This window comes from Mesocricetus auratus, unplaced genomic scaffold, assembly GCF_017639785.1.
Source record: "Mesocricetus auratus isolate SY011 unplaced genomic scaffold, BCM_Maur_2.0 Super-Scaffold_100015, whole genome shotgun sequence".
In the NCBI taxonomy this organism is placed as follows: Eukaryota; Metazoa; Chordata; class Mammalia; order Rodentia; family Cricetidae; genus Mesocricetus; species Mesocricetus auratus.
The window spans coordinates 61,588,287-61,702,435 of NW_024429198.1; the positions used below are offsets into that span (position 1 = coordinate 61,588,287).

At 45.0% G+C, this 114,149-nt stretch overlaps 2 protein-coding genes and 2 long non-coding RNA genes across 5 annotated transcripts; 2 read left to right on the top strand and 2 right to left on the bottom strand.

Annotated features, from left to right (window-relative positions):
- Positions 1 to 1,236: 1,236 nt before the first annotated feature.
- Proc (protein C, inactivator of coagulation factors Va and VIIIa) lies at positions 1,237 to 14,447 on the bottom strand. Its single transcript, XM_040758017.1, is given in 8 exon segments — positions 1,237 to 1,936; positions 3,227 to 3,344; positions 4,575 to 4,720; positions 11,824 to 11,971; positions 11,973 to 12,187; positions 12,319 to 12,343; positions 13,311 to 13,474; positions 14,363 to 14,447. Coding segments are annotated over 8 exon segments (1,476 nt in total). The 5' UTR covers positions 14,433 to 14,447; the 3' UTR covers positions 1,237 to 1,346.
- Positions 14,448 to 19,899: 5,452 nt separating this feature from the next.
- LOC121144376 lies at positions 19,900 to 31,841 on the top strand. The gene is made up of 3 exons (XR_005881731.1): positions 19,900 to 20,101; positions 27,274 to 27,457; positions 31,528 to 31,841. It is a non-coding gene; the product is annotated as an uncharacterized LOC121144376 (long non-coding RNA).
- LOC121144377 lies at positions 26,045 to 29,582 on the bottom strand. Its single transcript, XR_005881732.1, has 3 exons — positions 29,382 to 29,582; positions 27,188 to 27,415; positions 26,045 to 26,182 (listed from the first exon to the last, which is right to left on the bottom strand). It is a non-coding gene; the product is annotated as an uncharacterized LOC121144377 (long non-coding RNA).
- Positions 31,842 to 41,700: 9,859 nt separating the features above from the next.
- Positions 41,701 to 112,464, top strand: Map3k2 (mitogen-activated protein kinase kinase kinase 2). 2 transcript variants are annotated; one of them, XM_005065301.4, is made up of 17 exons: positions 41,701 to 41,787; positions 72,714 to 72,782; positions 76,914 to 77,032; positions 78,308 to 78,348; positions 80,087 to 80,186; positions 83,349 to 83,462; positions 84,086 to 84,173; positions 86,564 to 86,694; positions 87,774 to 87,853; positions 88,796 to 88,863; positions 89,013 to 89,105; positions 91,140 to 91,346; positions 96,171 to 96,319; positions 97,257 to 97,388; positions 98,554 to 98,683; positions 102,139 to 102,316; positions 103,694 to 112,464. In XM_005065301.4, the coding sequence occupies exons 2-17, from the start codon at positions 72,779 to 72,781 to the stop codon at positions 103,917 to 103,919; spliced, it is 1,860 nt and encodes a 619-aa protein (XP_005065358.1). In that variant the 5' UTR covers positions 41,701 to 41,787; positions 72,714 to 72,778; the 3' UTR covers positions 103,920 to 112,464. The 2 variants fall into 2 exon arrangements, with proteins under 2 accessions (XP_005065358.1, XP_040613952.1); XM_040758018.1 differs by lacking the exons at positions 41,701 to 41,787; positions 72,714 to 72,782 and having other exon boundaries at positions 78,308 to 78,347; positions 80,085 to 80,186.
- The last annotated feature ends 1,685 nt before the right edge of the window (positions 112,465 to 114,149 follow it).

Genomic DNA, 114,149 nt, shown 5'->3' on the forward strand with positions numbered 1-114,149 from the left:
CCACCACCCAGCTAATATTTTTTTTAAGCCCCACTAGATCTGCAAAAGATCAAGCCAGTCTGCATTCTAGCTTGGGATGGGAAGATGCTCTCAAGGCCCCACCTGTCCTGAGGAGCTCTTTGAAACTGCTGGCCGCTGGGGAAGGGAGAGAGTTCTTCTCAGGGATGTGGACTCCGGGGGTTGCCCATGCTGCAGTGGCTATCTTACACCAGTGCGATGGGCAGCACTAACCAGCCTCGCCACTTCCCTCCCCTCCCCTCCCCTCTCCCCTCCCTTCCTCCTCACACGCCTCCTCTCCCTGCCTCCTTCCCTTCTGCACTTCTTAAGGTAAAGTGTCTCGCTGTGCTGTCCAGGCTGGCCTCCTGCCTCAGCCTCCCTCCTGAGTAGCTGGACCGTAGGTGCTGCCACCGCCCCCAGCTTATAGCTTCCTCAACAAGACTGTCCAGTCATTCTGAGCAGCACCTTCCGGGCACCCGGCTCCTTCAGCAGAGTGCTACTGTCCCTCTGTCTCCACTTGTCAACTTGGGGGTGGGGGCGGGGCTCGCTGTTCAGCCAGCCTTGCCTATTATGCAGATTTCAGGCCATGGAGAGACGCTGGGTCAAAAGGAAAAAAAAATAATAACAAACAGCGCTTGAGAAGCTACACACGAAGTTGTCCTCTGGCCTCCAAAAACACACATGTGCATGCGCACCCACAATCACACATGCACCCCCACCCCACACCTCCAGCTGCTCCCGGGAGCAATGGAGAAGTTGCTGAGCTCTGGAGAGCGTCCTCGGTTTGAATCCCAGGCCCCACCATGCGGCCCTTGTGAGCCTCGCTGGCCTCTGCATAGCATGGGTCACCGGTAAAGCTTTCCCACCTGCAGCTAGCACAGGCCCTTTCTGAGCCTATCTCTGAAATGAGCACGGGAACATTTCCCAGCTGCCTGGGGTCCCAGTGTGAGCCCGTGCCAGCTGCCTGGGGTCCCAGTGTGAGCCCGTGCTAGCACAGATGCCTCTGCCCTCAGACAGGCTCTAATCTCTTGAAATCACGTTTTAGAAAAACTCCTGTTAAACCACCCCACCCCCAAGTTACACCAGCCTCGAGTCCCACCGGATCCTCCCTCCCCCCACCCCACAGAACTCCTTTAGGAGTTGAGTCCCTTCTCATGAAGCACCTGGCGGACAGTAGGCGCTCACCTAACGTGGCTTTTCCCCAGAACAGCCCATAAAAAGGATGCAAAGACACACAGGAACTCGGGCAGCTGTGTTGGCTGCGCGTCCCTTTAATGTCCTCCGCCTTGGTATGCACTAGCCCAGCCTCCCTTCAAGAGAGAGGTCCAGGGATGGGCATGGAGCGGGCGCTACAGCCCCTGGCTCTTCAGGGAGACTTCCTTGTCCCCAATGTAGCCGTGGATCCACTCGAGGTAGCGGCTTACTTTGGTGTAGACGCCATAGTTGTTGAGTTGCCCACAGCCCTCGCCCCAGCTCACCAGGCCCACCAGGAACCAGGTGCCCCGAAAGAAGACCACCATCGGCCCCCCACTGTCCCCCTCGCAGGCGTCTCTGCTGTCACCAAGGATGCCGGCGCACAGCATGTTCTCCGAGACCACGTTGTTCATGACCTGCATGCACTCGTTCCGCGGGGCCACGGGGATGCGGATGAAGGTGAGGACAGACGTGCGGTTCCTCCTGCCCTCCTTGTCCTTGTCACTCTGATAGCCCCAGCCTGTCACCACCGTCTCCCGGCCAGCCCGCGTGAGCTCACGCTCTGCCAGGCCGTTGTCTGGCAGGCAGATGGGCACGATGGTCTTAGAGAGAGTGGCTGGCTGGGCCAGGCGGAGCAGTGCGATGTCATTGTCACTGGTGCTCCGACTGTAGTTAGGGTGGATTAGGATCTCCTTAATGTCCAGGTCCAATTCCCAGTGGTCCCTGCGCCGCAGATCATACTCGCCTGCAAGGCAAGGGTGCTATCAGAGTAGGCTGGGGGAGCCCGCCTGACCACGGTGCTTCTGCTGTGCGGCTCTGTGAAGCCCGGGACTGGGTCCCTGTGCCTCAGGTCTTTAGCAAAGGCGAGTGCTCTTGCCAGGAGCAGGAATAGTGGGCCCTAGGGCATAAGTTCCTAGGGGACAAGGAAGGGGCTGGTGTGAACTCAGAATCCCCAGACAGAACAGAACAAGGAAGATCTGAAGAGCAGAGAAGCCAGGGACTCGTGCAGACAGGAAGGGAACAGAGAGCAGCGCTGCTGGAGAGACTAGCTGCAGGCCAGCGGGATCCCAAAGGGGATCACCAGCAAGATCCCAGGGAGCACCAGAGAGCCCCGCCCCAGGCACTGCTAGGAAGAATGGTCTGGACCACAGAGAGGAGACAGATTCTCCCTACCAGCTGACAGCTCTGGGGAACAGAGCCACAGGCCATTGCTCACATTGAAGGTGTTGCACAGCGTATCAAGTTTGCCATTCTCAACACACCCCTTCTTTCATTGTGTGTGTGTGTGTGTGTACTTGTGTGTGTGCATGTGTGTGTGCCTGCATGTATGCGCGTATGCATGTGTGTGCTTGTGTTCATGGAGGAGCCGTGTTTATGAGTGCATACAGAGGCCAAAGGTCAATGTTTGGTGTCTTCTATTGGAGTCAGAGCTTCTCACTGAAACTGAAGCTCACAGATTAAGGGACCCCTCTCTGCCTCTCCAGCACCGGGATTAGCTGTGTGCCACCGTGTCTGGATTCTGCGTGGGTTCTGGGAACTGAGCCCAAGTTCTCGTTTTAACAGCTAGGTATTCCTTGGTCCACTCTTCTTCTCTTTGGCATAGGATCTGCTAAAAGACCCTCCAGAAATTGCCACAGAGTGGGGCCTAGACTTGGGGAGGCTCCTGGGGAAGCGACTAGCAAGCAGACTAACGTTGCACAGCTCCACCTCGTCAGCTATGCGAAGCTCACACAGTGGCATGGGTCTGACCATGGCCAGGAGCCGAGGCCCACACAGAGCTGGCCCCACAGGAGTGGGAGCGAGGAGACCTCGGTGTGTGACGGACGCCCCTCACAAACGTGGGCCTGGATCTGAAATGAGCACCGGAACATTTCCCAGCTGCCTGGAGTCCCAGTGTGAGCCCGTGCTAGCACAGAGGCCTCTGTCCCCCAAGCATCCTCCGTGGAGCCTCAGGATATAACAGCCTGAGACAGGAAGTCTGCTCCCCTGCTCCATCCCAGGCTTCCGGCCGCTCCTGCCTGGCCGCAGTCCTCACCCAGCCTCACGGTGAGCTTCTTGGTGTTCTCCACGCAGTGGGCCGCCGTCAGCACCCAGGAGGTGTGAATGAGCGCCCCTCCGCAGGCCAGCTTCTTCTTGGAGTCCAGAAGGATGGCCTGCAAGTAACATCACAGGCTGCCTCTGACAGCCCCCAGCACGGGGCTCATGGCGCTGGCGGTTCTCAAGCACTGCCCTGGGTTCCTGGTCCCACGGGCACACACAGCCTGTGTCGTTCCTACAGTCACCTTGCCCTGCCACCGACACACAGAGAGCTCTCAAGCTGGGGCTACGGCCAGGCCTTGCTCGCTCTGGGAAGCCTTTGTGGTACTCAGGCTGCTTGGGGTATCGCTCTGCCCTGATGGCCATCCTGGTTCTCATCCTACTAAGCTATTTCCAGAGGCGCTAAGCTCCCCAAATCTGTGAACTCCTGGTGTACCCCTGAGTCCAGAGCCTGGGGAAGGCGAGAAACAAGTCAATGCTTGCTCGGTGTTGAAGCTGGGGTTCTCAGGGTGACCACTCCCTTCTAGCTCCCTCCCACACAGGACTCTCCAGAAACAGCCTCAGCTCCCCCCCCCACACACACAAGCTCTGTCTCCCCATCTCTTCCTCAACACTGGCGCTTTCCCTCCTGCTTGCTCCCGTCTATGCTGTGCTGGCTGGTTTTTTGTCAGCTCGACAGAAGCTAGAGTTCTCTGAAAGCAGGGGACCTCAGCTGAGAAAAGGCCTCCCAAACATCCCACTGGAGGGCGCCTTCTTAATTCGTGATTGGTGGAGGACCGCACAGCCCATTGTGGGTGGGGTCACGTGTGGGCTGGTGTCCTGGGTTCTATAAAAGCGCAGCCTGAAGCCAGGCAGTGGTGGCGCACGCCTTTAATCCCAGCACTGGGGAGACAGTGGCAGGTGGATCTTGGTGAGTTCGAGGCCAGCCTGGTCTACAGAGCGAGTTCCATGACAGCCAGGGCTGTTATATAGAGAACTCCGCTCTCAAAAACAAAACAAACAAACAAAAAGCAGATTGAGCAAGCATGGGGAACCAGCCAGCGAGCAGCTCCCTTCCACGGTGTCTGCATCAGATTCTGGCCCCAGGTCCCTGTCCTGCATGAGTTCCTGTCCTGACTTCCTTTGATGCTAAATTGTGATGTAGAAATGTAAGCCAAACAAACTCTTTCCTTCCCACGTTTCTTTGGTCGTGGTGTTTCATCACGGCCACAGTGACTCTATCCGAGACACGCGCCTTTCCCTGCACATGCGCATCCCTGTCCTTACCAGCCACTACCCGTTCCCCTCAAGCGCCCGCACTTCTCTCATGCCCGCAGAGGTCCAGGAAGACTGTCTGCCCCCCTCACCTGCCAAGGACTGTCTCCCTGCTTCGTGAGAGTTCCGTTGATGATCCTCGGACCCGGGTCTAGCTCGTACTCTTCGTCTGCGTCCCTTTTGACGTTCTTGCGTTTCTTCTCTATCCGCCTCCACAGCTTCCCGCATGGGTAGCTCACTGCAAGGGACAGATCGGCGGTCAAGGGCCTCCAGCCTCGACTGCTCCCCCAGGACCCTCTCGTCCGTCTGCAGGAGGAGGCACGGAGTGCAGCTTGGGACTCAAAGGCAAACAGCGCCACCTGCTGGCAGGAACCGGGCAAGCACCATTCAAACACCAAAGCGTCTCCGGAATGACGATGAAAGATATCCCAAGATTCATATACTCCAGGGTTATGGGTGGTCATCCCCGAGATATATAAGGAGAGGCTCCTGTAGGGATGATACCAAGCTCCTAGGGGGAATATAAATTACATGGGCTGGTCTGCGAACATAGCTCAGTTGGTTGAACGCCTGCCTAGCGCACATAAAGCCCTGGGTTAGATGCCCAGTGTTGCACAAACCAGGCACAGTAACGCACACCTGTAATCACAGCGCTGGGAAAGTAGTGCGGGAGGAGCTGAAACCCAAGGTCATCCCAGGCTACGTAGTGAGTTAGGTCAGCCTGTCTCAAAGCGGGGGGCAGGTGATGGAGAAGCAGCTAAGTATTCTTTCTCTTTCTTTCTTCTAAAGTGCATGAGTGCTTGGCCCGCATGTATTTAAGTACACTGTGTGGGAAGCATCATTACCAAGCCTCTCTTCCCATAGCAGTGGCCACACCCTGGAAATCCAGGGCTGACGATCTGCAAGGCCCCCCGTAAGCGCTGACCGCGGGTTGGGGGGTGGGGATCTCAGCGGCTGAAGCAGAGGCGCACCGTCAGCAGGGCAGGCAGGGCGGAAAGCAGACAGCCGCACAGCAGGAGATTCCAGAAGCTGCCCGGCAGGTAAACATAGCGACTGACTTGGCAAACTGAGGAACGACAGTCTCTGCTGGTAGCAGGGTTCCTAGAAGCGCCCCGCAGGAGTCCTCTAAGGTGCAGTGCAGGCAGGACAGACAGCACTTGGGGTACGGTGTGAAGTGACGAGGGAGATTTGGGGAGCCCTCCTCGTGGCTTGATTCCCCCTTCCTTGCCTGCAGAGGCTCATCCCTGCGGAAGGTGGACCAGAGGCCGTGAGAGAGGGGCTACAGACAGCTGCGCAGCAAAGAGTGGTGAGGCTAAGCGGACCATGGGCTGCAAAGACGGCCGCGCCTCTGCCCGTCCTGCTCCTGGGTGCTGCAAAGCCACTGAGAACGCCCACCGGCCTTGTGGGTGTGCTTCCAAGCCCCACCACAGTGTGAAGACCTAAGGGTCTGAACTAAGTGTCCGCCAATGACTCCAGCCTTCAGGAAAGCCTGCAGGAAGGCAGGCCCGTGGGGTCTTCTCAAAACTTCCTGTAGATATTCAGTTAGTTCAGAATACAAAGTTTAGGGTCTAGAGAAATGTCTCAGCGTGTGGGAGGGAGCACTGGATGCTCCTCTTGAAGACCCAGGTTCAATTCCCAGCCACCACACCAGCGGCTCACAACTGTCTGTAACTCCAGTTCCGGAAGAACCATGGCAACAGACATGCCAGTGATGCACATGGTATGCGTGCAAACAGAATACCTATACTCGTAAAATCAACATCTCTGAAAGCATTAGACTTTAAAAGTGTGTTTGTGTGGCTGGAGAGGTGGCTAGAGGCTAAGAGCACTGGCTGTTCTTCTATAGATCCTGAGTTCGATTCCCAGCAACCACATGGTGGCTCACAACCATCTACAATTCAATCTGGTGCCCTTTTCTGGCAGAACACTGTATATGTAATAAATAAATAAATCTAAAAAAATAAAGATGAAAGTGTGTTTCTGTATAGGGACCAGAAGGTAAAGCTGTAAAAGTCCCCTGGAAAGAAGGCAAAATGAGGGCTGGAAAGCTCCGTCGGTAGAGCGTTTGCATGCCCATGTCCCAGCACTCTGGAGGCAGAGGCAGGGGATAAGAAAATCAGTCATTCCCCAGTGACACAATGCATTCAAGGCCAGCTTGGGATACACGAGACTGTTTCAGTGGGCAGGTCAGTCATGGTGGGCAGGTCGGACATGGAAAACAGAGGAGGCGATAAGTATGATTGTTGTAAGAGACCCAGAGGGAGCACAGGGGAGAGTGCCAAACAAAATGATCTCTGAGTGAAGGGAGGCGGGTAGGCAGTCTGCAGGCTGCCAATGTCCTCCTTCCCCAAATCCAACCCCCCAGGCTCACCCACGTCTCTGGAGCAGACCACCTATTGTGGTCTCCCCTTCCTCCAAGCCCCACCTCCAGGAGACGATGAAGGTCTTCTCCAGGCTCCCACCCATCCTGCTGTCCCAGCCTCCGTCTAGCACAGACACTCCCTGAATACCCAGCCGCCGGCCGTGCCTGGCAGGGTCCCAGAGCATTTCCTACCAGGCAACCCACAGCCATAGCACAACCTAAAGAGCCAGAAAGAGCAACAGGAACCAAGGAAGAGAACACTATAAGCACCTAAGATTGCAGTCACCCCAAACCCAGATGCTTAGAAACCGATGTAGAGACACAGCCAACAACAGACAGGACGAGCTTCCACCAAAGCCCAGCAATGCTCGCAGGCCACCAGCGACGCAATGGAGTTGAAGCACCAGACAAAGACCTCAAAGATGGTCTCTACGAATACACTAAAGGTCCTTTAAGAGGAAATGAACAAATCCATTAAAGAAATCTTTGAGAGCAAACAGAGAAACCCTGTCTCATAAAACCAAAAAAAAAAAAAAAAAAAGAAATCTTTGAGAGCAAAAAACAGTAATGAGAGGAAGAAAACTCTTCAAGACTCGCAAGTACAAACAGAATCAATACAGAAAAATTCAAACTGAGGGGAAACTGAAACAGAAAAATTTAGCAACTTGAGCAGGAAACTCAGAGGCAAGCCTCACCAACAATATACAAGAGATAAAAGAGAAAATTTCAGCCATTGAAGATAATATAGAAGAAATGGACACTTTGGTCAAAGAAAATATTAAATATTAAAAAAAAGTCCAGGCATAAAGCATTCAGGAAATCTGGGACACTATGAAAAGACCAAATCTAAGAATAATAGGAATAGAGGAAGGAGGAGGAACACAGGCCAAAGACACAAAAAATAATTTCTTTTTCTTTCTTTTGCTTTTGTTTTTTTGAGACGGGGTTTCTCAGTAGCTTTGGAGGCTGTCCTGGAACTCACTCAGTATAGCAGACTGGCCTTGAACTCACAGAGATACACCTGCCTCTGCCTCCCGAGTACTAGCATTAAAGGCGCTCGCCACCACTACCCAGCAACAAAAACATATTTTCTTTTTTCTTTTTTTTGGGGTTTTACGAGACAGGGTTTCTCTGTATTGTTTTGGAGGCTATCGGTCCAGCCCGGCCTCGAACTTACAGAGGTCCGCCCGCCTCTGCCTCCCCAATGCTAGGATTAAAGGCGTGTGCCACCACCGCCCAGCCAAAAAAATATTTTCAACAAAATCATAGAAGAAAATCTCCCCAGTCTAAGAAAGGAGATAACTATTAAGGTACAAGAAGCACACAGAACACCAGACAGAATGAACCAAAAAAAATGAATTCCCCTCCTCACATAATAATCAAAACAATAAACATACAGATCAAAAATATTAAAAGCTGGGAAGGAAAAAGACCGTGACACACAGAGACAAACCTATAAGAATAACACCTGGTTTTTCCATGGACTCTAAAAGCCAGAAGGCCTCGGAGAGATGCTCTACAAACTCTAAGAGACAACAGATGCCAGCCAGACAACTACACCCAGAAAAACCTTCAATCACAATAGATGGAGAAAGAAAGATAAATGGTGTTGGTCAAATTGAATGGCTGCATGTAGAGGAAGGCAAATTGGATCTATATTTAGCATTCTTCACAAAACTCAACTACAAGTGGATCAAATACCTTAACACAAGCACGGAGACACTGAACCTGATAGGTAATAGCCCTGAGCTCATTTATACAGGCAAGGACTCTCTGAACAGAACGCCAGGTACAGGCACTAAAATCAACATCAGTAAGTGGGTCTTCATGAAACCGACAAACTTCTGCAAGGCAAAGGGGAGTGTGAAAAGACCTTTACCAACTGCACATACAACAGACGGCTGAGGTTTAAAGTGTGCAAAGAACTCAAAAAACTGGACACCAAGAAAACAAATAACCCAATTTAAAAATTGTGTATGGAGCTAAGCAGAAGCCTCAAAAAAAAAAAAAAAAGGAAACACAAATTTCTGTGAAGCACTTGAGGGATTTTTTGACACCCTCAGCCAGGAGGGAAACGCAAATCAAAAGTACTTTGAAATTAATCAGAACGGCCAAGGTCAGTGACACAAACGACAGCTCACGCTGTAATGGATGTGAAGCATAGGGGACGTGCGTCCACGGCTGGTGGGCGTGCACACTTGTCCAGACACTGCGGAAATCGGTGGGCAGTTCCTCAGGAAGACGGGAATCGATCTACCTCAAGATCCAGCTATACCACTCTTGGGCGTGTGTGTACCCAAAGGATACTTCATTCTACCCCAGAGATACCTACTCAGCCGCATTAATAAAAGCCAAAAGTTGGAAACAACCTAGACGTTTGTCCCTGGATGAATGGATAAAGATAATGTGGTGTGTTTACAGACTGAAATACTGCTCAGCTCTAAAGTAAATAAATGAATAGAACCATGAACGTCGCAAGTAAGTGAATGGAGACAGAAAAACAAAAACCGTCCTGAGTAGGGTATCTCAGACCCAGAAAGACAAGTATGGTCTGTCTTCTCTCACATGTGGATGCTAGTTGTTAAGTCATTGGCAAGCAAGCGACAGTCTACATGACCACAGAGGTTAGGTGGAGAGTAAGGGACTATAGAGGACGATGGCTCTCCTTAGGAAACGGAAATAGCACAGATAGTTACAGATGGACGAGGGGGAGGACTGGGGTGGGAGGACCAAACACAGACGCCAGGGAAGATGGGGTGAGGTGGGGAATGTGAGGAGGGTGGCTGAAACTAAGTGCCATTGGAGGCACTGTGTGGAGACCTAGCGCAGTAGAGCATATGTATGTGCATGTATTGTATGTACGTGTATATATGTCTATGTCTATGTATGTGCAATCTAAATGAAATTGCCAAATAACAAGGGAGACAGAGGTACAACAGAACATTTCTTGTCACCGAAGGAAGCTTCCAGTACCAGGAATGCATTACGTCTAATTGAGTTCTTTGCCAAAGTTGTCCAAGGGAACCTCCAAACAACCCAACCTATTGCAAGGGCACTGGTGGTTCTTTACAAACCAATGGTAAAGCAAGGCCCTATTGCTGAGGAGAACACCGACAAAACTCCTTGAACATGGAGAATTCCAGCTGGTGTCTACCTAGGGCCTACACCGCTAGGGACTAGTATTCATGGTACCGGAAGGTTCTCTGCATGCTGACAAAGGAGAAAGGCAAAAACCAACCCAGCTACTGACCATCCCATCGACAAGAGTGCCCTGCAGCACACACACGCTGGTGCAGTCTTCACCACACGCTGGAGTCACCAACCAGCATCTGATCTGAGTTAAGGCCCGTCCCTCGAGGCGGCACCCACACCTAACAACGCTGCTTAGGTGGCCAGAAGCCTGAGACCAGGTAGGCAGGGACTAGGGGAAAACCAAATGTTCTGCTAAAGGAACACAGCAACCAAGGACCCCGGTGACACTCGGCTACACCCAGAAGTAAATGGTCAACACAAAGCAAAGTCATTGGCGGTTCTGTCAGAAAACTGAGTCAGGGCTTTTTTTTTTTAACCTCAGCATATATATTATGGCTTCCAGTTTGGGTTTTTTATGGGATTCCTGTGTGCGTGTGTGTGTGTGTGTGTGTGTGTGTGTGTGTGTCTGTATCTATATGCATTTCTTGGGCTTTTTCTTTGGATCTTTTTCTTGTTTTGGCATATTTCAATTTTTAAATTTTATCTTATTTTATTTAAAGATTATTCTCCTGTTTTCTAAGGAGAGACAGAAAGGTTGGGCCCCCGAAGGGAGGGGATGAGAGGATGAACTGGGAAGAGTGGGGGGTAATCATAATATATTGAAATAAACCCTTTTTTTCTAACAAATCACATGTTCACATATTTATTTTATACATACAGATTATGCGGGAAACATTTTTAATTAAAAAATTTAAAACTCGGGGCTGGAGAGATGGCTCAGAGGTTAAGAGCACTGGCTGCTCTTCCAGAGGTCCCGAGTTCAATTCCCAGCAACCACATGGTGGCTCACAACCACCTGTAATGAGATGGGGTGCCCTCTTCTGGCCTGCAGGGATACATGCAGGCAGGACACTGTATACATGTTAAATAAATAAATCTTTAAAAAAATTAGAACTCAGCTGGGCGATGGTGGCACACGCCTTTAGTACCAGCACTCCGGGGGCAGAGGCAGGCAGATGTCTGTGAGTTCGAGCCCAGCCTGGTCTACAGAGCAAGTTCTAGGACAACTAGGGATACACAAAACAAAACAAACAAACAAACAAAAATAACCGTGTCTCAGAAACAATTTTTGACCCTTGATAGTTAAATGCTAGTCATTATAATAGTTTATTAAGGTTTTATAGGGGAAATCTATTCTTTTAACAATATTCTGTTTTCTTTTTATCTTACTTTTTGTCTGTTGGTTCGTTTTGTTGTGTTTTTTGGAGGCAGGATTTCTTGGTGTAGCCTCGACTGTCCTAGATCTCTCTGTCCTCGAACTCAAAGAGATCCACCTGCTTTTGCTTCCAGAGTGCTGAGACTAAAGGCGTGTGTGACCGCCGCCTGGCTACCCTGACTTCTCAAACTACACCACATAAGCAGATTCATTCAAAAGAAAAATTCAAGGAAAACCTAAAAGAAAGGCAGAGTCGGGGTTCTGCGAGGAAGTAACACATCCAGGAAGGCAGAAGGAGGAAGACACTGATGCCTTGTGTCCTAGGGCAGCTCAGAAACTGTGCGCCTAACAGGGGTGCTCCAGGGGCGCCCGAGATCTGGCCAACAGGCAAGGGACTGCACGCCGGGTCGGTGTGTGTGTGTGTGTGTGTGTGTGTGTGTGTGTGTGTGTGTGTGTGTGTGTGTGTGTGTGCGTGTGTCCCTCTGGCTTGGGTCCCCAGGATGCGCTCGCTCTCGGGGCGCTCCCTGCCTCCCGGCCTGTGCTCTCTGCGGGCAGGCCCGCCGTGGCTCACCGGTGGGCTTGCAGCGCATGTGGTCATCCGCCAGCTCGTAGCCCGGTGCGCAGGTGCAGCGCCTCCCGCCGCCCTCCTCCAGGCAGTAGTGCGCGCAGCCGCCGTTGTGCACCTGGCAGTCGTGGAAGCCGCGTTCTGTGCGACAGGGGAGTCCGGATAGCTCGCGGTGACCCTACCACCGGTTCCCCACCCCACCCCACCCCGCTGCCTCCCCGGGGCCCCTCACCCTGCTGGCAGAACTTGCCCTCCCAGCCCTTGTGGCAGAGGCAGATGAAGCTGCCCAGACTGTCGATGCACGTGCCGTGGCCACAGCACGGGCCGTCGCACTGGTGGTCCAAGGGTGGAGCCGCGCACTGGTCACCATCTGTGAGAGACAGCGGGGTGGGGCAGCGCAGGATGTGGGTACCTCCGGTCTCCTCTCCGACCTCCACCGGCCCTGGAGCACGCATCGACTATCCGTCTATCTGTCCATCCAGGTATCCAAGACTCACTCACCAAAGTACTTGATCCAGAAGGCCAGCTGTGGCAGCAGAGAGGTGGAGAGTCAGGGCCCCGATGCCTAGCTTAAGGGAAGCCCACAAGGTGTTGCCTCCTCCTGGATGCGAGCTGTCCAGGGATGGGCACGGTGCTCTTGGCTGCCCGGCCCACAACACCCTCTCCATACAGCGGGACTCTGCCCACGGGGTCATCTCCCTCCACAGTAGCATCCTCGGTGGAAAGAATCTAAGTCCCTTCCCTTCTGTATTTCTAAATAAGTCTCAAGTGGCTGAGGCTCAGTGTGCCCTGTGGGGACAGACATTAGAAAGTCTTGGTCACCCACCTAATCTTAAGGTGCAGGACAGCGTGGAGGAGAGGAAGATGGCCTGACCACAGAGAGGGAGAGATGGGTAGATAGGCAACCACTGGAGGGCTGCCCGGACCTTCTCCCTGAGCTTAATTTCAGGGTCCAGGTTCCTAGAGTCCCCCGTGCCCCCACCAAGCCTTTAAATAAAATCAGCATTGATGGGGAAGTCCTGTTTATATGTCAATAAAGCACTGTTGGCCAATAGGGAAGCAAGATAGGTGGGACTAGGAGTCCAGGAGGACTCTGGGTAGGAGAAACACAGGGAGACATCATGTAGCCCGCCAGAGAAGTAAGATGTCTGTCCGGTAAGAGAAATACTTAGATGGGTTAAATACTTAAGTCAGAGCTAGCCAGTAAGAAACAAGCAAGGCCAATAGCTTCATAATTAACACCGCGTCTTGTGTGTTATTTGGGGACTACAACGTGGTAGAGCCCAGGTGACTGGTGGGGAAAAACCAAAGCAGCTGGCAAGGAAAAGACTTCACCCTACACAGCATCTACATGACCAACCAACTCTTAAGACTCCAAAAAGGGCCCCGATGGTAGTCATCATGCCCATTGCTCCTCTAGGGTCTCATCCAGCCACCAGCCCATCCCGAGGCCCCCACCCACCCACCCTCTGGACCTAGCCTTGTGGTCTTACTGTGTCATCCACATTTTGGAAAATCTCCTTGGCTTCCTCAAAGTCACAGATCTCCTCCATACACTCCCGTTCCAGGTTGCCCGGCCTCATCTCCTCCAGGAAGCTGTTGGCACGTTTGGTCCGTAACACCTGGTGGGCACGCTCACTGCTGGAGAACACTGGGTCTGCTTTGGGATGGGAGTCAGTGTGGTGGAGAGGTCCCAAGACAGGCCAAGAGGGATGTGAAGGATCCCAGGTGCAGAAAGCCTGGCCAGACCTCACCCTGGTCCCGCCGACCTCACAAAACTCCAGGGCATCCCTGCTTTTCTGCCCTGTTCCCAGGATCCCCGGGAAAGCAGCAGCACGGTCTTTCAGAGCACGAGCTCTGGAGCAAACAAGCAGATCTTCCTCTGAGGGCATGCCTGGAATACTCGACAAGGTGTTCTTGTGCAGAACGAAGCGCTTAGTTAGGGACAGTGCCAGTATCCTGATGCTGATAAAACTGAAGGCATGTGTACACGGAAACAGCCTTACACAACGTCGTCTAATAGTAACATAAATAGTCATAAAAGGACGAGACTGCAAAGTGAAATCTGTCTCACGCTTCTCCCAGCACAGCTGAGTGAGCCCTTCTCGTCTCTCCCCCTGACTTCCAGCACCCTCCACCATACAGTCCCCGTTTCTTCCCTTGAGCAGGAACACCGTCCCCCGGTTCTGAGAGATGCCCGTCTCGGGAGCGGGAGAAAAGCTAAGAGGGAGGGACTGAATCAGAAGCGTGCAGGCGGGGCTGGAGCAGTGCATGCAGGCGGGGCTGGAGCAATGCGTGCAGGCGGGGCTGGAGCAATGCGTGCAGGGAGGTTGTGCCCGGGAGCTGGGGTGGCTGAGGGGCCAGAGAGCTGGTGTGGGCAGGGCGGGCTAGAAGAGGACTCGGTAGGTAGACAGGGCGCTCAGAGGAGGACGCAAGTCCTGGAGACAGCTGAGGCAACTCCAGAGAGGTCCACTTGCGCCAGTGCCATGCGAAGCCAGTGGAGGTTCTGAGGGCCTTGCGGGGAGAGGGGTGGAGACAGTCTTACCGAGAGGGGTCGGTGAGCTAGAAATCCCCCAGGTGGACAGGAACAGCAGGAACATTCTGACTCGCCACATCCTGGAGCTGCTGACACCTGTCTGAGGAGAACCTCTAAGCTCCAAGGACACCTGCAGCCGTTCCGGCCCCCCAGCCCCCTAAAGTGGAATGAAAGGGTCATCCCTGAGCAGGGGAGACCATACGTGGGTCACTGGAGCACTTGCAAACATGAAGACTTGAGTAAGCTAGAACAAAAATCTAGGTGTCAAACGTGGCATGTGTTTGTAATCCCAGTACCAAGGAGGCAGAGGCAAGCGGATGCCCGTGGATGGCTGGACAGACAGCCAGGGTTGCTAGCCTGCTGGACCAGCGCCAGCTGACAAGTGCCAGGCCGGTAGGAGACCCTGACTCAAAACACAAGGTGAATAGCTCTAAGAAAATACCTGAAGTCTGTCTCTTGCCTCCCCATGTGAGCATGCATGCTCACACGTGCTCGAGAGCACACAGACAGACAGACAGACACAGATAGACAGACACACAGACAGACAGACACACACACAAAAGAAAAAGCAAGAAGGAAAGGGAGGGAGGAAAGGACGTCTCTGTGTGCTCATCGTCTGTGTGGAAATGGGGGCTGAGAATGGGCTACACTGTTCACAGGCAATCGTTTGCCTTAGAAGCTAGGCACACTCCAGCTACCTACAAGGAGAAAAGTCACTGCTTGGGGGCAAATTCCAGTTTATTCAGGAGAGAGAGAGAGAGAGAGAGAGAGAGAGAGAGAGAGAGAGAGAGAGAGAGAGAGAGAGAGAGAGAGAGAGAATTTGACAAGACGTTTACCTGCCCCATGCCTCCGTTTCCTCATTTGTAAAACAGATAAACTCTCTTTCTCCCATAAAGAGTTGCTGGGGGAAAAAAACCCGTAGCCACACAGGGCCTGTCACGTGTGCATAGGCGTGTGTGCGTGTGGAGACCAGGGTGATCCTGGCTGTCCTTCCCCAGGCTCTCCAGGCTTCCCCCCACTCCCCCAGGTTTTTGTTTGTTTTTTGAGGCAACCATGGCTATTCTGGAACTACGTAGACCAGGCTGGCCTTCAACTCATAGCAATCCGCCTGCCTCTGCCTCCTGAGTGCTGGAACCAAAGGGGTGTGCCACCATGCCTGGCTTCCACTTTATTTTTGAGACAAAGTCTCACAGAATTCATCAAGTAGATGGTCGGGGTCTGCTTGTTTCTTCCCTCTAGCACTGGGACTGTCAGTGTGCGCCACTGCGTCTGACACTTTTTAAAGACGTGTTCTGGGATTCAAACTCAGGCTCTCACACTTACAGGGCAAGCACTTTTCAGCTACGCCATCTTCCTAGACTCCTCACACCTCCTCCAAACTGCTGAACAGGTATTGGATACAGGGAGGGGGGCTTGCAGCTCAGCAGGAGAGAACATAGTTAGCATGTTTAAGACTCTGGGTTCAGCCGGGCAGTGGTGGCACATGCCTTTAATCCCAGCACTCGGGAGGCAGAGGCAGGCAGATCTCTGTGAGTTCGAGGCCAGGCTGGACCGACAGCCTCCAAAACAATACAGAGAAACCCTGTCTCGAAAAACCAAAAAAAAAAAAAAAAAAAAAAAAGACTCTGGGTTCAACCCCCAAGACTAGAACACGCGCGCGCGCACACACACACGTACACGCTGTCACCATTCACTGTTACTGGCTTAGTCTAGGTTTACAACCGCCCAAGAGGTAGGCATTAATGTTTTTATCCCCATTTCCTGGGAAGGAACCCAGAGGCTCGGGGAGAGAAGCAGCTTATTACAAACCTACACCTAAGAGGGGGGCAGGGTTTGGCCTCAAGCTCTGGAACCTTAACTCCTGCCCGGAACCAATGATCAACCTGCAAGACCTCTAGTGTCCCCAAGACTGGGTGGGCACACCTGCCTGTCCCGGCTGCACAGCCCCTCCCGGCCCTTCTTCTTCCTTTGCTAACTTCCCGCTTCATGGGTTCCATCTTGGAGGGTAGGGTGGAGTGGCGTAGCGAGGGTTCTGGGTGCTGAGACCCCTCTGGATCGTGGGGACCCCTCGGCTGAGCTCCACGTGACTCACACGATCTGATGTGTCGAGAGGGCCGCTTGGATTATAGGGAATGTCAGCACACGCTCGCCTCGCCTAGATAGGGTCTGGCCCTCTTTCCCTCCGCCTCAAGCTTCAGTCTGCCTGGAGATCCTTGGCTCAGGGCTCTCCTCTTCCTCAAGCCTGACTCTCCTCCCCACCCTTTCCTCCGCAGCCTTGAGGGGGACTTACAGGGGTGGGCCAACGAGAAACTGCAGTTTCGTCCTGGTGTCTCCATGTCAGTCTGGGAGTCAGGTTAATCCATAACCACAAATATTTGCTTTAGCCCGTGGTGTTGAACCTCTCTCTCTCCAGACAAACAAACAAGCGGTTTTCTGATCCCTGCTCCGCCAGGCTCCATGTGTCCAGTGCTCACCTCTGCCCACCAAAGACGTTGTCTAGAAGGGGGGGGGAGTCGAGCCTGTGTGAGCATGTGTCCAGTGCTCACCTCTGCCCATCAAAGACGTTGTCTAGAAGAGAGGGAGGGCGGGGGGGGGGGGAGGGAGAATCGAGCGTGTGTGAGCAGACTGGCAAATGCGGCCTCGTTTTAGCCCTGTAGTGACTGACGGGAAGACGAGCATCACATCTTGTTCATGGACCGTACACTCGGGAGAGTCCCTGTCTCGTCAAATCTAGGATGCCATAAGTGATAAGATGCTCTTACTGTCCCCTCTGTTTTACAAGAGGGGTCTCTCAGAAGTCCAAATAGACAGAGTTGATGGATGGGAGGCAGGCCTGTTTAGAAGGCTTCTGGCTCCCCTGGCCCTTTGGGAGCTGGTAAGAAAAGGGAGACTCGGGAGAGCTGCAGGGAGCTCCCAGCTAAGGTGTCTGGGAAAGAGCACCTTTCTTCCTTGAGCTGCCCATATCAGGGAGCCTGCACCAATGCTCTTGGTGACGCTGCCCTTGTCTTCAGTCTTCGCCCTGAACTGGGAGCTTGGCTCCAACTGGTCGGTCTGTCTTTGCCATGTGGGAAAGTTGTTTGACCCAGGCAGCCAACCAGATTTTCCATCTCAGTCCTGAGGAGTAAGGTCTTAGAGAACTTCTAACTGACCAGGTATGGGGCCAAATTCAAAAATCTGAAGAGCAAAGAGGGCTGGTGCCACGGTCACCCAAGGTGCGAGGGCTCCTCAGACAGGCAGTGGGAAAGTCCTGGAATGGCTGGGGCCAACATGGAGTGTGAGGTGTCTGGAAATGAAGTTACGGGGAGTGGGGAGCCGGCGGCTGTTTGTGAGCCGGCTGTGGCAGCCGCCTGGAGAAGGAGACCTCAGTTCCTGGCCTTTCAGGCCTTTAAGGCCAAAGGCAAGGGCGCACAAGGGTCTGCTTGTGCGCCCCGGAGAACTTTTTGTGTTGTCGCCATGAGACAGTTCTACCCGGCTTTCCGGGAGCTTGTGAAATAAACACGTGGCGGGTGCTCTCGGCCCAGGTGTGACCGCCCCACAAGTCTGCTGCCGCTGTCTCGTGGCCTACCAAGCCCATGTGCTGCAGATGCCCCGTGACGGCAGCTTCCCTCGGCTCCAGCGCTTCCCACCTCGCTCAAAAGCTCAATTCCATTGCCAAGTCTAGCAGGGTGCGCACACTGACCCCAACCTGCATGCCGGACGCCCAAGGTGGCAAAGTCCAAACCCAGGGGCTTGGGAGTCGCGATACTGATGTGTCCTGTCTGTTGCCTGGGAGCCAGGCAGACTGCCTGCAGGAGATCCTCGGGCTTCCACAGAGAAGCTCCTCACGGCGGCAGCCTCCCTGGGGACTCTGCACCGTGCTCCGAGTTACCAGCCACCAGCCACTCAAGAGCTTTGAGCCCCTTCGCAGGTTTCTGGCAGGGGACACTGTGCCACCCTCCCTATCCCCCACTACGCTGCACCAGGCCGAGGTCCGGGGTGGAATCAGCCACTGATCCACCTCGATGGGAGAGTCTCTCTCAAGTGCACCCCAATCCTGTCAGTCCTACTGCAAATCTCGCAGCGGGGCTTTGGGAGGCGGTGAGTGACAAGGTGGCCCGACACGTTTCAGCTTGGGATCCGGAAGCTCGGGGTGGCTCCTTGCTTATCGCTCAGCTTCTCCCGAGCCTCAGCTAGACATCTGTAACACACGGTTAGTGAGAGTATCCACCCCAGTGGGGCATTTACATTTTCAAAAAGGTGTATTTATTTATCATGTACACCGCGTTCTGCCTGCATGTATCCCTGCAGGCCAGAAGAGGGCGCCTGATCTCTTTCCGGATGGTTGTGAGCCACCCTGTGGTTGCTGGGAATTGAACTCAGGACCTCTGGAAGAGCAGCCAGTGCTCTTAATCTCTGAGCCATCTCTCCAGCCCCTGTTTACATTTTCTTTAAAGGTCTTAATAGTGTGTGTGTGTGTGTGTGTGTGTGCGTGTGTGTGTGTGCGCGCGCGCGCGCATGTGTGTGTGTGTGCATGTGTGTGTGTGTGCATGTGTGTGTGTGCGCGCGTATACGTGTGTGCATGTGTGCCAGTGTTCATGTATGCATATGTATGTGTGTGTGTGTGTGTGTGTGTGTGTACAAAATGTGAGCACTTGTGCGTGCGTGCAGGCCAGAAGACAACTTAAGAGAGTGGATTTCCTCATTCTGCCGTCACATGGGTTCCAAGGCCTGAACTCAGATCTTGGGCTTGCCAGCCGGTGTCTGTGAGTGCCGACTCGCTGACTCATCGGTCTCATCCGCACATAAGCGGTTTAACTAAAAGTTTTACGCAGAGCAAACAGGGCCTTGACTCCGGCAGTCAGGGGACAATTCTCATCTCAAGGACGTCTGTGGGTTTAAAGGTCAAGTGAGTCAGCATGGACACCTGCTCATTCAGGTTTCCTGAGCCCTGCTCACCACGGCCCAGATGTGAAGCCAGCCGCGCGTCCATCAACAGACGTGTGCATAAAAAAAATGTGACGCACGCGCACACCGTAGAGTTCTATTTAGCCACAGAGGAGTGAAATTATGTCATTCTCGTGAAAAGGAGTGTGCGACTGGAGAGCATCGTGTTGAGTGAAACAGGCCAGCTTGGAAGACAAATGATACTTTCTCCTATATGAAGAATCACACACACACATACATACATACATACATACACATATATGCATATATGTGTGACATACAAGTCACATATACAAACACGGCGTGACATGAAACTAGAAGGGAGACTCCGTGGGAAGGAGGAAGGGAGGGAAGGACGGGGCCTACAGGGAAGCGAGAGGAGGAGGAGCGAGCGATGGGTAACGCCCTCCATGCCCGGCGTATAAATATTAAAGTGTGGCAGGGGCTATGAGTGAGGGCGAGGGCAGCAGGGGGAGGCAGGAGGAGTAAAGGCAGGGCCGCAGGGCAGGTGTGATCAAAGCGTGACGTGCGCGTGTGAAAACACAGTGCTGCACGTGTGAAAACACAGTGCCCCGCGCTACCCGGGAGCGCTGAGAACCTTTTGCAGAAGGCAGCTGTCAACCGTCACCAGCGAGCACCTGTGGAGGTCGGGGATAGGGTAAGGGGCTGCTCTGTTGTTGCCCCACCTTTGCAGTCCTGGCGCCACAGGCCGCTAAGCGCTAGGATGACAGATGCGCAGCGTCAACACGGGCTGCAGAGGAGCGTTCTGCACACCTTGGAGCACTCTGGCTCGGCGGGCAGCCGTTAGACTCCCACTTCTGCAGGGTGAGCAGAGGGGGCTGCCTGCGGACAGTCCGCTGGCCCACTGAGCCTCTCTTAACCCCAAGCTCTTGACCGCCAATGTCTGCTCCCCTGGGTGCATCTTCCCTGGCTCTGCTGTGGGGGAAGGCAGGGCTGGAGAGAGGCGACACAGGGTCCAGCTAATAACTGGCGGCGGTGCTGGAGATGTGGCTAGCTGGTAGAGCGCTGTCCTCACATGCGAAGAGCCCTCGCTGGTTCCGATCCCCCAGGCCACATAAGCCAGGTGAGACGGAGCACAGCGCACCCGGAGTGCCAGCACTCAGGCTGTAGAGCGAGAGGGTCAGAAACGGAAGTTCATCCCTGGCTACTAGTAAGCTTGGGGACAGTGTGGGCTCTATGAGACCCGGACACACTGCCTGACAAACAGAAAAGAAGTGGTGATGAATGGAGCCCATCCCAGTGGCATAAAAACCTTTTTTAAAGAAAAAATCAGATTCATTGAGGCGTAGCTTATATGCAATAAAATCACCCCTTTTAAACATTTATTTTTGCCGGGCGGTGGGGGTGCACGCCTTTAATCCCAGCACTCGGGAGGCAGAGGCAGGCGGATCTCTGTGAGTTTGAGGCCAGCCTGGTCTACAGAGCGAGTTCCAGGACAACCTCCAAAGCCACAGAGAAACCCTGTCTCAAAAGAAACAAAAAAAAAAAAACATTTATTTTTATTCATTTTCTTTGTCTTATGTGTAGTTTTGAATTATGTGTGTAGGTATGTCTATGTAAGCTGATATGCCAGTGACTGTAGGTGCCCAGGGAGTCCAGAAGAGGGCTTCAGATCCCCTGGAGCTGGAGTTACAGGCAGTCTTAAGCTGCTGCACGTTGGAACTGAACTCAGGCCCTCTGCAAGAGCACTCTTAAATGACGACCCTGTCTCCAGCCCCAACGTCGGCCTTTTGAGTGTAATGTTCAACCCGCTCTGACAAAGGCCACAGGTGCACAAAGTCTGCAATCGGGAGATTGCGTATTTCTGTCATTCTCACTCCCTGGGGCCCTGCCCTGCCCCCCTGCCTGCCCCTGATCGGATGTCTGCCTCTGTGGGCTTCTCGGGAGACACCATCAGCAACGGCCTCTGTCGCCCACGCCGGCCCCCTCTCCTTTTTTCTCTGAGCATGGGTGCAGCGCAGCTCATTTTCCATTCTCTGGTTCTCGGCTCCTGTTAAATGCGGATTCCAGAACGCAAGGAAGTAGGTCTTTGTGTGGGCATGCGTTTTCATTCCTCTTAGGTAAATATCTAGGAAAGTGTTTGATGAATCATGCAGCAATTTCACGTTTACATTCACGCCACTATTTAAAGGTCAAATTGTTGGCCGGATGGCTACATACAAAGAAACGCTTGCCCGCAGTGATACGCGGCTACCGTGCTTGCCTTTTGACTGTCACCGTCATTAGATGCTGACATTTGTTCTCACTTTTTATTCCACTGTTACTATCGAGTGCAGGTACACGTGTGCACGCGTGCACGTGTGTGGAACACAGAAGGCAGCCTTGGCCAGCAGACAACAACAGCGGGCATGGCTCATCACCACTCTGGCTAGGCTGGCTGGCTAGTGAACCCCGGAATCTGCTTGTCTTCCACATCACCAGCTCTGGGATGACATGTGCACGCCACACCCACACACCCAGGGAACCCGATGACGTCTTCAGGCAGCAGGGACTCAAGGGGTTCACGGACATACATGCAAGCAAAAACACCCACGTACATTAAATAATCAAATGAAAACTTTGGGGAAGCCGGGCGTTGGTGGCGCACGCCTTTAATCCCAGAACTCGGGAGGCAGAGGCAGGCGGATCTCTGTGAGTTCGAGGCCAACCTGGTCTAGAGTGAGTTCCAGGACAGCCTCCAAAACAATACAGAGAAACCCTGTCTCGAAAAACCAAAAAAAAAAAAAAAAAAAAAAAAAAAGAAAGAAAACTTTGGGGAAAAAAATGAGCCAAATCGAGTCTTTCCATCTTCAAGCAGTTTTTGTCAGATCTCTTTGTCACAGCAGTAAAACAAGTAACCGGTACACCTAGGCTAGCTGCTGCTGCTTGTGAATTAACCAGTTTCGGGTATTTTATTCTAGCAACAGAAAACAGACTCAGGCACTGTCAAGGTCAAATGCATTAAGCTGACCCTCCAAAACCGCCAGGGGATCTTGGAAGAGCCCTAAAGGACAGAGTGACACTGCGGAGGACAACCAGGACTGTCTACCTGCCTGAGATGAGCACAAGGTTCAAAAGGCCAGAGGCCATGCTCACACCATCCTCTCCAGAACACTCCCCCAGGGGAAGTGCCAACAGCCTGGGCTCCTACCAGGGCTCATCGCCATGAGGGCTTGCTAGGGGCGGGCCACTTCGTATCAGAGAACATTTGTATCCACTGCCTTTAGTTTGATGGCTTCTGTATTAGTTTTGTTTCCCATGACTGGGATTAAAAAAAAACAAACAAACAAAAACCACCCTGACAAAAGCAGCTGGAGGAAGAAAGGGCTCATCTGGCTTTCAGTTCCAGGTCAGAGTCCACTGCTGTGGGGAAGTCAGGGCAACAGGGACTTGGGGAGCTTGGCATACCACATCCACAGCTAAGAGCACTGAGAAACGAGCCAACAAAAAGTGTGTTTATGCCGGGCGGTGGGGGCGCACGCCTTTAATCCCAGCACTCGGGAGGCAGAGGCAGGAGGATCTCTGTGTGTTGGAGGTCAGCCTGGTCTACAGAGTGAGTTCCAGGACAGCCTCCAAAACCGCAGAGAAACCCTGTCTCGAAAAACCAAAAAAAAGTGTGTTTACACTCTGCCTACTTTTTCCCCTGTTACACAGCCCAGGACCCAGATGCAGAGAACGCCGCTATCCACTTACAGACTGTGCCTTGCCACAGAAATCAATGCAATCAAGGAGGTCCCCTCCAGACTTGGCTAGAGGCCAACCTGGATCAAGTCTCACTGAGACTCGCCCCCCCAAACCACACTAGATGATCAGGTGGACAACAACACTCAGCATCGCAGGTATCCTGAAGAAGGATGAAAATGTCCTACTGGGTCTCGGGACGGAACGACACTTGTGAGCGTGGTGACACTAGTGTATTAGTTACTGTTCTCCTTCCTGCCACAAAGCACCCAACAAAAGCAGCTCTTAAAGGCTTGTTTCGGGGGCTGGAGAGATGGCTCAGCCGTTAAAGGCTGGGTTCACAACCAAAAATATAAGAAGGCTTGTTTTGGCTCGCACCTCCAGTTACGGTCACCATGGTGGGGAAGGCATGGGGGCCGGGGCTTGAGACAGGTGCTCACATTGCGTCTACAGTCAGGACGCAGAGAGAGATGAGCGCTGGTGTTTAGACGACTTTTTCATTTTCATTCAGTCCAGGACCCCGATGCAGGGAAGAGCGCCTCCCACATTTAAGGTGTGTCATCGCTCATCTTAGTGAACTCGATCTAGAACGTCCCTCAAACTCACTATCCTCCTGCCTCAGCCTGCCCAGTGCTCATATATAAAATTTTAAATATATTAATTATATATATTATATAGTACACATACATACTATAATATATAGCATTACATGTTATATAAAATCATATATTGTTATATCATATATCGTGCATAATGTAAGCAATATATTATATGTCGTTTAATACTAAGTATTATATAGAGGGGGGGAGGTTGGTCTGATTAGCTGGCTATGTATCCTGGGGGTGAATATTTAACGCTGGCCACCCAAACACATATCCTTTGGCCTTTGTCACAGCCCTGGCCAACCTGGGAGGTTACAGAGCAAGCGAAGACGCTGTTGTTTCTCTCACTCGGCATTGCCTGGTGAAGAGACCAGAGAGAGATAAATCAGGTTGAAGGTGCCCTGCGGTTCTCCAAGGGGTCCTGGAGGGGCTTCCTGGACTGCACAGCGGGGTGGCTGCGCTCTAGGGATCAGGCTACGGGAAGAGGGCGGAAACAGCGCTTTAGCCTCCACTGGCCAGCTACGGACCCACCAGGTGTGGCCAGGCCAGGCTTTGGTCCCAGGTGAGATCTGAGCGCCCCTTGCAGGACCAAGTCCCTTCCGGTCCTAGGCCCCTCCTAGAGCGGCGGGCAAAGCCGGCTCCGCCAGGCTCCCCCTGGCTGCGCGCCTTGCGCTGAGTCAGCTGTGAGTCAGTGTCCCCTGACCGCGCCACGTCCTGCTCCAGGGGGACACCGAGGGCTGGAAAGGAGCGGGTGGAGGAGCAGAGTTACCCATTAACCAGCTAGTCGCCCCAGCAACCTTCTCGGAAGTCAGACCTGCGTGCGCAATTATTGCAGGAATGAGCCGTGGGCCCTCATGCGCAGAGCGGGGCAGGCAGCCTTGGCGACCCATGTTGCGCTTGGGGTCCGGCAGTGTCCTTCAAACTCTGCTTTTAATCCTCAGCCTCTGGCAGTAAGAAACACGCTTTACAATGCAACGAAGTTTCACCAAACCCTCTTTTCTAGTTCTCCTTTTAAATTATGACTTGATGGCCTATTAATAGGTTGTAACCTGTAGAATTGAGTCTACCAGGCCACTCCCTGTTTCCTCCTGCTGCTCTCAGCCCAAGCTGGCCTAGCTTCCCAGGTTGCCAAGGGATGACCTTGAACTTCAGTGACTCCCGACTCCACCTTCCAAGCCTCGGCACTGCAGGAATTCACAAGCAGGCCTGGCTTTATGCCACGCTGGGGTGGAGCCCGGGGCTCCATGCATCTTGTGAACTCAGCTCCATCTCCAACCCTGTTACCTGCAGCAGTGGGAAAGACCTCACGGCTGAGCAGTGAGGTCTTTCCGAGGCTGCCTGGATTCGGCTGCCGGGATTTACTGTGTCTCCTTTGACGCCCCCGCCGATGTGGGCCCCAGACCTGCAGGAGCAGTACTTGTCTGTGTTGGTTTTCATGCGCAGTACATCCTGGGGATTGGGCCTAGGAAGAGGACCTAATTTCTTGCACGCTTTGTTGCGGCCGCCCGCTTGAGCGTTAGTTACGCATTCATTGCCCAAGCATTTATGTTACAAAGCAGTTCAGACCTGCAGAGAGAAGGCAGAAACAATGCGCCCCACAACATTAGCCGTCAATTCATCACTTGAGTTTTCCCGTCTCTACTCACCCCCGGGTAACCTCCCCTGGATGGGTGCTTCCCATGTGCAGTAAGAACCTGACACCCTCCTCTCAGAACGGAATCGGGTCATGCTCCCTGCTTCTAGTTAACTTGCGCCTCTGAAAGGACAGTCTGAGGTGCTGGCCCTTTTGTCCTGGAGACACCCGCCTGGTCTAGACGAAGTCGAAGTCCTAGGATCCCCTCGTTAGTTGAGTCCCGTCGCAGTGTCTCCAAAAGGAAAGGCTCAGCCTGTGGGACTTTTGGAGATGACGAACAGCTGTGGCACCGTCTAGGTTTGGACTCACTGCCGGCGTTAACCTTCCGCGTGTGGGTTAACCTTCCGTGTGTGCTACTGAATGGGATCCCTCAGTGCAGTAGTTTTCTCTCTGTGCGTAAGCTCTTCCTCATTTTTAACAGCTCTCCTCTTGGGGCAGACTTCCTTTGTTATGACTGCTGCGCACCTTCATGATCCATGGCGTCATAAACAACCACAGGTCTCCTTGACCTGCACCAGGCTCTTACTAGAAAGCAGAGATTTTTAGGTCAGATTTCTCTTTTAAAGATTTATTTATTATGTGTACAGTGTTCTGCCTGCATATCAGAAGAGGGCACCAGATCTCATCACAGATGGTTGTGAGCCACTATGTGGTTGCTGGGAATTGAACTCAGGATCCCTGGAAGAGCAGTCAGTGCTCTTAACCTCTGAGCCATTTCTCCAGCCCTAGGTCAGTTTTTTTTTTGGGGGGGGGGTGGTTTCAAGACAGGGTTTCTCTGTGGCTTTGGAGGCTGTCCTGGATCTAGCTCTTGTAGACCAGACTGGTTTCGATCTTCACAGAGATCCACCTGCCTCTGCCTCCCGAGTGAGTGCTGGGATTAAAGATGTGCGCCACCAACGCCTGGCCAAGTCTGAGATACTTAACTTCTTCAGATCCAAATTTTTGCAATAGTCACTGCAGTAGCTTCAGCAGCTGCTTCTGTTAATCCTACTGGCAGAGAATAAGACCGCTACCTTAATTTCTGAGCCAAATTTGAAACAAGCTTTATTAAATACAGGCCAGGGCAATGGACACTGGCCAGGTCCATACCAGAGATCACCAGGGTATGGCATTGAATTATGTTAGCTAAAGGCTTACAAAAGCAAACCCCACCAGGCTATGTACTTCTGACCTTCATCCAATCAGGGGCAAGCATACACCCTGCCCACATACCTCCAGCCTAGGTGTGATCAAACACATCCTGTGCAGTTGGGGCCACCAAGCTTGTTTACAGAAGTGAACACACATGGCTTGTTATCTTATATGAACAACAGCCCCAGCATTCCAGGAAGTTATCTATGCTTGGGCAAGTTGGGCATATAGGTTAGAGGTGTGTTTTGTTGTTGTTTTGTAGCTTTCTTAAGCACAGTAATTTAAACTTAAAACATAACGTGGTTTTTTTTTTTTTTGCCCTCACACTCCCACAGCGGCCCTTACCCGACAAGTGTAAACTACCCATTTGCTAGTCAGCTTCTTTGATAGCACAAAGAGGCTAAACTAAGTGCTTAGGAACTGTGGTGTTGCATTTAGGAGATACAGCAAAAACGATTAACTTTAAGGTGTCACACCGACTTCAGGTGTGTCTGTGTCACTCCATTAAGTTGTAACAAATCTAAATAAAAACGAGATAAAATTAAAAATCGTTTACAGAGCCAAGTGTGGTGGCTCATGCCTTTAATCTCAGCACCCAGGGGAGGCAGAGGCTACATAGTGATCTGTGCGACAGCCGGGACTAACCTGGCATTTCCCCCTCGAAGAGACTGGAGTTATCAGTCCCAAGGCCACTATGGGCTTGGTCTGTGGTGTGCTTGAGATACCCTGGGTTCCCTTTGTGCAACGTTACCTGATGAGCTAGCTTCCTGCCGACTCCATCCCATTTTATGATAGCTTCATTCGGACTCCGTCCCATCCCCCCGTAAACTGTATGTAAGATGCAGTACTTCTTAATAAACTTACTCAGCACGAGCCATCTGTGGATGCAACACCTCCTGATCCCAACTTTCATATCTTTTTATCTTCTCATCCCTCGTCCTCTCCTTCAGGACCGAAGCTTGGCTTGCTGGTCCAGGCCACACCACAGATACATACTCAACTACAACAAGGTCTCACAGCACATCGTTATCAACTGTGGCATTCTACTTTCAGCTCCACACAGCTTATTCCCTGATGGCTCCATTCCTCAACCTGCAGGGAAAGAATCAGTGTCTTCGGTTTGGGCAAGCGCAGGTGAGCTCATATGGTTTAAATGGGAAGCTGAGATGCCAACAAGGAGAGTGAGTGCCGGAGTTTTCAAGACACATTTTTTAAAGCTTTGAAAATAGTGTCATAGTAGCCGTGTTACTGAGGGTGGGTTAGGCTTACTTATTTGCGGTATTTATTTGTGGATGTGTATATGCTGTCAGAGCTAGAACCCAAGCACACTGAGTTATGTTCACAGTCTGTTGTTCTGAGACAGGGTCTTGCCATATAGATCTGGGCTAGCCTCAAACTTGCCATCCTTTTGTCTTATAGCAGTGCACCATCCATCATGGCTGAGCTGATTTTTTTTATTTTTCATTACAGCCGGGCGTTGGTGGTGCACACCTTTAATCCCAGCACTCGGGAGGCAGAGGTAGGCAGATCTCTGTGAGTTCGAGGCCAGCCTGGTCTACAGAGTGAGTTCCAGGACGGCCAGAGCTACACAGAGAAACCCTGTCTCAGAGAAAGTTTTATTACATTTATTATTACTGTATGTGTGTGTGTCTGTGTTTGTGTGCATGTGTGTGCATGTGTGTGTGTTCACGTGTGAGTGCCATAGTATGCAAATGGGAGTCAGAAGGAGTTGGTTCTCTTCTTCTACCATGTGGATTATGTCATCTAGCTTAGTGGCAAGTACCTTAACTGGCCGAACCATTTTTTTTAAAGAAACAATCATTTTGCATATCAATCCCCCTAGTTCCCTCTCCCTCCCATCCTCCCATGACCCCTACCAAACCCCCCGACCCACCCCAAACCCACTCCCCAAGGATAGTGAGGCCTTCCATGGGGGATCATTGAAGTCTGTCACATCCCCTATGTATTGGGGCTGAAATAGTATCCCTCCATAGGGAATGGGCTCCCAAAGTCCATTTGTGCACTAGGGATAAGTGCTGGTTCCACTGTCAGAGGCCCCATAGACTGCCCAGGCCTCTTAACTGGCACCCACATTCAGAGGGCTTGGTTCAGTCCAATGCTGCTTCCCCAGCTTTATGACTGGGGTCCCCGTGCTCTCCCTAGGTCAGGTCAGCTAGTTCTGTGGGTTTCCCCAGCATGGTCTTGACCCCTTTGCTCATCCCTCCTCCCTCTCTACAACTGGATTCCAGGAGTTTGGTTCAGTGCTTAGCTGTGGGTGTCTGCTTCTGCCTCCATCAGTGACTGGATGAAGGCTCTAGGATGGCATATAAGGTAGTCATCAATCGCTGAACCATTTGATGGCTCAAGGTTTATGGTTTTTGTCTGTTTGCTTGCTTTTTTTTTGGTTTTTCGAGACAGGGTTTCTCTGCGGCTTTGGAGCCTGTCCTGGAACTCGCTCTGTAGACCAGGCTGGTCTCGAACTCACAGAGATCGGCCTGCCTCTGCCTCCTGAGTGCTGGGATTAAAGGTGTGCACCACCACCGCCTGGCTTGTTTGCTTGCTTTTTGAGACAGAATCTCATGGACCCCAGGCTGGTCTTGAACTTCTGATCCTCCTGCTTCTGCTTCTACAGTGCTGGAATTAGAGGAATGTGCCACCACAGCAAGTCAACTTTGTGTTCTGTCTAGAGTCCAGGGCTTTATCCATGCTAGGCAAGCACTAGACCAACTGAGTCACATCTCCAGTCCCCAGGCTGATTTTAAAAAAATAATTTTATTCTTATTTTATGTGCATTGGCGTTTTGCCTGCGTGCCTGTCTGTGAGGGTTTTGGGTCTTGGAGTTAACGGACAGTTGTGAACTGCCGCATGAGTGCTGGGAATCGAACCCCGTCCTCTGGAAGAACAGTCTTAACCACTAAGCCACCTCTCCAGCAGCCCCCAGGTTGATTTTTTTTAAGTGTTAAGAGCAGAGTGAAATCAGAGCATGAGATCTTAAACCAGAACATTCCTGCCTTTCCTTATTCAGTAGTCCCAAATTTCTCTTTAAAATAGAACTAACCTGCTATCCCTCGTCTCTTTTTCCACGCACGTATTCAGCAAACACCCTCAGTCTATGGCAGAGGCAGGAAGGAGAAAGAAGACGCTGTCCAGGGAGGGTCGGTCTAGGAGGGGTGACGTTCAAGCATCAGCAGCCTGGTGTGGGGATGTGACAGTGTGGGCGTGTAAGGCTCTGAGGAAAGCTGACAGGTGACTGGATGGGTGTGACTGGAGTGTCCCTAAAGGGTCACAGGTCAGAGTGTAATCACCATGTGAAATATTGGAGGGGAAACAGTCTGGCGGACTTTTGGGAGGTGATTAGGGTGGGGTGGGGTGGTTAAGAGAGACATTCATGAATGGTTCTTGACGGCTTTGGAGGAAAACACTACACGCACAGAGCATGCCCCGTATTTCTTGCCATAAAATATTCTCTGTCAGTATCAAGGGCATCTTGGACTTTGACTCGGGACTATATGCCAAAATAACCCTGTGTTTATAACGTTACTCTGGCAGACCGAGGAGACACTTCAGTTGGTAAAGTGCTTGCCTTATGACCATGAGGACCTAAGTTTGATTCTCAGGACCCACATTAAAACAAACAAATACACAACCCCTCTGGAGGCAGAGGCAGGAGGAAGCCAACCTGGTTTATAGTGTGAGTTCCAGGATAGCCAGGGCTACACAGAGAAACCCTGTCTCAAAACAAGCAAACAAACAAATATCAAAACAAAACAAAACAAAAAACCCAAAGGCTTCAGGTGTAGGGGCTCACACCTTTAATTCAAGGTCGGCCTGGCCAACCTAGTGAGTACCCGGCCAGCCAAGTATACACAATTAGAACCTGTCTCAAACGAAACAAAACCGGTAAAATTCAAAATGGGCAGTGCCTGAGGAATAACAGCCTACAGTGTTCCCTGAGCTGCGCATGCACCTACACAAAATATGTGAGGCTGTACACACGCACACTTACACATGCACAGTCACATACATGTATTGTCATGGTAATGCAAAACAGACTGTCGGCCTCGGTAATGACGTCTTCCTGAGCTTGAAACAGAGATAGAGATCTACCTCCTTGAGTTGTAGTGTGCAGGAAGCCTCCATCCCAGAGCTCAGCCACTACGAGGAAAGCCTCAGGGCTTTGGAAAGCTTGTCCCAGAAGCTTGCAGGCTGTGCTGCATTTTTTTAAAGCAGTCTACATTGGGCCAGCAGGTCTGAGAACGCTGGAGTTCTGAAGGACTTGGGTCTGGAAAAACAGGTGTCAGTTGCTAAGAATGACAAGGGGCAGGGCTGGAGAGATGGCTCAGTGGTTGAGAACATTTGTTGCTCTTCCAGAGGACCAGGGTTCGATACCCAGTGCCCATATGACAGCTCACAACTGTCTAACTCCAGCCCCAGAAAAATCCAGCACACCCTTCTAGCCTGCCACAGGCACCAGGAACATATGCGGTGTACAGACATACATCCGGGCAAAACACCAATGCACATATAATAAAATAAAAGGTTAGAAATAAAAAGGATGAAAAAAGAATGAACCAGGGGGCCTGTCATTGCCCCCTACTCAAGTAGAGTTTAAATTCGGTGTCTAGGATGAGCACGTGGCTCAGTGGTCTTGGGTCCATCCCCCTTGAGAAATAGGGTGCCAGGGTAACTGTTTTCCAGGACGGAAGAGGAGTGACAGCTAGTCTTGGGGCCTCCACTGACCTAAACACAGTTTGTGTAGCCAGAAGTAGTCAAAATTGGACATTGGCAAGTTCTTGTGAGACATCTGTTGGGTGACTCAGGCATCCAGCACGGGGCTGGCATTTCTAGCCGGTGGCCCGCAGTGGGCAGGCTGGCTGACGCGGGAGGGCAGCGGCACCCGCCCCCACTGGGAGCCCCCCAATGCCAGGGGGAAGGCTACAGGTTTCTAAACCCCCTCTGAGAGAAAGCCACAGAGCTCAAGATCCCTGTGATGGCTAAGGTACACACACAGAGCTCTGACTCGTGGACACGCGGCTCCGGAGTTCTGCTTCTTTGGAAAATTTTTGCATAACTGAGAAAGTGAACTTTCTCTGGAACTATCATTTCCTGATTGTCGAGGGAGAGGAGGGCAGCTGTGCGAACCGACCAGGGTACTTAAAGTATATTGTGAGGCTTTGAAACGTCGACTCACATTCTCCTTTCAGAAGGCTAGAGGTGTTAAACGGCCTGCCCAAGTTCAACCCACAGCAGAGCGGGGCGCCTGGTGCTTGCTTCGGCTCTCGGCAAGCAGGTGAGAGACTGGGGAACTGGCTCCGTTCCATCTGGGGATTCCTCAGCCAGGTGGGTCTGGTCTCCGAGCCTGACTTGAACGTGTGCACCAGGCCCAGAGGAACTAACAACGCAGGGGTGAGTCACCCTGGCTCATTGCAGCAGGAGACCCCCTCCTCCCTGCCACTTGGGCCAAGGCCTGGTTGCCCAGCAACGAGACATAATATATATAAATAAAATGCAGCTTCTCGCTTCGGGAGGGAGGCCCGATGTCTCCTTGCTTCTCCTGTCCGTTTGCACCCTCCCACCCTCTCCCCCGCCCCACAAGCTTGCCCAGGTTCATTGAGCCGATGCTCAAAGCCCTCACTGCAACAACCAGTGGTGGACTCCTGATTGTGGGTGCTGGGTTCTGTGGGTGCCCAATTAGATAAAGTTGCCTCAGGGTGGTGCAGAAGGGGATGGGCTTGGCAGGCTCACTGGACTTTACTGCCTGGGTGACTGGGTGAGGGCGGTTTGGCTGGACACAAGTGCCTGACCCTGAATCAGAAGGGCAGGAGGTGCCCCGGGCTTCTGCAGGGAAGTGGTATCCGTTTCCCAGACATGGGTGGGACTTACGCTACCATGGAAGCACCTGACGGAAGGGACAGCCTGAACTGGTACCTGCCCTTGTCACTGGTGACTCATTTTATTTAGATGCAGAACACCTGATATGCGGTTCCCTGGGTGGGCAGTACCTGAAAGTCAGTACCCCAGTCAGTTATGCACATGAACACAGCCATTAGTTTAGGAGCCTCTCCGGGGTGCACCGAACTTGGGGAAACAGACACACCTCCAACCCCATCTCTCTCTTACACATACACACATCACTTCATTAATCTTTGCAATGGCCGTAACTTTTTTGGGGGGAGGTCAACTTTACTGTGGTTTCGTTCATACCTTGGAGATTGTTTTAGGAGCACAAATTTGACATCACAGCCTTCGAGACACAGAGCATTGCCCTTCCTAGACAGCCCACCAGTGGCCTCTGGATAAGTCTTCTTCTTAGAAGAATTTAATATAAATGAAATCATACGCAGTGTACTGTTTTATCTGCTTTCTTTCACTTAGCAAAATGCATTTGTTGGCTTAATTTTTAAAATTACATTTAGCTTATTGTGTGTGTGTGTGTGTGTGTGTGTGTCCATGCATGCTCCAGGTCAGAGGGTGTGTGTGTGTGTGTGTGTGTGTGTGTGTGTCCATGCATGCTCCAGGTCAGAGGGTGTGTGTTGTGTGTGTGTGTGTCCTTGTATGCTCCAGGTTAAAGGATGTATGTGTATGTGTGTGTGTGTTTGTGTTTGTATAAGTTTATGTGCACCAAGTGAGTGTAAGAGCCAGTACAGAAGAGGACGCCCTGGAGTTACAGTGGCTATGAACCACCATGCGGGTGCTGGAGACCAAACTCAGGGCCTCTGGAAGAGCAGCAAGTATGAGCCTTGCTTTTGTTTGTTTGTTTGCTTTGGTCAAGGTCTCATGTAGCCCAGGTTGGCCTAAAAGTTAATGTTTAGCCGAGACTAACCTTAAATGCCTCATTTTCCTGCCTTCACCTCTTAAGTTCTGGAATTACAGGCACAAGCCACCACACCTGGTTTATGTGCTGCTGGGAATCGAACCCAGGACTTTGCACATGCTAGCAAGCATACTGTCAACTGAGCTCCACCCCCTAGCCTACTCTCATTGTTTTAATGTTGCACATGTGCCAGACTTGAACAAAGACAGTTCCATTTCATATCATTTTAGCAAGCCCCTGACTTATGAGCATTCCCTTTTTCTGGGCTCTACAAGGTTCTGGGCTGTGTCCTTTCTCTAGGCTCTACAAGGTTCTAGGCTGTGCCCTTTCTCTGCGCTCTACAAGGTTCTGGGCTGTGTCCTTTCTCTGGGCTCTGCAAGGTTCTAGGCTGTGTCCTTTCTCTGGGCTCTGCAAGGTTCTGGGCTGTGTCCTTTCTCTGGGCTCTGCAAGGTTCTAGGCTGTGTCCTTTCTCTGCGCTCTACAAGGTTCTAGGGTGTCCTCTTTTGTGCTACTGTTGGCTCTTTTCTAGGGGAAATGGCATTCGGAAGGCAAGATGGGGGCTAGATGAACTTGATACTGAGATACCATGGCTTCTAGACTACCTCAGTTTACAGGTTTTTAAGAGCCAGCCATGAGCCTGGGCTTATGAGCTCATCAGCATTCCATCAAAAGGGAATCAGTAATGCACCAAGCTCATACATGTGTAGACATCTCTGGTGGTTTGGAAGAAAAAGCCCCCCAAAGGGAGTGGCACTATTAGGAGGTGTGGCCTTGTTGGAGGAAGTGAGTCACTGTGAGGACGGGCTTTGAGGTCTCTTCTGCTCAAGTTTCCCTCAGTGTGACTATCAGTTGACTTCCTGTTGTGTGCAAGATGTAGGACTATCAGCTCCTCTAACACTGTGTCTGCCTGCCTGCCACCATGCTTTCCACTATGATGATAATGGACTGAACCTCTGCAACTGTAAGGGAGCCTGATCAATTAAATGTTTTCCTTATGAGAGTTGCTGTGGTCATGGTGTTTCTTCACAGCAATAGTAATCCTAACTAAGCCAGCATCATTCAGCTTTTGCCTTCTCCCTCCCTGCTCACCCACTGCCACCTGTGGCAGGTGAGAGAGCTGGTCCCATGGTAACAAGAGTGGGAGAGCTAGCCCGGTCCCTCAAGGGCTGCAGCACACCAGAAGGCAGGCCCTGCCCCCCATCTGGGCAGCACAGTAGAGCTCACATAGTGTCGGGGATACAGGAGAGCCAGCCCAGAGGGCGAGAGAGCGGAAGAGCTGACCCTACCCCACAAGTGTGTATCCCCTATAGCAACTGAGAGAGAGGGCCCTGCACCTCGCCTGGGCAAAACAGTAGAGCTGGCCTTGGTGATATGAGTATGGCTGAGCCGGATCTGAGAACCCGAGAGCAGGAGAGCTGGCCCACTCCTTGCTGTAGGATGCTCTGGGTGAGCTAGATGAGGCAGTGTTGAAGAGAATTTTCCAGGCAGTGACAACGAGGGAAAACTGACCGACTAACCAACCCAGCTACCGCCCAGGCCCAGAACCAAGGCTATGAGTTGGCCCACCCCAACACGCACCACATCCATGAACTGTTGGAGCGTGTGAAGGGGATCAGATCCAAAACTGCAGGATCTCCAGGACACAGGACAGCAACAGGTTATCCAAGAGAGTCCCAGAGAGAGCCCATGATCGATAGTGTAGCAGAAACCAGAGGCCTTGAACCAATGACTCACAGCAGTGAACACTTAACAGGTGAAGATGAATGGACTAAAGGGTAAACTGTGTGACTCAACGGGCCAAACTACAGCTTCCATGACAAGACTCTTCTCCTATTTATTTATTTATGTCTGGGTTTTAGTTTTTCTTTTAAATTTTGTTTCGTTTTTGGGGAGAAATACCGGATCAAAGAAGAACCAAGACCTAGCAGGGCAAATTCCAAAGCTTGTATCTTCATGACTGATGTCAGAGGACTCAGGGGACTCTGCCTCTCTGTCTCTCCTCCCTGTAACATCCTCCTATCTCTCCGGCTGGTTCCGCTCTGTGGCTGCAGCTTTCATGGGCAGATATGCCATGCCTCGGACACCTTGAATATCTTGGGCTCTCCAGCACAATCCAGGCTTCACTTTTACAACTTTACAGAAGGGCCTCTCAGGGCCGCCATGCAGAGGCTAGCCTGCCATATGTGCAGAGACTCACACCTTGACCTCTGAGGAAGATTCCATGACTTGTTTCTCCTTACCCTTCATGGCACTAAAGCCAGAGCCATGTGAACAACACTGTTACATCTGGCTTCCTGGTGGCTTCCTTGAATCACATAGGAACTGAAAAATTCTTTAGGCTTTCTACTTCCACAAGTTGATAGCTTATCTAGGTAGAGTCTTTCCTGAGGACAACCACCCTTTTATACCCCCAAACCCAATTCCATTTCAGATGTGGTTTCTCCTTAATCTCCTTAGCTCTTCCAGCACAAGCCTTAGATCCAGCATTATTTTTTTTTCTGAGACAGGGTTTCTCTGTATTGTTTTAGAGGCTGTCCTGGAACTCACTCAGTAGACCAGGCTGGCCTCGAACTAACAGAAATCCGCCTGCCTCTGCCTCCTGAGTACTGGGATTAAAAATGTGTGCCACCACCGCCTGGCCAGCATTACATTTTTTAATTCTCTTTTTCTCTTCTAACTGTACCTGTTCTTTTTATTCTTCAGGTAGCAAAATATAACATTGACTACTAATAACTGTGAAATAGGGTATGTCAGGGTATCTTGAAATCTCTTCTGCCAAGGAAGTTAGTACATTTATTTTCCAATTTGGTTTCAGGTGAAATCTTAGGACAAATGCAGAAATCAGCCACAGTCTTTGCCAAAGTGTAATGAGAATGGTCTCCAGCCCAGCTGTAAATATTGTTCTCCACTGACCCCTTGGGACTGGGGCTTCCATAGCCCACATAGCTCAGTCCTGCTGTCTCCCCAGCCCTGCTTACAGAATCCAGTCACTTTTCTAGTCCAAAGTTCCCCAGAGTCTTCCATATTCGTCCCAAAGCCTGCACGGTCAGGCTTGTCACAGCCGTGCCCTGCTTCTGGTACCAACTTCACGTTTCTTTTCCGTCGCTGTGACAACTTGTGGATGGGGTGTTTAATAGGAATGACATTTTCAGAAGGTTGGAGTCCGTGGTGTCGGAGCGAGAGCATAGCAGTAGGAGAAGTTGGGGGCTCACTTCTCAAATATCAAGGGGGAGGCAGAGGGAACACTGGGAATAGCACAACTCTTTTGAAACCTCAAAGCCACCCTCAGTGACACATGTACTTCAGCAAGGACACGCCTTCCGGGCTTCTTCAAACAGACAGTTCCTCCAACCGGAGATCCAGTTTTCAAACACACGAGACCACTGGGGTCACCCTCATGCAAACCACCGCGGAACCCAAGCGCACCTAGCAAGCCCACCTGGTCCAGACGGGTTCAGTCTGTCGTCTCTGACTCATCCCATAGCTGGTGACTCATCCCAATGGTCGGAGCTTGACTTCACAATCTTACAAAATTGGTTAATTGGCACAAAGAGGAAAAGAAGTTCCAGGAAATATGAGTCATTGCCAGGCTAAGTACCTTTGACAGGAAAAAAAACCCCATAACTTTAATAGAAAATGACTTTCTCTAAAATTTTCCTCTTCTTTACAGTTTTTTTCAAACATAGACAGCATATGTTGATTCTAGTGAATGAGTAAATCATTATTTTAAAAATAGTAAATTATATGTCTATGGGTGCTTTGCCCGAATGTATGTCTGTACATTACTTGCATGCTTGGTGAAAGTGGAGGCCAGAAGAGGACAGCAGGCTCCCTGGACCCGGGATTACACACAGTTGTGAGCTGCCATGTGGACACTGGGAGCTGAACCCTGGGTCCTCTGGAAAAGTGGCCAGCCCTGTTAACCTCTAGGCCACCTCTCCAGCCCCAGAGTAAATTGCTGTTATGGTGAGTGATGGTCTAAGCATGGTTTAAGGTGAACTTGCCTTCACCTTAGATTCATTTAGGAACCAGATCAGAGACCAGGGCCCCCAAAACACTTTTGGCATACCTGCTCTTTGACAAGGATGAGACTTCCAAGAGACCTAAGGACAGTTTTGGCTTTTGGCTAACAAAGAAACTGGCTGCTTTTCCTGGACTGTCTAAGTTGTCTAGCCAATGTCTACTTCTTCTCTTTATGCCAGGTGAATTCGGGGTGTTTGGTGTGGCAAGTTTGGGGTATCCCTCCAGAGGGTGCATATAGACTGTCAGATGTAGAGAGAAAAAGAAATCCTTGCCTGGTGTCTGGAAACAGATGTGAGAAGGAAGTAAAGGCAAGAGTTCTTAGCCTCTGTGAGGATCCAGAGAAGACAGAGAAGGAGGCGTGTCCAGATCAAGAGTTCTTAGCCTCTGTGAGGATCCAGAGAACACAGAGGAGGAGGCGTGTCCAGATCAAGAGTTCTTAGTCTCTGTGAGGATCCAGAGAAGACAGAGGAGGAGACGTGTCCAGATCAAGAGTTCTTAGCCTCTGTGAGGATCCAGAGAAGACAGAGGAGGAGGCGTGTCCAGATCAAGGCACACTTGATGGACGGTCATCTGTCTGCTGGATCCTTCTCACTTTCCTGTTTTCCTGAGTGGCTGGGGGCAGCGGTAACCCAGGACTGGCACTTGGATAGTTAGTTAGTGGTTAGAATCACAGTGGACAGTCCCTCTCAGATGGCTTCCAGAGAGGCAGAGAGAAATAATGCAAATATCGACTTAAATTTAATTTACTTGATCGTTTAAGCTATTTGATTTTTTTTAGGTTAAAACAATTGTGGGGAAGTCTCCCTCTAGGGAGCATTGTAGCCTTTTTGTTTGAAACGAGGATTCACTCTGCTAATATTTTTGTGACAATAAAGCAGGTGCCACCTGCTCTGGGAATAATCATAATAGATTTGCTGTGGGTCATTTAACCATCACAGCCCGTGGGAGACCTAGTCAATCTCCCCAGATCCAGCCTCTGCCCTTCGTAGGACAGAATCTGAAGATCCTGTCTACCGTGTGCTTATCCCATACAACCCTTAGTAATGCAAACATAAGGCTCAGTAATCTCACGGAGTTCTGTAACTACGTTGTCTTTGACAGAATGTTATTTAGACAAGCATAGCCTAATTACAAAAACTGTTTTTAATTTTATTATTTAATAACACTGGGGGGTCAAGTCTAGCACCTTGCAAAGGGCTTTATCAACCAAGCACACCCCCAAAGCACGGTGGGGTGGTTTGAATGAGAACGTCCTCCTCAGGCTCTGGCACTTGGACATTTGCTTCCCAGTTATTGGTGGTGTTTGGGGGGGTGGGACTTAGGAGATGTGGCCTTGCTGGGGGATGTGTGTCACTGGGAGAGGTTTTGAGAATGTGAAGACTCTGGAGTATGTGAGTTTGTTGTGTCTGCCTCACGCTCCCAGATGAAGGTGTGAGCCCTCGGTTGCTGGCCCAGGCTGCCGTGCTTCCTGCGTGTGATGGTGATGGACTCGTCCCTTTGGAGCTGTAAGCCCAAATAAACCTTTCCTTTTGTAAGTAGCCTTGGTAATGGTGTTTTATCACAGTAATAGAAAAGTAACCAACCCAGGTGGTTTGCCTTTACTTTGTAGCAAAAGAGGAAGTCAGGAAGAGATTCGACACACAGCATTCTCTGTTGCTAGCTGTTGCTAGCGAGGGAAGAGAGAGGCAGGAATTCATGTGGCTTCGTGGGAACCAAAAGCAATCCCAGGAAATGGGGGTCTCAATCTAGAACCACAAGGAACTGAATCCTGCCAACAACAATTGATAAAGAACAAGGACTTTCTGCAGGGCTTTCAAATGAAAATTCAGTCCAGCTGGTCTCTCAGTTTGAGCCTGTGACACCTTGAGGTCCAATTGGGACATTCCTGGTGGAAGACTCTCACCTCAACACTGTCAACTAGTTTACAGGTGTTAAATGAAGTCATTAAGTCTGTTTTTCCTTTTTTTAGTCTCGTTTTTAAAGATGTGGTCTCTCTGTGTAGCTCTGGCTGGTTTCGAACTCTCCTTGAGTAGCGGGATACAGGTATACGACAGCGCCTCTGGCAGTCTGGGGTAACTTGTCATGCCGTTTGTCTGACACCTTCCCCTACTTCTTCAGGCACACCTGTGACATCTTCCTTCCTACTGCCGTGTCACAGGCTACCTCTGTCACTGTTCAAGTCACCCTGTGTCATAATTATCTCATCTTTTCTTTTCCTTACATTTATTTTTATGCCGGGCGTTGGTGGCGCACGACTTTAATCCCAGCACTCGGGAGGCAGAGGCAGGCGGATCTCTGTGAGTTCTAGACTAGCCTGGTCTACAGAGCGAGTTCCAGGACAGCCACCAAAACAATACAGAGAAAATCCTGTCTCGAAAAACAAAAACAAAAAATCTTTTTATGAATGTGGGTATTTGCCAGCATCATGTCCGTGCACCACGCGCATGCCGGGTACCACGGAGATCAGAAGGAAGTGTGGCGTTACCTACGGCTGTAGATACAGGCAGCTGCGTGCCACCATGTGGGTACTGGGAATTGATGCCGGGTCCTCCGCAAGAGCAGGCAGCTCTTTTAACCGCTGAGCCATCTCTCCAGCCCAACAAATTTTTTATGTGTGAGGCAGGATCTTACTATTCAACCCCAGAAAGCCTGGAACTTGTTAGATAGCATGGGTTGGCCTTCAGCTCGGAAGGATCCTGCCACTCCAGCTTCTATAATGCTGGAGCTACAAGCGTGTGCCACCACACCCGAACTCAGTTTACAGTCATACACACTAAAATAACCACAGAACTCAAGATTTAGTATCTAAGAGAAAACGTCACACACAGATGGACACACATATGTACACATATACATATGCATGCATGCATACATACATACATACATGTGGATTTGGGGGATCAAATTTAGGTTTGTCAGGATGACATGACCTTTAGCCGCTGGGCCATACATCTCTGGTCCAAAAAAAGACTTCCTTGGTTTTAGACATACATTAAATCGACAAGCCCCGCTTTATGGAGCAAATGGAATCAAACTGATTTTCTACTTAGCTCTACATATCGGGGGCAGACACCCCTGTGTGCCGCGGCTGATGTCCCTGGACGGAGACTCAGACGTCTGAACAGAAGTCAGCCTTGGCTCCCCGGAGCCTGCGGTCGGGCCAGCTCCCTTGACAGGTGTGTGTAGGGTCTCTTCTTGCACGGACCGTTGTGTGTCAGCCCTACTTCTCTCGGGTCGGACGCCGAGACGGGAAGGGGACCAGGCTGCTCCGGTCACCGAGGAGGAGTGGCACAGGGGATCGGGAGGGGTGCTGGGGGCGACGGGAGGCGGCGGGGCTCTGCGGGTGTGGGCGCCGAGAAAGCCCCGGGCGTGCGGGCTAACCTGTATTTTACCTCTGTGGCCGCGGGATTTGGTGACCAGGGACTTCACTACCTTCTGGTCCGGGTGTGTGTGTGTGTGTGTGTGTGTGTGTGTGTGTGTGTGTGCGTGTGTGTGCGTGCGTGCGTGTGTGCGTGCGTGTGTGATGCCGTCTCCGGTAAACTGGACAAGTAACAGCGCTCTAGGCCGCCCAGAGCCCGCTTAAAACTTCGCTCGCGGCCGCGATGGGTGGTTTGCGGTCAGGACAGAGATTTCTACAGTCGTCCGAAAACTTGTGAAACCTGCGGACGCAGACGGTCGCCGGGAGCGGGGGCGGGAGCGGGGGCGGGGGGACACGGTGACTGCGTCTCCGCGACGGGGCTCCGTGCGGTCCTCGGTGGGGGGGGAAGAAAAAAAAAAACCCAAGTCCCTGCGTGTGCGCGCGCCTCGGACGGCCCCGCCCCCGCGCCCCGCCCCCGCGCCCCGCGCGTGCGCAGAGCTCGGCGGCTCCGCGGCGCGCGCACCCGGTCCGAAGCCTGGGCGCGCCGCGCCGTCGGGGGGGAGGCGGGAGGAGAGCCCGGCCCGAGTGGGCGGGGCCGGCGGCGCGGCGGCGAGCCGCCACTGCGCAGGCGCCTGCTCTCTCCTCTCGCGCGCCTGGGCCGGGCGCGCGGATGCGGCGGGTTCCGCTCCCGGCGGGCCGAGGGGTTGCGCGCGCCCGAGCGAGCGTCCGTGACGTGCTGCCTCCGCGCCACCGCGCGCTGCGCCGGACATCACGGGTCTGTGTGGCGGAGCGGCGGCCCGGCTGCTTCCACCTCCCACCCTCCCACCGCCACCCCCCGGCCGCATCTCCCGGCGAGGGCGGCGCGGCGCGGTTTCGCGGCTCGCGCAGCCGGCGGCGACCCAAGGGCGACCCGCGGCGGGCGACCCGGTGGCAGAGTCGCCGCTTCCGCTTCGCCGCTTCCCCGGCCGCCGGCGCGCGGCTTCCTCCTCGTCGGCCCAGCCTACCCCGCGGGCCCCGGGGCTGCGGCGGCCCTGAAGCGGCCCAGAGGCCCCGGGCCGCGCGCGCCCGCCGCCCCATGTGAAGCAGGTCGGGCCTGGATCCCCCCGGCCACCCGCGCCCGCTGTCTGCTGCGGCCCGTCGGGCCTCGGGGGCCCCGGGAGGCGCCGCTCCCGGGGGTGGGCGGCGCGGTGACGGGCCGTGCGGGGGCGGAGGGCCCGGCTCGGTGGCCTCCTCTCGGCCCTCGGCCCCGCGATCCCCGCCCAGCGGCCGGTAAGTGCTCGTGGCTCGGCGTGCGCCTGGGCCCGGGGACGGGAGTTCCGCGGCGGGGGGGGGGGGGGTTCGGGGGTGGCGGACAGCCCTGCGCGGCCAGGGCTGACCCCGGAGCCTCCCGGTCCGTGCGGCGCGGGCCGGGAAACTGTCAGACGCCCGCTCCGGGGGATTTGGTTCCAACCACAAGGCTGTAACCGGCCGGTCGCAGGGAAGCTGGGACCGACCGACGTGCATTTTAGCCAATAAATAAATAAATAAATATATATGCTCGTCTTTGGGGGTGTCGGTGTGGTAGGCTAGGGATGAAGGTTGTTTCCTCTTAACTTGGGGCGGCCGGCCAGCTCACGGGGTGCACACACACTTTGCTCTCGGTAATTGCATGTCAACTCGTCTCCTCTTCCCAGACCCTCCCCCCCCCAAGACGAGTATGCAGTCTTTTTTTTTTTAAACGTGAAAAATTGAGCCTCAGCCAGGTAAAGGTGTAACTTCCCAAGGTCATGCAAGTGGTCATCGAGGAAGTTCTTAGTTGACGTCTGAAGACAGGTTTCTGTGAGGACTGCGGTTCTCCGTCTTGCAAAAATAAGTGCGTTAGAGAACGAGACTGGCTGGAGAGTTTGTCCCTGGCTGTAAGTTCTAAACACCTAGCTAGACAGCATTTACACTTTTTGACTTACCTTGTTGGATGTATTTTGTCATTTTAATTTTCAAAGACATTACTTGTGAAGGAGTGACCCTAAGTATCCTTTTTATGTGTTGGGACTGTACAGAAAACAGTTTACCGTCTTAATTGAACAGAAGGCGTATGCTTGATAGAACTTACTGAGGTTATGTTTTATTTTTGCATTTGGTGTTGAGATATATGGGGAACTCACAGGCTGTTTTCTTTGCAAACGTTGTTGCTGGATTATGTGGCAATACTTAGTGATTCTGCGTTGTCTTACGCAGTATTTCACACTTTAGTGTCAGAAGTCAATGTGTAGAATATTACAGAAAGGAGTCATTTGTTGCCGTGGTTTCCTTGTCTGAAAAATACTACTAACCAAGTTAATAAGCTGACAGAGAATTCTCATTTTAGCATCATACTGTAGTGTTTGACTATTGAGTAAGCAGAACTGGAACTCTGTACAGAAGAAAATGCTGATAAATTCCTTTCGAGTAATTGAAGCTTCATGTAGCTACAAATGCTCAATTATAGTACTCACATTTCACTAGTGTGTTACACCTTGAAGGAAACTTGTAGTTGACTAACCCGTAGGAAAGAAGTCACATTTACAGAGTTACAGATTGGTTTGTTGTTTGGTTAGAGTACAAACAGTTGTTGAAGTAGGTTGAATTTGGTGTTACTGTAGAGTGGTTGTCTAGTCTTGCTCCTGGTGTGTCTGTTTTGAGAGAACTGGCTGTCAAGGCTTATCTTAAATAATGACGTATTGAGGTTGAGTCATTTAAGCGATGTTTTAGGTTGAGGGTTGCTCCCTAGCTGGGCTGATGCTGCCAAGGGGCCACGTCTCTCTTAGGTACTGCACTGTGTGGGGTGCTGTGCTTTCTGCAGTTGGGACTTGAGGTTGTCTCTTTCCACTCTGGTAACTGGAGCTCTCCAGGTCCCTTTTCTCTAGCTTTCCATTATGAAAGCAGCTTAAGCATAAAGAGAATCTGTCAGCGGTAAACAGCCGAATGGTGAGCTCCTCCATTCACATTTGTTGATAGTTTTCTGTGTTTACCCTGTTTGTAGATGTCTACTATTTTTGGTTGAACCGTTTGAAGCTAAGGTGTTGACTTTTGACACTTTACCTTTCATATGTCAGCTTGCTTTGCCTAGAGAAAAGGGCACATTGCTTGGATAAAATAGTTAATGTCCATTTTCTTCAACATGATAATTCCTTAGTGTAATGTTAAAAACAAACAAGCTTATGTGCACGTGTGCTTGGCTGGGGCCCGTGGAGGTCGAAAGAGGGCATCTGATCTAGAACTGAGCCACCATATGGACGCTGGGAACCAAACGTGGTTCCCGGGCAGGGCAGCCAGCACTCTTAACTGATGAGCCGCCTCCCAGATCTCCCGGCGTAATCTAATGTCATACGTATTTATGTTTCTCCAGTTGTCCTGAAAGGTCTTCCAGAAGATTGTATAACCTTTCTTCCCTGGCCAAGATCTCATCAGAGTTTATTCTTTGCATTTGTTTAACTCCTTCTAATTTAGACTACCCAACCCCTTCTTGTAAAATAAAAAATAATATTGCAGAGAGAGAGAGAGAGAGTTCATTTGTCTTAGAAAATGACTCACATTCTGGATTTGTCAGAAGTTTTCCTTCAGTGGAGTCAACTATTGCTCTTTCCTGTGCCTCACGTAAACTAACTCGGTTGTAAACCAGTTTTAAAAAGTCTCAAGAACAAGTGTACCTGGTAAATGATGCTTCTTGGTGGTGTTTGATCATATGGTTGCCGTAGTTATAGTAAGACCTGTTTTCCTACTGTAGTTACCAAAGTATCCGTTGAGGCATGATGGCGCCCTCCTTTGTTGCAGTACTTGGGAGAGAGGCAGGTGGATCTCTGAGTTTGAGGCTAGCTTGGTCTACATAGGAGTTCCAGGGCAGCTAGGGCTAAAGCCTTTCCTCCTAGAAAAGACAAGAAGACATCTGATCTGTGGTAGGTGACTACAGTGGTGGTGCTGACTGTTCTTCAGTCATGTTTTAAGAATTGAGTCTTATGTGCTTGGTGTTTGCTTGCGTGCTTGTCTCTGAACCATACGGGTGCTTGGTGCCCGCAGAAGCCAGAAGAGGCTGTTGATCCTTTGAAACTGGAGTTGCAGATGGTTGTGAGCCATGGTATCGGTGCTGGGAGCCCAGCCCAGCTCCACTCTTACCACTGAGCCTTCTCATCTCTGCAGTCAGTGCACACACAAGGTGTAGCGTGGTCTCCTTTCCTTGCAAACTCACCTGTGAATTCATTGTAATCATCTCGTGCTGCTCAGTAAATGGAAACAAGAGTATGGAAGTTGTAAAGTATCCTGGGTAGCTGCTACATTAATTAAAAGTGGATTTTTAAGATTTTTAGTGATGAATTCAAAGTATCACCTGTTATAATTGGAAAAGAAACTTGGCTTGAGAAAAACTGGAAGAATCCATGACCGCCCTTTCCTGTAATGAATACTTAGTAGTGAAATTTATTTAAATGTTATGCAGTCAGTATTTGTTACACAGGAGTATCCAGAAATGGAGCTCTGGGTTGAAGAACTGTAAGTTGTGGTTGGGAGGAGCAATGTATGTGCAGCTCACTGGTTGGGGAAATGCTTTGAGTGCACAGGGCCCTGGGCTTAAGCCCTACCACCAAAACAAAGCAAAACTGGTTTTGAACTTTACTCCTATGTTCTCATTTCATAATGATTGTTTAAGTAAGCATTTGTGAATAAAGGATGAGTGAACTTCTGATAATGAGGCATATTAACTACATTTAGAGATGGGCCTCATTTTTATTAAGCCTCATATTAAATAAATAAGTGATATAAAATCAAATCATTTTCAATGAATTTAGTATTTGTTTTAATGGTTTGATAGTAAGATTTCCTTAAGTAGAACATTCTTTCATTAAAAGTATTATTTAACTCTTGAAACAGTTTCGAAAGTTTTTTTACATATATTTTTGTAGATCAAGATGGTTCATGTACACAGAAATGAAAAACTTAACTGTTGTATTTAATATGATTTTGTAGTATATATATCTACACACCTATACATGCATACTTATACTATAATTTTGTCTGGGATCCCTTGGGTTTATTTTGAATATTGGTTGACTATGTTCCTCTTGGTACATATTTGCATTGTGATATTTATTGAATTGTTGCTTTTGTTGTTACTTAGATTGCTGTTTATTATTAAGATTGTGTGTATGTGCACCGTGCAGTTCAGACCTTTCAAGCTGCAGTACCCGGGAGTTCTGTTGCTTGCTTGACGTGGGCTCTGGGGCCAAGTCCGTTTCTCCGCAAGAGTGATGCTTGCTCTTCACGGTCGAGCTGTCTGTCCAGCCCCAAGGTTTGCCTTTCTTGTGTGTGTTTATGACTTTGAACACATGCAGAGACTCGCATTAGAACTAGCAGGCTGCTTCTCACTGAAAATATTTTTACATCATTTATCTCTTCCCTCTCCTCCATTTACAGCCTTTTCTTTAGTCATCATTGTTACATATATCAGACTGGTTTTCTTTTTTTCAATTTTTTATTCAAATTAGAAACAAGCTTGTTTACATGTCAGTCTCAGTCTCTGCTCCCCAGGGAGGGTGAAGCCTTCCATGGAGGTCTTCAAAGTCTGTCATATCCTTTGGAGCAGGGCCTAGCATCGACCCTCCCCCCAAATCTGGGCTGAGAGAGTATCCATCTATGTGGAATTGGCTCCCAAAGTCCATTCGTATGTTAGGGATACAGATTGGTTTTCTTTTACTTTTACTTTTCTTTTTCTTTTTTTTTTTTTCAAGACAGGGTTTCTCTGTGTAGCTCTGGCTCCTGGAACTCACTCTGTAGATCAGGCTGGCCTTGAACTCAGAGATCCTCTATGGTCTGGCCAGACTGATTTTCTTCTTCTTCTTTTTTTTTTTTTTTTAAGATTTATTTATTTACTTATTACATATACAGTGTTTTGTTTACATGCCAGAAGAGGGCACCAGATCTCATTATAGGTGGTTATGAGCCTCTGGGAATTGAACTCAGGACCTCTGGAAGAGTAGTCAGTGCTCTTAACCTCTGAGCCATCTCTTCAGCCCCTGGCATCTTTTTAAAAGATTTATTGTCAGTTGATATGAAATCTAGAGCCATGTAGATCATGACCATTTGTGTACAGTGAAACAATATTAATATTAGGGCTGGTGATATCATTTTAGAAAAATAATATAAGGGAAATAACAATGGCCTATTTTATTCTAAATATTTTATTTTGCATTTATATTACATTATTTTATAAGGTAAATGTAAAGCACCACCAAGCCTAGCCTGACTTAACTCTTACTGGCTTATGTGATTTTTAACTAACTAATTATCAAAACTATATAAACAGTATCTAACTACTCTCAGTAAATTGATGGGAGTAGAAATAAATGTACTGGATGATTAAAAACTGCAGAACAGCCAGGTGGTGGCGGCGCACGCCTTTAATCCCAGCACTCTGGAGGCAGAGGCAGGCGGATCTCTGAGAGTTCGAGGCCAGCCTGGTCTACAGAGTGAGTTCTAGGACAGCCTCCAAAACAATACAGAGAAACCCTGTCTTAAAACAAAAACCAAAAATTCTGAACTAGTTGTGCATACTGAGGATTTTTAAAAGGCTTTATAATAAAGAGAATGGAGACTGAATTGGTTACATTTGTTTGTTAAGGTTGAGTAAGGGTGGGAAGATTTTACGAGCATGAAGGGACGTCTGCAGTGAACCAGTATTTGCTGCACGTGGCAGCCACCGTGCTTATGAACTGGAAGAGGCTGGGACTGCTTGGGCATTTGAACATCGGTCACCAGTTGGTGACACTGTCAGGCCTTGCCCTGTTTCTAGTGCCTTCTGCTTCATGATGCCAGTTGACGATGTACGATGTACGATGTGTGATGTATGTGCTCAGTTTCCTTCTCTGGCTTGTGTGCCTTCTGCTTCATGATGTCAGTTGATGTACGATGTATGACGTACGATGTGTGATGTATGTGCTCAGTTTCCTTCTCTGGCTTGTGTGCCTTCTGCTTGCATGCTTTGCTGTCCTGCCTTGACAGACTCTTAACCTCTGGAACCTTGAGCCAAATAAGCGCTTCCTTCTGTAAGTTTCTTTGGTCACAGCAACAGAAAAGCAACTGATATAAAAGTTGATTAAACTAGAGAGTGGGCTGTTGCTGTGAGGTATCTGACCATGTTCTTTTTGAGACTATGGAAGACTTTGGAATTTTGGATTAGAAAAGCAGTTGAATGCTATAATCAGGTGTCCTAGTAGAAACTTGGAAGACAGTAGTGCTGAAAGTGTTTGAACTATGGAGGTCCAGCTCAGGTGGCTTTAGAGAGGAACAACACTAGCAACCAGGTCAGAGGCCGTTCCTGTGATATTTTGGATGGATGCTATGGACATTTTTGGTGTTTGTTACAGTTCTTTATATAGTCTAGGTATTAGATCCCTATCCAGTGGGTAGTTGGCAAAGACTTTCTCTACTGCCAACTCCTGCCACCCCAGTAATTGTTTGCTTTGCAGAAGTTTTTAATGGCTTCTTTTTTTTTTTAACTCTTTTAAAAAAAAAGATTTATTTATTTATTATGTATGCAGGCAGGCCAGAAGAGGGCACCAGATCTCATTACAGATGGTTGTGAGTCACCATGTGGTTGCTGGGAATTGAACTCAGGACCTCTGGAAGGATAGCCAGTGCTCTTAACCACAGAGCCATCTCTCCAGCCCTTTTAATGTCTTCTAAACTGCACTTGGCAACTCTTTGGGTTACTTTCTGTGCTATTGTAGTCCTTTTCAGAAAGCCCTTACATCTAGCTATGTCTTGAAATGTTTTTCTATAACAGTTTCAAATCTTCAGATATTAAGGTCTTTGATCTATTAGAATTAATTTTTGTGCAGGGTGAGAGATACACAGACCTAATTTCATTTTTAGCAACAGTAAAAGATACCTGAACTAAGTAACAAAATAAATTCAAAGTCTAGGACATAACACATCCGAAGTGTGTCTGGCAGTGCTGCTGCCCTTATCACATCAGGAGAGACCACACTACAACCTAGTTTCTGAACATACAGCATGTGCTTTCACACTATGCAGTACCTGTGCTTTTAGATGCTAGGGAATTGTATATTAAGGATTGTGGTGTTTTTTAACTGTACATACAAATTTTCTCTTACAGAGGCATAATGATTCAATTAGGGAAAACAAAGACAGTACTTTTGTTTGAGTGCCATTTCTCAGGATCTAAATGACAAGTTAATATAGTTTAGATTGTGTTAGAATGATTTTTAAATGCTGTTTGAGGACTGGGGAGGTAGCTCTGTAGGTAAAGTAAGTATTGGCTGTGCAAGCCCGAAGACGTAAGTCAGTGCTGGGAACCTGTGTTAAAAGTTGGGTGACCCTGGGAAGTCCTGGGGTGAGGGGATACAGACAAGTGGACCTCTGAGGCTCCTGACCAGCCAGCCTAGACTGCTTGACAAGTCCCAGACCCATGAGAGAGAGCCCGTCTTAGAAAAGATGGCCCCTGAGGGTGACCAGCCCCACACGACTGCTGATTCGCTGACTTTTGAGTTTAATTTAAAAATGTTGGATGAATTTTGGCTTGGAATTAAGGCAATATTCCTAGCAGTTTCTGAAAGGGCTCTCAGTGTGCTACTGTCATTTTGCATTACATGTTTATATGAAGTGGTACTCTGAGTATTGATGACACAAAATCAGACACTAGTCAGCTATGAAACTTTTTGAAGATTCTTTTCAACCTGCAGCATGATATACTCAGTCATTTTTTAAAGCACTTTATAAATGTAAAATGTAAAAATGAGCAAGTGCAACAATTTCACCAAATGTATATTTGCTTTCTTCTTTATTAAATTTTACGATTGCACTTATTCCAAAGAATTATTTTAAAATAAAAATATGGACGGCAAGATGGTGCATCAAGTAAAGGTGTTTGCTCTGTGTAAGCCTGATGAGCCACGTTTGATCCCTGGAACGCTTGTCCAAGTGGAAGGAGAGGACAGGCTCCATGGTGCTTGTTGACCTCCACAAGCAAGCCGTTGTGTAAAAAGCCATTTAAAATGAAACATTTGCAGTTACCAGTGCATGTTTAATTTATGTCTCTTGTATGCCTGGTTGTTTAAAATTCTCAGGTGGAAAGGGCTGTGAGTAGAAAGGGTTAAGTGTCTGTGATATAAATTATATCAATTCCTTCATGTTTAGATTGAAACAGGTGACACTAGTCTCATTTTCTTATTAGATTAAAACAAAACAAAACCCCAAAATGGTCTCTATTTTATGGTCAGAGGCTAGGCAGGTATTGTGTGACATGATTTCATGCGTCTGCTCACTCCAAGATAGGGAGCCCATGACAGACTAAAGTGTGGAGAACACCAAAGTGTGGCTTGGTGAAACACTAAGTTTTATTTTGGGGGTTACTTATAGGAGTATGGGTTACTTAAAGGAGCAGAAATGACTGAAAGACAGCTGCATCACCTAAGCTCACCCCCGCATGTGCAACAGCTCACAGAAGACGGGGCACAGCCTGCAGACGCCCAGCAGGTTAGAGTGTCCTTTAGAAGCGACTTAGTAGGTCTAAACTTCTTCCAGGCCCAGGTTGGTCTCAAGAGTCCCTTCTGCATTTGGCTTTGGCTGAGAGTGGCACTTCGGCAGTTTTTGTTGCTGCATTGGGGAGGGAAGAACCTACTCAATCTAGTCAGTTTCAGGTACTTTCTGAAGCAATTTTTTTTTTTTTTTTTACGAGACAGGGTTTCTCTGTATTGTTTTGGAGGTCGGTCCAGCCCGGCCTTGAACTCACAGAGATCCTCCTGCCTCTGCCTCCCGAGTGCTGGGATTAAAGGAGTGCGCCACCACCGCCCGGCTTCCTGAAGCAGTTTTGAGTTGTTTACCTTCTGTCTTAAGTAGCTTCCCCAGGAGATGAGTGTTTCAGTCCCTCAGAAAACTGCTATACAGCTGCAGGTAGGAAGCCTGCATACGGTCTTAAATCTGCGTGTATTAAAACTGTGAGTAACCAGAGTCAGTGCCTGGCTGTATTAGTGTTTTACTACAGAGCTATGTCCCCAGCCCTGACTTCCGGATTTATAAAAATGTACTTGTCTGGGTGTTCTTGTGTTAAAGACCTGTAATAGAAATAGAGGAGAGGTTATTGTTGAACATGATAGTAGTGTGAGGGCAGATTTGTTTCAAGACAGCACTTGGAAACAGCTTCATTTAATACAACTAATTGATTTGAATGAAATTTCTTAAAAGCATTATATACCCAGATGCCTTACTGTGTTTGGTAGTGTAGAACTTTAGGCTCTCAGTGGATTCTTGAAAGAGTAAGCTAGAAGTCATAGTCACCAAGAAGTACTGGGTCCCAGAAAATCACACAGAATTGAATTATTCTCATGTTATGACTGGAGAAATAACTAATGAAATACATTTCTGGAAATACTTTAGCCAAAAGTGAGGGATCTTTTAAGAAAAGAAAAAGTATTGGAGAATTATATGCAATCTTTTATGCTCAGTAGAAACTTAAAACTTTTAGGGAGATACTTTGGTAAGTCCAATATTACTACGTGATGATTTTTGAGACAATTATCTGCCAACATTTTTTCTTAGGATTCTTCGTGTCTCTTTACTACTGTCCCATCTTAACCAAGATGCAAAAGTGCACCTAGTGAATCTTGCCTTTATTGCTAGTCTTGCTTTTATTGATGCTTGTTAACCTGGAAGCTGCACAAGCTGGTATTCTCACCATGAAGCCCTGCTCTTTTCTAATAGAGGAGCAAGAAGGGGCTTCTTTGAAAGCAAAAATGGGTATTACAGCAGTGATTTGATGGGAGGCAAGGGGAAGACCAAGTCTTGATTTGGATGTACAAAAATCTCAGGTGCTCAGGTGTTTCTTGGCAGTAGATTGGGAGGGGAGGTGCTTGCACCACGTGAGGGCTTGATCAAGGACATACAGCTACTGTGATACATGGACTAACAGGCATAGGAAAGGAGTAAAAGCAGATACTCAGAAGACAGACTCAGAAGCCTGGCCCTGCAAATTTGAGAAAAGCACTTTCCATCTTGTCTGAGCAGTGTTTCAGTGCAGGTAAACCTGGGGGAGGGCACAGGGTGGAGCTGGTGGGAAGTCTGCAAGATGGCATTTCTGCACAGCCATCTCTTCAGCCCTGGGGGTGGGGGGGGAGTTAGTGCTGGACCTGGATTTGGAAGAAGAGCTGTATGTGACACAGGAGACCAGAGATATAGTGGAGTCTGTAGTCAACACTCATCTTTGTCTAGTCATGGTTTTGAGAGTGATCTGGTCTATTTGCCAACTGTAACCTGGAATAGGATTCTGGGAAATGTAGTTTGAATTAATCAAGTTGACCTAGTACAACTACAATAACAGTTAAGGGGTGGAGGAAATTCCACCAGGAGGATGTTGAAGTTGTGGGTGTCTGCAATCTATGCCCATGACAACCTGATAAAGCCAATTGCTTAACCTCTCCATGCCTGTTTCCTTATCTACTTTATGGGATTGTTGTGAAAAGAACTTAGCAGTGTCAGCAGTATAAGTGCTGCAGCTCTGAGGGGAACGGTTTCCCCAAGGGAAATGTTGCAGCTCTGAGGGAACGGTGTCCTGTTAGTTGGGAGCCAAGGAATACCACAGCGTCACACCGTACAACAAACCTCACATACGAGATGTATTGGGAGAGACACAGAGGTTGGCTGCCTCTGCCCGGGTAAGAAGCAATTGAGAACTGAGTGTGAGCATGCTTTATACAGAGAGTTTCATGGGGATCAAAACTTTCCAGGGGGGATTCGTAAGATTGTGACTCAGGGATTGGTGGGTTATCAAAACCCAAAAGTGAGTTTGGACTTTTTACCCTGTAAACATGACACAACCTATGGTAATTAGTAGCTTTTATTATTAGTAATAACTACAGTAGTAATGGCAAGGAAGAGATGCAGAGGAGATGAGTGGAGATAAGAATGTAATGTAAGGGTCATATATTTGAGGTGTTGCAGCCCAGCTCAAGAACACTTGGGAATATGGGCTGGAGAGACAGCAAGTGCTGTCTGAGAGTGGTCAGTGTTGAGTGACGGTGTGTGAGCTGCTCAGCGTACCCACTGCCTGCTGTTTCTGCATGGTGATTCTTCCCACTGTCCTCCATGGATGCCTGGCCCCATGCTAAGAGAACTATCCTTATCTAACAAAATACACTGCAACAGCCACTAGCAAACTGGAGTGTATGGTTCCCCTGCATATGCTAAAATGAATGTGATACAAAGTACCATGGGAATCTTTAATGTACAACACCAAAAGCTCATAGCAAAAAAGTAAGCATTTAAATGTATATAATTATGATGTCAGTAGTAGGGTTGGTATTTTAGAAATAAAGTCTATTTAAATGTCAGCATCACCTAATAGAAACAAGATGTAAATAGGAAAAAAAAACCTTCAGTTTGGCCAATAGAAATAAATTCCATATTCCAAAATGGGATGCAAAAGTGCTCAGAGTGGCAAAAAAGTTAATTGAGAACTTTTCCTTTCTGGGGTGGGGGTAGTGGTAGTGTATATATATACATAACAGAGTTTTATTTATTCAGCCACAAAGAAAATTACATCGTTTGCAGTAAGTGGGCTGAAGTGGAGACCATCATGCTATGTGAAATAAGAAACAAGCTTGACTTAGACAAACGTTGTTTTCTCGTATTCGGGGAACCATTTCTTGCATGTGTTGTTATGTGTTTAGGAGTAAGGGTTACTAAAGAGGAGAGGGTGACAGGCACTTGGGGTGGTAGAGAGGTAGGCCCAGGAAGTAGGCTCTAGCAGGCCCTTTGGGGAAAAAGCGGGCAGCATGTTATTGGTTTGTCATAGGGTTTTTGTTGGAGGTTGAGGTTTTGGTAATGTCTTTTGAGTTTTTGATGGACCAGTACAGCCTTTGACATTATTTGGGACTTTTGAGTTAGATAGATAGTAAGTAGCATAGAGGGGACCGGAGTGGTTAAGAGCACTTTGCTGTTCTTGTAGAGGACCTGGGTTTGGTTCCCAGTGCCTACATGGTAGCTCACAATCATTTGTGACCCAGTGGTAGAGGATCCAGTAACTTCTGCTCTCTGGGCACCATGCATGCACATGGACATACATGTAGGCAAAACACATAAGCTAGATAGATTTCAAGAATAAGCATCAGAAAGTACTGACCTCCTACCAGGAAAGCAAGAGTATTCTCAGCATGAAACCTGGCCCAGGTATTGTTTTACAGGCCGGTGTTAAGGTGTAATTATTATCTTAAAAAGGATTTGTTTATTATTGTTGTGCATATGTATGGTGTGTGTGTGTGAGAGTGAGTGCGTGTAGAGGTCAGGACAGTTTTATGGAATCTGGTATCTTCTACCTTTATGTGGGTTCTGGGGATTGAACTGAGGTCCTAAGGTTTGGCGACAAGCACCTCTAACTCCTGAACCATCCTACTGGTTATTTTTATGCTTTGGAAAGATTAAGGTTAACTCTTGAATACCAGGCATCAGCCTGGGAAGCCAGCATGGGACTGATCAAGACCCCCTGAATCTGGGTGTCAGTGAGGAGGCCTAGGGAATCTATTGAGCCTTGGGCAGCAGATCAGTACCCATCCCAAGTATACACACGGACTTTGGACTCCCATAGAACAAGGTGAGGTGCACTCTCACCCCAACTCTTGGGGAAGGGTCTAGGCCCTGCCCTATATGAAATGACAGACTATGCACACCCCCATGGAGGGCCTCACCCTCCCTGGGGAAATGAGGGGATAACGGGGGGGGGCTCGAGAGGAAGGGAGGGAATGGGAGAGGGACCTGGGACCTGGAACTGACTTGTGAAGCAACCTTGTTTCTTATCCAAATTTAAACTGGAAAATAAAATTAAAAAAAACAAAAAACAAAAAAAATGCATTTTATTGTATGTATGTATGTATGTATGTATGTATGTATGTATGTTGGTGTGTGCATTCCATGGCCTTATCAATGTGTGCTTGTGTGCCTGTGTGCTGATGTTGTTTATGATTTATTAAAGGCATTGGATATCAAAATAGCAAAGCAGCCATACTAGTTAGCCACAGAAGCAGGGACACACCTTTAATCCAGGTCTCAGAATTAAAAGGTAGATGGTCTCTGAGCCCAGGACCACCCTCGGCTGCCAGAAAGTGAATCAGAGCTCACGCCTTTAGTCCCAGGATTTGAGAGGTATAGAAGGTAGAGGCAGTCAGTCTCAGGATTTTTCTCCAGTCACGATGAGGAGAGGCAGCAGGCTGAGGTTTGGTGAGAGCTTGTGCAGACAGGATCAGCCCTTTCAGCCTGAGGTGTAGAGGTAAGCGCTAGTGGCTTGCTGCTTTGCTTTTCTGATCTTCAGCTTGAAGCTTAACCCCAATATGTGTCTCTGGGCTTTTATTTATAGTGCTACAAGGGTCAGAGGATAGCTTGTGAGGATTGGTTCTCTCCTTCCATCAGGTAGATTCTAGGGATTGAATTCAGGTCTTCAGGCTTGGTGGCAAGCACCTTTAACTACTGAATCCCGCCTTCATACTGGCCTGACTTCAGGATTTTAAAAAGATACTCTTTAGAATTTTAAAAAATACTATTAAATTTTGTAATTTAGTTTTTAAAATGTTTACTACTTTGTTTTTTTGAGACCGTGTTTATCTGTGTAGCCTTGACTGTCCTCGAACTTGCTCTGTACACCAGGCTGACCTGGAACTATATAGAAACCCTGTTTTGAAAAGCCAAAAAAAAAAAAATGGGGGGCAATACAGTAGCGTGTATGAGTGGATTCTGAATAAGATTAGATTCAAAGCTGAAGTTAATATCTTAGGTTTTTTTGTTTGTTTGTTTTGGAGGCTGTCCTGGAACTCACTCTGTAGACAAGGATGGTCTTGAACTCACAGAGATCCGCCTGCCTCTGCCTCCGGAGAGTGCTGGGATTAAAGGCGTGCCACCAATGCCCGGTAATACCTTAGTTTTTTATATGTGCATTATGATCTGGTATTTTAAATATTTTATACATAGTATTTCCTTTAATTCTTGCAATATTCATGAAGTAGATACAGTTCTTGTCCCCATTTTCCATGTGAGAGACACTGAGAACCATTGTTGTAATTACTGTCAGTGAACAGTGAGTAATATACTTGGTAAATCATTTATGAATTGTTTTTTTTCAATACCTCACAAAAATACCCTGAGACAACAGTTAGGGTTTATATACTCTGTACGTATGTCCAGAGTGAATTGGGAGTTTTGACTAAAGCCTAAATGTATTAGGGTACTAATTTTAAAAGTTACCTTTCATTTCCTTTAAGACTGTTTTATAGTGTGACTGGAGAGATGGCTCAGTGGTTAAGGGCACTGCCTGCTTTTATAGAGAACCCAGGCTCAATTCCCAGCACCCACATGGTGGCTCAAGCCATCTGTAACTCCACTTTTAGGAGATCTAAAGCTTTCTTCTGGTCTCACTAGCCTCTAGCCATGTACATGGTTCACAGACATACATGCAGGCACAACACCCATATATATATATAAAATAATACACTTTTTAAAAAGACTATCTTATAAATACAGGAAGAAAGGTTTGTAGATGCATATATTCTTTAGTATTACTCTCACTATGGCTTAAGAACAAAAGTGGGAAGGTGCCTCCTAGGTTTTGTGTTTCTATAACAGATTGCCATAGACTGTGTAAGTTACAAGGAGTAACAAGCCACAAAGATACATTTACTCATTTCATTCCCCTTGCAGTTTGGCTATGGCATCGTGCCAGTCTCCATATTTACAAGTGTGGAAACTAAGCAAAGAAATATTAAGTCATTTGCCTGTGGTTGTGTACTTGTTAAATAACACATTCAGGTTTCAAACTCAGTTTAGACCCACATAAGCTCTTTACTACCAAGCTTTCTGTCTTTACTTTTGAAGGGACCATGACCCATTCAGAGAGGAAATGTAGGAGATGGAGAAATAATGTCACGGGTTAAAAACACTCCTGTGTTACTACATAATTGGAATCATACATCTCAGATTTGTTTCTTTTACGTACCACTGTGCACGAAAGGTTCCTCCCTTGCCTTTTTTTTTTTTTAATTCTTTTTTTGAGATAGGATCTCTCTGTGTACTCCTGGTTGTCCTGGAACTTGCTGTATAGATCAGATTAGCCTTGAATTGAAAGATCCTCCTGCCTCTGCTTCCTGAGAGCTGAGATTAAAGTTATGCACCACCTGCATGGCTCTCTTTTTTTACTGGGGATTAAATTTGTGATCTCATTCATTCTTGCTAGGCAAGTATTCGGCTACTGAACTGTGTCCCCAGACCAGTTATGCAGAATCCTCCCAACATTTTGGATCTTCAATCTTTTGTAATCTTATGACTTTGACTTATATTTGTACCTGTATTATTGTAATGGCTAAAATAATATCTCTTGTGTTTGAGATCTATGTAGTTGGACAGTATATATCTATCTTTCGTATATCAAGTCTTAATGGATTGTGTGCTGGTTATTTTTCTATTACTGTGATCAAACACTATGATCAGGGCAACTTACAAGAGTCCGTGATGGTGGAGTGAAGGCCCTGCAGCAGGGATAGCTGAGAGGTGACATCTCAAACAGTAGGCGGGAGAGGGAGAGCTCCCTGGGAATGGCGTGAGTCTCAGTGACGCACCTCCTCCAACAAGGCCACGCCTCCTGATCATTCACCATCTAAGCCTATTGACTTTTCCTATTCAAATTCCCACACATTTCTCTTTGTGGACTCTAAGAGTTACGCTTTCTAGAGGCAAGTGCATTGGCCTACTTAGGTTTGTGCATGTACATATATTTTCTTTATCTGTGGCTGATGTGGAATATTATTTTAAGATGTGCCACATTCTTTTATGCTGTGGAATGTGTTTAATGATGCAAAGAAGTGTTGCATTCTTTTATGTTGCACTTGTTTAACTCTGTAAAGCTGTGTTACTTGCCTGTCTGAAACACCTGAATGGTCTAATAAAAAACTGATTGGCCAATAGCAAGGCAGGAGAAAGGGCTAGCAGGCAGAGAGAATAAATAGGAGAAGAGAAGATGGGGAGCAAGAGGAGGAGGAGAGGAGGACATCAGGGGCCAGCCACCCAGCTACACAGCAAGCCACAGAGCAAGAAGTAAAAAAAGTAGATAGAAGGATAAAAGCCCAGAGTCAAAATGTGGACAGGATAGTTTAAGTTAAGAAAAGCTGGCAAGAAACAAGCCAAGTAGGGCCAGACATTCATAAGAAAGAATAAGACTTAGTGTATGTTTATTTGGGAGCTAGGTGGTGGGCTTCCCCAAGAGAAAAGAACAAAGAGCCGTGTATGTCTGCATGTATGTCTGCATGCCTGGTGCTGTCAGAGGCCGGAAGAGGGCATCAGATCCCCTGGGATTGGAGTTAAGCATAGGTGTAAGCAACCATGTGGGTGCTGGGAGTCGAACTGATGTCTTGGAAGAGCAGTCATTGCCCTTAATCAGTGAGCCATCTGTCAGTCACATGGCCTGTGTTTACTGTCTTACTCTTGTGTGTTTCCGAAAGCACGTTTTTAAAATTTTGATAAAGGTCAGTGCGTACTTTTAAGATTGATGTTTTTGTTATCCAAAAAACAGTATTGAACCAGTTGGAAAGCTAGGAGGGTAAGGCATTTGCTGCCAGTGCTCATCGCCTGAATTCAGTCCCTGAGGCTTGCATGGTGTGAGTTGTCTCCAGCATGCATACAGTGGTGCATGAGCCCTCACACACATCCAATGAGTAAATACATACTGTTCTTAAAAGGACATTGTTAAAAAACTAAATAGAAATCTTTGCTAGGTCACTAACTTTTTTCCTCCTAGAATTTAATTCAGGTTTACAAATAATCATACATTCTATTTTATCCATAGTACGACCATTGGGCATAATGGCACATACCTTAAATCCTAGCACTCTAGAGGCAGGGGTAGATCTTTGTGTCTTCAAGGCCTACATAGTCGGCACGGTGAGTTCTGTGAATACATAGTGAGTACTGTGAGTACATAGTGAGCTCTAGGCTAGCTGGGACTACACAGTGAGACCAGTCTTATACAAACAATTCCCACAATGTAGAAAGTGCTATCCTTTCCCAGTTGTATAATCTTAGTACCTAAAAAAATCAGGTGACTATACCTTAAAAGTCTCCTTATAGATGCTTTTAGAAAATATTTGTTTTTAATTGTGTGTTTTGGGGCCTAATCGTCAGTTTGTGGAAAGCAACCAGTAGCTTTGGCAATGCCTGGGTTGTTCGGGGTTCCATGGTGCTGCCTTGGCTATAGCTCATTCCTGGCACTGGGGTTATTTGTTGGCGAGAGATGTCTAGCAGGGGCTTTGTGTCTCCGGTTACTTGGTGACGTCATTAAGTCTCTCTCTATTTTTTAGAAGTTCTACTGTCTAAGGTGCTATGTGACCCCTGAGGTGGCCCTTAGTTTTAGCTGTCTGCGTCTGTACTCCCTCCCTCAGCCCTTGTTCCTTCCACCCCTCCCTTCCCAGCCCCCATCATCCATAACTGTAGATTCTGCTTCTCCTTCCTCAAGACCCTACCTTCCCTTTACCATAATCTCTTACTCTATACCGAACCCCTGTGGTAGTATGGGTTGTAGCCTGCTTATTGAAGACTTAACAGCTAGTATCCACATATAAGTGAATACAGAACATATTTGTCTTGGGGTTTGAGTTACCTTACTGAGGATATTTTTTTTAGCTCCAACCATTTACCTGCAAATTTTGTGATTTCATTTTTTCTTTAATAGCTGAGTAATATTCCATTGTATAAATGTAACACATTTTCTTTATCCATTGATCTGTTGACAGACACCTAGTCTGTTTCCGAACTCTGGTTATAAATAATTAGAACAGCATTAAAGATGGTTGAGCAGTAGTCTCTGCAGTAGGATGTAGTCATTTGGGCCTATGTTCAAGAGTGGTATAGGTAGATCTATTCTGAGCTTTCTGAGGAACCGCCACACTGCTTTCTATAGTGACTGACTGTACAAGTTTGCGCTCCCACAGGCAATTGGTTTAGTGTTCTCCATGTTCCACACACTCAAATGTATGCCATTTGTTTATTGATCTTGTCTATTCTGACTGCCTTAAAATGAAATCTCAGAGTGGTCTTGATTTATATTTCTCTGATGACTAAGGATGTTGAAAACTTAATTTAAGTACTTCTCAGCCATTTGTGTTTTCTCTTTTGAGAATTCGCTGTTTACATCTGAATCCCATTTTTTTTTCCAAGACAGGGTTTCTCTGTATAGCTTTGTAGACCAGGCTGGCCTCAAACTCACAGAGATCCTCCTGCCTCTGTCTCCTGAGTACTGGGATTAAAGGTGTGCGCCACCACCGCCCCCCTGGCTTGAACCCCATTTTTAAGTTGGGCTATTTGCTTCTTGGTGTTCAGTTTTTTGAGTTCTTTACCTGTTTTAGACATTAGTCCTCTGTTGGCTGTGTGTAGTTGGTGAAAAGCTTCCCATTTTTAGTGAACCACTTTGTCCTAGTGTCCAACTGCATGGGAAATGTCCTCTCCCATACAGAAGCTGTCATGAGGTACCATTTATTGATTGTTGGCCTTAGGGCTGTGTTATCTGTGTTCCGTTCAGAAAGTCTTCCCTGTGCCAGTGAGCTCAAATACTATTCCCCACTTTCTCTCCTGTCAGGCTGTGTATCTGGTGCTGCGTGTTTGTCCTTATGAGGTCAGCGATCCTTCTGGTCCTTGATCCATTTGGAGTTTTGTGAAAGATAAGTATGGATCTATAAGTACAAGTATGCAAGTATACTCTAAGTATGCAAGCTTCTCTATGTAGCCATTCAATTTTTCCAGCACCATTTATTGAAGATGCTTTTTCCCAGTGTGTATTTCTGGCTTCTTATAAAGAATTGGGAGTCTGTAGTAGTGAGGGCTTATACCCAGGTCCTCAGTTAAATTCCATTGGTGAATCTGCCTGTTTTTATGTCAATACCATGATGTTTTTACTACCTCTGAAGTACAATTTGACATCAGGGATAGTGATACCTTCAGCAGTTCTTTGTTACTGAGGATTGTTTTGGTTATCTTTTGTATTTTGGGTTTCCATATGAAGCTGAAAACTGTCCTTTGAAGATCTGTAAAAATTGTGTTAGAATTTTGATGGGGATTGCTTTTAATCTGTAGATTGCTTTTGGTAGGATGTGTAAGAGAGTCACAGAATACTGAGTGTTACACAGCTCAGCTCCTGCAGGAGATGGTCTTCCAGCTGGGGATGTTTGCCCATTGTAGCAGTTTTTTTCCAGCAGGAGAAGGTTTCCCAGGTGAAGTTGTTACAGTTCAGCTCTGCTCCCGGAGAGTGGAGAGCAAGGGAAGGTGGTCCCCCCCCCCTCCCCCGCAGAAGTGTTACAGCCTGGTTCTGCAAAGAAGGTCTTCACCCAAAGCTGGTCCAAGGGGTTTACTAGAAGGACACAGCGCTGAACATACACAGGGTTTATATAGGGATTCTTGGGGGCGGGGGAAGTTTTTCCAGGGTAGGGATTGGTCAGATTTCAATGCTGAGCTCAGATTGGCTAGACACCTGCTCGAGGACTGGTTGGATTTCTGTACAGGGTTAGGGTCAGATTTGGCTCTGGTTTCAGGGCCAAAGTGTGTTTCTTTCTCTGGTCCTTTTTAGCATTTTGGCTCTAATTTTAGGGCCAGGGTGCATTTCTTTCACTGACTCTGATTCCAGGGACAAAGTGTGTTCCTTTGGCACTGGTTTTAGGGTCAGGGTACATTTCTTTGGTTGTGGTTGCAGGGCCAAAGTGTGTTTCTTTGGCTCTACTCAGGGTGTGTTTCTTTGACTGGCCCCTTTTCCCTACAATGAGCATGTGAAATCTTTTCGTCTTTTGATACCTTCTTCAATTGTCATACAAGTTTTTCAATTGCTTGCTTAGAGTTACTCCAAGATTTTTTTTCTTTTGAGACCATTGTGGAAGGTATTGTTTACCTGATTTCTTTTCTCAGTCTGTTTTATGTTTGCGTATAGTAGTGTTTCTCAACCTGTGGGTCGAGACCCCTTTGGGGGGTTATTGAATGGCACTTTCAGAATTATAGGTATGAAGTGGGATGAAAATAAACAATTCCTCAATTGTATTAAAGGATAGCAATATTAGGAAGACTGAAAACCACTGGTGTATAGGAAGGTTACTGTTTTTTGTGTATTAATTTTGAATCCTGCTACTTTGCTGAAAACGTTTATCAGCTGTAGTTGTTTCTTGATGGAATTTTAAGGGTCACTTGTGTATGCTATCATCTGCAGATAAAGATACTTTGTCCTCTTCCCTTTCTATTGCGTCCCCTTGGTCTCCTTCAGTTATCTTACTGTCTAGTTAAGACTTTATACACTATATTGAATGGGTGTGGAAGAGTGGATATCTCGTCTTGTTCCTGATTTTAGTGGAATTGTTTTGAGTTTTTCTCCATTTAAGTTGGTGTTGATTATGAGCTTGCTGTCAGTCACTATTATTATGTTGAGGTATGTTTGTTGTATCTCTAATCTGTCCAGGACTTTAATCATGACGGAGTGCTGGATTTTGTCAAAGGTCTTTTCTGCATGATTTGTCTTTCAGCTTGTTTATATGGTGGATAACATTTATTGATTTATGTATATTGAACCATTTCTGCATCTGTAAGATGAAGTTTACTTGCTCATGGTGGATGATCTTGTTGATATGTTCTTGGATTTGGTTTGCAAGTATTTATTGTGCATTTTACATCAATGTTCATAAGGGAAATTGGTCTGTGATTCTCTTTTTGTGTTGGATCTTTGTGTGGTTTAGGTATAAGAGTAACTGGCTTTGTAATTCAGTTTCTATTTTGTGGAATTATTTGAGTATTAACTGTCCCTTGAAAGTCTGGTAGAATTTTGCTCTAAAACCATGTGGACCAGGTTTTTTTTTTTTTTGGTTTTTCAAGACAGGGTTTCTCTGTATTGTTTTGGAGCCTGTCCTGGAACTCACTCGGTAGACCAGGCTGGTCTCGAACTCACAGTGATCCGCCTGTCTCTGCCTCCCAAGTGCTAGGATTTAAGGTGTGAGCCACCAACGCCCGGCTTTTGTTTTGTTTTGTTTGTTTCTTTGGGAGACTTAATTACTCCTCTATCTCATTAGTGGGGGTTATAGATCTGTTTAAATTGCTTATCTGATCTTGATTTAACTTTGGTAGGTGGTCTGTATGGAGAAAAATATTCATTTCTTTTAGATTTTTCCAATTAGGCTGAGTACAGGCTTTAGAAGTATGTCCTTAAAATTCTCTAGATTTCCTCATTGTCTATTATTTTGTATTCCCTTTTACCTTTAGTTTTGAATCTTCTTTCTATGCCTTTGAGTTAATTTGGCTAAGGGTTTGTTGTTCTTTTTATTTTTCTCAAAAATATAAATCATTGTTTCATTGATTCTTTGTACTTTTTGATTGTTTCTATTGATTTGAGCCTTGAGTTTGATTTCTACTTTTTCTTCCTACTCCTTTGGGGAGTTACTCTTTTTTTCTAGAATTTTCAGGTGTGCTGTTAGTATGAGATCTCCATTTTTTAAAAATAGACATTTAGTGCTATGAACTTGACTCTTTTTTTTTTTTTTTTTTTTTTTTTCTTTTTCGAGACAGGGTTTCTCTGTATTGTTTTGGAGGCTGTCCTGGAACTCACAGAGACCAGGCTGGTCTCGAACTCACAGAGATCCGCCTGCCTCTGCATCCCAAGTTCTGGGATTAAAGACGTGCGCCACCAACACCTAGCTGAACTTGACTCTTAAAACCACCGTCATTTTGTCCCATAAGTTTGGATATGTTGTGGTTTCAATTTTGGAGAAAGTTCCATGTACTGCTCTTTTGTGTGTGGGTGAAATGGTGTATAAATATCTGTTAGGCACATTTGGCTTATAATATCAGTTATCTCCAGCATTTTTCTGTTTAGTTTTTGTCTGAATGACCTGTTTGTTGGGGAGAGTGGGTTATTGAATTCACAGACTTTCACTGTGTGAGGGTTGATACATTATTTAAGCTGTGGTAGTGTTTATTTTATGAACTTTGTGTTCTTGTGTGTTTGGTACATAGAATTTAAGAACTATAATATTTTGTTGAGCTTTACTCTGAGTATATAGTGACCTTCCCTATCTCTTCTGATTAGTTTTGGTTTGAAGTTTGATTTTTCAGATATTAAAATGTCTACACTGACTTGCTTTTGAAGTCCCTTTACTTGGAATATCTTTTCCCATCCTTTTGTTGTTTTCCTCCCTGAGACAGGGTTTCTCTGTGGCTTTGGAGTCTGTCTTGGAACTGGCTCTGTAGACTAAGCTGGCCTCGAGCTCAGATCTCCCCGTCTCTGCTTCCCAGGTTCTGGGATTAAAGGCATGCTCCAGCACTGCCTGGCTCTTTTACACCCTTTTACTCTAAGGCCATGTCTGTCCTTGATGTTAAGGTGTGTTTCTTGGATGCAGCAGAAGGGTAGATCCTGCTTTTTTACCCAGTCTATAGTATGTCTTTTTACTGGGGAGTTGAGACCATTGATGCTGGAAATTATCAATTAGCAGTGCTTGTTGATCCATATTTTGTTGAGGTGGTGCGGCTTTTTCTCCCCTTTTGATTATTTGTTCCTTGTGTTTTCTTGGGTGTGGCTAGCCTCCGCAGGTTGAAGTTTTCCTTCTAGAGGCTTCTGTAGGGCGGGATTTGTATAGATGTGTGTAAATTTGGTTTTATTGTGGAATGCCTTTCTTTTGCTGGGTATGTAGTCTGGGCTGGCATCTGTGGTCTCTTAGCGTTTGTAGAGCACTTGCCCAGGCCCTCCAGCTCCTGGAGTCTCCACCAAGAAGTCAGGTGTTACTTTAATAGGCTTGCTCTTATGTGTTATTTGCTCTTTTTCCCGTCCAGTTTTTAATGTTCTTTCTTTGTTCTGTGCATTTGGTGTTTTGATTGTTATATGTCATGGGGAGTTTCTTTTCTGGTCCAGTCTGTTTGGTGTTGTATATGCTTCTTGTATCTTGATAGACACCTTCTTTAGGTCACCGAATTTTTCTCTATGGTTTTGTTGAAAATAATTTCTGTGCCTTTAACCTGTGCATCTTTCCTTCCGCCAATGTTGTTATTCTTAGATTGTGTCTTTTCATAGCTCCCAGATTTCCTGGCCGGGATTTTTTTATATATATTTAAAATTTTCTTTGGCCACATTATCCATTTTTTGCATCCTTTAACACCTAATAGTGTATCTTCCATCTTTTGCAAACACACACACACACACACACACACACACACACACACACACACACGCTCACCTCTGAGTTTTTTGTTTGACTTCCTAAATTTCTCATTTCCAGTCTTAACTTCAGTTTGGGGTTTCTTAGTGAATCTGTTTCTATGCTAATGTTGAATTGTTTTCACCATTTCGTCACACTGAGTTTTCACAAACTTCATTAAGGGATTTATTAGCTCCCCTTGAGGTCCTTGACCATGTTTGTAATAGCTTTTCTTGTGCTTCTGCCGCATTGCGTTTCTCAGGGCCTGCTGTCGTAGGTTGCTGGGTTCTGTGGACATATAATTGTGTTTTTGCACTGACGTCTAGGCACCTGGAGTTTAGATGAATGTGACTCTAGCTGTTGATGTCTGGTCTTGTTTTTGTTGGGCGGGTTTCTATCCCTTGGTTTCTGTTGACCTTTCTGGGTCTTAGGACCCTGTGGTGGTTGTGGATTGTCTGGCAGGAAGTGCTTCTGAGTCCCTACTAGTTATGACCACTGCAGGCCCTAGGTAGAACGTGTTTCTAAGTATTGGGTGCTGTTTCTGGGCACTGGGACTAACAGGAAGGAATGGGGATGGGCTAGAAATGCGGAGTGAAGGTTGAAAGGGTCCACAGGAAGAAAGAAAGCTGTTTCTGCCAGTAGTTACTGCAGAGTTTCCTGGGAATGGAGGTAGAAAGGGAGGGGCCAATTTTCTTTTACAGAGGTGTCTAAAATAGTAGGAAAAAAAGTCTACGTTCTCCATTTCTTTATGTTCATATGTTAAAGTTTAATGTATTTTTTGTTTCAAATTTATTATGTATACAGTATTCTGTCTGCATGTATGTCCACAGGTCAGAAGAGGGCACCCCATCTCATTACAGATGGTTGTGAGCCACCATGTGGTTGCTGGGATTGAACTCAGGACCTCTTGAAGAGGTCAGTGCTCTTAACCTCTTAACCTCTGAGCCATCTCTCCAGCCCCTAAAGTTTAAGTTTTAAACTTATTTATTTTTCTTTATGTGTATGAGTGTTTTGTATGCATGTATGTCTGTATATCACGTTCATGCCTGGTACCTACTGAGTAGTCAAAGAGGGTTTCAGGTACGCACAGTTATGAACTGACATTTAGGGGCTGAGACTTTGTCTTGGTTACTTGTCTACTGCTGGGAAGAGACACTATGACCAAGTAGACTTAGAGAGAGGGGGGGGGAGAAAGCATTGAATTGAGGGCATGTTTATAGTTTCATACGGTGAGTCCATAACCGTTATGGTGGAGGGCCATGGTGGCAGGCAGGCAGGCATGGTGGCACGGTGCTGGAGCAGTAGTTAAGAGCTTACGTCTGTGATCCAGCGATTCACCAGGGACATGCAGAGAGGTGGGGGAGAGGAGAGAGAGCGCACTAGGAATGACTTGTGCGTTTGAACCTCACAGCTCACCCCACTGGCACTCCTCCAACAAGGCCACATCTAATCTTTCTCCAAAATTTCTGTCAGTTTAAGACTAAGCGTTCCAGCAAGCCTATGAGGGTCATTCTCACCAAAACCACCATAAAATAGAGCCCGTGTCTTCCGCAGGGGTGAGTGGTCTTAGCTACGGAGCCATTGCTTCATTCCCAGAGTTTCCCTCTGCTCAGATGAGTCTTCACTTCTGTTGTTGTTATTGTTGTTGCTTATGGTAGTTTTCTGGTTGTGAGTCCCTTAGGCTGTTCTGTTTTATCTTTTAATGTGTAGAAGTCTTTATTTTTCTCTCATTTTTAAAAGTTATTCTCCCTTATTTTTTAAAAGTATGTTTCCAGGTTCTAGAATTCTGTATTGGGGGCTGGTGAGAAGGCTTAGGAGGTAAAGCCCATGCAGCCAAGCCGGTACACCCGAGTGGCCCTTGGACCTACAAGGTGCAGAGAGAGAGAGAGAGAGAGAGAGAGAGAGAGAGAGAGAGAGAGAGAGAGAGAGAGAGAGAGAGAGAGAGAGAGAGCACCAGCTCCTCCACGCTGTCCTCTGGCTGCATCCATGAGCAGTTGTCTCGGCATGTGTGCTTGTGCCTCCCCGTATCCTCTGTACAACCTAGACTTCCAGGTTTAAAGATATTTCTGCTGTTCATCCCTGCTGCTGTCCATATGTATATATAGCATGGCTGACATAGCTCAGGGGTAGATCTTTTCATCAGCATTTGCCAGGCCCTAGGTTCAATCACCAGGGTGACCCCCCCCCCCAAAAAAAAGAAAGAAAGCATGGGAAGACAAAGCAAAACCCAAGACGTAAACTTCTAAGCCTCTGAACTCTCTCCTTCTAGGGCAATAAAACTCAGGACATTGGGTACTATTTCTGCCAGTGTTTAATCCTGGGCTTGTTATTGCTTCTCTTTAAGGATTTTAGGACTGTTAGGTAGAGCCAAAGCAACATTTTATAATTTTTGTGCAGAATTTTCCCAGATGCTTCTGATGACTTTCTTCAGTGTCCTGTGCTTATGAGGTTTTCCATTTTGGTAACCTGACAATCTCTGAGGAGATGTATGTAAGAGGTGAAATTAAGGAGTGAAGACTGAGCTTCATCTTGTCAGTATATTGCTGTATCAGACATTATGATTATCCATGTAGTAAATTGGAGATGTTAATGAAGTAAATGAACTTTTCATGTAATTCATCTGGAGACTCAGGAGCCACCATGGACTCTTTGGCATCCTCCTGAGGTGGCTGACAATGGACATACTTCAGTCATAGAAAGCTGACCTCCATCTCGACACTGGTGGTGTGTTTGGGGATAGACAGTTTGCTTGTAGGTGATAGTGGTTGTTATCATAGGAAGGGATGCTTCTCGAAGTCTCGATAGGGTAAAATAGCAGCAGTGTGAATTGTGACTTCAGCATGCATGTGCCACAGTCATTCAGGAGAATAGACTCTGAAGCAAGCTGGGGACACGGATGCAGTGCTAACGCATATTTTGCTTTCTTTTACTAATATTAAATAGCATTTCATTGTTTATGTTTCAGCTCTCAAACATACTTTTCCAAGCTAGTGAATTCTAACAAATTATTTCTCCCACAGAACTATAATCATACAGTATAAATATATGGTGGAAAAATACACATCACTATTTTATTGATTATATAAGAAAACAATTATTGCCGGGCGTTGGTGGTGCACGCCTTTAATCCCAGCACTGGGGAGGCAGAGGCAGGCGGATCTCTGTGAGTTCGAGACCAAGCGAGTTCCAGGATGGCCTCCAAAGCCACAGAGAAACCCTGTCTCGGAAAAAAAAAAAAAACCAAAAAAAAAAAAAAAAAAAGAAAGAAAGAAAACAATTATCAAGTGCCCTATTACTAAGTTACATGCTATGGGATATCTGCTCAGTTCATTTGCAGAATCAACCAACCCCTTCTCTCCCCTCCCCTCCCCTCCCTCCCCTCCCCTCCCCTCCCTCCCCTCCCCTCCCCTCCCTCCCTCCCTCCCTCCCCCCCTCTCTCTTTCTTTCTTTCTTTCTTGAGGTTAGTGAAGGAGGGGAAATCATAATTCAAACAACTAAGAAGTTGGAAAACAACTTCTGATAGTATGGAAAAATTTACAAGAATTTTACATGTTTTGATTAAGAATTGTTGCTGGATGGGTGGTGGCACACGCTTTTAATCCCAGCACTAGGCAGGCAGAGGCATGCTGATCTCTGAGTTTGAAGCCAGTCTGGTCACTGAATGAGTTCTAGGACAGCCAGGGCTACACGGGGAATCCCTGTCTTGAAGAACCAAGACAAACAAACCAAAACAAACAAAAAACCCAAAACTACAACAAAACAATTTAGCTTCAGATGTCTATGAATCATGACAACACCAGCATGGTATGATGACCCTAGGGTGCAGTAATGGTGTACATTTCTTGATGGTAACCAACAACACTTAATTGTGCTTAAGACCAACTCAACAATAGGAAACTCATGTCTAGTACTGGAAACCTAACTAACTGCTCAGGGCTAGTGAAATCATGGTTCTTTGAGAAGAACCTAAACCCCCACTGTGCTAAACCAGCAAAATCCCTAAATATCCTAAGTATTTGTCCTTACTCAGACTGGCCTTGCCAAGTCCACTCCTGGACAAGGATTCAGAACTAACTTTCCCTTTTTGTCCTTTCATCAGGGTTTCTGAGAAAGTCTTGGGTCAGTCTGACACCCAATAGTTATCCAATACCAAACAGTCATACAAGCAATATATACAGACCAAGCTTAGAGAGAGGAAAGGGAAGAGGGAAATGATGTAATTTTATTATAGTCTTAAAAAAATAAAATAATTTAGCTACATGCCATTTCTACCTTTAAAAATATTTACTAAATTGAAGAGCATTTCTGCGTGATCTGCACAAGACAAAGACAACTGTCTTAGGGTTTCTGTTGCTATGAAGAGACACCGTGACCACAGCAACTCTAAGAAGGAAACATGTAATTGGGCTGACTGTAGTTCAGGGTCCAGTCCATTACCATCATGGTGGGGAGCGTGGCGGCAAGCAGGCAGACATGGTACTGGACAGGCAGCTGAGCGTTCTGCATCTGAATCAGCAGTCAGCAGGGAGAGAGACACTGGGGTTGACTTGAGCATCTGAAACCTCACAGCGAACCCCCAGTGACACACTTCCTCCAACAGGGCCACACCTCCTAACAGTGCCCTCCTGTGGGTATATGGGGACCGTTCATATGGGGACCGTTCTCATTCAAACACCACAGCATTTAGTAAACATCTCAAAGCCCTCTCCCAGTCTGAGTGCAAACATATCATTTGGCTTCTTTTTTTCCCTCCACTCCCTTGAGACAAGGTCTCACCATGTAGTTCTTGCTACCTTGGGACTCTCTTTGTAGATCAGGCTGGCCTTGAACTTATAGAGAGCTACCTACCTCTACCTCCCAAGTGCTAGGATTAAAGGGATGTGCTACCATGCCCAGAACTATATAGGCGTTTTGTTTGGAGACATTGCTGAAGATATGTGCTTCCATAACAAAGTAGATTTTCAGAATGGAGGTTTTCAATAACAACACAGAATAAGACATAGAAAAATCACTAAATAATCATAAAACTTGCTTTAAAGTTATCAGTGGCTGGACAAGGCTGGTGTGTGTATTGCGAGTGAGAGATGGGAACCTAGATTGGTAATGAAGAGCAGCCCTGCAGTGTTTGAAATGACTGAGAAATAAAACGCAGACGCCCTAGGGTGTTGTCAGTTCCTGGTGTGATGCAAATAACATGGGAGTGTTGTGCTGGGTGCTCTGGTGCCTGTCTTTCTAAACTTCATACGTGTTGATAAGGTTCTGACACAATGGCACACTTACAGATGTACCTCAGAACAGCGTGGCTTTAGAAAAGGTCAGGTAATAAAAGGAATAGGCACAGTTTGTATGTTGAACAGCAGATACCTTTTGCTAAGTGTCTAAATAGGTGGGTCACAACCTAAACAGAGGTTGCAGTCCAGCCAAGCTTGTGGCTGGTAAAATTGCATTTCAGCATTTCTGTGAAAGCTTCAGGAGACTGTTTACCAGGCTGACACATTGGCTAATTATGCACAACAGAGTAGGTCTTACCTGAAGGTCCACTTTAGGGCAGTGGACCTGATAACCCAGGTTTATTGAAACAATAGTTACATCTGTGACCATTGAAATCTTTGAAGGATAGTGCTTTTTCCAGTTTCAAAAATTGCTTGCTGTTAAAAGCTGTACACTGCTTTCGTTACGAATTGTACTATACTTGCATCTTCATATTTCATTCTCCCTTCAATGAATGCTAGGCCAAAAAGCACTGGAGCTCTCCCAAGGTCTGCAATATAGTGGACCACAGTAAAGCATCCAGCCTTTGCACGAAGTCATCAACAATCTAGCTGGGTGGTATCATCCAAAGGCCAACCAAGAGCATGATTATCTTTCTCACAAGAGTAGTATCATAAGTTGTTCTACATACTCTTACTATTGTGGTGACACCACACACACACACATGGTTTGTCTTTTGAGACAGGGTCTCAGTATATAGCCCTGGCAAGCCTGGCACTTGCAGTGTAGACCAGGATGGCTCAAGTCCATAGAGTTCTGCCTGCCCTTTTGCACCACGCCAGGTCAACACTGCACATAAATTCTTCTATAAATTTGTTTAAGGTCACGTAGGTTTGATTGTAAGTTCAGCAGTTCATTCAAGTCATGTTAATTTCGTTTAACCAAACAAAAAACAGAAAACCTCCAGCAGGGTTATGAAAGAAGAATTTAAAAATCAAATGCAGAAGTGATGTAGAAAAAACTAAACCCACCCCTGAAATCTACGTCAATATTCAATGCATTGTAGTTGAGATTCTCAGTGCTTGGAGTGTGCAGTCAGAAGACGTGGGAGATGAAAGGAATCTCCTAACAGGAAACAGTGATTTCAGTCCAGTTACACTGAAGCATTACAAAGGAAGTGCATGGGGTTTACCTTGTAAAACGCTGTGTCCAGGTTATCCATACGCCTGGGGGCTTCTTGGTGGAGTAGCGATGAATTCTACAGCTGCTTGTCTCCATAGAGGTCGTGCTCTGCCCACCGGTAATCTCCACTGCTTCCGGAAACTGTGAGACAAGTTCACCACAGAAAAGGAGCATGTATATTTACTCAGTGACCACAGCCTGTCCCGAGTGCTGCAGGAGGTGACAGAAGCTAGACAGCCTTCCTTTTAAGTGGGTGATTATACAGTGTACAGTGCTAACTGAGGCGGTGCTGTAAGAGACCATAGTTAAGACTTAGAATGTGGTTTATAGTTACAGGACGCGCTGCCAAGGACCCTTTATATAAGAAAACACATTATCAAGTGCCCTATTACTAACTAAACTACATTATCTTCCTCATGCTGTGGTGACCCCCAGCCATAAAATTATTTTGTTGCTATTTCATAACTGCAATTATGCTAGTGTCATGAGCTGTCATGTAAATATATGACATGCAGGATATCTAATAAGTGACTCCTGTGAAAAGGTTATTCAATTCCCAAGGGGTTGAGACTCACAGGTTGAGGACCACTGCTGTGGCACCTAGGGGTCTGAACTTGTAGTTTAACTATATAAGTTTTGAATTTATTAAGTACATTCCTATGTGTTTTTATTTTTATGCTATTGACAGTAAAATTAATTTCTTTTTCATATTATTGTTTGTTAGTGTGTACAAATAGAATTGACTAGAAATGAGTAAAAACAACTGAAACAAAAATAAGGGAACAGCTGATGTTGGTATTCTAACTGTGCTTAAGGGGGTTGACTATTGGGACTGCATTTTATGTTTGTGCTGAGGTGTTGCTGTGGGTTTTATTCTCTAATCCATTAATGCATTTTGTTGTGTTGGTTCTTGTGTATTGAACCTACCTTGTTTCTATTGAATATATCTCATCTGTTCATGACATATAATCCTTTAAAAATTGAAAAAAATATTAATTTTGTTTATGAGTGTTATTTTTTCCAGCATATTTTCTGTGTTCTGTGTGTCACGTTTTCTTTTTCCTCATTTTCTCCCTTGTTACCTTTTCTTGTATGTTTTGTAGTGTGCTGTTTTAAGTTTTTGTCCCCTTTGCTCTATTTTAGATCCACTTTTTGGTGCTTCATCTGGGATTACTAGTTGGGTTGATACCAACCTACATTCAAGAGTTTACACAAACTTATATAATTATATCTTCCCCTCTGCTTACAAGTATACAACTTGTATTAAATAGTTTATGCTCAGGAGCACTTCTAGTTATCCTTTATATAATATTCTTTAAATTAAAAGCAGAGATTAGTATGGCAGGAAGACTGCATGTCATTTGAAATGCCTGATTACAAAATGACACCTGGGAACTGAGGTTGAGGAAGTTGTGGGAAAGGCTCTTTGTGGCTAAGCTCTTTATGCAGACAGTATGTTTGCTGGTGATCACCTGCTTTTTTGGATACTAGAAGTTTAATGTGTTAGGGAAGAGTACCTACACGGTCAGGTCCTAATGTTAGGTATATACCAGGTTGCCTCTCCTGGTTTTTATTAATTAACGTGTTTGTCTTCTTTTTAAGGCAATAAAGAATGTTGATGGGAGAACCATTTTCTTAATTTGCAAATTATTAAGCTGGTCGTCATAATGGGTAAGTTTAAGTTAAAAGCATTTTAAAAATAATTATAACTTAAAGAATGCAATGAGGGAGAAATAAACATTTTATTTAGACATTTATGATATAGTAGATTTATATCTGTGATACAGGAGATTTAGCTAACATTTTATGTAATGGATTTTTAGGGCTTAGGGAGAGGTAGAATGCTTGAATAATTAGCATATGTGAGGCCCTGCATTCCATCACAGGTGCCACCAGAACCAAAGCTAAGCAAAGCAGTTTTGAGTAGAAGTGCTTTCTATATTGTTTTGGAATGACCATTTGCTTCAGAACCAAGTAGAGATGTTCAAAGGAACTGCTCAGATTTGTTTAGAAAATTAACAGATAGTAAGAAAAAAAATCACACTTCATAATTGAAGAAACCACAAAAAATGGGAATCTCCAGTACTTAAATTTTTTATTGAGGATGTTAATATATGATGAATATGTATATAATCTATCAAATTCAGTATTCCTTTTTGTTTATTTTGTTGTTGCTGGTTTTTTTTTTTTTTGAGACAGGAGACAGGGTTTCTCTGTGTAGCGCCCCCGGCTGTTCTAGGACTCTCTTTGTAGACCAGGCTATCCTCAAATTCAGGGATCCTTCTGCCTCTGTCTCCCAAGTACTGGGATTAAAGGTTTGTGCCCCCATGCCCAGCTCAAATTCAGTGTTCCTAATAAAAGGTTTTTGAGATTCCTTCCCAAGCCTTTTCTGTTTTTATGCTCAATTGAGTGTCCTTTTAGCAGGTGCCAACCATCTGCTTCATTTTTTGCCTGTGCTTAATCTGTGATCCTCACTTCCTGTTGGATCAATCCGTGACCCTTCTGACACCTGTTATCTGTCTCATTTCCTGGCATCCCATGGCTGTCAAGGGCATTCCTAACTAGAGTTGTAAAACAGCCCCTTTCTAGTGAGTGTACACTGTTTGATATTTTGTGGGACTGTTAACTCTCTTCTGTCTTGTCAGTATCTGCGAAGTTTCTACCTCGGTGTCACTTTCTAAGACCTGAACTTTTGTTAAATATGATAAAAGTATTCATTTTTCCCTTCCTTCCTTCCTTCCTTCCTTCCTTCCTTCCTTCCTTCCTTCCTTCCTCCCTCCCTCCCTCCCTCCCTGCCTCCCTCCCTCCCTCCCTCCCCCTCCCTCCCTCCCTCCCTCCCTCCCTCCCTCCCTCCCTCCCTCCTTCCTTCCTTCCTTCCTTCCTTCCTTCCTTCCTTCCTTCCTTCCTTCCTTCCTTCCTTCCGCAGGATTTCTCTGTAGCTTTAGAGCCTGTCTTGGAACTCCCTCTGTGGACCACAAAGATCTGTCTGCCTTCCTCTGCCTCAGAGCTATGTACTGCCACCAGTGGGCTTTGTTTTTCTTAACATGGAAATAAATATATGTAGCCGTGAAAAGACATTTGAACAAAAGCTTTCTTAGGTATTTGTTAATTTGGACACTGATACTAAGTATATGAAAATGCCTAAATTCTAGTGCTAAAATTTTTTCTAGCAAAAATAATCAGAACAAGATAGGTACATTTAAGTACTAGATTCTCATTCCAGTGTGTAATTAAGGATCCTAACACCTCCCCACCCCGATACAGGATTTCTCTGTGTAGTCCTGGGACTAACTCTGTAGACCAGGCTGGCCTCAAATTCACGGAGATCCTACTGCCTCTACCTCGCAAGTGCTGGGATTAAAGGCGTGCATCACCACACCCAGCTGGATCCTAACATTTTTAAAAATGTCACATCGAGTGATTTTACTCCTTTGGGATCAGCCAGAGCTTATTCAGACTTACTTCGAGTTTCCATGGTCACCCCACACACGTGGCACACATAAACTCAGGTAGGTACACACACACATCTTAAGTTTTTTTCTCTTGGAGCCTGTGAAATGGCTGTGTAGGTAAAGTCACATACACTCAAGCGTGACAACCTGAATTTGAGTCTCTGGACTCTTACAGGAAAGAAGAGAACCAGTTTCTACAAGTTGACCTCTGACCTCCACACAAGCACTGTGGTGCACCCCCATAAGTAAATAAATGTAATTAAAGTTTTTCTCTTATCCTAGAATTTATTACGAAAGTATTACAGACTTTACTTAATTATTAGTGTGTATATGCATTTATATGTACACACCTTAATTTATAAACTATTGAATATTAACATCAATGAAGCATATATTTTAGCTGTTTACACAGTCAAATGGCTGTTGAAACTATTGAATTACTAGAAGAGGATTTATTTCTTTTTGGTTTTTTCAAGACAGGTTTTCTTTGTATCGCCCTGGCATCCTGGAACGATCTCTGTAGACCAGGTTGTTGGCCTTGAACTCAAAGAGATCCTCCTGCCTCTGCCTCAGAGCACTAAAATTAAAGGTGTGGGCCACCACTGCCCAGCTAGATTATTTTTAATGATTTCCTTTACAGAAAAATTTTTGTTATTATTACTCCAGGAATATATATATGTTAATTGTAAAGACCTTTGATTCTTTTATTTACCTGTTTATAATCATTAGTAGAGTGGTCCACTAGCATCCATCCATCTATCTATTTTTGAGGCAGGGCTACTCTGTGTGTAGCTTTGGTTGTCTGGCTGTCCTGGAACTCACAGAGATCTGTCTGCCTCTACTTCCCAAGTACTGAGATTAAAGGCGTGCGCCACCACTGCCTGGATGGACTCTGTTTTCTGAGGAATGGATTTTTTTTAATTTTTACTTTTAATTAAGCATGTTTTGTGTATGAGTGTTTTGCCTGCTCATATTGTCTGTTGCACCATATCTATGCTGAGGGAGGCTGAGGCATTATCTGGAACTGGAGTTAACAGACAGTTGTGAGCTGCCATGTGGATCTGGTAATTGAGTCTGGGTTCTCTGGAAGAGCATCCAGTGCTCTGAACCACTGAGTACGGTCTCTCCAGCCTGATAAATTATTTGGGGGGGGAGAGACAGGGTTTCTTTGTATTGTTTTGGAGGCTGTCCTGGAACTCTCTCTGTAGATCAGACTGGCCTCGAACTCAACAGAGATCCACCTACCTCTGCCTCCCAAGTGCTGGAATTAAAGGCGTGAGCCATCATCGTCTTGGGAAGAACTTTGAGAGAACCCTTCAGAGTATTAGTAGGCAGTGTCCACAGAGGGAGCTTTTTTGTTGTTCCTCTAAGCATCAGTAACAGGAATTATCTCTAAAGTGAAGTTTGTGTTTTTAATATAAATGCTAAAGGAAGATGATATTTATACAAGGTTTTCTTTTTCTTTTTCTCTTCTTTATTAAGGTTTTTGATGTGTGATGTTTTGTTTGGGAGTCATAGAAAAGAATTTGTTCTGGCTGAACTGTTTTGACTCAGGGTGTTAAGTCACTAAACGAATTAGAATGACATTTACTTCCTTTATAAATGTCTTACGTGTAGGACTTAGAGAGAAGAGAGCTCATACTGTGAAGATCACATACTGCCCTTCCAGAGGACCTGAGTTCTATTCCCAGCACCTACATTAGATTGCTCACACCACCTGTAACTCCAGTTCTAGGGGATCTGACACCTCTGACCTCTGTGGGCATCTGCACTCATATACTCTTACCACATACAAGCACATGCATACATTTAAAAATAATAAAAATAGTGTAAAATAAAAATATTTAAAACAAAATTAAATGTCTCCTGTGTGAACCCAATTTATGTTGAGTCTGAGTCTTGCGCAGTTTGGTGTTAGTTGTTCTCAGGGGTGATTTTTTTGTATTACCTTGCAACACACATTTTGTTTTCTAAAAAGAGGCAGGTGGATCTCTGTAAGTTCAAAGCCAGCCTGGTAATACATAGGACAGCCAATGTTACATAGAGAGACCCTGTCTCCAGCAGCAATAACAACAGATTTATTTAAAAGTATGTGCCATATGTGTGTGGGTGCCTTTGAAGTCCAGAAGAGGGGACAGGAGTCTCTGGAATTGGAGTCACTGGTGGTTGTAAGCTGTGTGAGCGTGAGTGCTGGGAACTAAACTTGGGTCTTCTGAAAGAGACGCAAGCACTCATAACTGCTGAGCCATTTCTCCTGTCCAGCTAATTCATTTTGTCTATGATAGATAGATAGATAGATAGATAAATAAATAAATAAATGTTGTGTTTGTGCTCTTTTAAAAACACGCAGATGACCAGCAAGCTTTGAACTCCATCATGCAAGATCTGGCTGTCCTTCACAAAGCTAGCCGGCCAGCACCGTCTCTGCAAGAGACCAGAAAACCAGGGCCTTCATCGCCAAAAACCCAGGTATTTACTTAGTGAAACTTTGAAGACTTCATTTCATTATTTTAAAATTATGTGTATTTGTGTGTTATGTGAATTTGTGCATGAAATTGTACTGGATCTCCCTAGAGCTGGGCTGATCGGTGGTTGTGAGCTGCTTGATGTGGGTGTTAGAAACTGAACTTAAGTCCTCTGCATGAGCCATTTTTCTAGTCCATCTGTCATTAATATTTTAGTAAGTATGTTTTGTTGTTCTGTGAATTAATTTCATTTCACAGCCTGATTTTGTAAGGATTACTTATAAACTTTGAATTAAATGTTGTGTTTAGCACATCTTCTGAGGTTTTGTATTTTAGTTTTGTATTTATATTTAGTATGTGATAAAATACTGTGTGTAGGTAGAATATTGAAGAAATAGTAACAAGAAAAAAATGAATACAGTTTTAAAAGCTATGTGATAACTACTTAAGTTACTGTTTTATCCGTTCTTCAAGCATCTAAGACAATTTCTTCTGTTGGTTTTCCCCAGAAGTCTTTTCAGGATACTCAGCAATGTGGTGATTTTGATTCCTATAAACAAGATTAGTAGGAGACAGAAAGTATGGAAAGTAGAAATACTAGAGTTCTCCCTTATGTTTTTCCCTCCCATAGTTTCAGTTACTCATGGTCAGCTTAGGTCAGAAAATAACACATGGAATGTTATAGATATAAGCATAAGACATACGTTTTAAATTTCATGCTATTTGAAGAAACAAAATGCAATATCACACTATCCTGCTTTACTCTGCTTGGACATGAATTAAATCTCTGTGTGTTGTATCCATGTTGTATATGCTACTTGTCTGTTTGCTACTTAGAAGCTATTTAAATTGTGAAATCAACTACCGAAATACTGACAATTTGAATGTGCACCAAAGAAGCTTTAAGGTAGTACTTCCTTTAAGAGAAAAGGAGCAAGTTCTGAACTTCATAAGGAAAAACAAGCAAACAACAAACATGTGTTCAGAGGCCTGGAAGCGCACAGGTGGAGAAGGCCTGCAGCACCGCGTTCAGTGTGTGCTTAAGCCGGCCGGGTCATCTGAGTGAGCACAAGAGCTTTGATGCCCTCTTCTGCTGTCAGTCTGACACTGTAATTCTCAGCTCAGGGCTTTGGTAGACATCAGGAGATTGGAATTACACCTTGAAAATGAAACCTCCCTCTCTTCTGCTCTGTGTTAATGAGTAAGCTAAGGAAAAAAATGACTTACAAATTTATCTGGTCTTTGCATGATTATGACTGATATCTTCATTTTATTATAGAATGATGTCCGAGTTAAATTTGAACATAGAGGAGAAAAAAGGTAAGTAAGGAAACATTACACATCAGTTAAATTATATAATAAAATGTGTATTCCAATTAGGCTGTTAAAGATTCTTTTTAGATTTGAATGAAGTTGTGTGGTTTTGAAGTTAGAGACGGAATAGTCTTTGGTAGTGTGTGACATTCACCTACACTGAAGAGCGGGAGAACCTGTCAAATGCCTGCCAACCCTCGGAAACACTGAATGTGCTTGCTTTGCTGTGTCAGGACGTACATAAGATCATCTCATAATACACACTTCAAGATTTTACTGTGTACTTTTATTTTTACTGAGTAAGATCCTTGATTTCCCTCAGTGCTGTAGCATGTATTTTGTTACTAATGTTGTACAAGTGAGTTGGAATGGGGGCTTGCAGGCTTTGTACTTAGCAGGATGTAAGCGTAGCCTTCTCTGTACCTCAGGGCCGAATAGCTGACAAAAGATCTAATAGGAGTTACTAGAAGATAACATTTTTTTGTTGTTCTTGTTAGTGACTCGTTATGTTAATGAAGGCCTGTTAGTCTTAAGAAAATTAAGATGGCTCACAAGTCATAACTCAAAGATAAGAACATAATTTACCAGAGACAGTAAAAAAAGAAAAGTGTGCCTGACACGTTTGAAGTTATTTTCTGGGTATTTGCTAGCTTTTCTTTCCCTCAGCTCTGCACTGAGTGTGTGATCGGCCCCAAGGTTGTGTAAAGTGAGCACGGAAGTAGCATCTTCCTGAGAGGCTGACAATTCTAACGCGGTGCTCTGTAGACTTAGTGTGTGCTCCAGCCGGCCAGGCCTTAGGAATAGAAGAAGCAAATTATCTCTTTAAGATGTCTTAGAGATGCTTATATAGTGTATGTGCTAAAATGTTGGATTAATAAGGATCCAGAAGTCAAAATTTGATGTCCACAGGATGGATAACTTATTATTCTTAATGGTTTCATTGCATTCTGTTAACACATGTCACATAATTAAATTCAAACACTTTCCTAAGTAGACGCTTTACACTGGTCTTTAATATTTATGTGATTATGAATTTAAAACTGAGAATCTTCTTTTAAAATTCTAGTTAGCATAGAAAAATTTTAGTGGTTCTATTCTAAATTTTGTATTGAAATTTTTTGTGTTTTATTAAAAGTGTGTTATAATTTTTACTTTTTTTTTTGTTTTTTTGTTTTTTTGTTTTTTCGAGACAGGGTTTCTCTGTATTGTTTCGGAGGCTATCGGTCCAGCCCAGCCTCGAACTCACAGAGATCCGCCTGCCTCTGCCTCCCGAGTGCTGGGATTAAAGGCGTGCGCCACCAACGCCCGGCCAATTTTTACTTCTTAAATTGGTTTTTCAAGGTAGGGTTTCTCTGTGTATTCTTGTGTCTTTTGGAACTCATTTTGTAGATCAAGTTGACCTTGAATTCATGGAGATACACCTGCCTATGTCTCCCAAGTGCTGGAATTAAAGGCATGGGCCACCACTGCCCAGCTTTTTTTTTTTTTTTAATTTATTTTTATGTGCATTGGTGTTTTGTCTGCATGTATGTCTGTGTGAGGGTATTCGATCCCCTGGAACTGGAATTACAAACAGTTGTGAGCTGTCATGTGGGTGCTGGGAATTGAACCCAGGTCCTTCAGTGCTCTTAACTGCTGAGGCATCTCTCCAGCCCTTAATTTTTTCACATAACAAAACAGAACTGTTGTAAGTGTATTGTTTATGGCAAACAAAATAAAATATTTTAAAATTACTTTCATGTAGAATCCTGCAGGTTACCAGACCAGTTAAACTAGAAGATCTGAGGTCTAAGTCTAAAGTTGCCTTTGGGCAGTCTATGGATCTACACTATACCAACAACGAGGTAAATGTGTGCCATTTCACTTTTGATGGTCTTTATTCTGGAAAATTAATGTGTTCATGTAAGAGATTGTGTTTTTATTTGGTGGCTAGTTAGTAAAAGAGTGATACATTGGATGAGTGAAAATGTGATGTGTTTATAAATCTTACCCTATTAAATGGAGGTGCTACTAGGCAAATAACTGAGTAAGAATTTGCATTAGGAGGGACAGGCACCGCCTTGTCATTCTCTGCTTTCCCTTTCACTCTGTGTGCTCAGCGAACTTACTTTCCTTGGCCCATAGAGCTTTTGGAGTCAGACAACTTCATTAAAAATTAGGATCATCGTGATATTGGTTAGGGTGCCTTTTTATTCCTGTATTTTTTTATATTTTTATTCATTTGTATGTGTATTGGTGTTTTGTCTGTATGCATGGCAGTGTGAGGGTACCAGATTCCTGGAACTGGAGTTAAAGACAGCTGTGAGCTGCCATGTGGATGCTAGGAATTGAACTGGGGTCCTCTGGAAGAGCAGCCAGTGCTCTTAACCTCTGAGCTGTCTCTCCAGCCCCCATTCCTATATTATATTTGGGGTCAGTACATAGGTCTTGAGGGCTCACTATGTTTTCAGAAAACCCTTTTTAATCTTGAAATTAGAATTGTATTAGATGATAACTGAACTGACTTTCTGTTTGTGAGATCTTAAAATTTTAGTTAATTGTTTTAATCATTGGAAAATGCTTCTTATTGGCCTAATGCTATAATGAGTTGCAGCCTGTTATAGGATAGGCACTACAGATTTGTAGAAGGAGCAGACTGTAGATGAGTTGAAGGTGTTTGAAGGAAATGCATAAAGTCTTGTGAAAAGTCAGATCAGGGAGTGGTGGTGCATGCTTTGATCCCAAGACTTGGGAGGTAGGGCAGGTTGGAGGCCGAGGCTGGCATGGTGAGTTCCAAACAAAAAAGTCAGTGAGTGTCCTCATTATGCTATTAAGGGAAAACCAGGTGAGGTAACATTATACTGAGACTTTAGTATTTAAAGTCAGCCTTACAGAGAGTTTCAAGGGAAGGATGGAAGAGGGAGCAGCTGGAGAACAGTGAATAGACAGTGTACCAGTGTGTGTGGGAGTAACAAGGGAAGTCATAGTAAAACTTCATCTAAGAAAGTCCATGAAGCCTGCGCAAATAAGATCCTTCAAAATAGCTCAGAGATGAAAATACTCTAAAACATGACGACACTGGGTTTACCATAAAGAGCATAGTCTGATTGCTTAGGTACAACATAGACTCTTTCTCTGCTGAATACAAGACAGTTCATTGCTCTAGGAGCTCCAGGGTGTGCAGCAACACCAGCCAACCTGTGTCAGCCCCTTCTGCCTGCCCGCATCAGCCTAACAGACACAGAGCCGCAGCAGGACCTGCATGAGAATCCCAAGAACAGGCTCTCTGAACAGAGTAGTAAACACTGTCCTATAGCAATATCTTAAAATACTATTTTTCAAGGAATTTGGGGTTTTAGTTACTCCTAAGTGTATGTCCTACCCAGTCTCTTCTGGGTACTGTATGGTATGTACATGCTGGAGGTTTCCAGCAGCTAGCCTGGGTTCTCACTGTAGACACGGGGTGAATCAGATGACTAACTGTCCTAAAGGGGCAGCTCTCTGGATAATGGACTTTTCTTGCCCCTCCTCGTTGCTCCCAGTCCCTGCCTGACTCTTTTCTCATACAGATAGCTTGACCTTGAATCATTGTCTAAGGTGTTTCTCAGGGAACAGACACCCCTCTCCCTCCCAGGGTGTTGTGTGAGTAGTAGACATGAGGCTGAGGTGGTGACACAGGCTAGCTGCACATGGACATGCACTGAAGACAGCTGTCAGCACGGTAGAAGACAGTTCACATCAGTCCTGCCTTAGCTTTACACGGGAACTGCTCTTTTCTGTGATTAATTGAGCTTTTTAGGGGAGACAGAATCAAATCTTGCTGTGTAACCTCGGCTGGCCCAGCACTCACTGTATAGCCTAGGATGACCTTAAACTTCTGCCAGTCTTAAAGAAAAGGCATTGTTGCCGGGTGGTGGTGGCGCACGCCTTTAATCCCAGCACTCGGGAGGCAGAGGCAGGCGGATCTCTGTGAGTTCGAGACCAGGCTGGATCGACAGCCTCCAAAACAATACAGAGAAACCCTGTCTCGTAAAAACAAAAACAAAAAACAAAGGCATTGTTGTCATAAAACCCTGCCGAGGGTGGTGACATATTGTAGTAGTCCTGGTTTGGGCGCACTCGACTGCTCGCCCTTTGGTGTGCACTGAGAGCAGTCGCTAAGGGCTGGAAGGGAGCCTGTCCGGGGTTCATGCTGCCGAGGACTCTCCGCTAAGTAGACTTCACATTTAAATACGTTTCGCCTGCTTTGCTCTTTAGAGACAGTGAGTAAGTGTGACATATGTGCACTCGTTTTTACTGTGCCCCTCTTCCACTGAAATGATACACACTTTTCTGTCATTGGCAGTCTTCTTAAACCGCAAGATATTTTTTTATTTAAAAAAATAAAATCTTTTGATTTTTGTAAATTACGTGAGTCATACTTTTTTTCATAGACCTCCTGGGTGCTTTTGTCCTTTATAATGTCTTAGCCATGAGAGAGTCCTGATGATGTAGGTTTCACACTGAGGTTTCCTGAGAGGATTGCTCAGTTAGCTCACGTGTCCAGGGTGTAGAGGTCAGCCACCAGGGTCAGAGGTGAATGCAGAGCTGTAGATTGCTGGCATGTGGCTGACGGTGCCTTCCCATGGCAGCTGTCACTGATGCTCAGCGTGTTATGTTGTAAACTCCAGGCGGGGTGTAAGTCTGTGCTTGCTACTAGAAAAAGAACTAAGAATTTTATTTGTGCAAATGAAAAGTAGTATTTTATATAATTTGAGTGTGTACCCTTCAGTGTGCTTAGGCATGAATATAGTTACTATACCTTAAATTTAGCAATGTTGTAAATATCATAGAAAATCAATTTTTAGATATATTTACTGGAAGAGTGTAATGATTAATAAGGAAAACATTTTAGGGCTCTACATTTGTTCTGAGGCTTTGGTGGTTAGTGGTGTGGATTAGAGGACAGAGATGCACATACTCCTTAGACTGTTATTGCAGGAGTGCTTGTGTGAGTTTGACCTTGTGTGATGTCTCTCTTTATTCAGTTGGTAATTCCGTTAACTACCCAAGATGACTTAGACAAAGCTGTGGAGCTGCTGGATCGGAGTGTTCACATGAAGAGTCTCAAGATATTGCTTGTCATAAATGGAAACACACAGGTATGCACTGGGCTGTATTTCTCAGATTGTAGTCATTTAGTGTATTTTAGTTTATAAATGTGAATTTATATAGTTTGCATTGCTGTAGCTTAATATGCTTGCTCCTCAAAACTATATAGTCAAGAATCACAAATACGAATGTATATACATGTGAAACAAACAGAAACTGGCAACTTGGGGAAAATGATGTTAGAATGAAATGTCCATTTTGTATTTTTACTTTTACATTAATTTTGTGTGGATAGGGTGAGGTGTACACATGCCACAGGCACATGTATGAAGATCAGTTCTCTTCTTCACGCGGGTTGGCTCTGGGTTTGAAGTTGTGTCATCAGGGTTGACAGCAAGCACCCTTACTGCTAAGTCATCTTACTGGCCTCATCTTCTCCCTTCTTCTCCCTGCTTCAGCCTCCCTCCCCCCCCCCCCCATCTCCTGCCCGTGGCTCTCCATCTAGCTGGGTGGTAGGCTTGTGCTACTCTTCTGGTAGATTAAAGTTTGTAAGAGTAGATTTGAAAAGGCCCAACAAGAATGGAGAACGGCTAGGTTGTGTTTTAGTAAGAGAAGGGGTCTGTTGAAAGCCCCAAATGGAAAGAATAGCATTAAGTGCCCCTTTCTCTTCTAGGCTACTAATTTAGAACCATCACCATCATCAGAAGATTTGAATAACACACAACTTGGTGCAGAGAGGAAAAAGCGGCTGTCTGTAGCAGGTGAGAAAGCCGGGGTCTGGATAAGGAAGTGAGTGATTTCTCAAATCCTTGTCTCTTTAATGGAAGGTAACATGGAATACAGCCTGATGAATAGCACCCCGTCTGTATGCTCTCTGCAATCATATACTTTAACTACTTTGTCTTAGCTGTTGTTTCTGAGAAATTAATTTCTCAGAATTATAGGACTAGCGATATCCAATTTAAAGCTTTTGTTTATACACAGTATTTTAATACTTAAGAATTCAAATAAAATCTTGAAGAGGTTTTAATGATATGAGTAGAGAGGGAAAGTAACTGTAAGATATTAAAATGAGTAGACTGAACTCCTGTTTCTAAGTTGTCTAGTGTTTTAGGCATTGCCAGAATATGCTATCAATATAAACATGGCTAGTAATAAATAACTAGATTGTGTTTTATTTTTGCTTTCTTCATATCCAGTTTTACTTGTCATGAATAATGAATTCCTTAATTCCAAACTTATGATGTAAAGAAATAAGGTCCTGTGTCTATATTGTAAGGTGGCCTTACTGGGCTTGGGTAGACAGAGGTGTTCTGAACCCTCCATGCTTGTTGCTGTGAAAACCCTGAGAAGGAGCTGAGGAGATTGATTCCCAACACCAGTGTCAGGTGGCTCACAACCACGTGTGACCCTTGGTCTAGGGAGCCGGCAGTCTTCTGGCCTACTCTGGTACTCACATGTGCATGCGTATGTGTAGAGTCACTTGTACATACATAAAAGTAACAGATCCTTAAAGTGTCATTAACAATACAAATGAACACTGACAAGATAAAGGTGCTTTGTTAATTACGGGACAGCTGATGTAGAAGTTTTCAACAGGTAGGGCAGAGGCGTCCCAGGCAGCGTGGGCTCTTGTACTGAGGCATAGATCTGAGGGGAAAGTGGAAGAGGGGCGACAGGAGGATAGAGACGAGGAAGCAAGGGAGCAGCAGGAGGTGAGACGTGTGGGTGAAAATCTAGAAATGACTGCAGAAGAAGTGAGTTAGCGATGAATGGAAAGGTTAGATTAGTATGTGAGCAACTAGAGCTGTCTCTTGTGTTCTTTTATTTTCTAGAATAAGCTTCTTTATGATCATTCCTTTCTGTGTCTTGTTTCACATAAGTCTATTTCACAGAACTAGAGATATGACCTGCAGAGATGATACAGAAATAGGCACAGCTTGTCCTCACTCAGACATACTTGATATACTAAAAAAAAACCAGTGAAAGAATATTTGAGCTGAATTCGAATTCTGGCACTCTCAATGTAAAACCAGTAACTTTGCCCTCGCCATTAAACAGTGGGAATTAAAGCCACAACCCAATCATTTGTTTCACGGCTCAGTCAGAGGCACAGCTGCTCTGAATTGTGCAAGAAGTAAGTGCAAACGGCCACTTCATTTCGGCTGTTAGACAGAGAAGGCTTAAACACACTAGTTAAATTGCCATTTTGAGTTCCTCAGTATTAACTTACTTGTAAGTATTTTTGTTGTTTGACTTTGGTGCTAGGATAAGAAAGAAAACTGAAAATTGTGCAGAATTTCTGAGTGTGTTAATGTGCCCATTACGATGAATGGTAAGAAATAGGAGTTTATAGCCGCTGTCTTCTCAGTCTCCTCTTAGTAGTTGAGTGTTTCCATCTTTTGTCTCACTTTTTACAAAAAGAGTATTCAAAAAGAGAAAACACATCAAGGATGCAGGGATGGCTCACAGCTGTTACAAAGCCTGCATGAACCCTGACTCAGAGCTCAGCCCACACTTTATTCTTTTCAGACATCAGATGAGGCACCTGCACGTCTAATAGTATTCTCTTGCTGCTTCTTCCTACTCAACAAAGAACCCTTTACACACGCCTCTTCTCCTTAAACTTAAATAGGACTTAGGTGCTTACACCACATACATACATATATGTTTACTTTTTAAAAACTGCAAGGAGAGCAGAAAACTGTTCATAAAGCATCGCTCCTTGTGAACCAAGTAAAAATAAGGCATAGTATTGTTTCATAAGAGTTGTGAGTAATTAATGAACCATCTAAATGAATGCCAGGCCCTCTTTCATTTTTTTCTTAAAGTATGAAGGGTTTTTTTGTGAGGGGGGGATGGGCAGGGTATTATATAGGCTGGCTTTGAACTCAGACATCTGCCTGCCTCTACCTCCTGAGTGCTGGGATTTAAGACATGTGCCAACACTGCCTTTAATTAGCATGTTATAATGAGGGTATTGAATTTAGAGAGGCTACAAAAACCTTTGAACCTGAATATTCTGGTTAAGTTTTTGTAAACACTTGCTAAAGATTTTTATTTTTATGTAGTTAGAAATATGACCTATTTACTTGAAACAAAATCAGTTTACTTGCTGGCAGTGATAAAACTTAAAATTTTTCTTTTTGAGGTTCTACTAATAGAGATAGAAGTTCCCCTCCCCCAGGATACATTCCAGATGAACTACACGAGATTGCTCGAAATGGGTCATTCACTAGCATCAACAGTGAAGGAGAGTTCATTCCAGAGAGCATGGACCAAGTAAGCCAAACTGGGTGCTGTTTCTCACTCTATGTAAAGATGTTACTTACTGGTCAGGACCAGTGTGATTTGGCAGGCACCTTGGGTGTGGGGTGTGTGTGTGCAAGAATGTGTGTGTACATGCATGTGTGTACATGTTCTCTAAGTGAAAAATTGATAGAAACTGCTCATTAATTTATATATGCCCTTTTCGTTTTAGTATGTAAAAAAAAAATACCGGAACAATCTGATTTTTTTGTAATGATCACCCATGACACATTTGGTCTGTAATCTTAGATTAACATTCAGATTTTTTAAATGAACATATTTATCTTTCTATTTACCTACCTACACCTACCTATCTACCTACATCTATCTATCTATCTATCTATCTATCTATCTATCTATCTATCTATCTATCTATCTATCTTTGTTTTTCGAGATAAGATTTCTCTGTGTTGCTTGGGCTGTCCTGACACTTGATTTGTAGATCAGGCTGACCTCACGGAGACTCAGAAATCCACCTGCCTGTAAAGGGCTAACGGCGTGTGTGCACCACCACTGCCTGGCTTAACGAACACTTTAAAGATAGAATAAAATTACAAATACGTTATGAATCTGAGGTTTGGAACGGTTTCTAACATTTTAAAATGCTTCAGCTTTGTAGTATTGAGATGTTCATGGAGTTGCTGTGGGTCCTTACATGGCCCTGAGTGCCCACAGTACTGCAGCGTTTCCACCCCAATGCCGCAGTCACCGTGTCACTCGTCTCTGTAGAATAGGCCATTGTTCAGTTTTCAGTGAGCAAAATTACTTAACTATAGGAAAACTGTATTTTTCCCTTAGAAAATTTTGTAATCATAGCTTGCTTATTCAGGATGTTTAAAAATTAATAATTCTGGAAAGTGACTTTGTTGTAGAGTTTCTTATGAAGATTCTAAAATTGTGGGAAATTTGCATACATTTCATGATATGCTAGAAGCCATTGAATGATATACTTTAAATGAATGAGGTTTATGTTATATTATACCTCAAGCAGTCTTATAAAAACCTTTGGTTATTATCAGGAAGAGTTATGGTGGAACTCTTTATTTTCCTAGATGCTGGATCCATTGTCTTTGAGCAGCCCTGAAAACTCTGGTTCAGGAAGCTGTCCATCACTTGATAGTCCGTTGGATGGGTAATGATTATAGTTCTGCTTTTTAGTGCACATTGGCACATATGAAGTTATCAGTAACTCTTTTATCTACATTCTGAAGAGTATAGCTGACTGATAGTGGTCTACACTGACAGCAAGTAAAGGTTTCTGAACTGTGGATAAATCTTTTAATCTCATGGGGTTCAGCATCTTTATTAGTTGTCACATGGTGTTTCCTTTTCTCTACTGTTTCTGCTTGTCAGATTCTTGTTTGAAGCAAGTACAAACTTAAAAGTTACATAATGGCAGCTCTTGAAACTTACAAACATTTCCTGTTTGGTTTTGGCAGTTTCTTTTTTAAGATGGTATTTTTATCCCTTGTATGCACGATGTGCATTTGTAAGGGCTCCCTCTCTTGCTCTCAGAAGGACATTGCTCTTTGCAGTCTTCCTGGAGCACAGAATTAATCCTAGATGCTTCACTTCCCCTGACTTGTTTATGAAAGCAGATATACATTTGGAAATGATGTACGCTTTCCTCTACCATACCTGTGAAACCTGTGTGTTAGGATTTGCCTCGGGAAATCTACTCTGCCTGCTCCCACCTACTCCCCCAAAACAAAGAAATTTTTAGTGTCCCATCCTGAACATTTGTCATTAATGCTTGATAAGTTAAAGTTACATGTCTTTTGTATAGATTTAGAAACAGTTTCAGACAAGAAAATATTTTTCCAACATTAAACTGAAATACAGGTTGAAACCTCCATGGCTCTAAATATATCATTCTTACCCCTGTATTTAGTAGCTGATTTTAAAGGCTTGCCTTTCTGTCTGTGTGGGCCAAATGACTGTTCAAAGAAGTTTCTCTTTTTAAACACTTACGTCAGTATTTAAGTGTGCTCCTTTATACACATACACAATGAACACACACACACATTTTTAAAATGTTTTATTACATTACCCTTTTTATATTTTCTATTTATAGAGACAACTATCCAAAGTCACGGATGCCTAGGGCACAGAGCTACCCAGATAATCATCAGGAGTTCCCAGGTTAGACTATAAATCCTACATGTTTGAATGTTTATGTCTTATTTTGGCTGGGAGGGAAAAGTTTTTGAAAAAATTAAAAATGATACATATGCTTTTCATTATTAAAAGTATTTGACTTTTTTAATGATAAAGTTCTTATGTGTTAACAGACTATGATAACCCTATCTTTGAGAAGTTTGGAAAAGGAGGAACATACCCAAGAAGGTACCATGTTTCATATCATCATCAAGAGTATAATGATGGTAAGTTTCGAAAATCAGACTATAAGAGCAAAGTAATGTTAGCAAATATTTCAAAAATGAACACATATTTAAAAAACCTCATATTTATGATAACCAAATAATTTGTTCTTGAGTCACTTAATTTTCTGATTAAAAAAAATGAAAAAGCCTTTACCAGGAATGGTAGCACATACTTTTAGTCTTATTACTCAGGACACAGATCTCTATGAGTTCAAGGCCAACCTGGTCTACATAGTTTATACCAGGACAGCCAGTTACACAGAGAGACCAGGCTTCAAACAACAACAAAGCAGCAAGCCCTTTTGTGAGGACGCAGCCTAAGGCCCTGAATTTGACCTCTGTCAACCCTCCAAAAACACTTTTTGAGAAAATCAGGTTATAAGTGAGCAAAATAATATAATGGTTTTATGGCAACTTGTGATATTTATGTTTCACTATAAAGCAGTAATTGGAAAAGGTGTAAGTTAGAAATTTACTCCCTGAGGATGAAATTCACATTTGTCTCTTTAAGAAAGTAAATTGGGTCTGAGAAGATAGCTCAGTCAGTGAAGTGTGCGCTGCTCCAGCACAGAGCCTGAGTGCAGACCCCAGGACCCATGGAAAAGCTGGGCGCAGCAGCACGTGCCCCTGCCCTGAGCTTGGAGGAGGACGTGGAGCAAGTGAGTCCCTGAAGGCTTAGTGTCAGCCAGCCCAGCTGAGTCTGTGAGCTTCACAACGCTCAGTGAGAGGCCCAAAGTAGTACTTTAGTGGTTAAGACGGCAGCTGGCCCTTTGCCCGCGCCGTTTATCCCAGCACTTGGGAGGTAGAAGCAGGTGGATCTGTGGGTTTGAGGCTACCCTGGTCTAAAGAACTAGTTCCAGACCAGCCAGAATTACAGAACTATATAGTTACACCTTGTGTTGACCTTGGATCTCCACATGCTTGAATATGCATGTGAGTGCCAAACTTGACTTAGTCAGTGTGCTGTTGTGAAGGGACACCATGATCATGGCAACTCTTCTAAAGGAAAACATTTCATTGGGGCTGGCATAAAGTTCAGAGGATTAGTCCATGGTCATCACGGTGGGGAGCGTGGCAGATCAGACAAGCAGGCATAGTTCTGGAGCAGTGTCTGAAAGCTTACAGATCTGCAGGTAGCAAACAGAGACCCCCTCCCCCCAGTGACAGCTCCCAGTCACTCCCAAACAGTACGTCAGCTGTGGCCCACGCTTACAGATACACGAGGCTTTCGGGCCATTCTTATTCAAACCATGCCTCACATTTTCATTTTCCATTTATCTCTAGATGGATTCTAGACTATTTCCGTTTTTTTGCACGTGGGAATAAATGTAGATGTGTCAGTATTTTAGTGTGTCCTCTGCTACTGTGATAAGCACCATGACTAATACCAGCTTGGTGTTGAAAGGGTTTGTTTTACTTAGGACATTACTTCTCTTTAGAGAAGTCAGGGCGGGAACTGTAGCAGAAGCCGTGCAGAAAGTCTGCTTACTGGCTGGCTCTCAGGGCTCGCTCAGCCTGCTTTGTCATACAGTCTGGGGGCGTCTGCCCTGGGGTGCCACCACCTACAGTGAGCTGGGCCCTCCCATTCAGTCATTAATCAAGAAAGAGTCCACAGGCCAGTATGATGGGCAATTTTTCAGTTGCGATTTCCTCTTCCCAGATGACTCCAGCTTGTGTCAAGTTGACAGAACAAACAAAAAGATCCAATCGGGACAAACAGTTTGTCTCTGCTACCTGTAACTTTCCAGTCCGGTTTTATGTTTATTTTAAAGCCATTATTGGAAATGAGAATTTCTTCTGTAAAAGTAAAGGGTTTGTTTCTTCTGTGGTTATCTTGTGCACATGAGTGTAAGTTTATTGTCCCATTACAGAGCACTTGGATTTGTATGTGCTATCACTCCTCACACACAGAATCATGTTATTTCAGCCTTTTCCAGGCTATTCTTCAGGGCCGATCTTACTCTACATTATAGATGCTCAGACATCTGAAAAGTGTAGTAGGTTAATAAAGTTAACTCTCCATTCACTTTGCAGGTCGTAAGACTTTCCCAAGAGCCAGAAGGACCCAGGGCACCAGCTTCCGGTCTCCTGTGAGTTTCAGTCCTACTGATCAGTCCTTAAGCACGAGTAGTGGGAGCAGCATCTTCACCCCCGAGTGTGACGACAGTCGGGTACGAAGAAGGGGAAGTGACATCGACAACCCCACTTTGACTGTCTCGGACATCAGTCCTCCCAGCCGTTGTGAGTACCAGACATAGAGCAGGGCTGTGTGACAAGTCAGAACTCGGGGGACGCTCTCATAAGAGATAACAGTGTGACTTTAGAGGTGGCTAGGCCTTTAGGAATAAGTGGGTATTTCGGCCAATTACTTTAGCTAATTGTTCTTCACTTTATTAGGAAAATTGTTACTAATTGCTCCTATCCATTCTTTTCTACATGTCCATGTTAAGCCCTGAGGCTTCCCATGTAACTTCTAAGAAATAGCCTAGTGAGAAGATTGGCTTGTACAGTATAACATCTGTTAGATCCTATGTGTAAAATTCACTAGTTTTGTGTACCAGACATTCATCACTGGTGGAGCCTTACTAAAACCACCTACGGGAGGAAGGATTTGTTTTGTGTTTTGTTTTACGAGACAGGGTTTCTCTGTATTGTTTTGGAGGCTGTCGGTCCAGCCTGGCCTCGAACTCACAGAGATTCGACTGCCTCTGCCTCCTGAGTGCTGGGATTAAAGGCGTGCGCCACCACCACCCAGCAGAAGGATTTATTTTGACTCAAGGTTTTAGTCTGCAGTCCTTGGTGCCTTTTGATTCTCGATCCGTGATGAGACAGAGCGCTGTGGTGATGGACACATGGGTGGAGAGGGTACAACTCTCATAGTATTGGGAAACAAGACTGCACATAGGGAACTCAGTTCCCGCCTGGGTTAGGCTTAGGCTATGGGAGATGAGGTATAACCTTCGGAGGCATTGCCTCCCTGGAGATAACACTTCTCTAGGAAGGCTTCACCTCCTGAAGTTTCCAGAACTTCCCCAAATGGTTCTGTCAGCACTGAGTAGCTGCCTCTCTGGCCCTATTCTTTATCTTTGAGTATATCATGGTGTGTGTGTGTGTGTGTGTGTGTGTGTGTGTGTGTGTGTGTGTGTGTGTGTGTGTCATGGGGGGGTTATTGTTAAACCTGTAATACCTGCCCAAAACAAGAGTTTATCTTGACTTTAGAGTTGTGGGATAAAGTCCATCGTAGAAGGGAAGGCGCATGGTGGGAGCTCGAAGGGGCTGGTCGTGTTGAATCTGCAGTCTGAAAGCCGGGAGAATGGTCGTCCTGGTTTCATTTTGTTGTTTTGTCTTGGTCTGGGTTCACAGCCCATGGGATGATTGACACCACGTTCAGGTTGGGTCTTCCCTCTTCAGTTTACCTTCTCTGGAAACTCTCACAGACTTTTCACTGACATGGGGATATCTGTTTTTGTTTTTGTTTTTTGAGACAGGGTTTCTCTGTATAGATTTGTAGACCAGGCTGGCCACGAACTCACAGAGATCCACCTGTCTCTGCCTCCTGAGTACTGGGATTAAAGACACACCACCACCCGTACTACATTGCTATTTCACTGTTTTTGGCAGCTATCTTTAAAGAGATTGAAAATTAGGAGGGAAGGATCTGGATGTTTGGTTTGGTGATTAAGAGCACTGGCTACTTTCCAGAGGACAAGGCTCAGTTCCCAGCACCCACCTGGACACTCACAACTGTCAGTAGCTCCAGCCCCAGAGAACCGGTGCCCTTTCCTGGTCTCTGAGAACACTAGGCAAACATATTATGGACAGACACAGGTGCAGGCAAGACACCCATACACATAAAATAAATAATTAAAAAAAGAATAGGAAGGAAAATCTTTGATGTGTCATTTGTATGTATCTTCAGTTTAGTTGTTTCTGTAGATCTTTATATAGAGTCAAGATTCAGTATGAAATTCTTACTTTAAAGAGTTGAATTTTACCCTTTTTGTAATAGAAGTCTATGCATAATGCATTCATTTAACATTTATTTGTTTGAAAGGGCCTTATTTTTCCTTCATTTTTTTAAAAGATATTTTTCTGTATATAGATTTCCTTTAAAAAAAAATCAGTACTTTCAAATCATCTCTTGTCTTCTGGCCTACATATTTTTCAAAGAGAGGTTCAGTTCTAATTTTGTAGTCTTTCCTTAGCAGACAGCGCTCTCTCCTGTCTGTGGCTGCTCTGCAGACTTCCTCGTTGGTCCTGCAGCACCGTTGTCTGTGTCCTCCCACTCCTGCTCTCTTCTGAGAGTTCTCCCTTTTGATTTGTGATGCAGGGTGTTGAGATGAATTCCAAGTGGCCCCAAATCCCAGAGTATTGGAAGATGACCCTGGACTCTTGATCCTCCTCTCTTCACTTCCCAAGTCTGGGATTTAAGGGCTACTTGTTTATGATCTTATTGAAGGAACATTTTCAGTTCCAGCAGTTTTATTTGACTCTATATATCTGTTCTTCCGTGTTGTCTGCCTTCTCCATTTAGACCTTTGACATGTTAATTGGTGTTTTAAAAGATTTTATATTTTTATTTTTAGGTGTGTGTATGAGACAGACAGACAGACAGACAGACAGACACACACACACACACACACACACACACACACACACACACACACGGAGGGATGGAGGGATTCCTTGGAGCTGGAGGAGTTACAGGTGACTGTGACCATCCATGTGTGTCCTCTGCAAGAACAGCAACCATTCTTACTTGCTGAACCATCTCTTCAGCTACCATATGTTTTTGTGTTTTTATTTTAATTTTAAAATGCTTGTGTGTGTAGTTGTGGAAATTAAACCCATTGAAAGTTGTGTGATGTTGGCACATAGCTTTAATTCCAGCACTTGGGAGGCAGAGGCAGGTGGATCTGTTGAGTTTGAGACCAGCCTGGTCTAGAGAGTTAATTCCAGTATCACCAGGGATACACACAGAAACCCTGTCTCAAAAAACAAAACAAAAAACCCCCTAGAAACCCTAAACCAATGCTTTGTGCATTCTACCACAGAACTACATCCTCAGCCTACTTAAAAATTAAATTTCCTGAGTTACCTTGAGTCTAATTATGCTGATTATTGTCTTTTGTGATATCCACCCTCCCCCAACCCACACAGGGTCTCTGTGGCCTTGGCTAGCTTGGAACTCGCTCTGTAGACCAGGCTGGCCTTGAACTCACAGATCCTCCTGCCTCTGCCTCCTGAGTGCTATGATTAAAGGTATACACCACTATGCCTAGGGTTTGGTTTTGCTTTTTTGAGACAGGGTTTCTCTGTGTAGCTTTTGAAACCTGTCCTGGAACTTTGTCTGTAGGCCAGGCTGGCCTTGAACTCACAAAGATCCACCTGCTGGGATTAAAGGCATGTGCCACCACCACCGCGTTTGTTTTGTTTTTCAAGTTTGCTTTTTTATGCTTTTTACAATTTTACATGGAATGCCAGATGTCACTTACAGGATCATGAAGACTAAAATAAATAAAATTTGTGCCTGGGAATAGTACAACTCTTCTGCATAGTTCATTTTTTATGATGAATTGAGTCAGTTATTTTGTTTGCTCTCCCATGCCTAGGCACAATGGACTTCAAATTCCTCTAGATTTTTCTAGATGGCTTATAGATAACCCTGCTCTAGTGCCAGCAGTTAGTACATCTTTGTGTCTGCTTCTCAGAGAGGTAGCTCTCTATGTCCTCAACCCCCTTCCTCAGCAGTAGGTTGCTGCCGCCTATAAAAGCCTAGGATAAGGGAGACACCTGTGACTTCAGTTCTCAGAAACGGGCTTTATCACAGATGCTGCCCACTTCTTTTGCAGAAGGAAAGTGTTAATGGTCAGGGTACAGATTTCCAGCTCTTATTCTCAAAGGTGTTTTGTTTCTTTTTTCCCCCACTGCTCTAACATAGTGGTAATAGTTTTGTTACTCTTCTTCAAGAAGTTTCAGGCTGTTTGGGCTGGTTTTTTTTGGGGGGCGGGGTACAAATCTCACTCTGTAACCCTGGTGACCAGGAATCCCCAAGGGAAATGTACGTGACTCTGCCTCCTTAGTGATAGGATTAAAGGTATGTGTCATCATGCCAAGCAGTGGCTCTTTTCAGGGTGGCTGTCTGTCACAGGCCATTCCCCCTTCTCTCCTTGATCACCACGGCTGTGATCTCTGGCTCCCGTGAGTACAGGGAGGGCACACAGCAGAGCTTAGCATTCCTTACTTGCTGGACTGGATTTCTCTGTGCTTCGCAGTGTCTTTTCTTTCCTCGGCGTGCCTGCGTTTCCTTAGATTTTAGGTTGGTTGGGTGCCCTGTAATCTGTTTTCCAGAATGTTCAGTAAAGGTTATAATTTTTCCAGGTGGGGCAGTACACATCTGTGATTGCAGTGCTTGGGGTTAGAAGGACCAGAAGCTGAGGGCCAGCCTGAGCTACATAACAAGTGACAGAGTGGTCAGCTCTGCATATTGAGACCCTGTCTCACAACAAGCGAACCGGAGACACACTGTAGGGCTGGAGAGAGGTTTCACGTTACACAGAGGGGGGGGCTAAGTGCACTGGCTGCCCTTCCTGATGCCTAGCTTTGGTCCTCAGCACTCAGGAGGCCGCTCACAACCACCTGTAACTCCAGCACTGAGCACGTGGTACACATGCACATATGCAGGCTTAACACCCACAATCAAATAAAGCTATAATTTTATTATTCATTGATTTCTCCTATAGAGATGGGAATGATACTCTTTCCAGATTTCTGTATTGTAGGTAGGACTGAAAAAACTGTTTACAAATGCTTGCAGTTTGCTGCCATAAAAATGGGAAAGTAGGGTATCTTACAGTTGCTGACATCTTAGATTAAGTGAAAGAAAATCTTCCTGGGAAAAAACTGTGTCATGAGATACAGACTTTTAGTTAAAATTCTAATGTTTTTGGAAGATGGAGATCCTTATAAATGGACGTAACATTCCATTTGTCTCCAGAATGTTGAGTTAGGGATGTTACTGCATAGCACTTGACTACTCCATTTTAAGAAAATATTATTTTTCAGCACCTCGGGCTCCGACGAACTGGAGATTGGGCAAACTGCTTGGCCAAGGAGCTTTTGGTAGGGTCTACCTGTGCTACGATGTTGACACCGGAAGAGAGTTGGCCGTTAAACAAGTTCAGTTTAACCCTGACAGCCCGGAGACCAGCAAGGTAAGAGTCACCATGCAGATCGCCTACTTGGCCATCACAAAGCAGTTCTTGGAGGGGAAACACCAAAACCAAAACAGGACTAAGATTTCTCCAAGCCTCGAGAGCCGATTCAGTCCCCAGAACCCACATGGTAATAGAGAGCCGGCTCTCACAAGGTGCTGTCTGACCTCCACAGTGGCGTTGCAGCATGTGTGTGCGCCCCCGGAGGAGACTAAATGTACACGAAGCGTTTTTAAATGTCATGTGACAGCACACTGCGACTTGTGGGCTGCAGTCAGTCAGCTGCTGCAGTGCTTCCTTTGTATTCCTAGTCTGACCTGGCGTTGCCTTAGCAAACCACCACGGCTGCTAAATATGAGGTACTGTGCGTCTGAAGAGATGGCTCAGTGGCCGAGAGCACCTGTGGCTCCTCCAGACAACCCAGACTGAGTTCCCAACCCCCACATGGAGGCTTGTACCTGTTTGTAGCTCTAGTTCCAGAGGTGGTCCAGCACCCTCTTCTGGCCTCTGGAGGCACTGCACACCTGGTCCAGACAAACTCAGGCAAATTCACACATATTAAAAAAATAAATTAAAAAAAACTTGATTAGAGCCTAAAATATTCTGTGTACAGTGAACATTTCATAAGGAAATCACCATGATAGTCTATGAACTAAGAGTGTTTTATGTTTACTGTGATGCTGTGAAGACTTACTGTAGGGCCAGTGAAATTGTTAACAAGTGAAGGTGCTTGCCACCAAGCCTGTGAACCTTAGGTCAATACCCAGAATCCACCTCCTGCAGACCCACATGGTGGGAAGACAGAAGTAACTCCTGCAAGTTGTCCTCTGACCTCCTTTTCATTGATGGTACAAACATGAATGAACGTGCATACACAGACAGAGACAAACATGATAACATTTTATTAAAAAGCCTTAGCAGGAGTTCTGTCTTTCAGGAAGTAAATGCACTTGAGTGTGAAATTCAGTTGTTGAAAAACTTGCTTCATGACCGAATTGTTCAGTATTACGGCTGTTTGAGGGATCCTCAGGAGAAAACACTGTCCATCTTTATGGAGTATATGCCAGGGGTAAGTTCATGAATCTTTTTGAAAAGATCCGTTCTTTGTAAAATAAGTTGAGTGCACTCCAGGCCCTTTGATCTGCTGTGCCATAGATGAAACTCTGGACCTGATATTGCTGAGTCAGGGGGCGTAGCTGTGCTGATTGCTCATAAGAGGAGAACTCATTACTGTATAAAGTTTTAGTCTTTCTTGTAGCCAGGATAAGAATATTCAGTTCATCTTTAAACATTTTTCAAGATGGCAGTTGGCATCGTTACTCATTAAGAGATAGTGTCTTCTGCCAGGCATGGTAAGGTACATCTATGATCCCAGCACTCAGGAGGGAGAGGTAGGAGGACTTCAAGCTCAAGGCCAATCTAGACTTGACAAGGAAAAAGAAAAAATATATATCCAGGTGGTGATGGCTTATGTCTTTAATACTAGCACTTGGGAGGCAGAGGCAGGTGGATCTCTGTGAGTTCAAGGCCAGCCTGGTCTATAGAGGACAGCCAAGCTACACAGAGACATCCCTCCTACCCACCACACACCCCACCCCCATCTTAAAAAAAGAGGAAGAAGAAGAAGAAGGAGAAGAAGAAGAAGAAGAAGAAGAAGAAGAAGAAGAAGAAGAAGAAGAAGAAGAAGAAGAAGAAGAAGAAGAAGAAGAAACATAGTCTCATAACTTAATAGAGCAAGTTAGGAAAAAGAAGTTTGATTTGTGGGTCTTTATGGGAGTAGATACTAGAGTTCCATGTTGAAGTTCAAGGTTGCCATTTAGGTGTATAGATCAGTTGTTGACCGTTAGTGCCATGCAAGCACAGTGTTCTTTCACCATTAGCATAGTGGTTTGTCACACCATTGCTGCTCACCGGATTTATTGGCTGCTACTTTACATATTCAGTTATTCTGTTTCCTGTGTAAGCTGGCTTAGACATTGTTTTTGAAAAACATACGGAGGTTTTATTAAAGGTACTACAAAAATGGAAGACTTGCAATTTGTTAATTTCAAAGAGACTAGTTCAACGTAAATAATCTGAAAGAACAGAAATTCTGCATATATTTTTTTTTTCTTACTGGGAATTCTTGCCCTTTTTACTTAGAGTCTCCTAGCTATGAATTAGGATTCTCTTAAAAATATTTAGTAGAAGTTTTTAATTTAAATGGAGGTTTTAGTTGCTTTTTTTTATTCTAGGGTTCAATTAAGGACCAACTAAAGGCATATGGAGCTCTTACAGAGAATGTGACTAGGAAATACACCCGTCAGATTCTGGAGGGGGTCCATTATTTGCATAGTAATATGATTGTCCATAGAGATATCAAAGGTAAGTCATGACTTCCTTTTTACTTTAGTGTGAGTATGGATGAAAGAAATATCAAAGCATTGAGCACCAGAACTGTAAACTACCATAGGCAGCGGTTCTCCAGCTTTCTCATGGACTCTGCTAAAGGTCCTGTCAAAGTAGTTCTAAAATTTGGGCCTACCTGGATGATTAACTTCGATGTAAGGATCCATAGAATCAATTTCATTGGAACACTCCTAGAATAACATAACCATGTTTGTGTATGTGTTGCCTGGGCATTAGGACAGTGAGCAGGGGCTCTGCCATCAGGGTTGGATTCAGACTTGGGGTTCATTGCTACTGAACCCTTGGGCATGTTACTGTCTGTGTCTTCCTCATTCCTCATCAATCTTCCCATCCCTCTTGCTTCCTTCCATCCTCCCTCTTTTTCTTCCCTCCCCATGGCACACCCCCAGTCTCTGCAGATGGAACCTAGGAAATCGCATATACTAGGCAAGTTCTCTACCCCGAGATGCGCTCACTCTTCTCTCTTTGACTTAGTCTTAAGTTAGTCATGATAGTATTCAGTTTATAGGAGTCTTGGAAGGATCAAATGTGTTAGCATGTTGCATGTTTAAACCAGTGCCTGGTGCTCAGCACTTAAACTCAGCTACTGTGATGACACATTTCATGTTGCCATTGTATTTAAAGTCATGGGAGTAGATGTCATGAAAGAATAAAGAGGAAGGAAATAAAGATTCCAAGACTGAGCTTTGATGAACTCCAGTTAGGGTAAAGTCACTTTTTCCCCAGGGATCAGATATAGGAATGCGTATATGAAGTGAATTAATGGTAGAGATGTGTAAAATTTGAGAGTGCTAAACACTCTTTACTTTGCAGCCTACCTGAGTCTTTAAAAACTGGGGTTTGGCCCAAAATTTAGAAATCACTGAGTAAAAAATTACTCATTGATTGTGTTGTTCCTCTCACAAGTTTCTAGTCTTTTGCTTTTCTGTACAATGGGGCTGCAGCTTGACTCTGCCCAGATTAAGTCAAGAAGATTGCCAATCATATCTGGTAATTGAACAGTAATTTTTAGAATGAGTCTAATATGCAGAATTCCTGAGACAGGTCACATAAACTAGAGTGGGACTTATTAAGTATAAAAACCGATAGCTTAAAGAACCTCATAAAGGAGTTATTCAATTAGGCATATCTATTCCTAGTCAAGTCAACTCGTTGGCCTTCAAAAAGAAGTAAGAAAAACAGAGGGACCCATTGTCTGTATAGATGGATCTTCTTCTAATCTTACCAAAGAGTCTGATGAACCTCCTTGGTCAAGCGAAGGGAGATGGAAATAGGCTGATGCAAAAATGTTACAGGACAAAGATAATGATAAGGGAGAAAAATAAGATACAAAAATAGGGTTTCAAATTTGTAAATTTAAGCATGACAGAAGGAAAATGATGGCCACCAAATGGCAACATAATGGTATTTGTTTTCTACAATATACTTTTTACTTGTTCTGTGTCTTCTAATTTGTATGAACAATTTATAAGTGGCAAACAGAAAGGTAAAGATAATTGATTTTGTGTGACGGATGTCAGACCTGTTAGATGATAACAAAGATGATGATCATCACTACTAGGAAACTCACTCGTTTCCCAAGTTTATTCCGCATCTCCCCCCTTACCCCCTCCTCCCTTCTGTGTGTACACACATGCGTGCTAGTGCCCCAGAGCACTCACAGAGGGCAGAGGACGGTGCATCACAGGCACCTTTACTGACTGAGCTGTCTCTCCTCCTAGCCCTGTTGTTCTCCTCTCAGGGAACTGAACTGTCGACAGGCTTGGTGTTGAAGGCCTTTGATCACAGCAGAGGCAGATGCACGTGGATCTCTATGAGTTCAAAGCCAGCCTGGTCCTGGGGGTGGGGGGGGTCTATGCTATTGAATACCAAGTAGTTAATAAAAGGACCCTTTCTTTTCTTACTGGTTTTATTTGTGTGTGCACCCACAGGCAGGCATGCACGGCAGATGATGATGGGGAATGCCTGCTCTGTCCCTCTCTCTCCATCTTGTTTTCTTGGGTCAGGATCCATCGCTGCAGCTCACCATTTTCCAGCTAAGTTGGCTGTCCAGGAGTACTCTTCATCCTCTTGTCTATGCCCCAGGCACTGAGATTACAGATACGCGCACATATACCCAGTTTTTATATGTGCTGGAGATCTGAATTCAGGTCCTCATGATTGAACAAAAAACACCCTTGTCCACTGAGTCATTTCCCTATCCTTAATAATTTTTGCCTTGCTTTAGCTTTTAGTTGTCCAGTTGGATGTTGGATCTGAGTAATGGAAGCATAAGCAATTCTGGCTACCCTTGCATATATTTGAAAAGTCTTATTTTTAATTTACTAAAGTATAGTTTAAAAACCAGAAAACTGTACTGGGAACTTGGCTGCCTATTTTTCCGTAGCTCCTCCTCTGGTTGAGCAGCCAGGTTCCATGTGTCTGTGTAGGGAAGGTGACCTCTACTTGTAACCAGTAAAATCCAGTTCATTAAACATATGTCGTCTCAGTTAACTCAGGAAAGCTAAGGTAGGAGGATTGTGAGGCTCACTTGAGCCCAAGAGGAAAGTTGCCAGCCTGAACACCATGGCAAGACCACAGGCTCAAGGAGACAAAAAGGTCTGTTTTGCTTCTGTGTGGTTAAATACTCTGGAGATGGTTGGGTGTTTTCTGAGTCCTCTTTCACATGCTAGGTAGTAGGAGACCGTAAGCAAGCAGGGCTACGTAAGCAGATGGCTAGACTCTGCTGTGGAAATTACTGTTGGTAAGGCTGGGGAATTTTCTGGGAACATAGAGGCTCATGGTGAAGATGGAGAGTCTGTATTCCCTATGGTCTGTAATGTAGATTATTTGCACTATTCAGCCTTCTCCATAGAAATCATTAAAAGAAAAAAAATGTAGCGTGGTGATATGTGCCTGTAATCCCAATGCTGGGGTGGCGAGTCAGGAAGACCCCAAGTCTGAGCTTTATAGTAAAGCCTTGATTAAATGACAACAGCAACAAAGAACACCCTCAAGTTCAGGAAACAGATGCTTCAGGAATACTGAAGTCAGGGGTGATGCTGAGTTTTGGTTGTGAAGGTCCTTTTGGAAGTCCTGAGGAGAAGCTGGTTTGTCAGGAAAGTCTTCTTCAGCCATGGAGTTGGAGGCTTTCTTGGTGCTTTCTTAGCCCTTTCCCCTGTCTCTTCCCACCTCACCTGCCCCTGCCCCACCCTCTCCATGAGAAGCTCATTAGTTTGAAACATCTGGATGTTTCAGGTCATGTGTAAACAGCAGATGCAAGGTCGATAGAGGCATCCCAGGCACTCCTGGGAGTAGACAGGCAGCCTCATTCGGGGACAGATGAGGAGCTACAAAGTCGTTCTCTGCCACTTATATGCATTCTAGAATGCTAATAAAATCATTGAAATGAGACTATTTCTTATTTTTAGGAGCAAATATCTTAAGGGATTCCACAGGCAATATCAAATTAGGAGACTTTGGGGCTAGCAAACGGCTTCAGACCATCTGTCTCTCAGGCACAGGAATGAAGTCTGTCACAGGCACACCATACTGGATGAGTCCTGAGGTCATTAGTGGAGAAGGCTATGGCAGAAAAGCAGATATCTGGTAAGTTTGGATGTCAGATTTGCCTAGAAAACTACCTTCTTATTTCTGCCCACATTTGAAATTGCCATATTTAAATTGTCCTGTGTACTTTGGAAGCAGGGTACATGAATTGTAAGGATTATTGCCATTTCAACTATAACTTATCAAGGCTAATTTGACTAGATATTTGAGTCTTTGAACATATTTTTACTTCTTTAGGGAGGATTTTGTCCTAAGCAAACCTCAACACTAGAAAGCTCTTATTTCCCTGAGTAACTTTTAAAGTACTCTTGGTTGTCAGTGTCTTATAAAAACAAAACAAAAAAAATGAATCAGTGGTTTTCTTTTAAGTCACAAAGATCTGTATAAACATTTGAAAACAGGTAATAGCTACCTGTATGAGATGGGTTAGGCTACAAGTAATGCTGGTGAGAGTGGGCATGAGATTACCTGAGGAGATGAGTCCATCACTCCTACCCACCCTAGCGGGAACCTGGACTCCTTACCACAGCCCGGGCCGGGATGCAGCACACTCTACAAATGTTCCGTTACTTACAAAGCTAAAACCTTACAGCGAAGCAATGCAGTTCTGAATGGGTCATCAAGTAATTCTATTTATGTGTTTGAACAACAAGGAGATTTCCATTAATAGCTGAATTATGTTTTGATTGCAACATCACATTTTCCAAGGATCTTGAATGTGAAACATATAATTATTTACAATAAATTGATAATTGCTTTACAGAAATAAAAACTGTTGCTGTGGTGGTGGTGTGATATGGTATTTTCATAATATGCTTAGCTCTGTTGTTTTTGGAAAATACATTATTGGATTCTGGATGATTTAAGGTATCTGCAAGTCTTCCAGGTAAGGAAGAAGAGAAATTATGCTGGTGCCTATATCTCTGGCAGGGGCTCTGTCATGGCAGGGGCTGTGTGTTTAGTTGTTAGTGTTTTAAAATTGAATTAGTAAGTTATATGATAATTTTAGAATAGGTCTTAAAATGACCATTTCTCAATTCCCAACCAAAAAAATTATTTATTTTAAGAACTTGAAGGCAAATAATTTATAATATTTGTATTCTTTGTAGGGTAGAGAAAAATTAACATCAATGATAGAAAATGATCTAAAACAAAAATAATGAAGTTTGTTGCCTAACCATACATTTATGATCAGACAGTTATGATATATTTTCATTGAAATGTATACTAGTTGTTCCAGCCCTTCATTGATTTTTATGTTTGAATTACAGTTTTATTTACTTAACCTTTGAGTGAAACTTGGTATTTGAAATAAGTGATATTAAACTGTATGTGGACTTATCTCGGTTCCTCATTTTCTGACTAACAGCTTTCCTAAAGCTATCGCTTGGATAACACCTCTTTCCGTTCTTTTAGGAGTGTCGCATGCACTGTGGTAGAGATGCTGACTGAAAAGCCACCGTGGGCTGAATTTGAAGCAATGGCTGCCATCTTTAAGATCGCCACCCAGCCAACAAACCCGAAGCTGCCACCTCACGTCTCAGACTATACTCGAGACTTCCTGAAACGGATTTTCGTAGAGGCCAAACTGCGGCCGTCAGCCGAGGAGCTCTTGCGACACATGTTCGTGCACTACCACTAGCCGCCAGGCAGCCCATGCCTCCCAGCCCGTCTCGAGCTCTCCTCTCTCTGCACTTTCCTTTTTATAAAACGGGAGACGGGGAGAAAAGACAAGAGGGAAAACGCTTCTCTTGATTCTCGGTTAAAGTTGTTTAATAATAATAGTAAAGTAAATTTTTTATATTTAATCTTTTTTCTTTACAAGAACTTGAAACTTCTTTTTTTTTTAAATTTTTATAATGTACTGATGTGGTTCAGAAATATAAAGCACTTTAGTACATAGTTGCTCTTTTTAGTACAAACAAATCATTTGAAATATATAAAGATTATAGTCTTGCCCTGTATCACTGACATGGAAGACGAAGAAAGTGCTGTACAATTTGTAGTTTTTAGTGATAGTATTTAAATAGATCCTTATTTGTGGGGTTGAGCTCTAAACTTGAGATTAGGGTAGGTACTCAACTTAAAGAATATAGGTTCCTTCTTATGCCTGTATTCTTTAGATGTTAACCTCTGTCTATCAAGCTTTTTTGCTCAGTAGGAATCTTGAATAGAAGATGCGAATCTCTAAGAGGTATGCTTGCTAATCCTAAGCAGTATAATAGGCAAATACACTATAGTAGATCCATGTTACTGGAATCTATAAACCTTGAGAGAGAGCTTTCTCCTTAAAAATACTGTTGTATTTGAAAGCAGATTATGTGAAGCCAATGAGTAAATTCAACTAAAACACAGACGACTGTTCGTTAGATGTATGAGCAGTAGAAGAGATCAGTAGAAATAATGAACAAAAAGAAGCAAGTGTCATTTGGTATATTTTAAACATTATTTACTTGAGGGGTAAGTCCCAAAATGAAGGGAACTGAGGAATGATAAAAATTGTGTATAATTTCTTCCTATTTCAAGCCCCTGGCTTCCCATAGGAAAGTCTTTAACTCAAGTACCCATCTGTTAAAGCTCCCGTCATGAAGTAGAAGCCTTGTTCTTGGGGTCATAGAGTACAAAGCCAGAGGCACCTCAGAATAGCAAACGTCAGGTAAACTGAGGTCAGTGGTGGGCAGTCATTTCACTTCACTTGGCATTTGGCAATGCCTGGAGACACCTTGTTGCCGTAACTGGCCAGGTCCTACTAGCATCCAGTGGGTACGGGTTGGGCGATGCTGCTAGACAGTTTAGTACACAGGGACTCCCTTCCAAGGGTTACCGTGCCATAGACGGCAGAAGTGCCTCGGATAAGCACCCATTCACAGAGCAGTAACAGCACAGCTCAGAGGAAACATGTAGGGTGCATGACGGTCATAAGACAGGTGATGATGAGTCGGGGATGGACAGCCTCAGCACAGCAGGTCACAGGTGACTCTTGACAGCTGCTGACTGCACCTGAATGTCACTAACTCACTTTAGAAGTAACTCAAGCATTGAACCTTTTGAATTTATCATCTCTTTATTCTCTCCTTAAAAGTCAGTTCATCCTTCTAGACCCAGAAAAGTACACCAGAACAAAGTGTTTCCTGGCAGTGGGAAGGTTAAAACATTGCCACATAGGTTTCCAGTGTATGCATCTACTTAGAGCAGTGCCATTAAATGGAAGACTAAGCTGGAGAGGACCCTGCTGTCCCTAGTAGATTATGAGACCTGGAAAACATGAAGGTGTCAGTAATGTGGCCACTTGTGAATTTTTCAGCATATTAAACCAAGTGCCAAGTAGTTTATTTTCAAAAGTCTAGACGATAACAGTCTTCCAGGAGACCCTGAATGTGATACTTTTCATTAGAAGGGACTAAATAACATTCTGATTTTGTTGCTGTTGTTACAAGGTATGTTTCTTTAGGTATTTTTTTTAAGTACTTTGCTTCTGAAGTTATGTAGATCTGGTATACCCTGTAATAATTTTTGAAATTCTAGTAGTCTGAGTCAAAGCACAAAATATTGGTTAACACTTCTCCTATACACTGTAAAGCAAAGGAAGCCCCTTACAAAGAATAGGCATCAGGTGCCTCTCACCGCAGCAATCTTACTCTTACGCTGGAAACCTATCGTGTGGGTGTGTTGTAATTTCTTTATCTTTAATGAGTGAGGGCATCTTTTCTACTTGAGCAAGATCATGGTACCTGAATTGCTAGGGTTTTATTTTGTTGTGTGTTTTGCTGTTTCTTTGTCTCTAGTCTGGTTGTGATTTCCTTTTGGCTCATTTTTGGTCCATCAGGGTAACGTGCAGTACAGAAGAGAAACACTCTTCAAAAAGATGCCTGCATACTGGAACTCAAAGCAGTTGTTAGCTTTTTAACAGTCCTCTATTTTTTTCCTAATTCAGTAGTAAACAGCTGCATCAGAGTACTTTTGCTTTATGAGAAAAATAAATTATAAAGAGTTAAAAATAGACTAACAGTTTACAGAGCTATTATATTGAATATGATGTGAATTTATTTCAGACCAGTTGTGAAGGTACCAAAACACAGTGGAAGTTTATATACATACATATATATGCACATATATGTGTATAAAATATACATACACACACATATATATGTATAAAATATACATATACATACACACACATATGTGTGTATAAAAGAAGACCCTGCTAGAGCAAAAAAGCTTGAAGTAGATGGGGAATGGGACATGGAAGGTCAATAGTAAATTTAAAAGAACTTTTTTTGAAAGGAACAATTTTGTCAAAGGAAATAAAATAATTACACTCCATTTTTTTCTGATTAATAGTATGAGCTAACAGATGAAGTTTGAATTTTTTAAAATTGCTCTAAATGTATTTTGCTTTTTTAAAATGCACAACTGATTCTTTTGGTACTGCAATGTTTCTTTATGGCTGGAAAATGGCCTGACTGCTGACTTTGTGCCTTTAAATGCGCTCTGCATTGCCAGTAGCAGACTTCCGGTGCTGGAGCTAGCTCCACTCGCGTCAGATGTGCATCAGGCCCTACGAGACTCACAGCGGCATGACAGGGATGAGTCAAGCCAAGACCTTTTGCAGTGCAAACAAAAGTAGTTGAGTAAAAGAGTTGAAAAACATAACTAATACAATTTTTAATGGATTGGTGTTTAAGTGTATTGAAGTTATACATATTTTGAGGTTTTTCGGAATGAATGCCTTGGAAAATTTCAGCACTTTTCCTTGTTTACAAAAGTATATTTCTAACTTTAAAAACATCTATAACTATTGCCTTAGAAAGTATTAAGAGGCACAATCTACAACACATGAGAAGTTGAATATTAATGCACATGCTGGACTATAAAAGAGTAATTAAAACTTTTATTTCAGAATAAATTGAATTGGCTTTCATTTGAGTCTTACCTTGTTCCCAATAGAAATTACATAAAAAGTAAGAATACATCCTTAGATGGCTTTCTGCTAAGTTCTGCCATTGGTCAGGTCTTCTGAGCTGTACTATTTCTGAAATATAGTTGTTATAAAATATGTGAAATCACTAAGAAAAGAAAATCAAGCCTGAATAGATTGGCTGATGACCCAGCATGATGCAGATTCCATGGCTAATGGCAGAGTTCATGCCAGAGGTTTCATTTGGGGTCTGAGAACCTTTATATAAATTCAGCTGGAGTCGTCCAGGTATACAAATCTATCAGTCTTGTTTTGTGTTTTTGGAGTCAGGATTCTCACTCTGTTTCAGGCTGGCCTGGAACGTCAATGCTCCTGCCTCTGCCTCCAGGTGCTGGGAAAAGAGGGGTGCACCACCACACCCAGATGCACCACCACACTCAGCTTTGTCTGTTTATTTAAAAAAATAGGGTCAATATTTTTCATTTTCTTACTTAATAATTGTAATGTGCTATGTCGCATTAAATTAATACCCTTCAGGAAGTTACAGTTGAAGAAGAGTATGGGCAGGCAGTTACTTTATGACATACCCTAACTCTGAAGGTTTAGCGGTATGTTTAAAATGTTAGGCTTTTTATATGAAATAATAAGGAAGAAACTTTGGGTAATTATTGGCTATCATGGACTCCAAAAACATTAACAAGAAGGATTAGAAGAAAACTATTCCCATATCTACCAGGTTAGGCAACCTCTGTCAGAAACTTCTCCTAGTACACAACACAGCCCCAGAATGTTCTGTGATGACGGAGCATTTATTCCTTAGTACACTGTATTGGGGTTCTCCCTGACCCAGCTTTTATTACTGTTTTAGTTTGGTTTTAAGGAAAAACAAAAAGTTTGTTTTACTTTTAGGTGTGGAAATACCCAAAATATTTGATAAAGGTTGAACTCACACCAAGTATTTCTTATGCTAAGATCAGATTTTTTTTTTGAGACCCTATTGTTTATCATTAAATTTGGCATTTACTTTTAGATGTAACATTCATATTTATTTGACTTTAACACTGGTTAAACGTCAATGAAAAGCAATTTGTTAATTTTTAGTAGTGCCTTTTTCTCTGTATGCCTTAATTTTATTTTATATTTGTAATTCAAATTACCTAACAAAATGAAGTTTTCCAAAATCACTAGGCCTCAAGAGTTTATTTGGCCTTAGACTGTGTGTTGGCCCCTGTGTTTCTTAATGCTTATTTCCTTCTCTTACCCTTTCTACCTCCTTTAAGAAGAAGTTAGGAGAGAAACAGTAGCATTTATCTGATTGCAATCTCCACTAGCTGTGAATCCCTAAAATGACTATAGAAAGGTATTCTCATTCTAAAAGACACAGGAAATTGATTTTTAGGTTGGTTACATGATTTTCAGTCATATTGGCACTGTCCAAGTTCTTTGTGCATTATTGTTTGGTTATGATTTTCATAGAGCTAGGGCTGTTGTCTTACCCTAAAGCACTCTTGTGAGTGTCCTGCAAAGGTTGAGGCGATGAACAAGAAATCCAGGGACAGTGAATTCTAATCCTTAGTGTTTAACATTTTGACTAGTATTCTAGCTTACTGTTCTGTGAAGTGTGTGCGTGTGTGTGTGTGTGTGTGTGTGTGTGTGTGTGTGTGCGCGTGTGCGTGTGTGTGTGTGTGTGTCTGTTTGGAGTTAGGGCAGGGGTAGGAAGGAAGGTGTAGTTGTTCAGTTAGGTCTGTCTTTGTTCTTGGAAGAACAACTGAAAATGTGTGATCTACTCATGTGGGATGATGATAATCACCCTCAAGTAGGCACGCCAGTATATTTTCCCTAAGTAGCTAGTGAAAATGATGCTTTAATAAAGGTGTTTATTGTAAATTGCCAAGCTCTTAGTTGCTAAAAGTAGATTAAAATTAAATTTGTGTGTTGTGTATATGATAATTAGCTTATATATAATTCTTAAATAGAAAGTATTCAGTCTTAGATATTTCTTTATGAACTTTTTGGAATAGAAACTCTGCCAGACATTATCCAACGTAACCAGCTTCCTTAGCTTACCAAATCTTCAAAAGGAGATACTCTGATGCCTCTTTCTGGTTGGCTAAGGAAGGTGCTGTGTGCCACTGTTCCTACTTCATAGGTGTCTATAGTGTTGCTTTGACTTCTCCCATTATCTAAACACGATGCCATAAGAGCTGTGGACTCCCAGGGCCATCCTTCTCTCCATCCTCATCTTTCCGAGCTGGAGATGATAAGCTTTCAGGGGAACCCAGACATTTCTTTTCTCAGAGGTACTAAGAGTGGTAAAGGTTGAGCTTCAAGAAGGCAAGGGAGGAGTCGTAGCTATAGTAAAGAAAAGAATAAATTGTATCCATTGCCTATATGCAGTTTCATATCATTCTTGATGGTTTTGTGTTTGTGTATTTTAATAGACAGTCATAAGTATTAGTCATAAGGTGTTGTTTCCTAACAGCAAAGACATTAAACAAGAGAATACTCCTGTCCTGCCTGATGGTGTTTGCTTGTATCTCAGTCTGTATTACCAGAGTCACTTTAAACCAAAGCTTTTGTATTCCCTGCACATATAGCCAAAATTATTATCCCTGTTACATCTGCCCTTGTGTAAGCTAATAGTACATATGGTAGAGCAGATGCTAGTAGAATTTGTATGCCAATCTATCCTTCAAGGAAAAGGACAGGTGCTCAGTGTTTGCATCTAGACATGCAGAATTTCCTTAAACTGTTGTGGAGCTATATAGATACTGCAGACTTAAGTTTGTACGTGTGCCAACCTTATTAACATCATCTGACCACTGATGTATGCAGATTTATATTGACATCTGATTCCTCAGATTGCTGGCTTATTTTTTTTATAGTGTCTTAACACTTGTGAGCTTGTGTTTGACTTAAGGGACATTTCGACAATGCTGTGAAGACACGTAGGTTATGAATTGAAGTCTGCTTTGTGCCATAGACAGTTTGGAATGCACAGATGCACCTGCTCTCTAGTTCTTTAAAGCTCACAGAATTTGTCCCCTACTTTGGATTTCTGCATCTTGTAATGCCAGTGAGAAAAGCACTTTGTGTTCATTTATTTGTATGTTTCGTAATTTCTTAAAAAAAAAAACAACCCTGTGTAATCAGTGATTTTAGCATTAGCATTACTTAGAAGGGAAGATAAGTAAGTATATGTTAAACTTGAATAGACGCTTGGACTCCAGGATATATTTGACATGTTCTCATTTTTCCAAAGACTTTTTCCCACCCGAAGAAGGGAGAGTAAACTAGTGGGAAGCTACAAGCCAGAAAGGCTTATGGGCAAAAGGAAGTGGGCCAAACCCTTGTGGGGTAAAACTACATTCTCTAGGGACAAGAATACTTCTTTAAAGACAGTTTTTTTTAAATAATTAGTAATTAAAAGGTTTACATTTCTTCTATTGATGTTGGTTTTAAAATTCAGCCTGCATTCTGAAATATTCTAGCAAAGTTAAAACCAAAAAAAAAATACTTTTAATGTCTAACATCTCTTTCATGTGGTTGTTTTTACTCATTGTAAATAAACTTGGATAAATTTTAAAATAAACTTTTATCTTACAAACTATGATTATCGATTTGTAAATTTACCCTTTGACTTAATGTAAATTTAAAATGTATCCATTAAATTCTCTATATTTAATGTATTATTTTCAGTAGATGTTTTTAATCTCAGTTGAATACTGGGCAGTGTATAATTATGTATATTTTTTGTTTCTTATCAATGTTGACTTTTTTGCACAGTTTCCGAACATTTAATTTGTACACTGATTTATATGACCAATACTTGTGGAGTGTCTGAGACTCGTGTGTGCATTGAACTACTGTCTTCGTGTTTGCACTCCTTCCCAAATGTAGCCCTCAGTTACTACGCTGCTGCAACAATTAGTAGGACCTTTTTGCTTTTGCAAAGTTACCTTGTGTGGTCTGTCTTTGTTGAGGAACTCAGGAGTTCAGTGTTGCATTCTAATTTTTTCCTGTATTCTGAATCAGTTCCTAGGTTGAAAGTATTCTGTATCAATAGATAAGTGTTTGTGTGGAGATGTCCTCTTTTCTGTGTGTAGGCACATGTATATATCTGAGTAAATTCTTATTTTCATTTCATTTCTACAATTTAAAGAACTTTATGATAAATATATGTAAAAGCTTTCTGAAAGATTATTTACTATAAATATATATACTATATTTTCATCTGGCTGGTCAAAATTATTTTTTAAATTTCAGTTTTAACCATTTAAGCATTTGTAGTTCCAGAATTGGATACAGATTTTGCTTAGAGTTCAGTTAAAATACTCTTGCAACTAACATCCTTTGGGGGGGGGGTGGGAGATTGTTAAAACATTAGTAAAATATACTGTCCACTGACATGGCCTTTGACCTCTCAGAGCTGTTAAAAATGTGAGAAACTAAATTGTCTTGAAGACATGTCAAGATTTTTATATTTCCATTACTTTAGACTTGTCCGGCTATTGTTTTTAACATTTCCTTATCTCCAAAGTTACTGAGCAAAGTTAGACAGTTTATGAGACAATGCTTTGACATACTGTGACTCTTCACAGTTGACTACCATTGTGTTAGGAAATCTCCAGATATTCTGTGTGTCTTCTATACTGTGCTGTGTGTTTTAAGCAACTGGCAGAAACAGTTGGAAATTAGGTTTCCCCTCTGACAATGTTACTGTATTCAATGTTCAATGGAAGCCTTCTAAAAGTGTGTGGTGTTATGAAATGATTTGTGTTAGGAATAAAGTCTACAGTTGAGGTTCACTATCAATCACTAAGCTTATTAGGGTGAAAGGAGCCCATGTGATTAGAACCTACCAGAAGCCGACACAGTGTAGTATGTACCACATTTCACACACACTTTGGGTTTGTTGTTCTTGTAAAAAATTGTGTAAAATTTCTTGAGTTTTATAATTTCTATGTATTTTTCCCTTGCTGGTAAATAGCTTTTAAAAAACTTAATATAAAAGAAACCATGTTTATATTTTGTTAGTGATAATGGATTTGTTTATATGTCAATTTTGTGTATTATTGACACATCTTTATTTAGATTTGTCATGCATGGAGGCCTGCAATATTTAGTACGGTGAGACATACTTTTTCTTTCCTGTTCATCTTTGGACGGATTGTGGTACAGAGGCTTACTTTCAGTAAACTTCTGGACTGTGGGATGGACATAAATGGTGGCACTTTGTTAATAAAGCTGGTATTTATTCCCACTGTGACTAGTGTGTGCAGATATGTTCTTTGACAGTGTGTTTATACAAGTTCCTTCTTGCTTGTTCTTTAGAACGCCTAGCAGTTACCTAGAAACTCTGTGTCTAACGCTGTAATGTTCATAAAGCCTCTTCAGTAGATCTTTGTGTGGACGTAATGATGCCCCGGATTGGATGTAATAGAGATTAAAAACACACACAGGGCGGGGAGATGGTTCAGTGGGTCACAGTGCTTGCCACCCATGCCTAGAGACCTGAATCCAATCCTCAGAATCCAAGTTGTCCTCTGACTACATTAAGAATTAAAACAGCGCTGGACGGTGGTGGCGCACGCCTTTAATCCCAGCACTCGGGAGGCAGAGGCAGGCGGATCTCTGTGAGTTCCAGGCCAGCCTGGATCGACAGCCTCCAAAACAATACAGAGAAACCCTGTCTGGTAAAAACCAAAAAATAAAACAGTAAAACAACCCAAGGCATCTGGTGAAAGAGATTCAGAGTAAGAAAAATACTTTATTCCAAGGGAAATAGAGGAAAATCCACGAAGGGGGTTTCAGATGCCTCTTCAAAAGCAAAGCTATGTGAAAGTCAGACAGTCCTATTCTTAGGGCAGTCCTACAGCCCTCATGAGCCTCAACTCCACTTGTGGGGTTTGGTGAGATAGTGATTCCTCCGATAGATGGGCCGGCAGAGGAGAGAATTCCCATTGTCACACTGTATGACTCCAAGCCTGGGGCCGTTTGTTTGGCATAAGGGGAGGTCCAGGGAGCAGCTGTGGCTGGACACTGACATAAACTGAAAGGCGCAGGCGCAGGAGGCTGACTAAGGGGAATGCACAGGGAGAGAGCTTTGCCTCCCAACAATAACCCTGGGGTTAGATAACAGCCTGAGGCCAGTGGGTACAATCAAATTCTGGAAGCCATCTATGGTTTGCCCTTCTGGAGTATAAGAAATCTGAAGTTCCAGGGATGCATTTGATAGCCACAGCCAAATCCCTCTAGCAGTATGATTAATAATACTTGAGAGGCTTTGAAAGTATGAATACAGGTCCTCCATCTGGAGTGGTCTCAGTGATGTGCTTGCTTCTACACACCCAATGAATGTAGGATTTTTGTTTTTCAGTCCCGGCCCCCGCCAGGGTATGATCTGGGAAGTGTCCAGAGGGTGAGAACCTGCTTAGCCCATAGAATGCAAAGCTGGGTGAGACCAGCAGAGACTTTCACTGCCCCGTGCATGCTTGGTGTGTGGGTGGGTGTGGGTGGTGTGGCTGTGTGCGTGCACGCTTAAGCTCTATTGCTTTCTTCATTTGTTCTCCGCCTATTGAGGCAGAGTCTCTCGTTTGAATTTGGTACCCATGATGTGGCTTACTCTAGGAGCCTACTGTCTGCTTCCTGCTTGTCCACATTAGAAGCAGGTTGTCACCTGCTTTTGTTTTTGTTTAGATTTACTTGTATGAACGTTTTGCTGAATGCATGTCCACCCCATGTGTGACAGGGGCCTGCAGAAGTCAGAAGAGAGCCTCAGATCCCATGGATTTAGAGATGGCCATGGGCCACCATGTGGGTGCTGGGAAGCAAACCACAAACTTCTGGAAGAGCAACACGTGCTCCCAGCTTTTACCTGGTTGTCCCCAGCTCTGAATGCGAGGGCTTCCTCGGGGTCATCTCCCCACACTCCCATTTCACTTTTATTTTTTA

What these genes read in the sequence shown, in the direction of transcription:
- Map3k2 (XM_005065301.4), top strand. An exon ending in GAACATAGAGGAGAAAAAAG is followed by an intron (nt 78,349 to 80,086) that starts GTAAGTAAGGAA and finishes ACTTTCATGTAG; the next exon opens with AATCCTGCAGGTTACCAGAC. An exon ending in TCATAAATGGAAACACACAG is followed by an intron (nt 83,463 to 84,085) that starts GTATGCACTGGG and finishes TTTCTCTTCTAG; the next exon opens with GCTACTAATTTAGAACCATC.